The sequence below is a fragment of the Onychostoma macrolepis genome, chromosome 22 (assembly GCF_012432095.1).
Source record: "Onychostoma macrolepis isolate SWU-2019 chromosome 22, ASM1243209v1, whole genome shotgun sequence".
NCBI lineage: Eukaryota > Metazoa > Chordata > Actinopteri > Cypriniformes > Cyprinidae > Onychostoma > Onychostoma macrolepis.
Window position 1 is genome coordinate 7,289,249 of NC_081176.1, and position 144,179 is coordinate 7,433,427.

Consider the following 144,179-nt stretch of genomic DNA (forward strand, 5'->3'; position numbering starts at 1 on the left):
ACTTAATTTATTTTAGTTTGTCATAGCTGTAAAATTTAGGTACTCTTTACTCAATATATAGGATAGAATCTACTCAAAAAAATTAAGTGCAAATTGTTACCTCAATTTTATTGAGTAAATATAGTGGATTACTCAATTTTATTGAGTAAATATAGTGAATCATTTTTTACAGTGTTGTGTGCTTTATATTCTTTTTTTTTTTCTGTTCTTCCTTGTCATTTGTTTGATAATCTTCACTTTTTTTTGCTTCGCTTCAGCTATGATAAAGAGACATTGTGTAGTTGTGCGTTTTGGGGGCGAAGCACTTAAGGGAGTTTTGATTTTGGGTTGATCTAATAAAACACTTTATTTATTTGGGAGTTATTTGTGTTTTTACATACTGTACATGTTTTGTTGCATCTTTCAAAGATCAATTTCAAACAATAAATCTTATATTTTCATCTCGTTAAATCATCTGTTTGTAATACATATTCCAAATACAGCCACCAGAGACAGATCTGGATCTGAAACAGCTAGAGAGACGATCTTTTATTGTTATTGGAGAGCACCTGATTTTACTAATATCTTTGATAGCAGCTAAAACAGCAGCACAGATAAACTGACATAAATTCATATTTCTAGTACTCAACATGGGCACTGATGCTATTCCCTGTGACATGTCTTGACGACACTGATCATAACTGTCATACTATTGATATTACCTGGGAGTTAAAGGAAATATATAAAAAATGTGTGGGCTGACGGTCTGTTTTTAAAATATACGTGCACACTTGTTTCTCCAAAAAACAATGCTATACAGCCAGTTAATCTGCTTTGAAATGGTCCTCGGAATGTCTGCGTTTTTTAATTTTTTTAATTTATTTATTTATTGTGTATGTGATTCTGCCCACTGTCAATTCACCCAATAGGATTTAGGAAACTACAATGAACTGCAGCCATGGAAGCCAGCAAACCAACTGGGTCAGAGATCACAGATTCCACGCAACCTAAAAAGCACTGGCATCCATCTAAAAACCTATGACCAAAGGGATATTAAAACACGGATATCAACTCATCAACTTACAGAATAAAGCCTTGTTCACTTGAAGAACGATAACTATAAAGATAACTATATTAGCATCTATGCCAGTGAACGATATCGTCTGATTATTCTAAGCTCACGCTCATCTGCCGCTTTAAATTCTCAAGCTCATTATAGCAGGATGGATTCTAATTGGGTGTCAATGTTTTTATTGTTCATCAACTGAAAAAAAAAAAAAAAAAATAGTGATTCGACCGATATCGTTTCTCTGTGCCTTTATTGTTATAGCTGTGGTGTAGACTCTGCTGTTCTTTAATTATTATCTTTATCGTTATCGTCCTTGGTGTGAATGGGGATTAAGGCTCATCGAGTTCAATTGTAAATTGACCGTTCGCAAAGAGCTTGAATGACAGGTGATCTGACCAATCATAACGCCAAATCCGCCATCTTGTCCGGCAAACAAATCAGACAGGAGAGTAGATTACAGTAACTTCGGTGGTCTTAAACTTGAAAAATGTTGTGTATTGACATTGTTCATTCATGTTTATTTTGTGCGTTAACTAAAAGACGACCGGTTCAGGTGTGCTGCTTGAACTGAGGCAATACAGTGATCTGTCATGACACATTAAAGAGCCACAAAACAGTATTTTTTGTTCCATATTTCTTTTAAAAATTGACATTTGAAAGCTGAGACCATGTTTCATACCTTGGTCAATACAAAATTATTGCTAGGGACAACTGGACATCATTACAATATAAGTCAGACACTGAAGTGAGTGGTTTTTGTCACGCTTTTGAGGAAGATTCATTCACTTGTATTGGCAATGTACCCACACAGAAAGCTTGGTCAGTTTTTACAGTTTCAACGATATTTTCTCTGGATTGTTTGAGTACTCAAAAGAGAATAGGGAAACTAATTTGTGACCCTGGACCACAAAACCAGTCTTAAGTCGCTGGGGTATATTTGTAGCAATAGCCAAAAATACATTGTATGGGTCAAAATGATACATTTTTCTCTTATGCCAAAAATCATTAGGATATTAAGTAAAGATCATGTTCCATGAAGATATTTTGTAAATTTCTTATCGTAAATATATCAAAACTTCATTTTTGATTAGTAATATGCATTGCTAAGAACTTCATTTAGACAACTTTAAAGGTGATTTTCTCAATATTTAGATTTTTTTGCACCCTCAGATTCCAGATTTTCAAATAGTTGTATCTCGGCCAACTATTGTCCTAACAAACCATAGATCACTGGAAAGCTTATTTATTCAGCTTTTAGATGATGTATAAATCTCAATTTCAAAACATTGACACTTAAGACTGGTTTTGTGGTCCAGGGTCACATTTGTGTTTCCTGCTAGCCACATTCCACATGCATAAACAAAAATCTTGCTCTAAACCTCTCTTTTCTTTATTCAGAGTTGATCTAGACAAACTACCCAAAGCTCAGTTAATCCTAAAACAATGAAAACTGTATCTTTATATTCATGTGTCCTCTTAAGGTGTAAATTTATTATAATTATTATTGGTTAACCTGGCAACATATCCCTTGTGAAAATTAACTATGGTTTTACTAAAAAAAAAAAAAAAAAAAAAGGTTGCCATAGTTAAACCCTGAAACCACAAATTAACTATATATGGTTTTGCTGCACTAACCATGGTATTTGTATTAAAACTGTGGTCATAAAAAACAACAACATCAACATACATTGAACTTAGTGTAAATAGCATATCGCTAAGAAAATACTGCTATTTTCACTTAGTGTAAAGAGAATCCATTGCTAGTGTAAATAGCATCTAATGCTAAGAAAATATGCTCACATAGTCTAAATAGCTACTGCCAAATGTTTATATAAAAAAGGGAAAACATTGCTCAGCCTTGCTTTAAAATTTAAAACAAAACTTCTTATAAATACACTTTTTTAGAAACATTTGGATTTTCTTTCTGTGTAATTCATCACATCTGTTGCATTGTAACCAACCATTAAAAAAAAGATTAATAAAAGGAATCTATGAAAAAAATATTAATAATTCAATTAATGATACATTGATGAAAAGAAGCATTTCTTATTTGACAGTTTTTAGGATTAGTTTTAGAAGTCATCATATTTCTGTAAAGCTGTTCTGTGTAGATGGAAAATCAGACCGCGAGGTTCATGCAAGCAGGACAGGAAGAAGCCCTTCACTTACAAACTAAACACACATCAAACAAAAGGTCGTTCTCTTGCAGAAGCTGCTCGTCTACCCAACAGATCAAACCAGATTTCTGAAGAAATTCAGACCGCAGCAGGTTTCAATTTGACTCGAATGTTGAGATGCTTGTGTCACACTTAAGACGTCAACGAGAGATGGCATATATTCTTTAGCGTTTACAAAAATGTAATGATTATAAAATCATTTTAAAATCTGTCAGATTCAGCATTACATTGAGGATGACAAATTCAATTTTCCACTCTCTTTTTCATAATTGACAAACTACTTTTCAGAAACCATCAGTTAAAAAATTCAAAACTTAAATTTCCAAATTTAAAAAATAAATTAAATGAAATTAAAATATTGTCTATATAATAAAGATTTTAGTTTTTCACACACACACACACACACACACACACACACATATATATATATATATATATGCTATATGCATATACTGAACATACACACACAATCATAGCATGCGTTCAGAGTGCGTATGAACTGGTAGGATGGTCAAACTATGTCGAGGGAGGATTCAGCAGGTAGTCTTTATTAGATCAGAGTCGCTGAACAACTGAAGAAGTTTTTTTTTTTTTTTCGCAGCACTACTGAAGACAATGTTTCACATTCTTGTTTTATTCTGTTTGCGCTCTCTAATTGGTAAGTTACACATGAATTCTTACAGCTTCGTTTATTTTCATTTTGGAAAAAATAAAAATAACGAGCCTTTTACAATGAGTCAAATATAAAAATATGAAGATACTAAAGATGTCTAGCAGAATTAAACTTAGTTTTACCCAATGAACTTCTCATGTAACGTCACCTATTTATTTTAAAACATAAAACAGATGAAATTATTGATTCACACACATCTGTCTGTTCATATGTCAACTTTAATTTTGTTTGGTGTCTTTGCTGCTCTTAAAGGTGAAAAATGATTTCAGGCTTTCTAAACCAACAAGAAAATTAATCGGTGTAAAATCTGTTTGTTCATCAGGTGTGTTTAGTGAGTTAGTGTCCGTGACGGAGGGAGATTCTGTTACTTTACACACTGAACTTACTGAAATACATGGAGATGAAATAATGTGGAATTTTGGAGCTGAAAAAACTATGATAGCTGAATACAACAGAGTTTTTAGAATCTACTTCACATATGATGGTCCTGATGGGAGATTCAGAGACAGACTGAAGCTGGACAAACAAACTGGATCTCTGACCATCACAAACATCACAACTGAACACGCTGGAGTTTATGAACTACAGATAAGTGGACTGGAACTGTTATCAAAAAAATTCAGTCATACAATTTCTGTCTATGGTGAGTTGAGACCTAATTTGTTGAGAGTTCACATATTCTAGTTTTATTAAAGGTATATTTTTGGTTCAAATAATTATGGACATAATTTGTGGCATAAGGTTGCTTACCGCATAAATTATTTTGTCTCGTTAAGAAAAGAAAAAAGAACCAAGGTTACGGCGAGTAGCTTACAACGGATGTCAATGAGGTTTTTTAAGGACTTAAAAGCAGAAATATGAAGTTTATAATTCAATAAAAACACATCATCTATTATATATAAACTGTATTATTTGAGCTGTAAAGCTGTTTAAATCATAATTTTTTTACAGTCGTTTTGGGTTTATGGTGTTGTTGTCAAGTGACTAAGTTGTAAAATTAGGCATAACGTTACACATTTTAATTTAACATTTTAATATTTAAAGATTGACCCCATTGACTTGCATCGTAAGTACCTCACCGTAACTTAATTAACTAAACAGGTTAGTTGGTTAGTTAGACAAAAAGTTAACTGTAACTTTTTGTCACCATTATGCAACCAATGCTGATGATTGACCTTGACTTCTTTTTATGTTTTTGCTCATTCATGTTTCCAGCTCGTCTGCCCAGTCCTAACATTACCAGAGATACTTCACAAACTCTTTCACCATCATCATCATCATCACAGCAGAACTGTTCATTGTTGTGTTCAGTGGTGAATGTGGGTCATGTGACTCTCTCCTGGTACAAAGGAAACAGTTTATTGTCCAGCATCAGTGTGTCTGATCTCAGCATCAGTCTCTCTCTACCTCTGGAGGTGGAATATCAGGATAAAAACACCTACAGCTGTGTGCTCAACAATCCCATCAGCAACCAGACGAGACATCTGGACATCAGTCAACTTTGTTGGCCGTGTTTAGGTATGTTGGTTCTGATATTAACGTTGACTCGCTCAGCTGATTTCTCAGTTATATAGTGCTGATGTTTCACAGTGTTTGTTGTAGGTCAGACTTACAGATTCACTCACACTAATGGCTAATTTTGTTCATTACAGATCAGCTACCTTCATTTAACATAGTGTTGGTTTCTGCTGCTGGAGCTCTGTTGATTGTAGCTGCAGTCGTGATGTGCTGCATCTGCAAGAAATGTAGAAATATTGACAGAAAAGGCAAGTGTTTCCAAGTGCTTTTAAAGAAGTAATACGGAAAATATAATCTAAATATTTTAATCAATTATTAGACAAAATTACAGTAAAAAACATTTAAAAAATGCAGTTATATATTTTTTTAATTATTTGTGTTTTAATACATACATAAAATCTTGTTAACACATATGTTGTAAGGAAACAGATATAGTTAGGATTGAGTCTAGTTGTTTAATGCAACTATTGCATTGATTATTGTTTGAACAGTTCAGACGGGTGAAGAAATGATCACTTATGCTGATCCATCATTCAAAAAAAGAAAAGCACAATTGGTAAGATCATTTAATCTGTATTTAGTCTTTACGCAAGTTCATATATGTAAAAGCCATAAGATTGACTTTCAATGTGAATAACACTCATATATGTAGAGGTACTTTTTTCCCAAAGTAAATTAAAAGTGCAGCAAGACACTTTGCAGCAAGATGCCACATAAGAGACCACATAACTTGCAGGCTAGAAATTCTCGTGTGAAATTCTTCATGTGAACCATTGAAGTTAGAACTTCACATGCTACTTTGCAACCAAAGAATTGGTTCACAGGTCTGTTCAAAGAGGGTCACACTTCTGCTCTTATTTATGCTTATGCTTATGAAAAAAAGTTCCCCCCTTGAGCTTGCATCATGTTTATATTTTTGCAGACCATTAGGGCTGTCCAGTTCATTTTACACTCACAATAGTGCCATACGAGTGCTTACTATAAGAGTATTTACTATAACTTAAATTTACCAAGAAATTAAAGCTGACAAGTTTTAGTGAGATCTCTTCTCTGATGGCATTTACTGGTGTGAGGGCTGGACAAAAACCTGTCAGTCACATGAGATCCACCAATCATCCAATCAATGCCTGATGGACAAAATCAAATGCAGCCCTACAATTTTTTGTTTGTTTGTTTGTTTGAAAAGCTGTTTCACTCATATATACACCACAATTGGAATGAAAATACTATTGCAATTTCCGTATAATGCTATGATGGTACTCTAGGGTACTAATATGTACTCTTTAGGCACAAAGAAGGTATAAAAGTGTCCCTTTGAAAGTATTGTGCTAGTGACAAACTATCGTACCCCTTATTTTATAATTTTTTTTTTTTAGAGATTAACAATTTTGGCGATGTTGCATCACCACTTGATGTCCAATGTAAAATCTGAAGCAAAATCAATGAGAATCGGAACTCATCTGCCTCATATTATCTTATCAGTAGGGGGAAGATAAAGATTTTATGAATGCCACATTTCTACTTCTATAATTTATTTTATTTTATTTTTTATTTTTTACAGAAATTCGAAGAGGAGACTCATGTAGAGTATGCGTCTGTCACCATGAGAAGATGATCAAACTTTTTCTAATTACTGGATCCTGCTGTATGATCACTAAAAGTTCTGTATTAAGTCTATTGTTGAGTTTTGGTGAGAATCACCACATGCAACCCACAAGACTTTCATTCATCTTCAGAAAAAAATAAATAAAAATGAGGTAATTTTTAATGTTCTATTACCTTTTTTGTCCATCCATTAAAAGTCTATTTTGTAGCTTCAAAAAGTAAATAAAGACTTGCTTGATGTACAGAAATGATCATCAATTCTTCCTGCACATCAAGCATGCAGGTTTATATTTGATGAGCTCTATGAATGTACGTTAATAAATGTTTATATGTGAATAAAAGCCCAATGTCTTTATAAACTTTTTGAAGCTTGAAGAGATTGGTTGTGTGGACTTGAAATAATGGACGGAAAATGATGAGAGAATATTAAACACACCTTCATGAGTGTTCTGGAGATGAACAATTTTTATGGGTTTGGAATGACGTTGGGGTGAGTATGTGATGACAGAAATTCATTTTTGGGTGAACTATCCCCTTAAAGTCTCAAAGCTATGTGTGTAATTCTCCAAGTGCAAAACATAGATGCAAAATACTGATCAAAAGTAGTCAGCGTGAACCCTGCTTTATTCTGTACAGACATATTATCTGTTGAGTGGAGTTTGTGCGTGAGAACGTGTCTACTGCTGGACGTTTGTGGTTGATGTTTGTTCATGAGGTGTCTATAGCATGTCTATGAATAGCGTGTGGTTGTAGGTGTTTTTTTGTTTTTTTCCATTCCTACCCAGGATACTCACAGTTTGACTTCTACTTTACAAAAACAACTTACTGTAAAACACCATTGTTTGTATTTATTTCATAAAACAGTTCAATAAACAGTTACTAGTTAACAAAGTTAATGTCTACAGTTGATAAATAAGTGAATATTTACTGAAAGTAAACCTACTGGCAATGTTTTATACACTGTAAAAAATTGCTGTAAAATTTACAGTAACTTACTGGCAATTTTGGTTGCCAGTAAGACTGTAAATTTACAAGAGTACTGTAAATCAATAATTACAATTGTACTGTAAAAATACAGCAAACTCTTGCATGCTGTAAAATTGTTACGATGGTGTGTAAACATTTGGTAAACTTATTTCATTTGATTCTACTAAGAAGGAACATTTCTTAATATAAAACTGCAAACACTTAATTTATAATAGTAAAGTTACTAAAAACATGACTTTAACTCAAATTGTTGCAGTTTATCATCAGCTATAGCACACATGCATGTGGTAAAGCACTTAACAAAGAGATCATCACTGTATCAGCAACTCTACAGTTACTGTCTTTAAATAAAGCAACAGAACATCAGAATTTATGGCTCATCATTGACTGAAGCACAGGCTCTACTCTCCACCACAATGGTGACCCACAAAACTAAATTAAACTAACAGATCTCTCTTGTGCAATATAATACAGTTCAGTTAAATATTTACTCTCCTTATAGATAACACCTGCTGTTAACAAGCAGAATCACTGAATGAAAGAGAAACAAGAACAGCTGACTTCAGCCACAGCCTTAGATGAACTCAACTGAAATACAAGACATCATTAAATCTCTCAAGATCTGATTAAACAACTCCACAAACAGCATTTCCAGCTTCACACATTACAATTTGACTTTATTTCTGTCATATGTCTATAAAAATTATTTGAGAATTAACAGAAGTTTAGTTGTTTTATTGAAAACGTTTCATTTAACCTCACCATTGTGGCGGTCAGGGTTTGCTTTAGTTGGGCTCTTGACCATCAAATTTTAATCTTAGGTTTTTTCTGGCTGCTGTAACTGTGTTTGTAGAGCACATTTGTTATAGTATGAAAAGCTAGGAAAATGTGTGTTTACATGCTTGTGATTGACTATTGATAATGATGTAATCGTTATCTAGTGGCTTGGTTCTGATCTCATTCAGAGGCTGATCTTTAAAGACATGGTGTGGATTTCTTTATTTGTTAGTTTGATGTTGTTTACAGCTGCTACGTGAACCTGAATGAGACGACAAACTGCTACCAAAAAATTTTAAAAATGTCTTATGCACAAAACTTTTAGTACTACGGCAGCAAATAGACACACACAGACATCAAGAATCAGTGTATGAATCTCAACAACTGTAAATTTTACAGCAATTTTTTACAGTGTATATATAATTAATTGTTATTGTTCATCAATTCATTCTTACTCAAGTTTCCCCAAAGCATTTGTGCTAAATGATTGTTTGTTTCACAACACCCAAGGACAAAAAGTCCACAATTAAACTTATTAAATGGAGTTCAACAAATATGCAGATACACTTTAAGCAAATGATTTAAGTACACTTTAAGCAAATCAATGAGTGAATTACCCACTGCTTTAAAACAGATATCTGTTGGACGGGATTCAAGTTAAATTCACAAAAGCAGGCACACAATTTGCAAACATATTTTTTAACGTTAAATCTTACTGAAAATGGCCAATTAAACGGTTTATATTCTGTCATCTATTTCTAGGTTTTGTTCTGTGTGCATTAAATTACATTTGGATGTAAATGGTCCTTTTCTTGACATAAATGTAAAACACTGAGCTGCTACAACAGAGCGTCCTGCAGATCACCTTTATGAGATTTTCCGGGTCTGGAGTCATCAAGCATCGGCATCTTCATCTGACTTTAATTTGTTTAGGTCGAGATTCCTCTGCAGTTGTTGTATGTTGTTAAAGACCCCCTGCTAAATACGCCATGCAACAGGCAAGCAGTATAGGCTATTATCCGCCAAAATGCAGATTTGTAAGCTATTAATAAGTAAGTTTGATTATATTTTATTAATTTATTTACAAAATAACAATTTGAAATATATTAAAATAACTACATTATGTGCATATTTACTTTTGAGTTGAAAACATTTTTAATTAACAAATATTTAGTAAAAACATTCAATCGTTAGGGGGGACCCCTAACATCATTTTGGTATGAAGGTTCTTTGATTGTAGAGGAAAAAAAATAAATAAATCTTGTATAGGGGAAAATATCTGAGAGCTAAATTAACTAAACTGAACTGAGTAAAGAAATGCTTTTGCATTGACCAGTAGCTTCATCAAAGAGTCTATACTGCAGTCAGTGCCCATACTATAACAGGGCGCCATCTAGTGTACTAACAATTTACCTTTCCAAGATTAGCTCCACCATTTGGCATACAATGTGAAATGGTATGATTCAGACAGGAATTGTTTAGAGATTTTTATTTTATTTTTTATTTTTTTCCTTTGCTTACACAAGACATTTGAAAATGACATTTGAAATGACGTTGATGAAATTACATGGAATTTTGACGTTTTTCATACATAACTTCAGACAACTACTTTCAATGCTTAATGGTAAAAAAGAACATTTCCACTATTAAAACTGTACACTCAACTAATGTAAAATTGTAGAGAACCTCTGCAGTCATTCACATCAAACTTTCTCAGCACAGAAATGCTGAATTTGAAATTGGATGTTATGGTTTTTTATTGATGTGTATCACTTTAAACACACATTAATGTGTTTCTACTGTATAATGCTCTAGAAGTGATGAGTATTAAAGTGTGTTTCACATCTCTATTGTTTGAGACTAAACATTCACATGCTCTGTGTCTAATGCACACATATTATTACAAAATCTACCTATTATATTTCTCATAAGTTATGTACTATTTGCAGCCTTAAATGACACACTGTGTAAGATATGAGTGTGAAACAAAAAGAATGCAACAAATAGAAACCATTCTAAAAAAGCATATTATTTTCATCAATCTCTTCACAATGTTGATATCTACACAAAACCATAAAATATAAACAAATACAGTCCTATTGATTTAAAATAAACAAATAAGTAATATACTGTATAACATATATCATGGGGAAATGGGGGTGTACTGTTGCTAGCATCATGCTACTCATGTTACCTTCTTGTTAAAACAGCTTGTTAGCATAATGTTAGCAACATGCTAATCATGCTAACTTCATGCTAACATGTTAATCATGTTAGTATGTTGCTATCATGCTAATCACACTAACATCTTTTTAAAAACATGTTAACATTGTGCTATAGCAACATCCTAATCATGCTAATTTTGTTTTAACATTTTACTTGTACATGTTAACATGTTGTTAGCATAATGCTAACACAATTAACATCTTAGCATGTTGTTAACATGATGCTAACACGATTAGAGTTACTATTAGTGTCTAGTGCCGAGTTTTCCCACAGCAAGCACCACTCACATTTTCTTCAGAAAATGTACAGTGCCCTCCACTAATATTGGCACCCTTGGTAAATATGAGCAAAAGCGGCTGTGAAAATAAATCTGCATTGTTTATGCTTTTGATCTTTCATTAAAAAAAATCACAAAAACAATTGAAGTAAAGCAACTGAAAGTGGGGAGAAAATCTCATGATGAAATAAATGTTTTTTTTTTTTCTCCAATGCATGTTGGCCAAAATTATTGGCACCCCTAGAAATTCTTATGAGTAAAATATCTCTGAAGTATATTCCCATTCATATTTACATTTTTTAGCACACCAGGGTGACTATGAGCATGAAATTGTCCAGCCATGACTTCCTGTTCCACATGTTCCACATGATTATGCCAACTGATAAAGAAATCTAAACCTAACTGCCTCTGTTAGAAATCTTATAATGATCTGTGGTTGGATCTTCCATCAGGACAATAATCCAAAACAAACATCAAAATCAACACAAAAATGTGTCACTGAGCACAAAATGAAGCTTCTTCCATGGCTGTCTCAGTTCCCTGACCTGAACCCTATAGAAAATGAGTGGGGTGAACTGAAGAGAAGCAGCACCAACATGGAGCTGTGAATCTGAAGGATCTGTAGAGTTTCTGTATGATTGAATGGTCTCTGATGTCTTATCAGGTGTTCTCCAAACTCTTCAGGCATTATAGGAGAAAACACAGAGCTGCTATCTTGGAAAAAAGGACGTTGCAATAATTGGGTGCCAATAATTGTGGCCAACATGAACTAGAGAAAGCATTTATTTCACAATGAGATCCTCCCCCCCCACCCCACTTTCAGTTGTTTTACTCCAGTGATAGGTTACAATTTTGTGAATTTTTTATATAATATAACATAATAATATGTGCCATGACTCCTCTGTTCAGTTACAATTGCAAGTTGCAATGGAGATTTATTTTCACAGCCGCCTTTGCTTATATTTACCAAGGGTGCCAATATTATTGGAGGGCACTGTACATATCTATTTATTTTTATTTACTTATTTTCATTTAACTTTTTGATACAAAATGCCCTGTTGGGGCAACTTAATGGCTACACTTTGTTCTGCACTATGTTCCACCACTTTAAGACACATGGATTTGTTGTTTGTTGTATATTCATACTCAACAGATTATAAGCTAGACGCAGCTTTTTTGGGTTCACATCGAATGTTCTTCGACTTTTATACATAATAAATTTGTTCATGAATAAAAATTGATCTGTTGAAAGCAGTTATTTTGAGTTAGATGCCAAATGTTCTCCTCCTATTCAAATTTGACATTGAATGGGAGCTTACAACATATTTGCCCACCGGCAACTATATTTTCCGCACATTCAAATATGATTTTCAAGAAAAAAAAACTAAAACCTGGGGAAAATAAATGCAGAACATGTTCACATAGGACACTATTAACATGACTATATGCATGAAACCATTCAGAAACATTTGGGCACAAATGGGTTAACGCTTAAAGATGACCAGTTATTTTAGAGGTTGGAGGAGTTTCATATCATTTTACGACAGAGCAGCTTCACATCAGCTCATCTGTCATGTTATTACTGAACCAGTTTTGAAGAGTTTGTCTTTTCATTTGATTTGTGGACTGAAACCGTTGAAGATGTTTTGGACTGTTTTGTGGGGGGCAAGCACAAACTGACAGAAAAATCCAAACTTGGCAGGTGACAAAGTTATTTATCTACACTGTTTATATGACAAAATCATGTAATCCTGGAAACAATTGCTAATACAGTGCACAACAACATTTACAAAATCCACTGCAAACACAGAAAAGAATTCTGAAATGTCCATATATAATAATAATTTTTAAAAAGTAAAACATAGAGTCAGTAGAGTTGGAGACGTCAGCATTTTGCTGAATTACGTGTTCTTTCCACTCATTTGTGCATTTCTTTCTCAAGTCTTTCTATGAGGTACAACAGTGATTTTAGTTTGGTTTTGTCCAGAAAACACTCACCAGCAGATTCCAGGGCTGCGAGAGCTTGCATGCGTTACAATACAATACAATTTTATTTATATAGCACAATTTAAAAACAACCGAAGTTGACCTATGTGCTTTACAACACTATACAAACAATGACCAATTAAAACGCAGCAACAAAAAATACAATTATAACACACAATAAAACACAAGCTGTAAACATGGGCGAAGTTACTAAGAACAGAAGCATAATACAATAAATCAAGGGATATTAAACGCCAAAGAAAATAAATAGGTCTTTGAGAGGACTTAAAACAGACAAGGTCAGGGCAGTTCTGATGTGAGATGGGAGACTATTCCATAGTTTTGGGCCAACAACAGAAAAAGCACTGTCAACTTGTCCTGCTTTTTAGTCTTGTCCTAGGCACTTGCAACAGATCGGAATTAGTAGATCTGAGTGATCTCGATGGAGTGTAAGGCTGTAACAGATCAGTTAAGTACTGTGGGGCCTGATTGTGAAGAGATTTAAAAACAAACATTAAAATTTTAAAATTGATTCAATATCTAACTGGCAGCCATTGAAGTGAGATTAAAACCGGTGTAATAGAAAATTGCACTTTCCAGTAAGAAGCCGAGTTGCTGCGTTCTGAACTAACTGCAAATGAGAAACACAGGACTGAGGAGCACGAACATACAAAGAATTACAGTAGTCTAGCCGAGATGTTACAAATGCGTGCGTAGCTATTTCAGGTTTCTTTAAAGATAGAAGCTACTTCACTTTTGAAAGAAGACGGATAGGATAAAAACAGGACTTGACTACAGTACATATCTGCTTATCAAATTTGAGTTTATTATCAAACCAAACACCCAAGTTTCTGACACGTGGTACTGTACGGTGACAGAGATGTAGTTTCAAAATTGTATACACATTGTTCATTGGGACCAAACACAATGAATTCAGTTTTACTCTCACTGAGGCACAACAATTTGTTGCAGGCCAAAATTTTAGTTCCACCAAACAATCCAAAAGGGATATACATTTGTGTGTCATCTGCATATAGGTGGAAAGAGACCCCATATTTGTTAAAGATAAACCCTAGAGAGAGCATATAAAGCAGTGGTTGGCAACAGGTGGCCTGCGGGCCTTACAGAGTAAGTACACCACTTGTTCACACGCAATCGCTCTCTTAGTAATGCATTGAAACAAATGCAATCTTACAGTGCTACTTCATCTGTATTCGATTTCGAATGAGCAGAAATCTATAAGAAATGCATCAATCCGTAGGTAAAATAACTGACAAAAATGTACTGTTATTTTCATCACAGACAAACCTTTTAATGGTTTATACCTTTTAATGCTGACAACCATGTTATTAGCTTGTCATGTGATAGGAAAAACGTTTGCACACTAGTGTTCCGATAAGCCACTTTGAAACTCTCTTGTTATTTTATTTATTTTATTTTTTAATATACGTTATGAACAGAACTGTGATATTTCAAACATACTGAAATACTTTAGCCGTGGAGCGAAGGTCGGAGTGTTTCTCATATCAGTGAGCGGGGAGTGGAGCGGGAGAGGGAAATGGTGAACCCGGAGTGGAGCTGGAGCGGAGTGATTATTAAATGCTCGGAGCACGGAGGGGAAATTGTTGATGCTCCACTACGCTCACATACTCTGCGGGACACCGCCACACAAATATGGCTTTTTGTTAATGACTGTCCTACTACAGGATTTAACACAGAGTAACAGCTCACTACCAGTTACAAAAGACACTGTAACAGTCTGTCAGGCAATTCTAGTTGCATTTTTCATCAATTAATTTCTTAAATTATCCTTTGACTATGTTCTGGCCCACCATCTAGTGGCGAAAATCTGTTTTGGCCCAATGCCAAGTTTACTTGACACCAGATATAAAGGGAGAACAATACTGGACCAAGAATCGATCCCTGAGGCACACCAGATCTTAAGTGTATCTCAGAGGAGGAATGATGCCCAGTATTGACAACATACCTCTTATCAGTAAGATATGACCTAAACCACTGTAATACTGTGCCCCGTAAACCGACACATGCTTCAAGATGAGATATAAGAATATTATGGTTGACCAGATCAAAGGCAGAGCTAAGGTCAAACAGAACCAGAACCATAAACTGGCCAGAATCCGTAATCAACATGATATCATTTAAAACTCTTAAGAGGGCTGACTCCATGCTGTGGCAAGATTTAAAATCAGATAGATTTTTTTCATAAATAAAATTGTGAGACAAATAAGATTGAAGTTGATTTAAAACAATTTTCTCTAGAGTTTTAGATAACAAAGGCAAATTTGAAATGGATGAAAATTTACCATCAATGTGGAGTCCAGGTTTGGTTTTTAAGACGAGGGCGCACTGTGGCATTTTGAAGTCATGAGCAACAGTTCCAGTTTAGAGACATTTACTAATAACAGACAACAAGTCAGGGCCAACAGTGTCAATAATCTGCCCAAGAAAACGTAATGGAATAACATCCTGGGGACACATTGTAAATTTCAGGCTAGACATAGTCTTGATTAAGGTGTTCAGGTTAACAGACTCAAAAAACGGACCAAGTGGAACCAGAGTATGGAACATCAACTAATTCACATGACGACATTGACATTGTAGATGTGATTTGAGAACTCTTATCATTATCACAGAGTGACAGATGCTTCAGGAAAAATTTTGACATTTGGATGAAGAGCAGACTCAATGGTAGAAAATAAAATATTTGGCTTATGACTGTTTTGTATAATTAACTGAAAAATATCTACACTTTACAGCCTTAGCAGCTCGCTGAAAGGCAGAGGAATCCTGTAAAATTTCATATGAAACTTGTCTAAGCCTGTCTAAGGCTGGCCGCACACTAGATAATTTTAAGGACGATTTACACCCCCGAAAGATCGGAGGGTGTGGCCCAATTCAAGGCTTGTCACAAGCGTTTTTTTTTTTGTCCAAAAAATCCTCTATTGTGTGGTGTCATTACGATTATTTAACTGCTCCCGATCGAGACGGAGCATCCCCGAACTCAAATTGTAAATATCAAACATGTTTGATCTCGCGAGTCTCCGTGAGATCACGTGTCACTGTGAAATCGTTCCTACAATCAACAAGTATGTGGTCCCGCGAATCATCTAGTATGCGCTTTCAGAGGATTAGAAGGCTAAAAATCAGTTGAACTGTCTTAATGTATGTGGTCTCCCCAGTCGTTTAAGATTTGAAAATTGTGTAGTGTGTGGCCAGCCTAAGGGAACGAGTGATATCATTATACCAAGGTATAGGATTATGCTTATGTTTTTTCACCTTTAATGATGCTATAGAATTTAAAATATTGGAACAATTATTATTGAAAATACTAAGATGTTCATTAGCATCCAAGTGACAGGTGAGAGAATTCATATCCTGAGTAGCACCTAATAGTTCATACTTAGAGGAAAATTCTTCGCTTGAGTGATCCGTAAATATACAAGTCCAGCGTGGCAATGATGATTGACTTGGGGTCAAATGACACAGAGAACAGTATGGGCAGATAGTCAGATATGCCAGTGTCCACAATTTTTATATCCAACATTGACATACCACGAGATAAAATCAAGTCCAAAGTATGCCCCTAAACATGAGTAGGTCCAGACACCCATTGCACAACATCAAAAGAATCAAGTAAGCTAAGAAAGTCTTTTGAAAGTGGTTTAGAGTCACAGCACACATGGATGTTAAAGTCTCCCAGTATTAAAATCCTATCATAACTTGTAACGATTTCACTCAAAAATTTAGCAAATTATTTAAGAAAATGCTTATTTGCATTGGGTGGTCGATATATGATTGCAAAAACCACAGGGTTCACCAGAGAAAGTTGAAACAGCGGAACTTCAAAACAGCTACAAGTCCCAGTTGATAGACAGCAACAAAAGGTATGAGTTTTTAAACACTGTCACCAAGCCCCCAACGCGGCCCGATAACTGAGGGGAATTTAAGAAACTACAGCCCTGTGGCACCAGCTCAGTGAATCTCTTAATCTCCAGGTTTAATCCAAGTTTCAGTGATACATAAGGCATCCAGAGTGTGCAGAGTAAAAAGGTAATTTAATATAAATGTCTTATTTACCAGAGAGCACGCGTTGATTAAAGCAACACAGCGACACCTCTCCATAGGGTTGCGTTGATCCACAAATAGGTTGAAGATTTGAAATATTTACTCCACCACGTCGAACACGCGGAGGGAGGCAGTACAGAGAAACAAGACCGGGGACAACAGGTTGAAGCCGTCAACACGATGCATCCAGCGAACTCCAGTGAAGACGTAACCCATGGATCATCCCAGGCCCAACTGACAGCAAGCAAACGGAGGATCTCAGCCAAACTGCAACTCCACCTCGCTTTCCACATTTCCTCTGACGCTTCCTTTTCCAAGGCAGGTCAGTAAGATGCCAGCACTCGTGTGCAGGGAAATAGGAGTTGATAGGCAACAGAGAGGGATGCGACGTGCAAGTGCCAATCCTGGCTGTTTCAAAAGCCACTCAAATGTCCATAAGTGTCTGGCGATCGTACACCAATGCCATTTTACAGCTAGTGATTAAGATAGACATAGATAAAAACATAAACACTAAGAACAACAGAGGCAGAGACAGGGAGAGCGGCAGACGGCATGCCAAACACAGCGGCACCATCTTTGCTTTTACAGTATCCAAACCATGCAGCCATTTCTCCGCTCACAGCATCAACTGTGCTGAAATAAAGACGATGAAGTTCAGTCTCATGGAAGGAATGTTTTGGCCCAGTCTGTCCTGTAAGAGGTTTTTTTACGCCTCTATGTTTTCCCGACATAACTGCTGCTCAGTCACACACCCGGCTGAGAATCCTGTAAGTGTTGAGGCCTTTGTGAGCTCTGCGATTATCGTTTCGGTTATGGCTGCAGTGGTGACAGATACAAGACATTCTTTAACCTCAAGGTTGTCATCAACATACCGAATCACAATGGTGACATTTTTGGTCTTTGGCTATATTTAAATTACTATTTAAATTACTGGATTCTGGATTTCATGGATTTCACATAATTTTTCAGTTCAGGATCTTTTCTGACAGTATACTCAAAGAAATAGGCCACTGCCACCATCTGACAAGCTGATAAATACGTTTCAGTCTCCTCTAAGTGGCAGCTGATTTTCACGGAGAAACTTGATCAATTATGCTTGAGAGGTAATAGTGATTTAGTTGATCCGTGTTTAAAAGTGTAAATATCTCCAAACCTTTCTCGACTCTGTTCTTTGTTCATCAACAGCATCATGTATGTAAGTGAGCTCCTTTGACCTATCATGCTTTCCAGTCCCTTTTCTGTTCCTAAAAGGCGTGTTTTCAGTCTAGAAATGCCCTGGTTATGAAAGTTGGATCTGAAACTGCGGCTGTGCAGAAATTTCTACTGTCAAGTAATCCACCCACAACTTTAGATGCTGGTCCTTTTTAACCTTATTAAACTGGCTGTGTCATCACCGATACATCATACTAAGCTGCATTCATGTTACCATAACTCTTCAACCGTTAGCGCCATAGAAATAATTCTAAATGCTCCTGACAGTAGCACAATAGCTTTCAGCAAGTGCGAAAAGGAAGAATTTGAATGGAGAATCACAGAACCCATCAGGTTAGGGAGTCTGAATTGCAAAAAAAATCATTTGAAAACCAAACAAAAACATGTTGAAGAACAAGTATACAGCAGAAGAGACAACTGTGAAGATTTTGATGAGATATGGGAAGAGGAAGCTGGACTTTTCAGGCCTACATCTTGGCATGCGCTGTGTGTGTGTGTGTGTGTTGTATGAAGAGTCTGAAGTTGAAACTGAAACTAAAACCGATAAAAACAGTTTCATAAAGTAATATAAATATTTACTGAAATAAAACTAAATATACAAAAAAAAAAAAAAATATTTCAGCTAGTAGACAAGGGAACATTTCTCAATTCAGTTTAACTTGATGTACTAAAATAACTACAACTAAAATAAAATGAATAAAAACTAAACAGGGCCTATAAAAAACAGCCTGTTAAAAATCACAAAAACATACGACAGAATTACTAAAACTTCAAATAAAATGAAAATATAAAGTTAAAAAATATGAATAAAAATGAAAGTTTCAAACATTAATATTATAATATAATAGTGTCTCAATGATTATCTCAGTGAATTTCACAGAATCTCATGTCCAAAGTAAAAATTTTAGCTTCTCAACTTTTGAAAAACAAACAAACAAAATGGTGATGGTCACACACGTCCGCACTGTCAGTTATTTTAGATGACGGTGGAGTTTCACATGACTACTAAAAACCCGCTCTCACATCAGCTCATCTGTCATTTCATTACTGAACCAGTTTAGAAGAGTGTTTTTTTAAATTAGAACATTCACTTCTAATTTAAATGATTCATTTAAATGATTAAAAGTATTTTAGTGAAGCTTCAGTGTCAGTGTTGGAGGGAGATTCAGTCACCATAAACTCTGGTCTTACTGAAATGAAGGAGGATGATGTGATTCAGTGGAGGTGTGGATATGCTGAAGACACTTTAATAGCTGAAATCAATAAACGGGCCAACAGATTCACTGTATATGATGATGTTCTTGATGGGAGATTCAGAGACAGACTGAAGCTGAACATACGAACCGCATCTCTTACCATCACAAACATCACAATTCAACATACTGGAGATTATACAGATTATACAGATCAACAGTGTGAGAAAGAGAGAGGTCAATGTCGGTATTTATGGTGAGGTTATTATTATTTTTTTGTTTCACCTGTTTTTTAATGACAAAATTTAAATGAACTCATACACCATTTTGTATATTTTTGTTATTTTATGATATTATTTCAGACTTTAATTTACTAAAACAAAGTTATTTCACAGTATTAATCTCTGACAAACCCTGATGTGTTTGTTCTGTATGTGTTTGTGGTATTACAGAACTGAAGTCAGTGCCAGTTATGAAGGGAGATTCAGTCACTCTAAACTCTGATCTTTCTGAAATGATGCATAATTATGTGATTCAGTGGAGGTTTTGGGTTGATGATGAGATTGAGTGGTGGTCTGAAAGCACTTTAATAGCTGAAATCAATAAACCGGCCGACAGCATGACTGTACATGATGATGTTCTTGATGGGAGATTCAGAGACAGACTGAAGCTGGACAATCAAACTGGATCTCTGACCATCACAAACACCACAATGAAACATGATGGACGTTATAAACAAGAGATCAGCATAAAGAACAACGGCTCTATGAAGATTGTCTTTCTCACTGTATTTAGTGAGTTAAATATTTGCTTCACCATTTTATGTTTTCATCACCAGATACAATATTAATCTGCACACTATTTTGCTTCTTTTCTGTCTTTGTTTTATGATATTATTTACTTGCAATTGAAAAATCAATTGATTTACTTTTATAAACAGAGTTATTTAAAAGTCTCTCTCTGCTATAAACTCTACTTATGTTTGTTCTCTGTGTGTTTGGTGATACAGATGAAATATCAGTGAAGGAGGGAGATTCAGTCACTCTAAACTCTGATTGTATTGAAATAATGCGTTATGATTGGATTCGGTGGAGGTTTGGAAATGATAACATTTTAATAGCTGAAATCAATAAACGGGTCGAAAGCATGACTGTATATGATGATGTTCTTGATGGGAGATTCAGAGACAGACTGAAGCTGGACAAACAAACTGGATCTCTGACCATCACAAACACCAGACCTGAACACAGTGGACATTATAAAATACAGATGATGCTTTCAGACAAATTCTCATCAAAAGCTTTCCGTGTTTCTGTCTATGGTGAGTAGAGATAGTTTGTCCTGTTCTTCAAATATTCTTGTTTTTACCAACTATTTACATATTTTTTAATTGTTCAATCATTTTATCATTTGATACACACCGACTGAACCGAAAATATTGATTAGATTTGTTCACATTTATCTTTATTCTCTCACATTTTCAGCTCGTCTGCCTGTTCCTGTCATCAGTAACTCTTCACAATGTTCTTCACCATCATCATCATCATCATCATCATCACAGCAGAACTGTTCATTGTTGTGTTCAGTGGTGAATGTGGGTCATGTGACTCTCTCCTGGTACAAAGGAAACAGTTTATTGTCCAGCATCAGTGTGTCTGATCTCAGCATCAGTCTCTCTCTACCTCTGGAGGTGGAATATCAGGATAAAAACACCTACAGCTGTGTGCTCAACAATCCCATCAGCAACCAGACGAGACACCTCAACATCACTGAACTCTGTCAACCACGTCCAGGTACAGCAGCGCTGATATTAGTTGATGATATTAGTGTTTATTGACTGAGCTGATCTCAGTTTGATGTGTTTATTCCTCAGACTCTGTCCACTGTTGTGGTTCTACTAATGCTGTGATCCGATTGGTCCTCTCTGCTCTGGTGGGCGTGGCTACTGTCATTCTTCTGGTTTATGACATCAGATCCAGAAGAGCTGAGCAAGATCAAACACATATTCACACATCAGGTACCTCACTGATGATATAATTTCTCATAAAACTGTTTAGTTTATTATTTATTAATCTTTATTTATTTGTAATGGTTTTGTATATTCACATACTTTTATATATGTTTATTTTAGGTGGCTCATTTCCACTCTAGAAGATGATTTGAGAACAAACAGCAATGCAGTCTCTCATTAATGGTTAAAAGTAATTGTGAGTGTTTGTCATGATAAATACTGATGATTACCAAATATCGCATTGCTCATGCTAGTTTAGTTAATATAGCATGCTTTTTTTTTTTTTTTTTTACAATCTAATGTTTCATGTCTGATTGGAGATCACCAAAATCACCTCAAATGACATTTAAAGGTAGTGTAGTGTTGTTAATATTATTGTATATATATCAGATGTCTCTAATACTGAAGCACTTCTACTGGCTGAACATAAATACAATAAAACATAAGCACTCTCTCCCTGCATTTTTAGTGTCAGATTTTTCAGAAATCCAATTTGAAAAATGTATTGCTCATATTTTCTAAGATAAGACACACATATCTTTACTACTGTTGTCCATTTGTCATTTGTATTTGCTTGCCTTTATCAATAAAGTTCTCACTCTGAGGTTCAAGAGTCTCTCTGTAACAAGGGAGGCGTGACAACAAAGTGGGGATCCAAATGCAAGGCTTTAATAAGAGCGTAGTCAAACAGGCACAATGGCAGTGGCAAGGCAAAAGAGTAATCCAGACCATAGTCAGGGCAGGCAGCAAAACAATGATAAATGAGAAAACAGTCCAGGTATCAAAACACAAAGGCAAGGAAACAGAGAAACTAGAAACAGAAGCTTAGAAACCACAGAAGAGCTATACAACATTTACGCATCAGTGAAAACAGAGAGTGCACGTGTGCTATTCTTATAGTCCTACTAATGTAAAACAGCTGTGACCTGATGATGAGATCTGATGAGAGAAAGGTGAGGTACTTGATGAGTCCGGACAAAGGATTATGGGAAATGGAGTCCTGAGTGAATGGCAAGATACAGAATGGAGTGCCCTCTAGAGGAGCTCATGGGCACTCCAGCTGGAGATCGTGACACTCTCCATGTTTTATTACATTTATTACAGTATGTCGAGCGCCTCCTGGATGAATACTAACTATATGTTTAATGGTTTTGCAGCGCATGCATATAAAGATTTACATTACTAAAACATCATTTGTAAGTGTTCACATTATTATTAAGCTCATTAGTTTTCTTTATTATTTTTCTGTCCAATAATACACCAACAACTTCTAGTGTATCCTTTAACCTGAGCAAATGCTGATTTGGGAGCCGTTATAATAATAACAATAATGATAATAATAATAATATACTTTGTTGTATAATTTATTAAAAATAAAATAGTTATAATATACTTTGAGAACACAACATATTGGCACTCCATTTCCTCCGACAGGCAGCGATGCAGTCTTTAAATCTCTGTAGTCTGATTTGTGTCTGTGTTTCATCTGTGGATCAACAACATCATCTAGTGGCTCAGCCTGAATCTGCATGTTATCAGAAGTGATTTGCTCAGGATCCTCTGTCTCTGACTCCACTAGATCTGTCTGATTGATTTTGAACTGTCATTGAACTGTCATCACGGTGTCATTTGCTTTTGCACAAAATAATTTCTTAACAAACGAGTAATTATATTGTGAACATAGCATTTCATTTTTGGACACAATAGTGTAAGAAATAGTGTGAAACCGTTCCTTTCTCAACATCATGAACTTTCAGTGCAGTCTGGCTGTTTGTTGTGGGAAGTGAGTGATTATTCCATCGCTCTGCACAAACCAGTGCTGAAACAGCTACACACTGAACACTGTAGAATGGAAAGAGATTGCCAGGAGTTGCTTTTGGTGGCCAAATTGATGAAAAGACTAGAACATGTACTTCATGCCAGAATATACGCAATGTGCCACAATTAGCATCGCTGCACCTGTGAAACCATGGCACCGTGTTCATGCTGATTTAGCAGGCCGAGTTGAGAAAATAATGCTGTTAATTATTGTTGACCTGCAAAGCAAGTGTCCTGAGGTCTCTGTCATGAGATCTACCTCAGCTGAAAGGACAGTTGAGAGACTAGGAGTCTACCCTCATTCCCAGAGAATAGTGCGTGTTCATATACATAAGAAATTCAACAACAACAACAACAAAAAGGACTGAATGGTCTGAGTTTTGAGCATGCAAAAAAGGCTATGCTAATATAAATCTTAAAAAGGAAAACTGATATATAACTCCTTGATTAAACAGTAGTACAGTTTAATTTGTAATCTTGTCGTAGACCACAAAACCTCCCTCCTCCTAAGACAGAAGGAAATGCAGTGTATTTCTGTTAATGCTATTAATTTAACTACACTTCCCATAATGCACAGTGTTATGTTTTCTGTTGACACGTCTGTGAATACAGAGGAAAATAAAGAGCCATCACACCATATGTCCATGTGTGTGTCATACTTATACAAACAGTTAGATTACCCTCCAAGATACAATACTCTTGTATCGATATGTGCCTCTGGACTGTGCTGTGAGCTCCAGTTTATGGAAACCCATTTCAGATCAAGCTTACTGAACACAGTGGAGTCATTCATTCAATGAAAGAGCTCGTCTAGAGCTGGAATTGGGTACCGACCTGAATTATTGCTTTATTTGCCCGACTCATATCCAAGCAACTTTCGCAGTGTTGCGAAAGTGTTCACGATCAAAAAGGAAGCATTTGTAGTAGTCACAATAGTGACTGCAGTTGAATATTAATTATATTTTAATATTAGAGAAGACTTTTCTACACACAGTTCTAGCAGGTGATCTGTTCCTGCTCCATAAAACCATCAGAGAAACTCTGAAATCAGTCTGAGAGGAGAAACAATTGAGACATTTGATAAGAAATGAAGAACAAACGAGCTGAAGACAGTTCCAGGAGAAACCAGAGCCAAACACTCTCAGGATCTCGTGAGAAGATCAAACGCTGCTTTAAGACACTTTTAACTCCTCTAGTCACTGATCATGTAATGGGTCACTTTATTTCTGTTTAAAACATCAACACTGAACAGAAGAGGAAGCTGTGGTCAAATGGAGCTCAAAGCGGTCAAGTTAACATTATGAAATGAACAAGAAAAGAGCTGGATGTTCACACACATCAACACTTATAGACGTCCGGTTATTTTAGCTGACAGTAGTGTTTCTCATGACTTTACTACAGATCAGCCTCACATCTGCTCATCTGTCATTTCATTACTGAACCAGTTTTGAAGAGTTGTTTTTTCATATTTGTGGACTGCAACTTTTGAAAATGATTGACATATTTTGGTTCTGTTTGTGTTTGTGGCGTCTGGTCGGTGAGTCTGAAATGTGTTTTTATGACTTCAGTTCTTTCTTCAGATTCATGTTTTCTCTTAATGTCCTTCATATAAAACACTGAAGCTCAAACAGCAGCAGCTTTAGTTTCAGCCGTGACGTGATTCTCATCTGAAGTAAAAGTGTTTTCTGTGTGTGATATTGTGTGGAGCTCAAGTCTACTTCAGTTCCAGCATCAGGAAATAAGAGTTTATTCAAAATCACCACAACATATAGTTAATAATCACTTTTGATGTTTTGATATTACTCATTTTCAATTTAAAACAGTTTACTTTAGTAATTCAGCCTTAAGGTATTTAAAAGTCTTAATCTTTGTATGCTTGTTCTTCAGGTGTGTTTGGTGTTGATGAAGTGAAGTCAGTGTCAGTGAAGGAGGGAGACTCAGTCACTCTAAACTCTGATCTTACTGAGTTACAGACACGTGATCTGATAACATGGATGTTTGGACGTCCAGAGACTCTTATAGCTCTTATCAACAAAGAGGATGGAATCTTCTCTACATCTGTTGGTCCTGATGGGAGATTCAGAGACAGACTGAAGCTGGATCATCAGACTGGATCTCTGACCATCACAAACATCACAACCACAGACTCTGGAAATTATACTGTATACATCAAAGGCACAAAAGTGACCACAAACAGATTCCATGTTACTGTCTATGGTGAGTCACAATTACAGTGTCATTTCTGCTGCCAGATTAATAATAATAATTTATATAAGTATTTTTACAAAAATAATTATTCAATAAATATTTATTAAACAAACCATTTAGTCATCAAGGATCACATACACAGTTATTGATGCCCTTTTTTTTAACCTATAAAACCACACTCATTCAGGGACCTGTGTTTACTGCATGGACAGTGAAAGAACACACTTTGCTGAATAATAAAATTAGCTGTCTTAAATACTGTTAAACTGAATGTACAAAGCAAACTGTTTGCTGAAATATCCACAACTTAACAACACAGTTTATCTGTCAATCAATTGTAATTGAACGGTATTTTCATTATAACACTGTATGTCCTGGCATGTTTCCTTTCAGGACTGGATGGAAAAAGAAAAAAAAAGTAAAAATAACATAGCCACAGGCAGCTCACATGGATGATTATTGCAAGCTAAATGAAATGTTTCTAAGTGAAATTTAACAATACTGTGATGCAAAAATACTCATGATTGAAGTATGCAGCCATTTGCTAAAATCATTTAAGTTCATTTTTTTCCCTCATTAATGTACACACAGCACCCCATATTGACAGAAAAACACAGAATTGTTGACATTTTTTCAGATTTATTAAAAAAGAAAAACTGAAAGTCACATGGTCCTAAGTATTCAGACCCTTTGCTCAGTATTTAGTAGAAGCACCCTTTTGATCTAATACAGCCATGAGTCTTTTTGGGAAAGATGCAACAAGTTTTTCACACCTGGATTTGGGGATCCTCTGCCATTCCTCCTTGCAGATCCTCTCCAGTTCTGTCAGGTTGGATGGTAAACGTTGATGGACAGCCATTTTTAGGTCTCTCCAGAGATGCTCAATTGGGTTTAAGTCAGGGCTCTGGCTGGGCCATTCAAGAACAGTCACGGAGTTGTTGTGAAGCCACTCCTTCGTTATTTTAGCTGTGTGCTTAGGGTCATTGTCTTGTTGGAAGGTAAACCTTCGGCCCAGTCTGAGGTCCTGAGTACTCTGGAGAAGGTTTTCGTCCAGGACATCCCTGTACTTGGCCACATTAGTCTTTCCTTCGATTGCAACCAGTCGTCCTGTCCCTGCAGCTGAAAAACACCCCCACAGCATGATGCTGCCACCACCATGCTTCACTGTTGGGACTGTATTGGACAGGTGATGAGCAGTGCCTGGTTTTCTCCACACATACCGCTTAGAATTAAGGCCAAAAAGTTCTATCTTTGTCTCATCAGACCAGATAATCTTATTTCTCACCATCTTGGAGTCCTTCAGGTGTTTTTTAGGAGAGGATCACTGAGGAGAGGCTTCCGTTGGGCCACTCTGCCATAAAGCCCCGACTGGTGGAGGGCTGCAGTGATGGTTGACTTTCTACAGCTTTCTCCCATCTCCCGACTGCATCTCTGGAGCTCAGCCACAGTGATCTTTGGGTTCTTCTTTACCTCTCTCACCAAGGCTCTTCTCCCCCGATAGCTCAGTTTGGCCGGACGGCCAGCTCTAGGAAGGGTTCTGGTCGTCCCAAAAGTCTTCCATTTAAGGATTATGGAGGCCACTGTGCTCTCAAGTGCAGCAAAAAAAAAAAAAAATTGTAACCTTGGCCAGATCTGTGCCTTGCCACAATTCTGTCTCTTGAGCTCTTCAGGCAGTTCCTCTGACCTCATGATTCTCATTTGCTCTGACATGCACTGTGAGCTGTAAGGTCTTATATAGAGAGGTGTGTGGCTTTCCTAATCAAGTCCAATCAGTATAATCAAACACAGCTGGACTCAAATGAAGGTGTAGAACCATCTCAAGGATGATCAGAAGAAATGGACCGCACCTGAGTTAAATATACGAGTGTCACAGCAAAGGGTCTGAATACTTAGGACCATGTGATATTTCAGTTTTTCTTTTTTAATAAATCTGCAAAAATGTCAACAATTCTGTGTTTTTCTGTCAATATGGGGTGCTGTGTGTACATTAATGAGGGAAAAAAATGAACTTAAATGATTTTAGCAAATGGCTGCAATATAACAAAAAGTGAAAAATTTAAGGGGGTCTGAATACTTTCCGTAGCCACTGTAAATAAACTTGCCTTGCCTTGCCTTGCCTTAAAAGGAATGGGGCCATTGGATGATTTAGCCTAGTCTGTCTAACTGCACTACACTAACCACAGTCTACAATCAAATGATCTCTTTATGAACATTTCTTTAACAAACATTTCTCATGAAGACCAAATATCACAGGCAGCCAAATGCTCATTTTATTTTTAATTTTATTATTTACAAGCTACATTAACATTTAACGTTTAACTTTGTTGTAGCAGCACTGACAATAATGATAAATTCACTCAAGGTGCTGTGATCTGCTTCGTCTGTGAGTCAGAATTAAACCTGCTCTGTACAGAAATGTGGTTTGATCTGTTGGTGGACAAACAACTTCTGCTTTCGAGTGTCTTTTATTAGATGAACTGCGTCAGTGTTTCTGTTAGTGGTTTGTGGATGAAGAGTTTCTTCATTTTTCCTCTGTTAATGAGAACCACGCATTCTTCCACTCGACACAAACACATCTTCACAGTGAATATGGTGAATTTACAGTATAAACCCTTGAAAAACTGTCAAATAAGAGTGACAGGTCACTGGTCAAACAGGATTGCTGCCTATCATGCATTGTTGATGATCTACAGATTGACCACCGATCATCTCACAAAATTACAAAACACACCATTAGATACCTAATCCAAAACTCATGCAACATTTAATTTTTCACTCTTCTTCATATTTCTGTTTATTCTCTCATGTTTTCAGCTCACCTGCCTGTTCCTGTCATCACCAGTTACTGCTGTTCATCATCATCATCATCGTCTTCGTCATCATCAGTGTCCAAATGTGTGCTGCTGTGTTCAGTGGTGAATATGGGTCATGTGACTCTCTCCTGGTACAAAGGAAACAGTTTATTGTCCAGCATCAGTGTGTCTGATCTCAGCATCAGTCTCTCTCTACCTCTGGAGGTGGAATATCAGGATAAAAACACCCACAGCTGTGTGCTCAACAATCCCATCAGCAACCAGACGAGACATCTGGACATCAGCAAACTCTGTTGCACATGTTCAGGTACAGCAGTGCTGATATTAGTGTTTACTGACTGAGCTGATCTCAGTTTGATGTTTTTATTCCTCAGACTCGGTCCACTGTCGTGGTTCTACTGAAGCTGTGATCCGATTGGTCCTCTCTGCTCTGGTGGGCGTGGCTACTGTCATTCTTCTGGTTTATGACATCAGATCCAGAAAAGCTGAACAAGATCAAACACATATTCACACATCAGGTACATGATTGATTATACCATTTCTCACAAACTATTTTTGCATATATAAATATTTGTGAGATTTATTTATGTATGCCTTTATATGTTTATATGCTTTATATGATTTTCAGGAAGTACTGAAACCTAAAGCAGATGCTGAACTTTACATGTTCTTCAGGTGTGTGTTGTTTTCTAGTGTTTCTAAATTTTAAAATCCAGTTTGAAAGGCTTTGTTGTCAATATTTTCTTCAGATACATAAAACATATGAATGAAGAGACACCCAGGACTCTCTTTACTACTGCTGTCCTACTACTAAAGTTTTCTCACTCTGAGGTTCAAGAGTTTCTCCATTTTTTATTACATTTATTATGTCGAGCACCTCCTGCAGGAATATAAACTGTATGTATATTTTAATGGATTTATACATGGATTTACATTATTAAAACATTTGTAAATATTTATAGTACATTTACAAATTGCATATTAAGATTTTTCTTCTTCTATATATATCACCAAATTAAATATATATATTTATGATAGTGTGACAGTGTGATTCTGATAGAGTACAATATATATATATATATATATATATATATATATACAGTGGTGGAAAGAGTACTGAAAATTTGTACTTAAGTACAAGTACTGTTACATTGCTGAAATAATACTCAATTACAAGTAAAAGTACTGGTGTAAAAACAGTACTTAAGTAAAAGTACAAATTACTCTTCTCAAAAACTACTCTGAGTACTAGTTACTAGTTACTTTTTGGCCGGCAATATTTAATGATTTTCGTATTCATTCATATCAAAGATCTATGTGGATAATAGCTACTTTGAACAAAAGCCACTTTTAACTTACTAGCAAAGTACGTGAATTAGTGGTCATGAGACAGTTATTTCTAACTTCAATACCTTGAAAAATATCAATAGTAAGGTCCCCATGAACCGGAAGTTGCAACTGACTTCAGTGTTGTGATGTATTTTCAAGTGAATATTGAATAAAGGGCGGGTTTTATTAGGCACACCTCCTCTCCACCTCTTGCTCAGAGCAGATTCACGGTTGGATAGGAGTGGTTAAGAATATCTGCTTGTTACGTCTGACAACACGCTTCACCACTTCTGGGTCCTAACGCTCTGCTAGACGCCCCAAGAAAACAACAAACAGTGCTGATATACACCCATGATCTCATGTAATACTTTATCTCCATACTGAAATCCCAGATGGCCAGACAGTGTTTCAACTAAAATATTAGTGTCTGGGACACTGTGAACACAGAGACTGTAGTGTGCACTGCAAATTTTGTATATGCTTAGCTTAAATATGTAGTATTAAATAGTGCTCATAAATGGCTGTTGAGATAGCATTCTCAGATGAAATGAGTTGAGGCTTGGACCTGGAAACAGCATTCCTCACGTCATACTTAATAAGAGGATTCTCCCCAAGCTGTCAAACTGACGTCATCAGAGCGAGACACCATTCCCGAGCAGAAGCAAATTTTCAGTTTTTGATTAAAGATTACGACGGCAGACTTTTTTTTTTTTTCCGGTGTGTATTGACTTGCACAGTTTAATTGTTTAATTGTTTTAGTGCAAAGTAATGTGCACTAAAAAAGTAAGCAGGGTCATTTTTTGATTTCATAACGACTTTAATCATTTTCAATATCATTGGCAAAACTATACTGTATACTGCCATAGGTATTTTAACATCATATTTTTTTTGGTTCATCCATTTTTTTCAAGGCAATCATTATGTCAAGCTTTGAGTGGTTTAATCCAGGAGCAAAGAGAAATAATTTCTACTTTAAAAGCACGGAGAGATCGTGATTGCACAGTCTGCACACAAGCAATATCGGAGTGAGAGGACAAGCAGTTCATGTGTATAAGTTAGGACTATGCACATGACTGTGTTCTCATGTTACAATAAAGCGCCGCCACATTTGCGTGGAAATGATTACAATTATCCGGAATACCTGCAATCCCGCGCGCGGGATTCAGACTCTGTATTGACAGGAGACGGATGCGCGTCAAACTCACTGTCGGAGAGGAGAGAGACGCAGCTTGTATCGGTGTATAGACGGTAGATACTGTGGAGAATGAGTAATGGAACCGTATCAGATATTTCAGTATCGGTATCAAAATATAGATATTTAGGATAACACTACCATGTCGTTTGTTTCTCCAATCTTTGACTCCATAGTTACGCTGTGCTCCCTCACTGTCCGATCAGCTCTTCAAAACCTGCTGCTTCTGCAGCGGTGGCTTTTCCCGCGGTTCAGATATCAGGGCTTTTATTGGTCCGTTACGATCGGATATTTTTATTGGCTACTGAAATGCCGTCAAAGGTTTGAATATCAATTCAAATTTGTGGGCGTACTCAGTAACGAACTATGATTTAAAGGTAACAAGTAGATTATTTTTCAAAATTTGTAATGAAGTTCAAGTAAAAGTAGGCTACAGCTTTAAAAATATACTCAAAAAGTACCCGAAAAACTACTTAATTACAGTGACGTGAGTAGTTGTAATTGCTACCTCCACCACTGTATATATATATATATATATATATATATATATATATATATATATATATATATATATAAACATTTATTATTATTATTATTATTATTATTATATTATAGACTTTTTGTACTTCTGTAAGATATTCTGGAGTAAACCAGTTACAGTTAAAAACATTATTACTGTTATTTTGCCTGTTTTTGCTTGGTTGTCATGATTTTTTCTTAACAAACTACAAAATAGCTACACATTTATATATAAACACAAACAGTATGCATTACTTAAGATTATAATTAAATGAAAAACTAAATCTTATCATCTTGTTTAAAATGCTCAATATGTTTGTTTGCCATTAAGAGTGTGACTGGTCTGAATACAAATTATATTCAATAAATAAGTTTCTCTCGACTGTTCGTCCACCAGGAGGCGTCTGTTTTGGGTTTTGTTATGTTCATGTTTTCATGTATTTTATTTTGAAGTATGCTCAGGGTTCCTATTCTATAGTCATATTCTATGTTTGTATTCTGTGGGTGTGTTTATATGAATATTATTTATATTTATAGTGTTTATATGTTTGTCATTTGTGCCTGATGAAGACCCGATGGTCAAAACGTTGCAATAAAGTATATATTTTTATGGAGCAGTCAATTCAGTGTGTGGACATTACGTTTTTTCCTTTTATATGAATATTAATCATATTTTCATATTAGAGGAGACTTTTCAACACACAGTTCAGGTGATCTGTTCCTGCTCCATAAAACCATCAGAGAAACTCTGAAATCAGTCTGAGAGGAGAAACAATTGAGACATTTGATAAGAAATGAAGAACAAACGAGCTGAAGACAGTTCCAGGAGAAACCAGAGCCAAACACTCTCAGGATCTCGTGAGAAGATCAAACGCTGCTTTAAGACACTTTTAACTCCTCTAGTCACTGATCATGTTATGAGTCACTTTATTTCTGTTTAAAACATCAACACTGAACAGAAGAGGAAGCTGTGGCCAACTGGAGCTAAAAGCAGTCAAGTTAACAAAAATTAATAAAAGAGCTCAATGTTCTCACACATCAACACTTATAGATGTGCAATTATTTTAGCTGACAGCAGAGTTTCTCATGACTTTACTTCAGATCAGCCTCACTTCAGCTCATCTGTCATTTTATTACTGAACCAGTGCTGAAGAGCTTGTCTTTTCCTATTTGTGGATTAAAACTGCTGAAGATGTTTAACAGATTTTGGTTCTGTTTGTGTTTGTGGCAACTGGTAGGTGAGTTTAAAATGTGTTTTTACTTAAGATCCTGTTTGGTAAACAGCGTGTAAATAGAGTATATAACTTATATGTATATATATATATATATACAGTCATGGCCAAAAATATCGGCACCCTTGGTAAATATGATCAAAGAAGGCTGTGAAAATTAATCTGCATTGTTAATCCTTTTGATATTTTATTTAAAAAATTCACAAAAATCTAACCTTTCATTGGATAATAAGAATTTAAAATGGGAGGAAATCTCATTATGAAATAAATGTTTTTCTCTAATATACATTGGCCTCAATTAACGGCACCCTTTTATTCAATACTTTTTGAAACCTCCATTTGCCAGTTTAACAGCTCTAAATTTTCTCCAATAATGCTTGATGAAGTTAGAAAACACCTGACAAGAGATCAGAGACCATTCCTTCATCCAGAGTCACTCCAGACCCTTTAGATTCCCAGCTCCATGTTGGTGCTTCTTCTCTTCAGTTCACTCATTTTCTACAGGGTTCAGGTCAGAGGACTGGAATGGCCAGCAGAAGCTTGGTTTTGTGCTCAGTGACCCATTTTTGTGTTGTTTTTGAGGTTTGTGTTTGGATTATTGTACGGTTGGAAGATCCAAACATGGCCCATTATAAGATTTCTAAAAGAGTCAGTCACGTATTGATTTTTTTTATCTGTTGGTATTTGATAGAATCCATGATGCCATGTGTCTAAAGATGTCCAGGACCTCCAATAGAAATATAGGCCCACATCATTAAAAATACAGCAGTATATTTCATTGTACACATGGGGTACTTTTTATCCCTGTGTTCACCAAACCCATCTTGAGTGTTTGCTGCTAAAAAGCTAATTTTTTAGTTTCATCTGACCATAGAAGCCAGTCCCATTTGAAGTTCCAGTCGTGTCTGATAACTGAATATGCTGGAGTTTGTTTTGGATGAGCGAGGAGAATTTTTCTTGAAACCCTCCCAAACAACATGTGGTGATGTAGGTGCTGTTTGACAATTTTTTAAAGGTTTTCTGACCCCGAGACTCAACTATTTTCTGCAATTCTCCAGCTGTGGTCCTTGGAGAGTCTTTAGCCACTCAAACTCTCCTTCTCACCGTGCATTAGGACGATATAGACACACGCCCTCTTCCAGGCAGTTTCTAACATTTTATGTTGATTGGAAATTCTTAATTATTGCCCTGATGGTGGAAATGGGAATTTTCACTGCTCTAGCTCTTTTCTTAAAGCCACTTCACTAATTTGTGAAGCTCAATTATCTTTTGCTGCACATCAGAAATATATTATTTGTTTTTCTCATTGTGATGGATGATTAAGGAATTTGGGCTTTGTTTTCCTCCTATTTATATTTCTGTGAAACAGGAAGCCATGGCTGGATAATTTCATGTTCATAATCACCCTGGAGTGCTCAAAATTGTGAATATGAATGGGAATATACTTCAGAGATATTTTACTCATAAGAATTTCTAGGGGTGTCAATAATTGTGTCCAATATGTATTTGAGAAAACATTTATTTCATAATGATATTTCTCCCATTTTAAATTATTATTATCCAATGAAAGGTTAGATTTTGTGAATTTTTAAATAAAAGATCAAAAGTATTAACAATGCAGATTAATTTTCACAGCCTTCTTTGATCATATTTACCAAGGGTGCCGATATTTTTGGCCATGACTGTATATATATATATATATATACTTCATATACTTTTTTAAAATATAAATGTTCTGATTATAATAACAACATGATATTATTAAGAATTAAAATTAATTTACAAACCATGTCCCTTAAAGTAATACACTTTAAACAAACTTATCATCAATTTCACAGAAAATTGCATAAACTCGTCATAGAAAAAAATAAAGCGTTATTTGTGTCCATCTGCTCTGATAAGATGTTTTGTGCGTAAACCGGCTCCTTGAATCACATTCATCTGCTCAGAGAAGCAGAGCCAAAGCACAACCAAAACAATGGGTCACATTCATTAATAATTGTGTAGATTATTCGTATTCGAACTTCTCATGAAAACCTTCCACCTAATTCACAACACATGTGTGTGCACATGAATTTGTTCTTAACCTTGTCCTAATGGGTTTGTTCAAATACCACACTTGAGGTCGTCGCACTTGACCACTTGTCTGCTTATGTGACGTATTTCCTATATTCCTGAAGTGTGGAGCAATTGTTATAAAAACACAAGTGTTTACAGAGCTTTATTTTGATTTTCAATACTTTGCATTTTAAAATGTTTATACTTATAGTGGAAAGCTTCTGGTACATCTCACAAGATCTCTGTAAAAAAATCTCACAATTTATTTCCAGAACATGATGCATGATGGGATACACTTGGAGTGGATTTAGTGTGTGTTAAGAGCACTGCACTTTGGCGTTTTCAAGACCTGGGAGAGTCTTACTTCCTTACTTCCTGTTGCATGCACGTGCTCTCAAGTGGCCAAGACCACACGTGTGGGTATTTGGACAGGCCCAGTGTTAGTGAATTTGGAGTGTTCTGGAAGAGTGAATCCTGATTTGTTTGTTTTAACATTTGTATGCAGGGAAATGCTTAGTGAATGAGACCCCATGTTCTTCCAGAAAGACACATGCTGGTTTATTTCTAACCACTAGAGGGCCAAAATTTGCACATAGAGTAACTATAATAATTTTTTCCCAGTCCTTATACAAACACTGGAGCTCAAACAGCAGCAGCTGTAGTTTCAGTGGTGACGTGATTCTCATCTGAAGTATTTTCTGTGTGGAGTTCAAATCAGCTTCAGTTCCTGCATCAGAAAATCAGAGTTTTGTTCAAAATAAAAAATAAAAAATGCAATTATTAATCCACACACCAGTTTGTTTCTATTGTGTCCATGTGATTGGTCTGAATATTATTAATTTCAAATGTAATTTTTTATAAAACTCACCCTTGTTCTTTGTTCTTCAGGTGTGTTTGCTGGTTCAGATGCAGTGCAGTCAGTGTCAGTGATGGAGGGAGATTCAGCCACTCTACAGATTCATGTTACTGAAATGCAGACCGATGATGAGATACGGTGGAGGTTTGGAACTAACAGGAATCTTATAGCTAAAATGAATGGAGTGACCAATACGATCCTTGATGGTCCTGATGGGAGATTCAGAGACAGACTGAAGCTGAATCAGACTGGATCTCTGACCATCACAAACACCACAACCACAGACTCTGGACTTTATGAAGTTGAGATCAGCAGCAGCAGCTCAGAGGATAAATACAGATTCCATGTTACCATCTTTGGTGAGTCACACTGTCATTTGTGCCATCAATCTTCAAACGAATAATTGTTTATTAAATATTTTCACACAAATAATTATTTAATGAGTATTTATAAAACAAGCAAACCACACACAGAATAACTGAGGCACTTTCCTTTTACCTTATTGTTCTTTCATTTGGTCATTTTTTTTTTATTACTTTTTCTTTTCTGATGGTATAATCTTGTTAAACATGAATCTATTATAAGTCTTGAGAAACAAATGAAGATGTGGACTAACAGTACCAGCATTAAACATCAACTCTGTCAGACATAAAACAACTATGAGATATGTGTTTATTTATTTTGCCACTACAACACCAGACCCACAGACTCCTTCACATCCTCCTTTAGGGTTTACTTCACATCCTCCAGTCTTACCACTGATAATAGTGCTGATCTCTGCTGCTGCTGCTGGATCTCTGGTGATTGTGGCTGTAATTGTGAAGTTTTGTATCTGCAGGAAACACAGAGACGCAGGTCGAGTGAATCCACAGCTCGTACATCTGTAAAAACAATGAGTCTTATTTATGAATCAACACTATTCTCCATGTTTTGATTGAACGTGTCTGTCATTACAGTTCATGAAGACGAGACTCAAGCTGCTGCAAAACTCTACAAACACACTGAACTGATGACGGTGAGAGTTCCTGTATCGTTTCAATGAAATTCACATTTATTTATTATTTATTTTACAGTTCAAAATAACTGCATAGCACATAGCAATAATATATTACTGTTTAAAATGTGTATCACTGCATACTACTTCACAAACTCATTACACATATTTGGCAGTGAGTGGTATATTATGTGTTACACATTTTATGCTTTCAACAGTCAATCATGTTGCTTGGTTTTATTTTTTGATCTTGTGTTCTAAAATTGCACAATAAAAGTCCTAAAAACATGAAAGACACAGAGACTCTCCATTACACACAAACACAAATCAGAATCAGAATGAGCTTTATTGCCAGGTATGTTTACACATATGATGAATTTGTTTTCATGACAGAAGCTTCCACAGTGCAACAGAATGACAGTGATAGAACAAAAACACAGATAATAAAAACATAGGTAATAGCATAGATAAAATACATATAACAGTCATTCAATGCAAGAAACACTGATTCTATCCCATAATATTCACTGATTCTATCCCATAATACTCCATTTGATGCTTCGGTCCAGTGCATTATCAATCCTTATAATGAATTTGCAGCATGTTTCTGTCATTTATTTAATATGAATAATTGTATTCATTTGTGTTTGTGCTACAGGAATCTGACGTGACGGAGGTGATTTACACATAACTGCTCATCATAACTGCATCTGCATCATATACAATATACAATTGTATATATTTGTTTTGTCAGTATATTTTCAAGTTATTTTTGTTTGGATGAATGATAAATGAATGATAAATACTTTGCTTACACTGGATTACTTAGTATATATCATTTTTTTCTGTTTGTCTGCTTTTATCAGTAAAGTTTTCTCACTCTGAGGTTTAAGAGTCTCTCCATTTTTATTACATGTTGAGTGTCTCCTGGAGAAATACAAACTATATGTACATTTTAAAGGGGGTCATTGGATGCAAAATTCACTTTTATCAGACAATTTGTCATTAATCAGACAATTTAAGATTCGATCAGATTGGTGTTAGAACCACCAAAAGAGCCAAATTCCACAAAGAGGCCCTGGATAGCAGGACAACGTCATAAATCTGTCCATGATACCCTGGCGCCACGAGTCTGAAGCAAGCCTAAATAACCAACTCTTTCACAGAACAGCTTACAACATTAACACAAAATAACACTTATTCTTCACAGAACACATTCTCACTTCACAGAATGGCACAGAAACTGCCTTTCCATGTATATAAGCACAAAAAAATTACACTAAAACGACTTATGAGCAACTAATCATTTATATGCATAACTCCATATTATGTCCCAGACAGCAACATAGTTTTGGCCCAAATCCAGCCCACATTTGACCCGTGTGAAATCCATGCGGGCCAGATGTGGGCCGACACTGCTTGCTGTCTGGGGTATGTAACCCACATATTTGACTATAATGTTCTAATCACTCATGTCTTTTGAATAACTATTGAATAGCTTAACACTAGAACCACCAGAGGTCGCTGTATATCTAAAATCGCCAAATTATACCCACACACACATAACAACTGTTTTTATATGGCTAAAGAACATATTATTTCACTGTATTATGCCACTGTCTTCACAAAGAAGTGTCTAGAGTCATGAAATGATTACATCTAGTCGTCAACTATATTTTTATCCTGTTGTTTTATGTTCAAGACTTTTTAATGCAGGCTACACTAATCCATAACGGTCCGTAAGCTAAAAAAAAGCCTGCACTGACAACGACAATGAGAAGGTAGTAAATATTTGGGTGGTGTAATATTATAATACAAATACAATGTCATTAATCAATATATTAACCCTCATGTACCCACATAGCAATTTTTCTCTGGCCCATCTCCGACCCAGACAATCAGCTTGTGCTTGGCCCACATACCACAATGACTTACGGTCCTAGTGTGGACCAGGTCTGGATTCCAGAGAAGGGCCACACATGGGCCATAACTGGCCCAAGTCTCAGCCAAGTTAATTACCCATAACTGGCCCTGAATTGGGCCAGTTATGGCCCATGTGTGGCCCTTGTCTGGAATCCAGACCTGGTCCACACTAGGACCGTAAGTCATTGCGGTATGTGGGCCAAGCACAAGCTGATTGTCTGGGCCGGAGCTGGGCCAGAGAAAAATTGCTATGTGGGTACTGTTCAAGGTCAATTTGACCCGATTTGATTTTTGAGTTGTCGGAAATATCAGTTAACTTGTTTTTTTCTTTTCTTGAAATGTTGTGAAAACTCGCATAGGCAGCCATTCAAAAGCAACTGTACAGACAAATAACAACAAATTCCTTTGTTGTATGTCAACTCCTCAAATCCTGAAGTGCCTCCTAGTGTCAGTGACTTGATGAGTTTAACAACTTTTTAATTTCAAAGTTTGTGAAAACAAAACTGTTTAGCCTTTTATTTTATTTATTTTATTTTTTTATTATGCAAGTAAAGAATGTGACAATGTTTACATGTACCAAATACATAACCCCATGGACCAAACATATAACATATAAGACAAAGAGAAGAACAAATAAACAAAACAAAAACAAACTGATGGCCAACATTACAAGTCCGTTCTGATTAACTCCTGTATTTGCATTGATATGTCTGTGAGCATGTATGTGTGTGTGTGTGTGTGTGTGTGTGTGTGTGCGTATGTGTTTGTGTGTGTGTCATTGTATAGGGTTGGGGAAGAAAGCATACAACTGAAATAGCATCATAATAGATTGATAACAGATATAAGTAGAGTAAAAAAAACATAAATAAATAAATATATAAATATAAATAAATAAAGACTAATAATAATAATAATAATAATAATAGAGACAACAAATGTTATTAGAAACAATAATAACTATAATAATGTTAATCATAATGATAGTAATAATAGTAACAATAATGATTTCATCAAAACTTGGGAAGGGGTGGAGTACAACGAAGAGGGCAAGTATAAATAATATTAATAATATTAGTATTGGATTATAAATTAATAAATGTTTAATAATTGGGGGAGGGGCCTCCGATCCCACCGTGGCTACGACATAACAGACCTTAATTCCCCAGCCCATGTCACACCCCAACGGGGGTGCCAGGGAAGGATGCTGCTAGGCAACAGGGCCCAGAGACCCAGCCCACCCACACGACACACTTACCAGGTATATGTGTGTGTTTATTTATTTATTCATTAGTATTATTATTTTCCTTTCACCTATATATCTATATATCTATATATACATTTAGCACTGGTTCGTAACAGGTGTGCATGTTTTTCAGCTGATATGTGGTGCATTAAAAAAAGTGTGGCATGTAAGTCAGAACCAGCCATGGCAAGTGGCAGTGGAAGCGATAGCTCAGGGAGACGGCGGGGAGTCACAAGCCCCACCCTACATCCACCCACCCGTATTACACCTCCACCACACCAAATACATGACCTGGATGTCACAGCCTACTGGGGACTGGAGGCCAAACTAAAAAGATGATGAAGAAGAAGAGGAGAAAGAAAGAGAGAGAAAGAGGGGGGAAAAAAAGCACACATGACTGCTGGAGGGTAATGAGAGATGACCAGAAGGGGTGTGATTCTACTGTATTATGAGATGAACAGGATAGATTTTCCATTGAGATATAATCAATTAGTAGATTTTTCCAGGATGCAATATGTATGGATTTTCTTGATTTCCAGTTCATGAGGATAGTTTTCTTGGTGATAGCTAGCGCCACCAGGAGTAACTGACTGTTTATATTGTCTAAACTGATTATGGATATATCGCCTAGCAAACAAACTGATGGTGAATTTGGGATGTGACATCACATAGTGACCGATAGTGATTCAATGACCTTTTCCCAAAAATTTTTAATTTGGGTACAATACCAAAGGGCGTGGACATATGTATCTGTTTCATTTTGGGTGCAATGTGAACATGTTTCTGAAGTGAATCCCATTTTAAACAATTTCTGTCCGGTTAAGTGAAATCTGTGAAGTACTTTGCAAGTCGGCATTTTTTGTCATAAAGTAGATATTTTTGCAGATTTGTGTCCAGATATCGGGAGCAATAGATAGGTCTGATTCCCACTTAGCATGTGGTAAACTTAATGTGTTGTCTGATTTTAATATTATTCTATATATTTTGGAGAGTAGTTTTTTTGAGGACGATATATTAATTAACTCTGGTATTAAAGGTGAAAGTTCTAGATTAATTTAGTAATTAGATTAATTAATTTTTGATTGGATAGATGATTTGATTTGTAGATATTCCAAAAAACTATTACTCCTGATGCCATATTCCTGGACCAAATATGAAAATGAGGCCAGATTATTTCTATGAAAGATGTGTTGGAGTTGTGTTATACCCTTTTCTGCCCATGTGTGTAAATTAAGTGGCTTTTTATTAACTGTATAATCTGGATTATTCCAAATGGAGGTGTATTTAGATGGAGCAAGAGGAGTGTTTGTTATTTGGTGAAATTTCCACCAGGCTGTCAGAGCTGCTGCTATAGTTGGTGCTTTAAAACAGGGGTGTTTTTTGATTGTCTGACTATAGAATGGTAAATCTGAAATTAGAATATCCTTACAAATTGTTTGCTCAATATCTAGCCATATGTTTTCTGATGGGTTTGGGTGAATCCATTTGTATATCTGTTAAAGCTGATTAGCCAGAGAGTAGTGGTAGAAATGTGGTGCTTCCAATCCTCCTTGTGTTTTTGGTTTCTGTAGAGTAGAAAGTTTAATTCTTATTTTCCCAGTAAAATTTGGTAATAATTAAGTCTAAATATTTAAACCAGGTGAGGGTGGGTTGTGTTGGGATCATTGAGAATAAATAATTTAGTTTAGGGAGTATAGTCATTTTGATTACCATTATCCATTATGGGCAGAATATCAGTAATTTCATTTAGCGTTAAAGATCATAATTTATTGTTTTGAATAATGGGGTGAAATTAAGACTAACCAGCTCTGACAGCCTGGGGGAAATATTAATGCCTAAATATGTGATGTGATTGGTGCATAGAGGGATAGGTGATGTCTGGGATGTCACATCCAAGCTATTGTGATTTAATGAAAGAATAGAAGATTTACTCCAGTTGACTGAATATTCAGAAATGTGAGAAAATGAATCAATAAGTTTAATTGTTTCTTGTAATGATGATGAGGGATCTTGTAAATATAGTAATATGTCATCTGCATAAAGACTGATTTTGTGCTGTATGTTTAATGTTTGAACTCCTTTAATGTAGCTGTTTTGGCGGATGGCTGCTGCTAACGGTTCGATAAAAATGGTGAATAATGAGGGAGATAGTGGGCATCCTTGTCTAGTCCCGCGGTGCAGTGTGAAGCTACGTGATGTTAGTCCATTAGTGATGACAGTGGCTGAAGGTGATGTATATAGAATTTTAATCCAATTGATGAATGTCTCCCCAAAACCAAACCTCTCTAATGTGGAAAACAGGAATTTCCAGTTGACCCTGTCAAAAGCTTTTTCTGCATCCAGAGTGGCTATGATGGCTTTTGCTTTTTGAATTGAAGAATAGTACATTAAGTTAAATAATCTGCATGTATTGGTGGATGCTAATCTACCTTTAATGAAACCGGTTTGATCTGGGTGTATTATAGATGGTGTGACCTTTTCTATTCTATGAGATAATACTTTGGCGATGATTTTAATGTCAGCATTGATCAGAGAAATGGGACGGTAGCTTGATGGTAATTTTGGATCTTTACTGTTTAGCCTTTTAACTAAGTCCCACTTTTGAGCATATACATAAAAATGACTTTTCCAGTTTAAATTGTTATAAAACTTGAATACTTCAGAGCACAGACTTCAGATTGGTATCTTTTTAAAGATGAAACATCACAGATTATTGTAGACATAAAAGTCTACAGTTATAAAAGTAAATTTATGAAAATGTAAAATATTAATATATATTTTTTATTATAAAATAGCAATTTTACAAAACAAGTTTACCACCAAATCTTTAAGAAAATCAACGTCAATCATCTGAACAAGTTTTGTGCCAAATTTTAGGTTGATATCTCAAAAAATGTACTTTTAAGTACGATTTTGTAGATGCAGTACCAAACTTTGATGTTCAGGGACTCTTGATTTCCATTTATTGTTTAAGTGTTCTGAACCATATATTTCCATAATTTTCTAAATATTTATGAAGTAGACATCCTTTTCAGAAATAGTCTGGGCAGTAACTTTAATATTTGATGTGTATTCAATCTCTAAAAGACATAAAAACATATGTATAGAATAAGAGTGTGTTTGGCACCGTATCACAAATGGAGAATATTTCGCTATTTATCTATTGCTCTGAAAATCAGTCACCAAATATGAAGACTAGAGTATGAAACCTTTCAAATGATATATAGTTTGTCAAGATTACTTTAGGTTTAGACCAAGATATTATCGTTAAAAATGTGCAGTCACAAACATCTCACAGGTCTGGGGGAGAGGCAGTCAAAAATAGTGGTTAAAAACATTTTTATAAATCATAAATTCAGATATTCATTCATGCTTCTGTAGCTGTCTCCTCTGTAACACTGTCGTTTTCACTGATCAATAGTCAAATCTAGCCTAGTCAATGCAAAAATACTACATTCATTTATAATTAATCAATTTACTTTTAATACAGTAGTGACAGATGGACACATATAACGGCGTCCTCACTGTCCTGTATGGAGAGATGTTACTCCAGCTGACAGTACAAGTGAATGCTGAGCATCGGCAGCTAATGAGGTGCACTGGAGTGACGTCACCGCCCCTCTTCGACCGATTGGCTAGAGGAGGATCTGTCAATCAAGAACTAGTGGACCAATGATGACGCTTGAGCCTGCCCTGATTTACATTAAACTCTAACCACAATATTTGGGAAAGCTAGCACAGAATGTGGAAACAAGAGCGAAAGGAAAAACAGCATAAGCATACAAAAATCTGGGCCACATTGATTTTAATTCTGGCCCAGATTCAACACTTGGGCGGTCCGCTCCTGTTTGCCAAATTTGGGTCACAAGTAAGCCAAAGGAAGGTCCAATGTCAGCCACATTAGTACATTTACTAAGGGATCACATGAAACACTTTATCAATAAATTGATTTTTGGGAGCATTAGTGACAGTGTGCCGATTTTTGTTTATTGATAAGTGAAGGGTTTCATGCGATTGAGCACCTGCCTAGTGTTTTTGGATGTGCGCATATTACACCTTCTTGTGATTAAATCAGATATATACAGCAAAATAAACACAAATGGGGGCAGCAGCAGCTATGGTGCTTGGCCTGTAGTGAGGTCACAAAATTCTGGAATATTGATAATACCATTTATCACAGTCCAATAAAGGAAGTAGAGCTTTTTGGTATTTTACTTTGAAATAGCCTTCCTGATAATGTTTGAAGCTCAGACACTCTTTTAGTTTAAATTAGATTAAAATACATATTTTTAGCCAAGTATTCACACAACACATCTGATAACCTTGCAGTTATATGTGATGAAATAAATCATCTTTTGTGTGAAATAATATGAAAAGCAGCTGTCAAACTTTCACCTGCAGGCAATGCAATGTTTTAAAGGTCCCATGACATGCTGCTTTTTGGATGCTTTTATATAAGCCTAAGTGCTCCCTAGTACTGTATATGAAGTCTCTTTCCCGAAATGCAGCCTTAGTGCAGAATTTCAGCCACTACAAGCCAGTCCCACAATGAGCTTTCCTTAGGACGTGCCATTCCTGTGTCTGTAGCTTTAACTGCTAATGAGGAGGAGAGAGGCGGGGCAAGGTGGAGGGTGCCTGTGTGGCCTTAACCAGCTTTTCAAAATCCTAACAGTGCGGGTGTTTTTATTTCACTGTATTTCTGAAGGAAACCGACTGTTTTCAGAAAATTTGGGATGTCGATCATTTTCATTTCATTTTGCATGCAATGTCTGATAAAGCAGCGTTTGTGAGCGGAGCTCTGCTTTGTGTACAGCGTTACCGCGGAAACCGCTATCTCCACGCTCTAAAAGCACCTCCCGCTGGCAGAGAATGAATTTGCATATAAGCCGCCACAAATAGAATCCAAGTCTGTGGGAAACACTGTACACATACTTCGGTGTTCATTTGTACATCCAAACACTGAGCAACTGCCATGCTTCACTCGTTTGCAAGCCATGATGTCTCTCTCGAAAAAAAAAATATTGCGCTCTCCTCACAGGGTAGTAGCTCATTTTCTCATGGGCGGGCAAAGCAGAGAAAGGGGAGGTAACCTTTCCCCGTATGACGACTTAAAGGGAAGATTCCAGATTGGGCATCTGAGCTTTCATTTTCTCAAAGGAGAAGCAGGATACCCAGGGCTCGGTTTACACCTATCGCCATTTCTAGCCACTGGGGGACCATAGTCAGGCTAGGGGAACTCATATTAATGTTAAAAAACCTCATAAAGTGAAATTGTCATGCCATGGGACCTCTAACGTTTTGGGCTGCACTGATTTATAAAGTGTAAATACCTTTTAGGATTTGGGTAATTTTCTAAAGAATAATGTACATTTTCAAAAGTATTAGAACACATCTCCTAAAACCTCCTAACCCACAATGTAACATAATTAAAACATGGTTTAAATAACTTTTTTATTATTATTTAATACTAATAATAATCAGTAAAATAATCCAGCTAGGTAACTAGTTATAATATAGCTGGGGACTACTTTCAGGCGCGGCGTAATATCACTGCGCCTGCTGCGGCCATGGTACGGCAGCAAAGTTCCTTGATTATTACGCCGGAATGAGAGTATAGTTCCTAGCCAAATCGGCCTAGAAAATCGCAACTTTTCATTTTCCGCCGGTCTTAGTACACGATATAACTACAGAAGAGTCAAGTTTTAAATAGGACAAATATCGAAACTCTTTGGTCATTTTTGAACGCGATGCTACTGGTCTAATCGGATTCAATGATCTATGCTAAGCTATGCTAAAAGTGCTATCGCCAGATCCGGAGATCGGCTGAATGGATTCCAAAACGGTAAAACTCAACTTATTAACTCTGAGGGAGTTGGAGAATGAGCCTATTTCCAAAAAAAGTGGAGGGTTCCTTTAATACTTGTTCAAAACAATCACTTTAGCAAAGTTTGTACTATTTTCTGCTTATAATATATATATATATATATATATATATATATATATTTAGTTTCTGTATTTCAAAATATATATATTTTATATTAACATATTTTAATGACAATATTTATATATATTTGTTCAATAAATACTCTGTCATTAAAATATGTTAATATAAAATATATATATTTTGAAATACAGAAACCAAATAATTTTAATAAGTAAATATTCTGAAAGCACCGAAGGAGATAAATTAATAATTATATATATATATATATATATATATATATATATTTACAGTAGTAACAACAAATTATATTTTATATGATATGATTAATATCATGTTTTTAAATATGATGGTTTCATTCTAATCATGGTGATTATCTCTAATATGGACACCCAACATAATATATGATTTACCATCTGAATCTAAGCATGTCATGTCAACAAATGGAAAAGTCAGCGATCTATTAATTATCATGTTAATTACTGTGCGCCTTTAACAACAGGGGCGCTTTTTACCCCAAATACCATACTTGTACATATTATTTTGTTATTTAAAAACTGTTGCTTTAGTTAAAAAAAAAAAAAAATCATAAAGAAGACCTTTGTCTCAAAATATATGCATTAATTTTAGCGATTCTTATTTGCTACTTAAAACTACAGCATTAAAACAAACAAACAAACAAAAAATAAAAATAAATAAAATAAAATATTAGATCAACTAAGTACCGAATCAACTTCGCACTGCTGCGCGCGATTGCGTCAAGTATCAGACAAATATATACCTGCATCTTGAAAAACGGATGTTTTGGAAAGTGCTAAGCCATGTTTTTGTACCATCTAGTGGTTTAGATGAAAATAATATCTAAGGTGCCTTTTACCCCGGGACACCTTTAACCCCGTTGTACCCTACTCATCTCCCACTAAGTGAACTCTTAAATCTGCAAAAAAAAAAAAACATTTAGTGGATGTCCTTCATAGTAAAAAATCATTTTCAATTTTGCTGTTGTTCTATTTTCCACAATAACCTCAAGAGAATCAGGAATAAAACCAATAATTGAACCAGCCTTTCAGATCATTTAATTAATCCTATTGTTATCATCCACAGTGATACTACCTCCCCAGCATAGCACTGCATAAAACAACACTGGCCAGAATTCCCTGATACAAGACATAAAGAAGCCTTCTAAAATCATTTTGGTTTATTGCCAAGTCAGCATTTCCAGTTTATATTTAATATCTCATTTATATTTTATTCATTATTAATTTTGTTTTATTTTATTTTATTTTAATTAACAGAAATGTTTATTTATATATATATATATATATATATATATATATATATACAGGTGCAACTCAAATTGTGAAACTCGTGTATTAAATAAATTCAATGCACACAGACTGAAGTAGTTTAAGTCTTTTGGTTCTTTTAATTTTTATGATTTTGGCTCACATTTAACAAAAACCCACCAATTCACTATCTCAACCAATTAGAATATGGTGGCATACCAATCAGCTAATCAACTCAAAACACCTGCAAAGGTTTCCTGAGCCTTCAAAATGGTCTCTCAGTTTGGTTCACTAGGCTACACAATCATGGGGAAGACTGCTGATCTGACAGTTGTCCAGAAGACAATCATTGACACCCTTCACAAGGAGGGTAAGCCACAAACATTCATTGCCAAAGAAGCTGGCTGTTCACAGAGTGCTGTATCCAAGCATGTTAACAGAAAGTTGAGTGGAAGGAAAAAGTGTGGAAGAAAAAGATGCTCAACCAACCGAGAGAACCGCAGCCTTATGAGGATTGTCAAGCAAAATCAATTCAAGAATTTGGGTGAACTTCACAAGGAATGGACTGAGGCTGGGGTCAAGGCATCAAGAGCCACCACACACAGACGTGTCAAGGAATTTGGCTACAGTTGTCGTATTCCTCTTGTTAAGCCACTCCTGAACCACAGACAACGTCAGAGGAGTCTTACCTGGGCTCAGGAGAAGAAGAACTGGACTGTTGCCCAGTGGTCCAAAGTCCTCTTTTCAGATGAGAGCAAGTTTTGTATTTCATTTGGAAACCAAGGTCCTAGAGTCTGGAGGAAGGGTGTAGAAGCTCATAGCCCAAGTTGCTTGAAGTCCAGTGTTAAGTTTCCACAGTCTGTGATGATTTGGGGTGCAATGTCATCTGCTGGTGTTGGTCCATTGTGTTTTTTTGAAAACCAAAGTCACTGCACCCGTTTACCAAGAAATTTTGGAGCACTTCATGCTTCCTTCTGTTGACCAGCTTTTTAAAGATGCTGATTTCATTTTCCAGCAGGATTTGGCACCTGCCCACACTCCCAAAAGCACCAAAAGTTGGTTAAATGATCATGGTGTTGGTGTGCTTGACTGGCCAGCAAACTCACCAGACCTGAACCTCATAGAGAATCTACAGGGTATTGTCAAGAGGAAAATGAGAAACAAGAGACAAAAAAATGCAGATGAGCTGAAGGCCACTGTCAAAGAAACCTGGGCTTCCATACCACCTCAGCAATGCCACAAACTGATCACACTCCATGCCACGCCGAATTGAGGCAGTAATTAAAGCAAAAGGAGCCCCTACCAAGTATTGAGTACATATACAGTAAATGAACATACTTTCCAGAAGGCCAACAATTCACTAAAAATGTTTTTTTTATTATTATTGGTCTTATGAAGTATTCTAATTTGTTGAGATGGTGAATTGGTGGGTTTTTGTTAAATGTGAGCCAAAATCATCACAATTAAAAGAACCGAAGACTTAAACTACTTCAGTCTGTTTGCAGTGAATTTATTTAATACACGAGTTTCACAATTTGAGTTGAATTATTGAAATAAATTAACTTGTCCACGACATTCTAATTTATTGAGATGCACCTGTATATACATATATAGTTTTAGTTATTGATCATAGCACTGGTTCAACTGACAGAAAATCAAGTGGTACTTTTAATGTGATGTAAAATTTTCTGAAAAACAAAATCAATTATTATTATTTTAAATCTAGTCTCAAACTGTAATTTTAATGTGGTGTTTAACTGTGTTTGAGAGCTTTATGTCTTTGTTTGTTCAGAGTTCCACAGCTTCATAACTGGAATAAATAGACAGACGATTGAAGGAATCCCAGAGTTTTCTGCCGTAACTACACTGGATGGAGAACAGATTGATTATTATGACAGTGAGATAAAGAAGCTGATTCCCAAACAAGGGTGGATGAATGAGTTTACATCTACAGACAGATGGAAAGAATACACTGAGATCAGAGAACAAGTACAGCAGACCAACAAAATCAACATCACTGTTCTAATGGAGCAATTCAATCACTCACATGGTTAAAATATTTTATACTACATTTATAAATGTGAAATATTGTTATACAATAAAAAAGAGCAGATCTTATGATTCCCAATTTTTCTCTTCAGGTGTTCATACGTATCAGAGGATGTATGGATGTGACTGGGATGATAAGACTAACATCTCACAAGGGTTTGATCAGCACGGTTATGATGGAGAGGATTATATCTCACTTGATGTGAAGAAGCTTAGATACATTACACCTGTACCGCAGGGATTCATAACAGCAGTCAAGTGGAATAATAACACAGCACAGCTTGAATTTCTGAAACAATACTATCAACATGATTGTGTTGACTGGTTAAAATATTTCTTGACATTGAGGAAAGTGGATTTAGAGAGAAGAGGTAGCTTGTCTTTCAGAAATTTACTTTGTTCAACAAGTTGGCAAATGTTTTATTATAATTGAGTCATTTATGTCTCTCTTTTTTGTTTCTTTTTCTCAAGAGTTGCTTCATTTAAATGAAATTTAGATGCATTTATTTTAACTGATCTGATCTGAAGTATTCATAATTTCTTCACATTTATCTCAATCTTTTTTTAGCTCCTGAAGTGTCTCTGTTACAGAAAGATCCCTCGTCTCCAGTGGTGTGTCATGCCACAGGTTTCTACCCTTCATCAGTGACTATCACCTGGTTAAGAAATGGACAGGATTACGATGAGGATGTGGATCTTGGAGAGACGCTACCAAATGAAGATGAGACATTCCAGAAGACATCTACCTTCATTATTCGACCAGACGAGTGGAAGAAGAACCAGTATGTTTGTATGGTAGAACACAAGGGAAAGACCATCTGCAAGATTCTGACTGAGAATGAGATCAAGAGTAACACAAGTAAGTTTTTAAAAGTTGTTTTTCCCCCCTTTTTAATGCTTTATATTCATATTTTATCTAAGTAGCTGATGCAAGATGTTAGACGTTAATTATTACAACTAAAAATGAAATGACTAAAATGTTTGATGTTATAGAGAGATGATAATGTTACATTTAAGGGAGATATAAATGCTGCTGCATGTGCAACAAACAGAAACAACCAATGAGATGGGGATAATTTAAGAATTAACTTGATGTAGCAAGATTTAAAAATGTACAATAATTAACCAGTTGCATAAACTTAGCCACTATGTTAAGACGGTGGCTGTGTCTGAAATTGTCCCATATACCCTATATAGGGCACAACCATTTAGAAAGGGAACATCGTTAGAAAGGGAACTCACGTGTGTTCACCACGATACCAAAATGTACAATCAAGAGCAAGAGATGTCATTGTGAACTCAAGCATTTTTCATAATATATTCCCAAAACCAAATATCTTAGGTAATCATAAAAAAGTTGTTCATTTATAAAGAATTGTTCTTTTTTTTTTATTTTATTTTTTTTTTCTGAATGAACAACTACATTCAAAGGTAATTGTATGTTTTCATTCACTTTAACTTTCAACAGAAATGTGGTTTGATCTGTTGGGTGGATAGACACTATGAAGTAGTTAATCAATGTTACATGAGCAATTGAGCTGTTTTTTGTTTGTTTGTTTGTGTTTGTTTGTTTTTTTCCAATATCAGCATGATTGTAAAGGTGATATTGATTTTATGCAACAGTTCAGGAAACAAGAAGTTAATGTCTTCATCTTTGTATCAGTTCACAGTGAATGCAGCAAATGCTTGTGCTGTGAATTTAATGTGCATTTGGGAATGCAACATGTCCATAACATGCATTATTTTCATATGAGCATAATTTCCAACATGCTTTGTGGAAAGAGGTGTGAGTCCACATTAAAGTAAAGGTACAAGTCAATGCAAAAACTACTTACTCTGTTGGACACTGAAAATGTGTTGTAGCTCTTAATTTTGGATTGACAAAGTGTGAAACGCGTATCTCTAATTATGTTAAACAGTTTGTTATATTCTAATCACTGAACACATGCAGACACACTTTTGACAGAGCTCCAGTGTCCTTGTGTAATTCAGACACTCTTCTGCTATTAGTTTTCATACAGGCTCAGAATTAAAATATGAATGATAATAGTGTTTATTGACTGAGCTGATCTCAGTTTGATGTTTTTATTTCTCAGACTCTGTCCACTGTTGTGGTTCTGCTGAAGCTGTGATCCGATTGGTCCTCTCTGCTCTGGTGGGCGTGGCTACTGTCGTTCTTCTGGTTTATGACATCAGATCTAGAAGAACTGAACAAGATCAAACATATATTCACTCATCAGATGTTACAGCACTGTCATAATCCATAGCTGTTGAGTATTAAAACACGTTTAATATGTTATGGGCAGTGATGGGAATAACGGCGTTATAAATAAATGTTATTTTTTTATATTATATTATTAGAATTTAATTTTCAGTTCATCTGAATGGATGCGCAGTGTAGCTGTATTTGACGTACCATAAACTCTAGTGTGAAGCGCACGACTCGCCGTCGCTTTCTCTCACATACACGCACGCAAAGAAAGATACAGAGCAAGAGAGTCTTTCATAACATGCAGAATTGACGCGCTACATGCAAACGATATTCTTTGTTGTATTTTCCTGTCAAAATAACGGAGTTCCTTTGGAATTCTTCAGCTTTTAAGAACTGCCGGTTTCTCTGGCAGTGGGCGGAACTAATGCGCAAACGACAATCTCATTGGCTGGCGCTCACCTATTATAGTCCCTGTTTTGATTTCAGCAAATCAATTCGAGCAGCTCATTAATCCTTAGTGCGTTTTATATAGATGACAAATATGCATTCATACTTGGTTATTCTAATTACTAAAGTTCTATCATCATATAATATTAAATTATCACAATATTATATTATAATGCTTGACTGACTGATACTAAGCGTCAGTAGATAAATAGTGTAGATTAATGTACAATTTTTTATAATAATAATTTATTCTTTTTAGTGTCCATTTCATTAATTTAACATATTTAATATTGGGGCATCCAAAGTCATTTGACATTTGAACATTTAAAAAAAAAAAGTAACGCAATAGTTACTTTCCATGGTAATTAGTTACTTTTATAATGATGTAACTCAGTTACTAACTCTGCTAATTTCTGTTGAAAATGATGTAATTGATCTACAGGAAGCTGAGGCCTACCGGAGCTCAACGTGTGAAGTGTGAAAGGAACTGCAAGATGGTGACGTGTATTAACACTTGTAGTTATTTTAGGTGTTGGTCACTTCATTTTACGACAGAGGAGCTTCACATCAGCACATCAGTCATTTTTCTGATCAGTCAGTTTGTCTTTTCATATTTGTAGACTAAAACCTTTGAAGATGTTTCACAGATTTTGGTTCTGTTTGTGGCGTCTGATTGGTGAGTTTAAATGTGTTTTATGACTTCAGTTGTTTCTGTTCTGGGACCATATATGAAGCAAATTATAAACAGTAGGACAAATACAATACAACAAAAATGCATTCAAAAATTAAGACTACATCATTTTTATGTAGAATTCAGTAGAATTCAAATAAGAAATAAAACAAATTGAAAATTCAAATGAATAAACATGACCAATTTTTATATGAATTCTCAGCAAGAGTGACATTTTGACATAATTTTGTGTGTATTTGGTCATATAAGCCGCAGAGAACTGAATTTGGATCACACGCTGTCCGAGAGGCAACTTTGATTCTGAGTGCACTGAGTTTATTTCCACGGGTTATTGCACTTAATAACATTAAGCATGTCACATGTATTTAACAGTCATGTCCAGTCTGTTCTCTGCTATCTAATCTAAAATATTAGGTGTGTGTTCCAGGCAGACCGTTCAGTGTATGACCACGTGAGCAATTTCAGTGCATTCGTCTGCAACTGTCTGTGCTCTAATCACTATCACTGTGCTTTGATGTCGAACACCGATCAGTCTGTGCTGTGCCAACTGAAGTTGAGCACACCTCATGACTTCTCAAAACTATTTGAAGGAGGTATATTAAAATCTAGCACTTATCAAAAGAATTTCCGATTATGCATATTGCTGTATGTAGACACATAATATTTTGATTAGATATATGGTGCTGCCCTACTTTCAAACCAGGTGGAACCAATTGTCCACAATACAAGCAGAGTCTATTGTCTAGACATGGAAGGTGGCAACAAAGTCTTTCAAGTGACCCGGCCGAGGGGAGAAAGAGTGGTGAAGTAGGGTTGAAGGGCCAGGACAGCCCTGGGAAATTATGCCTGGAAAATGGGGTGGGGAGAAAGAGATATTGTCTGCCAACATGAGGTTTTTTGGTTTCCCATTCCAGTGGGGAGAAGGTATGGTGTACAGTGGATTCCCACTGTTTTGTAGGCAGACACAGCTACTTTATGGAGAGACAGCTAGCATGCCATCAGGTACAATCTTGCTTGAATTTCCACTTGCAAGACAGGTTAGGCAGTCTTAATTTCTCTGTCTGTGCCTGGTCACTGTACCTTGTCCATACCTTGTCTCAGCAATGCAGTTTGAGCTTCACTCAGGGCTGTGCGATTAATTGTAACTGATTTTAGATTATGATTATGGATTGCATTCCATCCAGCACACCTTTCTTTCCTTCACAATAGTGTGCTTTCATTCAGCCAAAGAGCAAAATAAGTGTGTGTTGTAAAATGCAGTCCACTCCTGCTGTAACAGGGCGAACGAGACATGAGACGTGCGGATCCAAGTGCAAGCTTTTATTATGAAACATTGTCAAAACACAGGCAGGGTCAAACAACAGCAAACAGGCATGGCACAGGAAGGACATGAGTAATCCTAGGACAAACGTGGGTGTTTGATTGGCGGACAATATCCAGAGGGCTTGACAAGAGGGGTAATCCGATAATGTGAGCAAAAGTCCAGGCGAGGAGCAAACACAGTCCGAAAAAGCAAGCAAAGGGTTGATCCAAAATACAAGGGCAAGAATCAGGAACTAGAAAATCTGGAAACACAACGAGACTAGAACTAGGAACTGGAAACAAAGACAGGAAAAGGCTCCGTAAAGCAGCTATCACTTGGAGAGATGACAAACGCAGAACAATACTAGAGACTAGACAGAAAACAAACACGGAATGGCTTGGTACAGTAGCTAACACTAGGAGAGTGCTAAACGCTAGACAATACTTGGCGATCTGAGTGGGTATTAAATAGAGTGTGTAATAGCTCTCAGGTGAGCGTGTGATTGGTGACAACTGTGTGATCAGTGCAATGGATGATGGGAAATGCAGTCCAGTGTGACATGCAACAGTCTGTGTGGTGCGAGAGTCAATATGATGGAAGGGCCACCTCCGATGGCGAGTGGACGGAAGACCACGAACCGGATTTGTGACACCTGCTAAACTGTGCTGTACAACAAAGGTACTTCCTTCGCCAGCTGAGGAAGTTTAACCTGCCACAGAAGCTGCTGAAACAGTTCTACTCATCCTTCATTGAGTCTGTCCTGTGCACTTCAATAACTGTCTGGTTTGTCTCAGCTACAAAATCAGGGATCAGACTACAGAGAACGGTTCGGACTGCTGAACGGATTATCGGTGCCCCCTTGCCCACCCTTCAAGAACTGTATATATCGAGAGTGAGGAAAAGTGTTCAGAAAATCATTCTGGATCCCTCACATCCAAGTCATCCCCTTTTTGAACTTTTGCCATCTGGCTGGCGCTACAGTACCCCAATTACCAGGACAGCCAGGCACAAGAATAGTTTCTTCCCCCAGGCAATGCAACTTATGAACAGTTAAACAGTTAAATGCTGTTTAAATCTCAGGGTTGTAACTGATGTGGTTGCCTACGCTGTTGCATCTGCAGGAGTATCTGCAACCGCTTCTGCACCCCGTCAGATGACGGCTCAGAATTTGGGGCAGTTTCCTAAGTTTCAGTTGGCTCTTTGCAGACTTATTTTAGCTTGAGAGACTAGCAGCACTTTCCACTTTCTTGAAGTGTACTGATATTGCCCTGAATAGTGTTAGTTTGTCTGTCCATATGGACACATACTGTTGCATGTAACAAGGAAGTTGATAAACCATGCAGCAAAACGCCAACATCAAGCTTTTCCTTACGAAAAAGAAGTTTATTAAAGTGTGCTATTAGTATACTTCTTTTAAACTGAAAATAGGAAAGTATTATTTTAGTCTAATTTGTATGTACTTCTCAGAAATGGGCTTTATGTACTTCTCAGAAATATACTTAAAATGACATTTAAGTATACTTGACTATTAGAAAAATCTAAATATGTACTTCTCAGAAATGGGCTTTATGTATTTCTCAGAAATATACTTAAAATGACATTTAAGTATACTTGACTATTAGAAAAAGTCTAAATATATTTGAGCTATACTTGTGCTCCTAGAATCCATGTTTTCATTGTTATATGGTAGGGGGCGCTAGTACACATCTTCTTTACAGAATTTCCAAAACACAAGTGAAGAAGAAACTGAAACAACAGATGCTACCACATGTAATTGAACATGATCATCTGACATAAAACAGCATCAAAACTGTATAACGTAATGGAATAAAATGTAGACCGATGAAGAGGTAATAATGACTGTCAAGCTTTGGGGTGTTGATCGACTCCATCTACATTTTGATTATCATTCTGAATACAATTTATAGGCTTTTTTCAGCTTTTTGTTCAAAATGTTGTTTATTTCTTTATTTTATTTTTTTTTATGAAACTTACCCACATTCAAGTGTTTAAAAAAGAATGCATGAAGCTAGTATAAAATGTTTTTGTTTACAAGCAGACACTCTGTTCTTTCTTTTGATGTTTTGTATGTTCAGATATTCATCTAACAAAATATATACAAAATAATACCTAAATAGGGACATGGTATACTTATAGTATCATGTAAAGTTCACGTAAAGAAAATGTATGAGTATACTTGCAGTATAAAACTACTAAACTTGTAGTTTACTGAGATTATACTTCAAAGTGTACTAAAATACTACTACAAGTATTGAATTAGTAAACTATCAGTATACCTATAAGTTCACGTTTAGTATAGTTGCAGTACAAGCTAAAAACATTGTTGTGTACTCAAAGTTTATTTCCGTTTTACTTAAGTATACTAGAAAGTGGGCCAAATTAGTCCCAATGAGTATTGAAAGTGAAAGTTAAGTGATGTGTGGCCACGTATGGTGACTCATACTCGGAATTTGTGCTCTGCATTTAACCCATCCAAGTGCACACACACACAGTAGTGAACACACACCCAGAGCAGTGGGCAGCCAATGCTGCGGCACCCAGGGAACAGTTTGGGGGTTCAGTGCCTTGCTCAAGGGTCTCACCTCAGTTGTGTTATTGAGGGTGGAAACAGCACTGGTTATTCACTCTCCCACCAACAATTCCTGCCAGAACTGAGACTCAAACCCACGACCTTCAGATTACAAGTCAGACTCTCTTTCCATTAGGCCATGACTGCCCCACTAAGCTCTTTGAATCTAATTGAAATAGTACACTTACAAGTATACTACTAGTACTGAAGGGATATTTGTATACTTACTACATAAAGTATACTTAAAACTATAATTGAACTTTACTTAAGTATACTTAATGAAATAAACTTGAAGTATACTACGTTTTGGTAAGGGTTAACATGTGACAAACTCTGTTTTTCAGGTGTGCTCGGTTATACTAATGCAATATCAGTTATGAAGGGAAGTTCAGTCACTCTGAACTCTGGTCTTACTGAAATGAAAGATTATGATCAGATTCAGTGGAGGTTTGGAAATGAAAACACTACAATAGCTGAAATCAATAAATGGGTTGACAGCATGATTGTATATGATGATGTTCTTGATGGGAGATTCAGAGACAGACTGAAACTGGACAATCAAACTGGATCTCTGACCATCACAAACACCAGACCTGAACATGCTGGAGATTATGAACTACAGATCAACAATGTGAGGAAGTCTTTCCCTCTCACTGTCTATGGTGAGTTAAATATTGATTCCATGTGTTTTGTATTTTAATCAGTACAAAGATACAATTATTAATCCAAACTTATTTTTTTTCTTCAGTTAATTTTCTTTTGTAAACCATCAAATGACTGTCATAATCTGTGATGAACCCTGTTTCTGTTTGTTCTGTATGTCTGATGATTCAGGAGAGAAGCCGGTGTCAGTGAAAATTGGAGATTCGGTCACTCTAAACTCTGGCCTTACTGAAATTATGGAGGATGATCAGATACAGTGGAGGTTTTCTGATGATCCAAATCTGTGGTGGTTTGGATATCAACACATTTTAATAGCTGAAAGCAATAAACGGGCCGACAACATGACTGATGATGTTCTTGATGGGAGATTCAGAGACAGACTAAAGCTGGACAATCAAACTGGATCTCTGACCATCAGAAATGTCAGTATCCTACATGTTGGACGTTATAAACTGCAGACCAAATATATTAAGATCGATTTCTTATGCACTGTCTATGGTGAGTTAAAAAAATGTGGTTTCTCCTGTTTTTTTTTTTTATGACAATTAATTCACCACTTTGTTTCTTTTATCTGTTTTATGATACTATTTCAGTTTTAAATTTGTAACTATGTAATGTAGTAAACCATTATCATATTTAACAGTATTAATCTGTGTTGACCCCTGTTTCTGTTGTTCTCCGTGTGTGTGTTTGGTGATACAGATGAAATATCAGTGATGGAGGGAGATTCACCCACTCTAAACTCTCATTTTATTGAAATGATGGATGATGATGAGTTTTGGAGGATTCGGTCGAAGGTTTTGGATGATGATCAGATTCAGTGGAGGTTTTTTGGTACTTTAATAGCTAAAATCAATAGACGGGTTAACACAAGCACTGTATATGATGATGTTCTTGATGGGAGATTCAAAGACAGACTGAAGCTGGACAATCAAACTTTATCTCTGACCATCACAAACACCAGACCTGAACATGCTGGAGATTATGAACTACAGATCAACAATGTGAGGAAGTCTTTCCCTCTCACTGTCTATGGTGAGTTAAATATTGATTCCATGTGTTTTGTATTTTAATCAGTACAAAGATACAATTATTAATCCAAACTTATTTTTTTTCTTCAGTTAATTTTCTTTTGTAAACCATCAAATGACTGTCATAATCTGTGATGAACCCTGTTTCTGTTTGTTCTGTATGTCTGATGATTCAGGAGAGAAGCCGGTGTCAGTGAAAATTGGAGATTCGGTCACTCTAAACTCTGGCCTTACTGAAATTATGGAGGATGATCAGATACAGTGGAGGTTTTCTGATGATCCAAATCTGTGGTGGTTTGGATATCAACACATTTTAATAGCTGAAAGCAATAAACGGGCCGACAACATGACTGATGATGTTCTTGATGGGAGATTCAGAGACAGACTAAAGCTGGACAATCAAACTGGATCTCTGACCATCAGAAATGTCAGTATCCTACATGTTGGACGTTATAAACTGCAGACCAAATATATTAAGATCGATTTCTTATGCACTGTCTATGGTGAGTTAAAAAAATGTGGTTTCTCCTGTTTTTTTTTTTTATGACAATTAATTCACCACTTTGTTTCTTTTATCTGTTTTATGATACTATTTCAGTTTTAAATTTGTAACTATGTAATGTAGTAAACCATTATCATATTTAACAGTATTAATCTGTGTTGACCCCTGTTTCTGTTGTTCTCCGTGTGTGTGTTTGGTGATACAGATGAAATATCAGTGATGGAGGGAGATTCACCCACTCTAAACTCTCATTTTATTGAAATGATGGATGATGATGAGTTTTGGAGGATTCGGTCGAAGGTTTTGGATGATGATCAGATTCAGTGGAGGTTTTTTGGTACTTTAATAGCTAAAATCAATAGACGGGTTAACACAAGCACTGTATATGATGATGTTCTTGATGGGAGATTCAAAGACAGACTGAAGCTGGACAATCAAACTTTATCTCTGACCATCACAAACATCACAACTCAACATGCTGGAGATTATAAACTAAAGATAACTGGAACAAAACCGTCATCAATAACATATAGAGTTTCTGTCTATAGTAAGTAGCGATTGTTTTCCCTGTCCTTCAAATATTCTTGATATTAGCGTTTATTGACTGAGCTGATCTCAGTTTGATGTTTTTATTCCTCAGACTCTGAACACTGTTGTGGTTCTACTGAAGCTGTGATCCGATTGGTCCTCTCTGCTCTGGTGGGCGTGGCTACTGTCATTCTCCTGGTTTATGACATCAGATCCAGAAGAGCTGAACAAGATCAAGCACATATTCACACATCAGGTACATGATTGATGATGTAATTTCTCGCAAATTACAGTATATTCATATTTGTGAGATGTATTAATGTAATGCTATATATGTTCATGTTTTTCACAAAGTACATAAGTTTAAAGCAGAATGCGAACTGTAAAGGTTCTGCAAGTGTGTGTTTTGTTCTTCTAGTGTTTTTGTCATAATACTGACATAATACTTATTTGAGCTTGTGCTCTATTGTTCACTGTCAGATTTTTAAAAATTCAATTTGAAAGGATTTATTGTTTATAAAAAGTTTCAATGGCAACAACATAAACAAATGTTACTGCGCATGCACACTTTTGTGGCCCAAACTTAACTTCTGGTAGACTTCCACATAGAATCAACAGCAACAGCAAAGTCACTTTCCTTCAGTGATACAGTAACGGTCTGTTTCTACTACAGTGTCAAATCTGCGCTCAGTGCCGCTGTGCTACAAAGCCACTGCTTTGGGTCGTGTCAAATTTAGGGCAGAGCTCACCTCTTAAAACAGTGTTTACACCCTGTTTGCGTTTCATCTTCTTTTCACATTAATTGGTTGCCGCCTGGTATTTTTCGCTCGATATTTGCATAAAGTCGAGAAAAGCCCAAACTTTTTGACACAGCTATATATTCCATATAGCTAAAGCTGTAAAGCCAACTCATTGTTACAAATATGGTAGAACCATTACCTCTACCAAAAAAGACTGCTTTATAAATAATCTTCCTGACTTATCTCAGTTCCTCAGCATATCCAATAGCTCAAAACAACTTGATGATGTAACAGGAACTATGGACTCTCTCTTTTCTAGCACTTTAGATGCGGTTGCTCCATTACGCTTAAGGAAGATTAAGGATAAGAGTCCAACACCTTGGTATAATGAGCACACTCGCGCCCTAAAGAGAGCAGCCCGGAAAATGGAGCGCAGCTGGAGGAAAACAAAACTAGAGGTATTTCATTTAGCTTGGCGGGAAAGTACCCTATCCTACAGAAAAGCATTAAAAACTGCTAGATCTGATTACTTTTCGTCTCTTCTAGAAGAAAACAAACATAATCCTCGGTATTTATTCAATACAGTGACTAAATTAACAAAAAATAAAGCATCAACAGGTGTTGGCATTTCCCAAGAGCATAGCAGTAATGACTTTATGAACTAATTTACTTCTAAGATTGATACTATCAGAGATAAAATTGTATCCTTGCAGCCGTCAGCTACAGTATCGCATCAGATAGCACACTATAGATCCCCTGAGGAACAATTCCATTAATTCTCTACTGTAGGAGAGGAACAATTGTATAAACTTGTTAAATCATCTAAACCAACAAAATGAATGTTAGACCCTAACCAATCTAAACTACTAAAAGAGCTGCTACCAGAAGTCACAGATCCTCTTTTGACTATTATTAATTCATCATTGTCATTAGGATATGTCCTCAAAACCTTCAAACACACCAAATTGAGAAACTAACGGAATGCATAGTCGATATAAAAAAACTAGATGACGAGTAATTTTTTACTGCTAAATTCTGAAAAAAAAACAGAGGTGTTAATTATTGGACCTAAAACCCCCACATGTAATAACCTAGAACATTATCTAACACTTGATGGCTGCTCTGTCAATTCTTCTTCATCAGTCAGGAACCTAGGTGTGTTGTTTTGAAAGCCATGTTTCTAGCATCTGTAAAACTGCGTTTTTTCATCTCAAAAACATATCTAAATTGCGACCTATGCTCTCAACGTCAAATGCAGAAATGTTAATTCATGCGTTCATGACCTCAAGGTTAGACTATTGTAATGCTTTATTGGTGGTTGTTCTACACGCTTGATCAACAAACTACAGTTGGTCCAAAATGCAGCAGCTAGAGTCCTTACTAGAACCAGGAAGTATGACCATATTAGCCCGGTTCTGTCAACACTGTACTGGCTCCCTATCAAACATCGGATAGATTTTAAAATCTTGTTAATTACTTATAAAGCCCTGAATGGCTTAGCTCCTCAGTACTTGAGTGAGCTCTTATCACACCATAGCCCTCCACGTCCACTGCATTCTCAAAACTCTGGCCGTTTGATAATACCTAGAATATCAAAATCGACTGCGGGCGGCAGATCCTTTTCCTATTTAGCACCCAAACTCTGGAACAATCTACCTAACACTGTTCGGGAGGCAGATACACTCTGTCAGTTTAAATCTAGATTAAAGACCCATCTCTTTAGCCTGGCCTACACATAACACACTAATACGCTTCTATTATTCAAATCCGTTAAAGGATTGTTAGGCTGCATTAATTAGATCAACCGGAACCCGGGAACACTCCCCATAACACACAATGTACTCGTTACATCGTAAGTAGAATGGCATCTATGCTAATATTTGTCTGTCTCTTTCCTATTCTGTTTCTCAGTCCGTATCCGATCAGATGGTGGATCAGCACCAAGAGATGATGTCTACAGCCCTGATCGTCAGCGGAGACCAGGACACCCAGATGAGCCCCAGAGACATATCCCCAGTGAAAACCTCGATTAAGATACAATAAAACTAAAAACATGACAAAATAACTAAAAATATAATAAAATACCTAACTACATAATGCTATTATTGTTAGAAATTGCAACAAAATAAAAATAGAAATAGAAACTTTAGAACTGCGGGTTTCGTCTGGTCAGAGGAGAACTGGCCCCCCGACTGAGCCTGGTTTCTCCAAAGGTTTTTTGTTCTCCATTCTGTCACAGAGGGAGTTTTGGTTCCTTGCCGCTGTCGCCTCTGGCTTGCTCAGTTGGGGACTCTTGCTTTTCTAGCGATTATCGCCGATTTGATTGCACAGATATTATTTAAACTAAACTGAGCTAGACAATGACATCTCTGAATTCAATAATGAAATGCCTTTAACTGAAAATTGAGTGTTTAATCTTATCATTATACATTACTGACACTCTATCTTCCAATTTGATACTGTTAAGTGCTTTGACACAAACTGTATTGTTAAAAGCGCTATATAAATGAAGGTGACTTGACTTGACTTGACACTCTCGGCCGCTCTCAACGCTTTCTCTGCGCCACTTTCAATCCCATAATGCACCGCCCAAGCGTTTAAGTACATACAGGAAACACATCTCACAGTACAACAACCTGAGCCCAACTTCAGTCTACTTATCACTAAGTAACTTCAACTGCGTTTGTATTCGGCGCCACTAGCCAGATCAATAAACAAACACAGACCGGAAGAAGTTAACTTCGGGCCAGGTGCGTGCACCCGATGAAATATATTTCTCAGATTAGACACACAAATCTCTCTTTACTACTGCTGTCCATTTGTCATCTGTATTTGCTTACCTTTATCAATAAAGTTCTCACTCTGAGAATCAAGTCTCTCCATGCTTTATTACATATGTTGAGTGACTCCTGGATTGTGTATTTCAGTAGTGTCACATACAGTCGGGCAAAAAAGTATTTAGTCAGCCACCAATTGTGCAAGTTCTCCCACTTAAAAAGAAGAGAGAGGCCTGCAATTTTCATCATAAGTATAACTCAACTATGAGAGACAAAATGAGAAAAAAAAAAATCCAGAAAATCACATTGTAGGATTTTTAAAGAATTTATTTGCAAATTATGGTGGAAAATAAGTATTTGGTCAATAACAAAATTTCATCTCAATACTTTGTTATATACCCTTTGTTGGCAATGACAGAGGTCAAACGTTTTCTGTAAGTCTTCACAAGGTTTTCACACACTGTTGCTGGTATTTTGGCCCATTCCTCCATGCAGATCTCCTCTAGAGCAGTAATGTTTTGGGGCTGTCGCTGGGCAACACAGACTTTCAACTCCTCCAAAGATTTTTGATGGGGTTGAGATCTGAGACTGGCTAGGCCACTCCAGGACCTTGAAATGCTTCTTACGAAGCCACTCCTTCGTTGCCGGGTGGTGTGTTTGGGATCATTGTCATGCTGAAAGACCCAGCCACGTTTCATCTTCAATGCCCTTGCTGATGGAAGGAGGTTTTCACTCAAAATCTCACGATACATGGCCCCATTCATTCTTTCGTTTACACGGATCAGTCGTCCTGGTCCCTTTGCAGAAAAACAGCCCCAAAGCATGATGTTTCCACCCCCATGCTTCACAGTAGGTATGGTGTTCTTTGGATGCAACTCAGCATTCTTTTCCTCCAAACACGACAAGTTGAGTTTTTACCAAAAAGTTCTATTTTGGTTTCATCTGATTCTCCCAGTCCTCTTCTGGATCATCCAAATGCTCTCTAGCAAACTTCAGACGGGCCGGACATGTACTGGCTTAAGCAGGGGGACACGTCTGGCACTGCAGGATTTGAGTCTCTGGCGGCGCAGTGTGTTTCTGATGGTAGCTTTTGTTACTTTGGTCCCAGCTCTCTGCAGGTCATTCACTAGGTTCCCCCGTGTGGTTCTGGGATATTTGCTCACAGTTCTTGTGATCATTTTGACCCCTCGGAGTGAGATCTTGCGTGGAGCCCCAGATCGAGGGAGATTATCAGTGGTCTTGTATGTCTTCCATTTTCCAATAATTGCTCTCACAGTTGATTTCTTCACACCAAGCTGCTTACCTATTGCAGATTCAGTCTTCCCAGCCTGGTGCAGGGCTACAATTTTGTTTCTGGTGTCCTTTGACAGCTCTTTGGTCTTGGCCATGGTGGAGTTTGGAGTTGGACTGTTTGAGGTTGTGGACAGGTGTCTTTTATACTGATAACGAGTTCAAACAGATGACATTAATACAGGTAACGAGTGGAGGACAGAGGAGCCTCTTAAAGAAGAAGTTACAGGTCTGTGAGAGCCAGAAATCTTGCTTGTTTGTAGGTGACCAAATACGTATTTTACAGAGAAATTTACCAATTCATTCTTTAAAAATCCTACAATGTGATTTCTGGATTTTTTTTCTCATTTTGTCTCTCATAGTTGAGGTATACCTATGATGAAAATTACAGGCCTCTCTCATCTTTTTAAGTGGGAGAACTTGCACAATTGGTGGCTGACTAAATACTTTTTTGCCCCACTGTATAAGCTTTACATTATTTAAAACATTATTTGTAAATGTTTACATTATAATTCAGATCATTAGTTTTCATTTTGTTTTTCTATCTACAACAATTAACAAAATATCTTCCCACGACTACTTTAACCTGAGAAGATTCTGATTTTCGGAATATTATAAACATAAGATTTCAGTGCTCCATTTGTGTCTGTGTTTCATCTGCGGATCAACAACATCATCTAGTGGCTCAGCCTGAATCTGCATTTTATCAGGAGTGATTTGCTCAGTATCCTCCGTCACTGACTTGACTAGCTCTGTCTCTGATATAGCTTTTGAAGGCAATGTGTGTCACATATTGTGTTTTTTTTTATTATTATTTTTTTTTAATTATTGCACACATAGAGCGAGCCCAAACACATGCAGGATCTCTTGATAAGATAAAGACCGTTGCCTTAAGACACTTTTAACATGTTTTGGGTCAGTTTATTACTGTTGAATATGATGCAATCAAAGCTCCCACTTTATATTAGGTGGCCTTAACTACTGTGTACTTACATTTAAATTAATAATTTGGTACAATGCACTTATTGTGTACATACATGTTTTTACATTGTATTTATATATATATATATTTAAAATACCTACATGTAATTACATCTGTAATTAATTTATGTAATTACATTTAGAATTACACTGTTGACCCATCCCTTACACCTTAACCCACCCTTAAACTTACCCATACCACCAAACCTGTCCCTAACCTTACCCGTATCACACCTCAATGGCAGCAAAAGTGTTTTGCAATACGATATGAGCACAATAAGTACATTGTACTTATTTTTTTGATGCAAGTACATAGTAGTTAAGGCCACCTAATATACAGTGAGAAAAATAAGTATTTGAACACCCTGCTATTTTGCAAGTTCTCCCACTTAGAAATCATGGAGGGGTCTGAAATTGTCATCGTAGCTGCATGTCCACTGTGAGAGACATAATCTAAAAAAAAAATCCAGAAATCACAATGTATGATTTTTTAGCTATTTATTTGTATGATACAGCTGCAAATAAGTATTTGAACACCTGTCTATCAGCTAGAATTCTGACCCTCAAAGACCTGTTAGTCTGCCTTTAAAATGTCCACCTCCACTCCATTTATTATCCTAAATTAGATGCACCTGTTTGAGGTCGTTAGCTGCATAAAGACACCTGTCCGCCCCATACAATCAGTAAGAATCCAACTACTAACATGGCCAAGACCAAAGAGCTGTCCAAAGACCCTAGAGACAAAATTGTACACCTCCACAAGGCTGGAAAGGGCTACGGGGAAATTGCCAAGCAGCTTGGTGAAAAAAGGTCCACTGTTGGAGCAATCATTAGAAAATGGAAGAAGCTAAACATGACTGTCAATCTCCTCGGACTGGGGCTCCATGCAAGATCTCACCTCGTGGGGTCTCAGTGATCCTAAGAAAGGTGAGAAATCAGCCCAGAACTACACGGGAGGAGCTGGTCAATGACCTGAAAAGAGCTGGGACCACCGTTTCCAAGGTTACTGTTGGTAATACACTAAGACGTCATGGTTTGAAATCATGCATGGCACGGAAGGTTCCCTGCTTAAACCAGCACATGTCCAGGCCCGACTTAAGTTTGCCAATGACCATTTGGATGATCCAGAAGAGTCATGGGAGAAAGTCATGTGGTCAGATGAGACCAAAATAGAACTTTTTGGTCATAATTCCACTTAACGTGTTTGGAGGAAGAAGAATGATGAGTACCATCCCAAGAACACCATCCCTACTGTGAAGCATGGGGTGGTAGCATCATGCTTTGGGGTGTTTTTCTGCACATGGGACAGGGCGACTGCACTGTATTAAGGAGAGGATGACCGGGGCCATGTATTGCGAGATTTTGGGGAACAACCTCCTTCCCTCAGTTAGAGCATTGAAGATGGGTCGAGGCTGGGTCTTCCAACATGACAATGACCAAGCACACAGCCAGGATAACCAAGGAGTGGCTCTGTAAGAAGCATATCAAGGTTCTGGCGTGGCCTAGCCAGTCTCCAGACCTAAACCCAATAGAGAATCTTTGGAGGGAGCTCAAACTCCATGTTTCTCAGCGACAGGCCAGAAACCTGACTGATCTAGAGAAGATCTGTGTGGAGGAGTGGGCCAAAATCCCTCCTGCAGTGTGTGCAAACCTGGTGAAAAACTACAGGAAACGTTTGACCTCTGTAATTGCAAACAAAGGCTACTGTACCAAATATTAACAATGATTTTCTCAGGTGTTCAAATACTTATTTGCAGCTGTATCATACAAATAAATAGTTAAAAAATCATACATTGTGATTTCTGGATTTTTTTTTTTAGATTATGTCTCTCACAGTGGACATGCACCTACGATGACAATTTCAGACCCCTCCATGATTTCTAAGTGGGAGAACTTGCAAAATAGCAGGGTGTTCAAATACTTATTTTCCTCACTGTAAAGTGTGACCCAATCAATCTATAGGAAGTTGAGGCCTACTGGAGCTAAATGCGAGAAAGGTCAAACACTATGAAATAACTGATCAATAAAATGCTAAAAAAATCTGCAAATGATCATACACATCAGCACAGAATAAATGGGCAGATTTTGACTGACGGTGATGTTTCACATGGCTATATTACAGATCAGCTTCACATCAGATCATTGGAGAAGAGATCTCCAAAGAGAGCAAAGGACCCCGCCTTGCCCAAACTTATGACCCCCCTCTCCCTCTCCCCTTTCACTCTTCTCCCCTACTGTGATGATATCTATTGATTGTGCCTGTTACTCTAGGAAGCCACTAGATGACACTGTGTTAAGTGTTATGGTTGGATACATGGCAATTAAGAAGGAAGAATGTGAGCAGTAATTTGCATTCCTGGTAATTTCTTTTATGTAAGCGTTGGGCTGTTGACAAGCTTGTCGGGCTTTATTCTGCGTTAATAGCTGGCTGGATGTACATTATCCCGCTTATTACATGGCTGCTTGCTACAAAAGTAAATAATTAGACACGAAACACTGATCTGAAAAATTTTACGCAAAGCTTACGTGAAGAAAGCAGTTGCTAGCAAACGGCAGGTTCAAACGATACGGTGCAGTCATACCATTTATTGCACAACTTTCACCACATAATTATGGCAATAAAAGATATTGATTTAAGATGAAAATGTTTCAAAATATTACCAGTTTGTTAGTTATCTTATAATCCATTACAGTGTACAATCGTCACAAAATGGCAGCAGCTGCTTTTGTATGAAACGAGAGAGCGAGACCCTGCTGAAAAAACCTGCTAAAAAAAGCCTAAGCTGGTTGACTGGTTTTAGCTGCTTTTAAGCTAGAAGTAGCTGGTTTTAGCTCAGGGGTGCCAAAACTCTGTCCTGGAGGGCCGGTGTCCTGCAGAGTATAGCTCCAACCCCCATTAGACACACCTGAACCAGCTAATCAAGATCTTACTAGGCATACTAGAAACTTCCAGGCAGGTGTGTTGAGGCAAGTTGAAGCTAAACTCTACAGGACACCGGCCCCTCTTGTTTTAGCTGGTCTCCCAGCCTGGCTAGGCTGGTCACGCTGGTTTTAGCTGGTTGTTCCAGCTGGTCTCCCAGCCTGACCAGCAAAGGAAGTGGCCAAAACCCCTTTAAAACCAGCCTGCTGACCAGCTAAGAACAGGTTGTTATCGGGGAATAACATACCTTGGAATCATAGCCGCAAAAACAAGGGGTGCTGCAGAGAGCTGAGAGAGCAGAGCCAAACACTCTCAGGATCTCATGAGCAGATCAAACGCTGCTTTAAGACACTTTTAACTTCTCTAGTCACTGATCGTGATATGGCGCAGTTCATTTCTGCTGAAAACGACAACACTGAACAGAAGAGGAAGATGTGGCCAACTTGAACTCAAAGCGGTTAAGTTAACATGTTGTGAAAAGAGCTGGATGTTCACACGCATCAAAACTTAAAGATGTGTGGTTATTTTAGATGAAGGTAGAGTTTCTCATGACTTTACTACAGATCAGCCTCACATCAGCTCATCTGTCATTTCATTACTGAACCAGTTTTGAAGAGTTTGTGTTTTCATATTTGTGGACTGAAACTGTTGAAGATGTTTGACCGATTTTTGTTCTGTTTGTGTTTGTGGCGTCTGGTTGGTGAGTTTGAAATGTGTTTTTTATGATTCCAGTTTGTTATTCAGATTCATTTTTTTCTAAATGTCCTTTATAGGCTTTAGTTTCAATTTCTCAGTTTCTGTATCAGGAAATCAGTTTTATTCAAAATCACCACAAAAATACAATGACTACAGTTTGCTTCTGTTGTGTCCATGTGATTGTTTTAGATTTTATTCAAAGTATTTGTCATCAAGTTATTTGAAAGTCTTATTTTTTCTCTTTTTTTCTTGAGGTGTGTTTGGTGATGATGCAGTGACGCAAGTGTCAGTGATGGAGGGAGAATCAGTCACTATATACTGTGGCCGTACTGAAATACAGACGGATGATAATATAACATGGACATTTGGAACTAACAGGTATCTCATAGCTAGAATCAACGGACCAGCCAAAAGGATATCTGATGGTCCTGGTGGGAGATTCAGAGACAGACTAGAGCTTGATTATCAGACTGGATCTCTGACCATCACAAACATTAAAACCACTGACTCTGGACTTTATGAAGTGTCCATCAGAAACGGCAGCTCAGAGACCAAACGCAGATACAGTTTTACTGTCTATGGTGAGTCACAATTACATTTTAATTTGTGCTGCTGGATTCATATCATTAATTATTTTTTTTATGAATCAAAGACAAAAAATCTGAAAAAGCCTATACACAATGTCATTTGTTTGAAAATATATATATTTAAAAACATTTATTCAAAGACCATAAAATGTTTTCAATATTGTGTCATCATCAGTGTCATCAGTTTTTTTTTTTCCCATTCTTAATGCGGGTCACTTTCCAATTGTCTGGGCCATCGGTGAGAGTGAGAACACACTGATTGGATATTAAGTTTAGCCAGTGTACGAGATTTAAAACAAAAGTGATGAAAACGAGCAAGTAAATCAAGACGGCACAGAAAGTTATCTTACCCGAAAATTACAATAGGCCTTGGGTGAACTCAGGTAAAGTGGGCCACTTTTTTGTGAAATGTGTAATTTAGATATCTAGATTTTTTTTTTTTCTTTTTCTTTCTTTTTTTTTTTTTCTTAATTACTTTTGTTAACTTTAAGGTCCAGGTATAATATTTCAAAAAAAAAAAAAAAACTTATGTCAAAGGGGTTTCTACCTTTCACCATGACACAGACCTCCTTTGACGTGTTGCCACACCGACCAGTGTCATTGCATCAACCAAAACTATTTTATGATTTAGAGAAATAGTCCCTTTAATTAAAAAACATTGTTATTCTCTGAAAGAATCCACCCAATCTGGCAACACTGTTGGTGTGTCCCAGTGTCCTGCCATTTCATCCTACCTGTCAGATTGTCCTACCAGGGCTTACTGTGCATGCGTACATCAGTAGTGCAGCATTTTTTTGTCACACTGAACAACACATAACTACTGTATTTGCATTACTGCAAGGGTAGGTTTAGGGTTGAGGTGGCACAGAGCTCTACGCTTACTTTCTTTCTAGGATCACTTGTGCTCCTAATTTTAAAAAAAAACTTTAGGAGCACAGTCAAAACTTTCAGGAGCACCTTCTAATCAATAATCAAAAATTCTGATAAAAAATTAGCCTTCCCATTACGAGGTAATATTTGACTCCTTAAAGTGATTTACAGGGGTCTTTTGTTTTTACCTTTGTAATGGCATTTTTCTAACATTATTAAAAGTATGTCATCTTTCATGTCAAATTCTAAAAATTATAATTAAAATAATAAAAAGAACATGTAGAATTAAAGCTGCAAGCAGTGTTGAAAGGGCTCTCGCACCACCAGGCTCACTACCACCCGGTGGTTTTAGGAAATTGCGAACAGTGGGCAATATGCATTTAAAGTGGTAAATATAGAAGGGATATGTCAAAGTCATTTATATGTGCCAGACTTCCTGCTGCCAGTTGATGGCACTATAACTATAACTGTATATTGGCATGTAGATATCTTCAGGCCAGGACTTTCATCAAACATATGAAGTTTGGTGCAGATTGTACACAGTATGTTTAAGCTAGTCTAAAACATGTGATTTCCTGTTGCCAGCAGGTGGTGTCATGATTATAACAGAATATTGGCCTTTAGATGTGTTCAGACCAGGATTCTTGTTGAACATGTGAAGTTTGGGGCAGATCGGACATTGTATGGCTGAGTTACAACACCTTCTATTCCTATGGCGAAACATCGAAATTTGTCAGGCTGCCATATACACACCCTTTAATGAAAACTCAAGATCTTCACAATTTAACATTGCAAAGGCCTTTATTGTAGACTGACCAAATATAATGTTGATGTCATTTAATCTCTATGAGAAGTTTGTTAGAACGTAAAACATGGCACTTCCTGTTGCCAGCTGGTGGTAATATGGCTATAACTGAATATGGACACGGGCATGTGTTCAGGACAGGATTCTTATCAAACATGTGAATTTTGGTGCAGATTGGACATTGTATGTCTGAATTATAACTTCATTTTCATGACAAAACATCAAAGTTTGTCAGGCCGCCACGGACACGCCCTTCAATGAAAACTCAAGATCTTTGCTATTTAACATCACAAAGGGCTTTAGATTACACTGACCACATTTGGTGTTGATCTAATTAAATCTCTAGGAGGAGTTTGTTTAAATACAATGCCTGAAAATGGCAGAAATTGCACAAAATTTGCCAAAATAATTCAAAATAACAGACTTCCTGTTGGGTTTCAGACTTCGTACCAGGGGACTTTTTTGTAGGCATTGGTGTGTTACATGTGTCTACCCAATTTCGTACATGTATGTAAAACATAGCTCGAGGGGCACTTCGTTGAAATTTTATAGGTGGCGGTATTGAGCCATTTTGCCACACCCACTTCTGAAACCCATATCAGATGTAAATTTTCACCACTTTTGGCATGTGTGCCAAGTTTCATGAGTTTGAGCATAAAATGCGATTAAACATTAAACATTCACTGACTTCAAACATTCAGACACTGGCTGATAATGCAGACTTACTTTTACTTACTCTTCATTTGTTCTGTCATGTTTTCAGCTCGTCTGCTTGTTCCTGTCATTACCAGAGACTGTTCATCATCATCATCATCATCACAGCAGAATTGTTCATTGTTGTGTTCAGTGGTGAATGTGAGTCATGTGACTCTCTCCTGGTACAAAGGAAACAGTTTATTGTCCAGCATCAGTGTGTCTGATCTCAGCATCAGTCTCTCTCTACCTCTGGAGGTGGAATATCAGGATAAAAACACCTACAGCTGTGTGCTCAACAATCCCATCAGCAGCCATAGGAACTATCTGAATATCAGAGAGCTCTGTCAACCTTGTCCAGGTTCGTCAACACATTGATGTTCGTCACTGACAGCTGATCTCTGTCTATTGTTGTAGTTCAGACTGACAAATCCATTCACACTAATGACTGTCTGTCTTTAGCCATTACAGCACCAGACCCACAGACTCCATCACAGACTACAGCTTCTTCGGCTTCACGTCCTCCAGTCTCAGTATCTCTGATAATAGTGCTGATCTCTGCTGCTCAAGTTCAAGTTCAAGTTCAAGTTGAGCTTTATTGTCATTCCGCTACATGCGGGGGCATACAGTGGAACGAAATGTCGTGCCTCACAGGACCACGGTGCTACATAAATACAGGCATACAACAATGGAGTAAGACAATATAAACCTATACACAACTATCCTACTGATAGATTTTGACTATAAATATAAATATACTATCTATAAAAAAGTACCTATACAAACTAAAAAATACAAACTATACAAACTATACGAATGCTTCAGATAAGTACTGTACATGTGCAAGGAGAAACATTGAGTTCAAGCAGCTGGCTGGGGAACAGTGCAGGATGATTTGTAGTGCATGAGCATGTAAACATACATATATTACTGAGTCTTTTTGTGGGATTTGTGTACACACAGCAGTGTGTGTGAAAAGTGACTAGTGCGCATAGAGGAGGAGAGTGTGCTACTACAGGTGGTTTGTACAGGCCCACTCACCTGTGTGTAGCACACTTCGAATTGCACGTTACATGTTACAGAAGGTAGGGGGTTTGTATGGGGGTTCAGAGAGGGCGGGGTGATTTGAGTTCAGGGCTCTCACAGCCTGGGGGAAAAAGCTGTTGAGCAGTCTGGCAGAGCGGGCTCTGATGCTCCGGTACCGTCTTCCTGATGGTAGGAGCTGGAAGAGACTGTGGGAGGGGTGTGTGGAGTCCTTCACGATACTATTGGCTTTGCTGGAGCATCGTGTGAGGAAAATATCCAGGATGGAGGGGAGAGGGGCACCGATGATCCTTGCAGCTGTGTTCACTGTCCGTTGTAGGGTCTTGCGGTCTGCTGCAGTACAGTTCCCGTACCAGACAGTGATGCAGCTGGTCAGCACACTCTCAATGGTGCCCCTGTAGAAAGTGGTGAGGATGGGTGGAGGAGACTTGCTCTTTTCAGCCGGCGGAGGAAGTGTAGGCGCTGTTGTGCCTTCTTGGAGAGTGACATGGTGTTTGTGGACCAGGTGAGATCCTCTGTGATGTGCACCCCCAGGAATTTAGTGCTGCTGACTCTCTCCACAGGCGAGCTGTCGATGGTCAGTGGGGGGTGATCACCGGAGTTTCTCCTGAAGTCCATCACAACCTCCTTTGTCTTACTCACATTGAGGGACAGGTTGTTAGTGCCACACCATTCAGCCAGCTGTGCCACTTCCTCTCTGTAGTGCGTTTCATCGTTGTTGCTGATGAGACCTACCACTGTTGTGTCATCAGCGAACTTGATGATGTGGTTGGAGCTGGACTTGGCAGTGCAGTCGTGGGTCAGCAGCGTGAAGAGCAGCGGGCTGAGCACACAGCCTTGTGGGGCACCTGTGTTCAGTGTGGTAGTGCTCGAGGTGTTGTGGCCGACACGGACTGACTGAGGTCTTCCGGTTAGAAAGTCCAGGATCCAATTGCAGAGGGAATTGTTAAGGCCCAGCAGGTTGAGTTTATTTATGAGCTGTTGTGGGATTATTGTGTTGAATGCTGAGCTGAAGTCAATGAACAGCATTCTAACGTAGGAGTCTTTATTTTCTAGGTGGGTAAGAGCCAGGTGGAGAGTGGAGGAAATTGCATCGTCCGTAGAGCGGTTCAGACGGTATGCAAACTGGAGCGGATCGAGTGTGTTGGGGAGGCTGGTTTTGATGTTGTGCATGACTAACCTCTCAAAGCACTTCATTATGATTGGAGTCAGTGCTATGGGACGGTAGTCATTTAGACAGGACACAGGTGATTTCTTTGGTACCGGTATGATTGTTGTGGGACATGAAGACATGTGGGGACGACTGCCTGGCTCAGCGAGGTGTTGAAGATATCTGTTAGGACATCTGTCAGCTGTGCAGCACAGTCTTTCAGTACACGGCCAGGTATGTTGTCGGGACCCGCAGCCTTGCGTGGGTTGATCCTAGATAGGGACTTCCTTACATTTACATTTACATTTAGTCATTTTGCAGACGCTCTTATCCAAAGCGACTTACAATTTGGGGAACACATGAAGCGATTCATCTTGAAGAGGCAATTCGACAAAGGAAGTGCTTGTAACACCAAGTCTCAGGCATTGTTTAAATAAGTACAAGCTAGCAAGGGAAGGAATAAGTAAGGAGAAAGATTTTTTTTTCTTTTTTTTTTTTTTTTTTTATGTGTAGGTTGAAGTCAAGTAGTGTCGAAAGAGATGAGTTTTCAGCTGTTGCTTGAAGATTGACAGGGATCCAGTACTCCGAATATGGGTGGGAAGATCATTCCACCAGCCAGGAATGGTGAACGAGAATGTTCTGGAGAGTGATTTTGAGCCTCTTTGTGATGGTACCACGAGGCGTCGCTTACTAGCAGATCTCAGATTTCTGGAGGGGATGTAGATTCTTAATAGTGAGTGCATGTAGGCGGGTGCTGAGCCTGTGGTTCTATGAGCAAGCATCAGTGTCTTGAACTTGATGCGAGCTGCGATTGGTAGCCAATGCAATGAGATAAAGAGAGGTGTAACATGGGCTCTTTTGGGTTCCTTGAAGACCAGTCGTGCCGCCGCATTCTGAATCATTTGTAGAGGTTTGACTGTGTTTGATGGAAGTCCAGCCAGAAGAGCATTGCAGTAGTCCAGCCTAGAAATGACAAGGGCCTGGACAAGAAGTTGTGCAGCATGCTCCGTCAGAAAGGGCCTGATCTTTCTGATGTTGTGTAGTGCAAACCTGCAAGATCGAGCAGTCTTTGCAATGTGGTCTTTGAAGGTCAGCTGGTCATCAAAGATTACACCAAGATTTCTGACCGAAGTTGATGGGGTAATTGTTGATGAACCTAACTGGATCGTGATGTCATGCTGTAGAGTTGGAGCGGCAGGAAAGACAAGAAGCTCAGTCTTTGCCAGGTTGAGCTGGAGGTGATGTTCTTTCATCCATGCCGAGATGTCTGCCAGGCAACCTGAGATCCTTGCAGCTACCGTTGGATCATCTGGTTGAAAAGAGAGATAGAGCTGTGTGTCATCAGCATAGCAGTGGTAGGAGAATCCATGTGCCTGTATGATGGGACCCAGTGATGTAGTGTATGTGGAGAAGAGGAGGGGTCCAAGAACCGATCCCTGAGGAACCCCAGTGACCAGTGTATGTGCTTTGGATACCTCCCCTCCCCAGGCCACCCTGAAAGACCTACCAGTGAGATAGGATTCAAACCAGCGAAGTGGAATTCCAGCGATGCCCAGTGATGAGAGAGTGGAGAGGAGTAACTGATGATTGACAGTGTCAAACGCGGCAGATAGATCCAGCAGAATGAGGACTGATGATTTGGAATGGGCTTTTGCACTGCAGGGCTTCAGTGACCGAGAGAAGTGCAGTCTCAGTTGAATGGCCACTCCTGAAACCTGACTGTTTAGCGTCCAGTTTGTTGTTCTGTGAAAGAAACAATGAGACCTGGTTGAAGACAACACGTTCAAGTGTTTTCGCTATGAATGGAAGGAGAGAGACAGGTCTATAGTTTTCTATAAGAGAAGTGTTTAATGTAGGTTTTTTGAGCAGTGGGGTTACCCGAGCCTGCTTGAACGCAGTGGGGAAGATGCCTGTGAGGAGGGATGTGTTGATGATGTGTGTGAGTGTCGGTAAGAGCGTGGGAGAGATTGCTTGCAGAAGGTGCGAGGGATTGGGTCAAGAGGACATGTTGTAGGATGGTTGGAGAGGAGAAGTTTGGATACTTCAGCCTCCGTCAGGGGACAGAAGGAGAAAATGGGAGGTTTAGCAGTGTAAGTGGTTGGTTGGGGGTCCTGTGTGCGTGGAGGTGAGAACTGATCACTGATCGATCTAGTTTTGTCTGTAAAAAAAGTAGCAAAGTCATCAGCAGTAATAGAAGTGGTGGGAGGTGGTGGAGGGGGACAGAGGAGAGAATTAAATGTTCTGAAGAGATTACGCATGTCTGGAGCGCTGTTGATCTTGTTGTGGAAATGTGAGGATTTGGCAGTGTGGACGAAGAACATCAGATAACCAGGGGTTAGAAGGGGCAGTCCGTGCTGACCTAGAGGAGAGAGGACAAATGTCGTCTAGACAAGAAGTTAAGGTAGAGCATAAAGTTTCAGTAGCTGCGTTTACATCCAGAGATGAGAAATGGGTAGGTGAGGGAAGAGAGGAGGATACCACAGAGGAAAGATGGGAAGGAGAAAGGGAGCGCAGGTTTCGTCTAAAACTAACCGGTAGGGGGGTTGGTGGCACACGGGTAGCAAAATGTAGTGTAAATGTAATGAAGAAATGGTCCGAGATATGTAGCGGTTGTACCAGAATGTTATCTGCAGTACAATTGCGTGTGTAAATTAAATCAAGTTGGTTGCCTGATTTGTGCGTGCTAGTAGTGGTAAGGCGATTGAGATCAAATGAAGCTAGTAGCGAGTGGAAGTCTGTAGCATAAGGCTTGTCTAGGTGAATGTTGAAATCACCAAAGACTAAGACTGGAATGCCATCCTCCACAAAAGAGGACAACAACCCGTCCAGCTCCTCTAGGAAGGTGGCTAGAATTTGTCCAGGGGGACGGTAGATTACCACAATCTGGAGTTTTATCGGAGCTGATACAGTAATGGCATGACATTCAAATGAGTTGTAATTGCAAAGGGTAGAGCGGGTTGAGTATTTCCAATTGTGTGAAACGAGCAGGCCAGTACCCCCACCCCGACCAACTTGACGCGAAGTATGAGAGAAAGAGAAATTAGTAGAGAGAGCAGCTGGGGTTGCTGAGTCTTCTGGACGAATCCAGGTCTCAGTCAAGCCCAAGATGCTGAGAGTGGATTTTAAAGAAAAGGCAGAAATGAAGTCAGCTTTGTTGACGGCTGACTGATAATTCCAGAGACCCACAGAGAAAGCCAGAGGTGTAGTGGAAGATGTAGAGATAGGGCGTAGGTTAGCAGTATTACGTTGCCGTCTGCGAGTGATTTTAGAGCGTGGCTGAGAGAGAACCGGAATGTTTTGGAGACACATGATAGAGGTAGAAGGAAAGAGGATAGGAGAGCAGAGTGAGGAAGGAAAAAGATACTTAAGTGTGTAGCTCGGTGTCGTTGCTCGGTTCAAGTCGCACAGGAAAAAGTCGCAGGTCTTTACACTCCTCGGTCTTTACACGAGGAGGCTGAACACGACGGCTGGACGCTTCCGCGTCAGCGCACACACCTCAAACAAATACACAGTCTAGAGTGAAAAAAAGCTGTGGTCGCTTTTAATTAGCACAACCACCAGCCAATCGCAGGGCAATGGCTCAAATCGAAACTAACACTTCGCACTTAAGTGCAGGAAAGGAGTTTAAGCTAAAGGGCAGTTATTATAATGATCAGTTAGTGCAATCAAAAATATAAACCACAACGAAAAAGCAGAATAGAAATAGGTAGGAAACGAACTATTCTTTCCTAGCAACAAGGAATTAATTTAAACAACAGAGCTAAGAATGAGTATTAAAACACTTACGCACTGCCGTCTGTCTCTTCTGGTGACTAATCGCCTTCTCCCGGGGTCTAACAGTGCCCGAACAGTTTAAATAGTTTTTACAGTCGCTGTGGTCGCTTTTAATTAGCACAACCACCAGCCAATCGCAGGGCAATGGCTCAAATCGAAACTAACACTTCGCACTTAAGTGCAGGAAAGGAGTTTAAGCTAAAGGGCAGTTATTATAATGATCAGTTAGTGCAATCAAAAATATAAACCACAACGAAAAAGCAGAATAGAAATAGGTAGGAAACGAACTATTCTTTCCTAGCAACAAGGAATTAATTTAAACAACAGAGCTAAGAATGAGTATTAAAACACTTACGCACTGCCGCCTGTCTCTTCTGGTGACTAATCGTCTTCTCCCGGGGTCTAACAGTGCCCGAACAGTTTAAATAGTTTTACAGTCGCTGTGGTCGCTTAATTAGCACAACCACCAGCCAATCGCAGGGCAATGGCTCAAATCGAAACTAACACTTCGCACTTAAGTGCAGGAAAGGAGTTTAAGCTAAAGGGCAGTTATTATAATGATCAGTTAGTGCAATCAAAAATATAAACCACAACGAAAAAGCAGAATAGAAATAGGTAGGAAACGAACTATTCTTTCCTAGCAACAAGGAATTAATTTAAACAACAGAGCTAAGAATGAGTATTAAAACACTTACGCACTGCCGTCTGTCTCTTCTGGTGACTAATCGCCTTTTCCCTTACGTCGGCTGGAGACAGACAGAGCGCCTGGTCGTTGGGAGGTGTGGGCAGTTTTTGTGCAGGTGTGTCATTCTGCATTTCAAACCGTGAGTAAAAGTGGTTGAGTGTATCTGGGAGGGATGTGTCGTCATCACAGGCCTGTGGCGGGGGCTTGTAGTCTGTGATGGTCTGAATAGCTTGCCACAGGCTCCGTGTGTCACTGCTGTCTGTGAAGTGATTGTTGATTTTTTGAGCATATGACCGTTTTGCATTTTTGATGCTGCGGGACAGATTGGCTCTTGCTGTTTTGAGGGCTGCTTTATCTCCTGATCTGAATGCTTCATCTCTGGTCTTTAGCAGCCCACAAACCTCTGCTGTCATCCATGGCTTCTGGTTGGCGCGTGTGGTGATGGTCTTGGTGACTGTCACATCATCAGTGCACTTTTGGATGTAAGCAGTCACAGTTTCAGTGTACTCCTGCAGGTCCGTGTGGTTGTTGTAGGTGGCCGCCTCTTTAAACATGTTCCAGTCTGTGTCCTGGAAGCAGTCCTGCAGTGCTGAGGTGGCATTGTCTGGCCATACCTTGATCTGTTTGTGAACCGGTTTGGCCAGTTTCAGAAGTGTTCTGTATGCTGGGATTAGCATAACAGAGATGTGGTCTGAGTACCCGAGGTGGGGCGGGTTCAGCTTTGTATGCGCCTTAACTGTTGTGTAAACAAAGTCCAGTGTGTTATTTCCCTTGTTGCAAAGTTCACATGTTGGTAGAACTTTGGCAAAACTGTCTTTAGGTTTGCGTGGTTGAAGTCACCGGCTATGATGAAAAAGCCGTCGGGGTTATTTGTTTGTTGTTCGCTGATGGCGCTGTACAGCTCATGGCGCGTCCTTTGCGTTTGCGCACGGTGGGATGTATACCGCGACAATAACAATGGCCGTGAACTCCCGTGGCAGATAGAACGGTCGACACTTCACAAACATAAACTCCACCAGCGATGAACAGTGTTTTGTCACTACCCCAGCATTGTTACACCATTCTTTGTTGACGTACACACACAAGCCACCGCCGCGAGTCTTACCAGACAGTGATGAATCTCTGTCCGCTGCGGTAGCAAGTTAGTCCGATGCAGCTGAATGGCGGAGTCCGGGATGTTGTCGTTCAGCCATGTTTCAGTGAAAACAAACACACAACAATCCCTTGTCTCATGCTGTGTAGATCGACTGAGTTGAATTAAGTCCAGTTTGTTTTCCAGAGAGCGAACGTTTGAGAGCATGAGTGTTGGAAGAGCCGGTCTTGTGGGGTTTTCCCTCAGCCTAGCTCGTATACCTCCGCGCTTACGCTTCAGTCCTCTCTCACACCGCTTGCGGCGCCGCCTTGTGCGGGTAGCGACAGTAGGCGAGGCCGTGGTCTCGAGGTCCGGCTTCAGCAGTAAACAGAGGCCTCGTAGCTTCTCAGTAGCCGCCGGCGAGAGTTGGTCTTTGTATGCGTTGCCGATATCCAAAAGTCTTTGGCAAACATATTTGAGTTTAGGAGTGATTTCCTTATGAACTAGCGGTAAATTTACACTATTTGGAGACGAACAGACGACATTAAAAGACAAAAAAGCACCGTCTTTGGGACCTGGAGCAGCCGCTACGTCTGATCGCGCCGCCATCTTGGATCCTTTTTGGATCCTGCTGCTGCTGGATCTCTGCTGATTGTGGCTGTAATTGGGATGCTTTGTATCTGCAGGAAACACAGAGACGCAGGTCAAGTGAAACCACAGCTCACACGTCTGTAAAAACAACATTTCTTATTTGTGAATCAACAATATTCTGCATGTTTTGATTTAAAATGTCTGTCTTTACAGTTCAGACTCATGAAGATGAGACTCAAGATGTTGATGGTTAGAGTCTCTGTGTCATTTCAATGACATTTACATTTATTGCTACAGTTTAAAAATAACTACATAGCACATAGCAATAGTATATGCCTGTTTAAAATGTGTATGATTGCATACTACATACTACTTCACAAACACATTACACATATTTGACTTTGTGGTATACAGTATGTTTAATAGTCAATAGTCAATCACTGCTTGGTTTTATTTTTTGATCTTGTGTTCTAAAATTTCATAAAAGTCCTAAAACATGAAATACACGGTTTACATGCACAATTTTTGGATCAGTCGGACTGAATTATGTGTTTACATGAACGCTAAATAAAGCGGTCGGGTTGATGTGCATGTTTATGTTACAAGCTTCAAATCAGAATAGTTTTTTCTGACATGCGCACACTGCACAAATATAGTATTTCCCACTGTTTGCACATAACCACTCTCCTACACTGTTACTTTATTTGTTTTAACAGCAGAATTAATATTTATCCATTTATGGATAAATATACATATAAACTGCTGTGCCGTGCTGCTCATATTTATCACGCATAAAAATGCCCCTCCCAGTGCCCAAAACCAGTCGTCTGTGGATGAGAATCCGAAACAAGGACTGATGGGACATTGTCCTGCTCCACTTCACAGTTGCCAAGTGAAAGGAGAGTTTTATAATGGACACACATTTATTCAACACTTTATTCAACAGGAAGAACCGCTCGTTCCGTGTGTCATATGTCATAAAGCTATTTTATATCCCATAATATTCACCGATTCTATCCCATAATACTCCATTTGATGCTGTAGTCTAATGCATTATCAATCCTGATAAATTTACAGCAAATTTCTGTCTCTTATTTAAAATGAATAATTTTCTTCATTTGTGTTTGTCATACAGGAATCTGACATGACGGAGGTGATTTCCACGTGTTTCACCACAGAACAATGATCAAACTCTCTGTGATTCTGTTTCCTCACAAATCATGTACTGATCACAATAAATGCCACTGACTTTTTTTTTTTTTTTTAACACACTATTTTTTTTTTTTTTTATCTGTTGTTTTGTCATTTGTATTTCCTCTAAGTGATTTTTGATAAGTTTTTGATCCTGAATGATAAATACTGCAGATTAACAAAGACTTGTTTGCTCACACTGGATGCCATTATCAATAAAGTTTTCTCACTCTGAGTTTCAAGAATCTCTCCCTGTTTGATTACATTTATTGCAATCATCTTGCCGGAACGTGTGTGTGTGTGTGTAGTTTTAGCTTAGTTTACTGTACCATAGTTAGAAAATAAACTTTGATTAATTTATAAAGAATTATTGTTGTGTGCTGTGTAATTTTCAAGTCAACCTTTGCCCTGATCCTTGTTACCTTGCTCGAAATTTGATAAACTACTAGCATTTTGTTCGTGTTATCGTTGGCCACGTAATAATATAAACAGAATTGGTTACACTTTATTTCGATAGTCCACTTTAGACATTCTACTAACTACAGGTAACTTTGTAACTACATGTCAACTAATTCTCATTAATTTGCAACTACATGTCTACTAACTCTCAGTAGGGTAGGTTTAGGGTTAGTAGAATGAGTTGACATATACTTGCAAAGTTTCTCATAGTCAGTATGTTGTATGTTGTGGACCAGAGTCCTGCACGCGGGCGGGTACCCGCGGTACCCGACGGGTGAACCGCAAAAATTGACGTAACGGGTGGAATAATATTGACGTGCCGGGTGCGGTGCGGGTGCGGGTCGGACTGGTGACAGGCACGGGCGGGTTGCGGGTACAATTAGAACCAAGACTATTTCGACTTGATCCAGTACACGCTGATAGGCAGCTCCTTTCAAATTGTCCCGTGCTTGTGTTCGCACGCTCTGTCTGAAGACCGGGCTTCTACAGCGGGATTTGCAAACACTGAGCACTGTAGCCAATCGACAGCTGTATTGACATTGATTGACAGCTGTAGGTCTAGTGATTATATTAAAGGGAGCGCTCTTTGCTCGCTTTTCTGTAGTTAATCTATTCAGTTTGAATAAAAGCTTTAGTCCACAATAGTTTTATATTGTTTACACGTTGAATGGTGCTTTCTCTCTCTCGTTGGGCTGCGTGTGTTAAATGTTATTATTAAATTTATTATTATTTATTATTAAAATATTAACGCATTAACTCAGAATGACTTGTTAATTGCTTGTTACATTAAAAATAAAATAAAGGTGTTTTGTCTGCCTTATGTAGATTTAATGCAGGTGCGGTTCGGGTCGCGGTTTTTATGTCAAACGGGTCGGGTCGGGTTCGGAATTAAATTAGTGTTGCTGTCGGATAACAGGTCGGGTATTCGGTTAACTACTGCGGGTGCGGGGCGGGTGCGGGTTTATCAAACAGGACCCGTGCAGGACTCTGTTGTGGACCCATCAAAATAAAGGGTCCCACTTTATATTAGGTGGCCTTAACTACTATGTACTTACATTTAAATTAATCATTTGGTACAATGCACTTATTGTGTACATGCATGTTTTTACATTGTACTTATATTTTTAAAAAGCAGTGCATTTGCCCCCAGAGTGTGACCGTGACAACCGTGGTCTGTGTGTAGCGGAATCAATTTTTTCAGAGACATCTCATTTATCCCTCGTTATAAAGAACAGATGATCGAAATAATGCTTTCAGTCATCGATCACACTTGTGATACGGAGAAAGATTACGAGGGACAAACAAGATGTATTAAAAATCTCAAGAAACAAATGTGTGTTGTAAGGACTGAATTGACTGACATGTGTGTAAACAGAACCGATCCACCTTCTGTAATGTTCAGAAAAATTCTAGATGAGATATCTGCAGCCGGTGAAGAGATAGGAGTTAGTGAGGTCCTTTGTATGTGCACATATGTAACCGATGTATGTGTGAAGCTTGTTTCAAAAAATTAGAAAAACAAGGTTTGCGAAATGGTTGAAATTATTTTAGTAGCCATCTAAAAAGTAACGACCGATCTGCTCTTCCCCGTGATTTAGAGCGTGATGAAGGTCTATGTTAGAGTAAGTCTTGCTGTGTTGGACGTACATGTTATTATGCGTCAGAGCCAGTGTGTCTCTGTTGAAATAATGCGTTTTGAAGACCCCCATACAACAGCTCGTGAGAGTGATAAAGTTGAACGGATCAAGTTCGGTGCAGTCTATGAACGCTTCTCGGAATTTCAAGCATGCCTATTCCAACATCTGGATCTCATTAACGGGTCACGGGGTCAACATGACGTGGGTGGGCCATGTGGGGGAGGGGGAAAGGTCAAAAGGTCAAAGCCATTAATCATTTTTGTCATAGTGTACTCCATAATGACTGTTCTTGGATGGATACTGATCTATCCCAGAAGCCCACGCGAGAGGATACGTCATCATCGAACGTGACGGAGAACAGCGACGAGGGTGTTTACAAATGTGAGTATTACAGTGCTCTTATTACAGGGACCCTGCAGCAACCTGGAGTAAAGAGCCTTGCTGAAGGACACACTGATGGTGACGACTGTGGAGATTGAACCAGCAACCTTCTTACCAATTCATTACACCACAGAAGTAATGAAGCTGTATCAAAAATTAGCATGTAGCTGTAAACATATGAAATTAAATTTGGCAAGAAATGGAATTCTGACAACATGAGATGTCAAATTTTTTACTCTGTGTAAATGTTTTACAGGGAGTCATGCTCATGGAGAGAAGGCACATTAATGTTTGGAGCAGACATGAGACATGAGAGGCAAAATAGCACCTGCTATAATCTCTATGCACAGTGCATTTTTTCCAGTCTGTGACTGGAATCATGTTTATTGCATTGTCCCTATCCAAATAAACGTATAAATAAATAAAGACACAGCGACAGTCAGATTGTCCCGCACATGTTCTCCTGCTCTTGCTTCAAGATTGTGTGGTTCAGGGATGTCATCATGGTCTTCCTCATCCTCTCCCTGCGCTCTGGCAAGAACAGCCTCGATGTCCCTTTTCCATCCATGATCAGATTCAGTGTGACTGCAGCAATGAGGGATGAACAGCAGAGACAGGTGGAGGTGGACACGGTGGTCAGCTGCTTCATCAGAATAAACCTGCAGAACTGGCACAGCTGTGTTGAGATGGCAGTAGATGTGGGTTCAGTATCTGTTGTAACGTAAATGTAGGGTTTTATCCTTCATTTATAAATTTTAGCTTTAGGGAACCAAATCGTAGAAATTCGGTTTTGATCTGATTAATTGATATTAATCAAAATTTGTATAATTTATACCTTATTAACGACTCGACCAGCGAGTATTAATACAGTATAATGTAGCAATTCTTCTTATTGATGATAATAATATAGAATTGATTGGGAAATCTTTGAGCACAAGTAACACGATCTATGGCAAATAATTTAAGATTTGAAAATCAAGGCACCAGACTATTCATTAAAAATGAATCGAGAGTTTATTTACTATTCTAGGGTACAATACAAAAAAAACACATACACACACATACATACGTTATGGCAAGATAAAAGCAGTTTGAAGAAAGTTAAACTATTCTCTTTTCTTGAGAATAAAGACGACCTTGGGACGTCACAAACAGAAGACTCGATTATCGTTATCTTTTAACGATTCATTCAATTCAATCAGCTCAGCGAATTAGAGATTTGTTTGTTTTACTTGCTGTGAGTTGAAATTGAGTTGAAGGCTGTACTTCTTGAGGGGTGTTGCTGGAGGGAAGCCCCGGACTTTCCTGCTGACGTGTTGTTGTCGCGTGACGTCACTCGGGATTCCTCCTTTTGGATTTGATGGCTCTCTGGTAGTGCGCGAATAGCGAGTTTGAAGTTCTTATGCGGCGACTTTGCAAGTTTTCTTTGGTCAGACGTGGACAGAGTGTTGAAGTCTTTTGAGATGATCAGCCAGATGTTTCGCAGCACGATCAGGGGGCAACGCCCAGACTTTCAGCCAAGTTTCCTTGCAGTTTCACCAGTTGTTCAACCCCAGTTGTTTTTTTCTTCCCCCCCCCCTTTTCAAAGTTGGGGTGTCTGTTTTTATTGGACAGAATTAAGTCCATCCTATTCACTGTCTGACCCAATCACATTGTCTCTGTAGGGCGGAGCCCCACCCAGCACGACTTCTTTTTCGTGCATACATTATCTGCTGATAAATGTCACATGGAGGAAATATCCTAGCAGATTTCTATAAAGTGTTATAATCATACCTTATGATGCTAAAAGTCAACATTTATCCTTTTCAATGTATAGTAATCAAAATAATGGTTAATTCAATACCACACATGAGGTATTTGTCATATTGAATACCTATAATTTTACCTACTAAACAGGTTAAGTCATAGATTAAAATATCCTGAGTTCTAATAACCACAGCAAGGTAAACGAAACAGAAAATACCACATTCATATATATATTGTCTCTTGAGTATATTGCTTTAATAGCAGCAGTCTTTTCTGGATTGTCCTTTTGGGCAAAGTCCATAAAAGTTTGGGTGTTCTCTGTTTTTTTATGAGAAGAAGAGAAAAGAGCCGCGTTCCTTTGGAAGGCGGGAGGCCAAAGCTGAGGTCGTGAGGTCATGAGGAGTATCACATTGTGTGGCTCTGGTGATCTTCTTAGCTGAGACGAAGTTGTAAGTCAGTCAATTTTTTGTTTATCAGAAGGTAGTTTATGGTAAGCGGGGTCGCAGTATCGCGAACGCTCTGGTTCTGGAGCTTCTCCAAAGGAGTAATTATTGGTTGTTAAATCCAAACAGATGTAGCGCGGTCATTTCATCCTCACCTTATCATGTTTTACGAGTCTCTCGAGGTGGTAAGGAGAGTATGGCCGGACGCTAGTCATAGAATTGAGGCGTTGTGTTGGTCATTTGCTCATTTTACGAGCTGATGATGGAAGATTAGTTCCAGTGGAATGTTCTTAAGTTACTCATGTGTGTGCGTTCTTTTCGACCAGGTTCTACACTGTAAATACATGATTGCTAGAACAATTAGTTTGAATAAAGCTGTTGTTGACTTGTATATACAGTGACCTCCAAAAGTATTGGAACAGTAAAGACAAAATTGCTCTGTTGGCTGTGGAGTCAAGACATTTACAAATATGATTAAAAGATGAATATGAGACAAAACAACAGAATGTCATATTTTATGATTGGGTGATTCAACACATATATGTTTACCAGCTAAGAAGTTCAGCACTTTTAGAGCTTCATCCCCCTATCTGATGTGAGCATAAGTATTGGGACAGTTGCCTCACAGGTCTTTCTAAGTGATCAGCTGTGTCCTGTTGCATTAATTCTTCAGATATTAAAAGCAGGGAATGTGTCGTATCAGTTATATCAATTACTTCTGCATTCTGAATCTTGCATTCAACGATGACACACACAAACCAGGATGAAGATGAGGGAGCTGACTTTGAGAGAAAAGCAAGCAATTTGGATGCTAAAAGAAAAGAGGAAGTCAGTTAGAGCTCTAGCAAAAACAAAGGGCATGGAGAAATCAAGAGTTTGGAAACCACCAGCAACACCAGCGACCAACAACTACCTGATCGGCTGAGAAAACAACAGTAGTTGATGACAGACAAATCATAAAAGCTGTGAAAATCAATCCTAAAAGACGTGTCTGTAAAATCACCAACAACTTCCAGAAAACTGGGGTGATGCTCTGACAATCTACTGTCCTCAGGAGACTTTGACAGAATTACAGATGCTACACAGCAAGATACAAACCTCTAACCAGCACCAAAAATAGAAAAGCAAGATTAGAGTTTACAAAAAAGCACAAAGGTGAGCCAGAAGAGTTTTGTAACTGTGTTTATGGACCGGTGAGACAAAGATGAACCTTTATCTAAGTGATGGGAAAGCAAAAATGTGGAGAGAAAAAAAGGGAACCGCAAATAATCCCAAGCATACAGCCTCATCTGAAAACCATGGTGGAGGTGGTGTCATGGCATGGGCATGCATGGCTGCCTCTGGAACAGTCCCTCTCAACTTTACTGATGACTTAATGTATGAAGACAGTAGCAGAATGAATTTGAAAGGGTACAAATCCATCTTGCCTACCGATATTCAAGAAAATGCCACCAGATTCATTGGGAAGTGCTTCATATTGCATCAGGACAATGACCCAGAACACCCTGCCAGTTCAGTCAAGGAATGTATAAGGGCAAAGAAATGGAAGTCTTAGATTGCCCAAGTCAATCTCCAGATTTAAATCCGATTGAACATGAATTTCAGCAGCTGAAGAGGAGAGTAAAGGCACTCCCCAAAACTGGCTGCATTAAAGGCTGGGAAAAGTATTTCAAAGGATGAGAGCAAGAGTCTGGTGATGTCTATGGGTCACAGACTCACTGCTGTGATAGTGCGCAAGGGATCTGCAACTAAATAATAGCTTTTAATATTTTATATCTGCCTTATGTTCAACTCTCCCAATACTTATGCTCATATCAATGAGTGGGATGAACTCTAAAAGTGCTGTTCTTTTTATTTGGTAAAACATGTATGTGTTGAAACGGCTAATAATAAAATGTGACATTCTGTAGTTTTGTCTCATATTCATCTTTTAATCATATTTGCAAATGTCTTGACTCCACAGACAACAGAGCAATTTTGTCTTTACTGTTCCAATACTTTTGGAGGGCACTGTATTTATTGTCATGGTTACTTTTATTTATGCTTTTACTGATTTATTCATGTTTCCTGTTGTTGTCAGTAAATACAATATAATTGTTTCATTAACTTATGCATTAATTCATTACTTGACTGAAAATTGAGATGTATTCGGGTCATTCCTGGGATTCGGTAATATTTCAGTCCCTCACAGTTTCCAAAGTGGTGGTCTGACAAAATGAATTGTTAGAAGCTTTTGACAAGACTTTGGGATTGCCGTTATAATGAATAAAAATAATTATTGCATGAATTATTTAGCATAAAATAATGTCTTATATCCATCTTAAACCAAGCATTTGTCATATCCCTGAGGCACATCTCTGAGTTTGTACTTAGAAAATTATTAACAAAATGTGCATAGTGTCTGTGATTTTTGGCAACAATGTAAGCATTTATTTGTGTTCCTTTCTTGTAAAAAAATATATTAAAAAAAATAAAAAAATAAAAAAAATATTTTATAAAAAACAGACTTTAATGTTATGTCTCTCAGTCTGAACTCAACCCCGTCACACTAACCATTCTACGCCCATAATAATTTAGCCTCCACTCAAATGTGACATCATTTACCAAAAATGAAATCATTCAGGTCTCTTTAACAGTGGTGCAGAAAATGGTTAGTAGTATCATACTTTATTCATATTTGAGGCATGTTATAGTCAGGGAGGGTACTGTCAAGCTTAACAACTCAACCCCGTCACATAAAATTAAGGTGGAAAAGGATTACTTTTTCAACATTTGTCACACATTGGATGGAGAGACACACAAAGGTAAGTCAGGTAAGAGCTTCTTTATTAACCAAACTGAAGGCAACATCAAAAGGTAAGTGCAATAACTCAGAGTTCAATGAAGCTTAATAAACTGAGGAATTAAGCATCTTTATCTTTCCCTCTTAGTGGAATCAACTGGAGGAAGACATCCATGGAGCCACAGAGATCCAGCATGTAAATGACCAAACAGATGAAGAGCTTGTAACCTCGAGACCAGACAATGAGGGTATGGATTGAGTGAAGTCTTATAGGGAGCTTGATTAGTGGCAACAGGAGAGGAGGATTCCCTGATGGAGATCAGGTGTGAGTGATAACTGATGGAATGCAGGTGAGTGGCAAGAGGGATACTGGGAATTGCAATGCATTTCAACTGGTGACTGTGACAAATTTATTTTAATCCGTAAGTATAATTATTGTATTGCTTCCATATATGGTCTACTCTCCTACACTACATGAGGAGCAGTGGCCATTTTGAGTGAAAAACCACAACCCCAAAGGGGTTGTAAACTTGTGACAGGGTTGAGTTATTTGCTTCATTTTTTAAAATAATTTTAATGAAAAAAAATTAAAATAGTCATGGTTTCAGTAAATATATATACTCCAAAATCATATTTTTGTTTTAAATATACTTTTTGATGTAATATGTCCACTTAAACGTTGACAAACATCATACATCAGAAATTGCACCCACATTTGCAGCAGAAAGACAATACTGGCCATGCAGATATTAAATTTAAAGCAATGTATCCCTTCAAATGTGTTACAGACTTCAACCCCGTCACACCTTGTCACAATAATATTTTTAGAAAAATAAGGAAGACAATAAAGAACAAAATTATTTCTTGCTGATTACCATCTGACATGTTAAGGACTAAAACAATAACATTGTGGTTTTAGTTAAAATTTTAAATAAAAAATATTTTTTACAAAAATAAAGAGACCGTAGACGGATAATTTGTTTATTTTTAGCTTCAGTCCAATAAAAATGTGAAAATTATGATACATTTTACATTTGTTATCATTTGAGGGACACATGAGCAATAGGTACAAGTTTGTTTTATAACAATTTATGTGTAAAATCCTTTTTAAACAAATCCCATTTTGTCCGTTACGGGGTTGAGAAAAAATGTTGTCCAAAGCTGAAATAAACTGAAAATTATAATGCCTGAGGTGGGAAAATATGATTTTTTGGAGGTTTGATATGTGCCTAATGATATGGGATATTTAGAAGCTGAATCACATGTAGTTGAAAAAAAAAAAAAAAAAGTATATTCCAAGTTGAAATGATACCGAATCCCAGGAATGACCCATTCACCTTGGCTGCATTTGTCTAGTGTGTAATCATGCATAGCTATGGCATATAAAAAAATAAAAATAATAATAATAATAATACTTTTTTTTCTTTGTTGTTTTACTAAAAAATATATAGTTAATTATTGGTCAGCATTTATTACTATTATTGTTCATAAGTGTTGGGGTGGGCTAGCAATGATTTCTGAGGTTATCTAAACTTCTATGTAGAAATACATTTTTCAAGTGTAAAATAAAGGCAAGATCTTTGAGCAGCTGATCAGCATCTCCTTTTTGCAGATGTTACAAACATGGAGGAAAACATACGAGGTAGGGTTGTTGTGTAACGCTTTACTGATGCTATGAGGTGTTTGTGCACCTGTTGCTCTTATTTTCTTTTTATTATTATTACTGCAGAAGTTATAATTACATACAAACTCAGGGAAAGATGGTAGTATCTTTAACAATGAACAATCATAATGAAAAAAAGCTATAATGGGTTTGCGCACATCATAGTATGAGATTATATACACGGGGGAAAAAGGATTAAATATCTTTGAATAATTATAATATTCATATAACCATAATGCATTCAAAAATGCATTTGTTGTTGTTGTTTTTGTTATTTATAAGCCTCAGGAATGAAACTAGAGAGAATTTCAACAAGAAAAAGAGGAAAACAAAGATTTTAGCCAGTTTTGTATGTAGATTATAAATTTTACACAAAATAAAGAAATTAACATATTCAAGAGATAACTATTTTGGGTCTTCGTAATTAAAAAAAAAAAAAAAAAAGAATGATCTCTCTAAGGATTAAACTGGGTTATATTCGTAGAGTTAAAAGTAAAAAACTAAAGTCAACCCAAAATGTATTGGTAATACTACAATCACAATGAAAGGGCAGCTGTTTCTTCAACAAGACCACAAAATGAGCAAATTTCATCAACATCAAAATATTTACAGATAGATGAATTAAACCTGTCATCTTTTAAGTTGTTGCGCTTATTATAATGTCATAGGTCACATGATAACATCAACATGGTGCATGATGTCCGGATCACATTCATACTCAACGAGATTTGGCTGGAGAGTATGTACTCTTTTAGCGCTTATTGAAATTAAGTATTATAATATGAATAAACAAAGTTCAAAATATAATAACTTAGTGTATTTACACTCGCCGGGATACATAAGGAAGAAAATTGCCCAAAAAATTCTTATTAAAAGGCTCTTGTCAGTTACACCTCGAATATGGCTTGTGAGATCCATTTTCCTGCAGAGTTTAGCTCCAACTTTGATCAAACTCACCCACCTGTGATTTTCTAAAGATCCTGAAGTCATGCTCAGGTGTGTTTGATAAATGTTAGAACTAAACTCTGCAGAAAAGTGGGTCTCGTGAGCCATATTTGAGGATTCCTGGCCTGTATGAAGCAACAGATTCCGAAAAGGTCTCTTTTGGTTTGAGCTATTCCAGTTCAATTGAGTGGCTAAAGAATGGCCAGTCACTGTTGTTTGTATTCCCCTAGTTGCATTACAGGGCTGCCTACACAAAACCTGCATGGGCCCAAAGGATACAAAAGTTGATCTGGACCCGAACGTGTTGGCCCACACTGCCAGTCTGCTAGTGTGGCCTGCTCACAGAGGGCCTGCAGTGAGCCCAAAGCTGTGGGCCTCGCCTGGGCAAGCCCACATTGGGCCTGTTTCGGTTTGGTGTGGGCTGGCCCTAGCCCACTGTGCCTGCAAAAAGCAAGCATGGGCCAGGGGTCTTGTTGGAGATGTTCATGCACTGAAATGTTGAATGTTTTGAGTGTATTTTTTTGAACGCTTAGTGCTGTTATATGTACTGAACAGCTAAAATATGAGGATAATTGTGTAAATCCAACATAAATTACACTTGAATATCAGGAAACATTGATTCAACAGGGTTCTCCAGAAGAAAGGACTAAGGTGAAACTCACGTGTCTCACATGTGTTTGATTATTATTACTGAGTTATGTTGCTCAGACATATGTCAAAATACCAAAGTCTGCAATCAAAATCCAGAGATCTCTTTATGAACGCAAACATTTCTCATAAAATTTGCCCAAGTCAAAATATCAAATCAAAATAATTATTTTACGTCTTATTTTGTTGCAGCTGAGTAAATCAGATTTACAGGCTGCTGTTCTCATTAACTTTTACTGTTTGTTGTAGCAACACTAAAATGCTAAAGATCATTTAATGAATGTAGTGTGAGAAGATCAGTTTGTGTGTCAGTGAAACCTGCTGTGGTCTGACTAATGTGGTTTGAACTGTTGATAGACAAACAACTTCTGCATCAGCGTGTCTAATGAACAGAGTTATAATGCCTTACTCAGTAACGCTTTACTGTAATCTAATTACTTTTCCTGGTAACACAGTAAAGTAATGAGTTAAGTTTTAAATTTATGTCATTTGATTACAGTTACTTATGTCAATAAAATTACAGTAATTTTAACTACAGTAAATTACAGTAAAAAGTAAAAATCATGTCAGTATGCCCTTTAATAAATCTACAACATTTAGATGTAATGAAAGGTTGCATCATATTTCAAAATGTTGCACTCGACATATTTTAGTCTGGCATTATAGTTTGGGAAAAGTTCAACTAGTGAATGTGTACAAGTTTGTCACAGTAACACTAATAAAGTAAAAAAATAAAGACTCATCAGAATGAGATCAACCGCTGGATTAAACCGCATCGGCATCACAATTCAAGGTTTATTCCTCACAGCACGCCTTCTTCCAAAAACGAAAAGTAGCCGAGATGAACTTGAATCTTTGTACAGAGGTGACGTGAGCGTTTACATGTTCGCGCGTCTCAAGCTTGGTTTCGCGCGGATGGTTATCTTAGCGCGCGATGTGCGTGGGCATGATCACATTAAAGCTGAGTTCAGACGGGAAAGACTGGACCTCGCGTTGGTTTCATACGGATTATTTTATCATAGAATATTTGTTTTCGGCTTGACTTAATTTAATAGACACATCAAGCTTTCTTTAGATATAGGCCTACGTATTTCTCATGTAATTTTCGCTCATTCTAGTGACTCGTTTCAGGAAGATATTCACGGAGACTGAGAATGCAGAAAGCGCACTTGTTTTCTTTATTTTTTTTTCTTTTAGTTTTTTGTTTTGTTTTTGATATTGGGAGTGAATCAGGGTATACAAATAATAGGCCTACTTATGTATTTTATTTTTTTTTTTTTAGTCAATATGAAATTAATGAAATAACTATGAGTTTCTTTGTAGTGTATTTTTTAGGTTTGATAACTTGAAGAGTAAAGTAAACTTGAAAGTAAAGTAATTAGTAATCTGATTACTTTTTAAATGCAGTAATGTAATGAAATTACCATTTTAAAGTAGTAATTAGTCATTTGTAGTGAATTACTTTTTTCTTTTTTTTTTGTAACTTACCCAACACTGCTAATGAATGAGGTCAGTGGTTTGTGGCTAAAGCGTTTATTTATTTTCTTCTTCTACTTTTATGAACCAAACGATCTGAATTTAATTCCACACAAAACACATTTAAAGTAAAAAATAAAATACAAAATATTAATCCAACAGGCAATTATGAAATCAATCGTTATTCTTATCATGCATCAGTTGAAAAGGTAAGATCAGCAAAAGTTTGTTGATTTTCAAGATGTTGAAAGAGACAGACATGGGAACGGAAACTAACTGAGGTTGGGGGAGGATTCAACCAGATACATATAGCAGTTCAGTCGTGAGTGTTTTCTCACATTTTAAGCATCACTATAGTGGACTTTTCAGTGAACTGATGAAGAAAATGTTTCTCAAATTATTTATGTTCTGTTTGTGGCGTCTGGTTGGTGAGTTTGAAATGTGTTTTTATGGCTTTAGTTGTTTCTGTTCTGGTACCATGTAGTAAATTTCTGGTTAAATTAGTCAGAGAGGATTAACATTCACTGTTATTCTCATGTACAAATAACTGAACTATGATTTTACTGTGAGATCAAGTTTGAATTCATCTCTGTTGAGTGTGGTGCATTCTAGCGATAGATTCATTCAGCCTGTTTTTCGCAGTTTGAAACTCAAACGCAGCAGCATTAATTTTAGTTGTCTCTTGTTTGTATTTCATCAGTCAATGAATGTTTCCCAACCATAAGAGTTTTCATTTCAGTTACACAAAATATCTTAAAAACACCACAGAGATCCAGTTACTGATATGAAAGTGTATCAATTTCTCCTTTCTTTTAGCATGTTTGTCTTTGTTTCACTGAAGAACATTATACAAATACTTTAAACTAGATCTAGTGTTAGTGATGGCTTTCATAAACTAGCATAAAATAATTACATTGACGCTTTAATGTGTGAAAAACTGTTCTTCAGGAGTGTTTGGTCAAAGTGAAGTGATGTCAGTGAGGGAGGGAGATTCAGTCACTCTGAACTCTGGTCTTACCGAAATGAAGGATGATGTGATTCAGTGGAGGTTTGGAAATGAAGACACTTTAATCGCTGAAATCAATAAACAGACCGACAGCATGACTGTATATGAAGATGTTCTTGATGGGAGATTCAGAGACAGACTGAAGCTGGACGATCAAAATGGATCTCTGACCATCACAAACATGAGAATTGGACAGGCTGGACGTTATAAACTCCAGACCGAGAGTGTGAGAATGCCTTTTACTCTCATTGTCTTTGGTGAGTTAAATATTTGTTCCAGCTGTTTTTAATGACAAAAATTTAATTAATCCATTTACTTCGTTCTGTTGTTTTATGATATTGCTCATTTCAAATTTTTATTTCAACTATTTACTTTTGTAAACAATCAAAATTATCTAACTATGTTAATCGGTGACATCCTCTGTTCTCGGTGTGTTTGGCGATACAGAAGACATATCAGTGATGGAGGGAGATTCAGTCACTCTAAACTCTGGTCTTACTGAAATGGAGGAGGGTGATCAGATTCAGTGGTGGTTTGGATATAGGCCTAAAGGCACTATGATAGCTGAAATCAATAAACAGGCAGACGGCATCACTGTATATGGGGGATTCAGATACAATCTGGACAAACAGACTGGATCTCTGACCATCACAAACGCCAGACATGAACATGCTGGACTTTATAAACTACAGCTCAACAGTGTTATCAAGAGTTTCAGTCTCACTGTCTACGGTGAGTTTGATATTGGGTTCATTTATATTTATAATGAGGAATAAAAACATCAAACTGAGATCAGCTCACTCAATAAACGTTAATATCAGCGCTGATATTAGTGTTTATTGACTGAGCTGATCTCAGTTTGATGCTTTTATTCCTCAGACTCTGTCCACTGTTGTGGTTCTACTGAAGCTGTGACCCGATTGGTCCTCTCTGCTCTGGTGGGCGTGGCTACTGTCATTAGTTTATTGATGAATATTCGAGCTTGCACTCCCTCTTTTATTGTTAGCCTATATTTAAAAAAAAAAAAAAATTGTTAATATACTGAATAATGTACATCAATGGATTGTGTTTGTTTTCCCATGTGGACTCTTTTCACATGTGGTTCTCAGAAGGGAAAGTCGTCATAAATTAGTAAACTTCTGCAGTGGTGAAAGAGCAAGCACTTTTTTTTTAAATCAATCCACGATAGCGTTTAAGACTTTTCATCACAGTCTGTGAATGTTTGTCCTCGTTGGTGCTTCAGAGGCTTGTTTTGTCTTATTGCAGGGGTGTCAAACTCAGATCCTGGAGGGCCGCAGCCCTGCAGAGTTTAGTTCCAACTTTGCTCCAACAGACAAACCATGCTGTTTTCAAATAAGCCTGAAGGACTTGATTAGCTGGATCAGGTGTTTAATTAGGTTTGAATCTAAACTCTGCAGGGCTCCAGCCCTCCAGAAATTGAGTTTGACACCCGTCTCGTTGGAGATGACTGTTCTCCAAAATGCTGAACGTTTTGAGTGTATTTTACAGTAAATGGTGTACAGTTAAAATATGAAAATGATTGTGTAAGCTTATCATAACATAACTTGGATTTCAGAAAACACTGATCCAGGCCTCTACACGACTCCGTTTCTCCAGAAGAAAAGATCAAGGTAAATTCACATCAACTAGTTTCGAGTTTCAGAAGAGTTATTTTTCAAACAGCAAATATCTCTGCTAACTAATAATTTCTCTAAATAAACAATTACATGTTCAGGTCATTAACATTTGCTGATGGATTTAGTTGTAACAACACAGGCAAGCATTATAATTGTGATTCACTAATTTGAATTAAAATGGACCAAAGCAATATTTCAAGTTAATTTCTTTCACCTCACAGATCATGAAAACTTCAGGAGTTTGTTGTCTATGACAGCAAATATTTAATTATTTTAAATAATAAATGTTAATTTAAATAATTTTAAATGATTAAAATTGTTAACAAAATCTAAAATCAAAATATATGTATTATTAATTATATTTTGTTGTTTCTCACATGTTTTGTTTTGTTTGTGGCATCTGGTTGGTGAGTTCGAAATGTCTTTATGGCATCAATTGTTTTGTTTTTTTTCTGGTGAAAAACTGTTCTTCAGGTGTGTTTGGTCATGAAGTCAGTGTCAGTGATAGGATTTTTAGTGACTCAAACTCTGACCCTAGTAATATGATGGTTTTGATCTGATTTGGTGGAGGTTTGGAAATCACAGCATCACTATGATTTTGTAACAAAAGTCTACTGAAGGAAAGTTGTGGATGAAACCAAGTGCAGTTTATTGAACAGAGTGAAGTACAAAATAGAAGCAAATGATGACTTGACTTGGCATGGACAGATTTGACAAGAAACAGACTTGGCATGAACAGAAACATGACTCACCGACAGCAGGTTACACAGTTCAAAGCTAGACAAAGAAAAAGACAAGGTGAGGCTATTTATATCAAACAATGAAGGTCACATGACAAGAACCAACCAATGAGAACATAGCTGTATTCAACTTGAGGCCGAGCTGTGCAGAATGATCAGTGTATGAAGTCAAAGTACCGCGAGAGCGATAAGAGGGCAGAAGGATCCTTATGCTTGGTACTTTGATGTAATGCACTGATCATTCTGCGCAGCGTGGCTTCAAGTCGAACACACATCATGACACATGAGCCAAGGAACCAATCAGAACATAACACACAGACAAGGGTGGCACATGACATAAGGCTTGTTCGACTTCATGTGGCACCGCAAAGATCGGCTGCTGCCTGACAAAAGCAGTGCATTCTGGTTAGAGAACATTTGTCCGACTTCGATCGGCGCTGTAGCTGCCTAACGATCACACGTGTCATCAAAGTACCGCAAGAGTAAAACGAGACCAGCCGCTGAGGTCAGGCTCTGCAGTTGCTCAAAATCGGTTGCGAGAGCCTTGATGACGACACACTTTGACACACATTGTTCAGATTCAGTGATGACAAGCACAATGTGTGTTGCTTGCTTATTCCAACAATTCAATACGCTCAAAAATCTGTGTTTTATTACAGTAAAAGCTTTTTTCGCACTGTTAGTCATTTTTGTCCAAAAAATAAATAAAAGCATATAGGCCAATAAACCCACTTTATTGATATTTAGTAGCCTATAAGTTCATGCTGAACTTTATTCTTGACAGATATGGCGCTGTATTATTAAGTAGTATATAAAAAGTGTTTCTGTTGCTCATAAAAACCTTTGTGTATTTGACAAATATTGCAGTCAATTCACTTTATCTGTTATAAGAGCATGCGAACACTGTGAGAGTGTCACTATCGGGAGCAGAAAGTGTCTGAATTGATGTCTCCTCTTTTAATTCTGCCCCAACTGCAAGTGGCTACTCTCGCCAGCCAATGGCAGGCTAGTGCATCTCGAACAAGCCTCACAAGAGGGGTAAGGAACACATGACAAACCAGGAAACTAAACTAAAAGCATGAATACAAAGCAAAGAACACCAACAAAACCCAAAACCAACCATGACAAATTTGTGTTTTCATATGTTTTTGAATGGAGATTCAGAGACAGACTAAAGCTGGACAATCAAACTGGATCTCTGACCATCACAAACACCAGACCTGAACTGTGGAATTTATCAACAAATGAACAACTCTGTGACCAAGAGTTTCAATCTCACCGTTTATAGAGATTAAATATCAGTTTCACCTGTTGTAGATCTAAAGCAGTGTCTTGTCAGTTAGATGTTTTGTTCTTAAAATGACTGAGCTTAAATTTGACATTTATAGCATTCACCTTTATTTCTACTTCTATATCAGGTTGTTTTAAATGCTCTACTTTTGATCCAGTTTTGGATCCTCACAATGTTTCTTCCTTTATTCATCCTCATTTATCTTTATTTGTTTATGTTTCCAGCTCATCTGCCAGTTCCTGTCATCAGCAGAAACTGCATACAATGTTCTCTATCATCATCATCATATTGTTCATTGTTGTGTTCAGTGGTGAATGTGGGTCATGTGATTCTCTCCTGGTACAAAGGAAACAGTTTATTGTCCAGCATCAGTGTGTCTGATCTCAGCATCAGTCTCTCTCTACCTCTGGAGGTGGAATATCAGGATAAAAACACCCACAGCTGTGTGCTCAACAATCCCATCAGCAACCAGACGAGACATCTGGACATCAGCAAACTCTGTAAATTCTCTACGATCATAATTGTGGCTACTGTCATTCTTCTGGTTTGTGACATTAGATCTAGAAGAGCTTAACAAGATCAAGCAAATATTCACACAGAAACACATCAGTCATCTTCATGTTTGATTTGGGGCTTCAATGGCTTTTGCTTTTAAAAATGTACCTGTCTTTCAGTATTATTATTGTAAAGATTCAGTTTGACGGATTTGTTTATGTCTGTCAGATTAGACACAGTTTTCACTTTTCGGTTCATTTGTCATCTGTATTTGCTTGCCTTTATCAATAAAGCTTTCTCACTCTGAGCTTCAAGAGTCTCTCCATGTTTGATTGAGGGCACTTGTGCGCATGTGTGAGGTATAGGCACGTTTGGCTTGAGCTCCTCTCCGTGGTCTCGACAAAGTTATTAACTTACCGTATTTTATTTAGATTTTTGCTTTTAAAGTGTGTCTACTTGTTTCATTTAGCATAAACTCGGTTTCACTTTATTTTGATGGTCCCTTTAACACATTCTATTGACTAAGTAATGTTGCACCTACATTTCTACTAACTCTCATTAGAGTGTTAGTAGTGTATTAGTTGACTGGTAGGGTTAGTGTTAGAATAAGTTGACATGTTCTTGCAAAGTTACTTATAGTTGGGAGACCAACACAATAAGGAGTTAGTAGATATGAAGCAGACAGTCTACTAATACACTTATGAGAGTTTGTTGACATGTAGTTGCAACATTACTTAGTGTCAACAGAATATTCATAAGGGACCATCAAAATAAAGTGTTACCATAAACTCTTATTAAGACCTGAAAATACCGAAGCCGAGTGCCTCTAATAAAAGTTAAAAGTGCCGACGATCAAGTCACCGGAGCTAATGCTAAAGCTAATAGCTCACCTGACACAGCTAAGAAAATTCCAATCCTCTGGCGTCCGGTATGAATGAAAAAGACATCATGTGTTTAGTGCTAATGACCAATCCAATTATTAATTGGTAATTTTTATTTATTTTTTTATAAGTATCGGTTCAGGCACCGGTATCGAAAAAAAACAAAACGATACCCAACCCTAGAATTCAGGGGACTAGATCCATTCTTGAATTATATTTAGTGCTTATATACAGTATATATCTGGGAGCTAGTAAAGCTAGCTAGCCACCGACTCTGATGTGCAGGAGTCATCAATATACACCGCAATGTGACTGAATTAAAATTCTACTTGACGGTATCATGACTTTTGTGTTCACATATTTGAGACCTCGGGGAGGGTTCTTTCCCCTTGAGTAGTTGTTTTTTTGTGAACTGCCCAGCAGCTCCTTTTTGGATGGAACTGGAAACTTTGTCTGGTTCGGGAAGACACGATGGAGGATGGAGTAAGTTGTGGATTGCTGTTCTTGTTGTATCAGACTTGTTTGCTATTTTTATTATATTACTTTCTTTTGTTTACTTATACTTTCTATTTTTTAGTTCAGTTTTTACAATGTACTCTCTTGCTGCAAATTATTTGTCGAAGGTGTGTGCTCAATTTTATGACTCCACTTTTTCCCTATGGTTATGCAGAGGTCTTCTGGTAGAGTACTGACTGGGGGAAGAAATGTGACATTGGTCTCTTGTAATGTTTAGGGGCTAGGAAATGCTATAAAGAGAGAAAAAATATATATATATTTAGACGTCTTAAATCCTTATCAGCGGATGTGATTTTTTATTTTTATTTTTTTATTTTACAGGAGACTCCTATTAAGCAACCGTGCAGCGCAAGTTAAGGTGTAGCTGGGTATCACAAGTTTATCAATCACCATTCACTTCTCATCCTCTTTCAGAAAAATATTCCATTTCTATTTTCCTCTATGGTCACAGACACCCATGGAATTTTTATTATAGTTTCTGGATCCATAAACTCTTTGCCGTTGTCTTTCCTGAATGTCTACGGTCCAAATACTGATGACCCTAACTTTTATAAGAAGGTTTTTGATTTACTCCCCGATGGGAATAATTCTAATATAGTAATCGGGGTGACTTGAATTGTTACTTAGACCCTTATTTAGACAGATTATCCACACGCCCCCCGCCTGGAATTGCATCAGTACAGGTCTTAAACAATTTGCTCAAGTGCAGAAATCTGGTGGATGTTTGGAGAATTCAACACCCTGCTGGTAGGAATTATTCCTATTATTCACATGTTCACAAATCTTACAGTAGAATAGATTACTTTTTAGTTGATTTTCAGTTAATTTCTTGTGTTACTGAAACCAAATATCACAGCATATTAATCTCAGATCACAGTCCCCTTACCATGTTTATCGATCTTTCTCTTCCTAAGCAGTCTTATTCCTGGCGTTTCAATCCATCCCTGCTTGCTGACAGTAAATTTGTAGACTATATTACCACCAAGTTAAAATAATTTTTAGAGTTTAACGATAATGGGGAGGTGTCAGATTCTATACTTTGGGAGACTTTAAAGGTGGTTATGCGTGGGCACATTAACTCCTACAAATCTAATGCCAAGAAGGAAAGAGAGAAACGACTGTTAGAGATACAAAGTGTTCTTCCTATTCTTGAATTGGCATTCCAGGTATCAAAATCATCTGAAGATTACAACAAGATAGTGAAACTTAAAATGAGTATAACTGTATTCTTGGTGGTCAAATAAACAATCTATTTTTGAGAATGAGACAGATGTTTTGAAATGGGGGATAAGCCAGATAAGCTTCTAGCATGACAACTTAAAGGGGCTCAAGCCTCTAGGTCAATTCATAACATTAAGTGCAAGGATGGCACCCTGTAACCAACCCCAAAGATATTAATGCTCACTTTAAAGAATTTTATAGTGAACTGTACACTTCCGGCAATGAAGCCACTAATCTTAAAGAAAAATAAATATTAAATTGACCCAGCTAATTATAGGCCAATCATGCTTCAGAATTTTGACAGGAAAGTTGTCACTAAAACTTCGGCTATTTGGCTTAACAAACATCTATCCTCCATCATTCACCCTGACCAGACCGGATTTATCCCTGACAGATTCTCTTTTTTTAATGTACATCGCCGCCTCAATACAATATACGCTAATCACACGAAAGCTAACGAGGCGGCGATTCTGTCCTTGGATGCAAAGAAGGCTTTTGATCAGGTTGAGTCACATGTTTGGATCATTACAGAAGTTTGGGTTAGGCGAGACATTTATATCATGGGTTAAATTAATATATGCTAGGCCAGTGTGTTTTAATTTTAACGAATACATATAGGTCATCTAAGTTCCCTTTGCACCGCTCGGTACAACAGGGCTGTCCCCTTTCGTCTGCCTTTTTTGCTATTGCAATAGAGCCCCTTGCTATATTTATAAGGCATCATAAAGATATCACGGGTATTGAAGTTGGGGGGAGTGAAGCCCTTGTTGTATTTGAAGAACTCTGAAGTTCTGTTCCTGTTCTTTTAGAGTTAATTACTTCTTTTGGGAGATTATCTGGGTATACAATCAACCTGTCGAAAAGTAGCTTTATGCCACTGTCTGATACTTACAGACCTGGCTTTTTGCAAAATATTCCATTCAAAACAGTTAGGGACCACTTTGTATATCTCGGACTGACAATTCCTAAAGACCCAATATTATTATACAAGTTGAATTTTGCAGAGTTTCTTTCAAAACTTAAATGTAACAATGGAAAATCTTGGCTCTATCTATGACTGGACGTATAAACTCAAACTCGTAGGTCTCTCTTCCTAGATTCTTATATATATTTGTCAAAATCTTCCAACTTTTTAAGGAACTATAGATTCTATCATTTTGTCTTATGTTTGGAACTATAAGACACATCAGATATCTAAAATCCATTTACAAAAGCCCAGGTCTGTGGGCGGTTTGGGTCTGCCAGTATTTAAACACTATTACTGGGCTGCCAATATTAGGGCATTCATGTACTGGGAGAAGGGAGCACTGGGCAACCTGTCCCCTGAGGTTCCCTTATGGGTGCAAATGGAGACAGGTCTGGCTGCTGAGACCTCATTACAAACCACCATGTTATTCTCCAAGTTAGATAAGGCTACAGCTATAAATAAGCCAAGTATTGTGCTGAAAAATTCTATCAAAATTTTAAATCAAATAAGAAAAGTCCTGTCCCTACCAGAGACCTTTCTGTATACATCAAATTGCTACAATTGTTCTTTTTCACCCCCATGGTCTGACAGAACTTATTTTGATTGGAAAGTTCTATTAAGGACCTTTATGTTGAGGGAAGGTTTGCATCTTTTAACCAGCTAAGAGAGAAGTTTGATCTGCCCCATTCACACTTTTTCCGTTATTTACAAATTATGCATTATGTGAAGTCCATCATTTGTCATTTTGAATTCCTCCCTGAGAAACATGTGTTTTTTGACATTTTCTTAAATCCTCCTCATTCTATCATCTTATCTCTAAATTTCTTGGCTTATTTGAAAGTTGTGTCACAGCCCCTAATGAGAGATTTAAAGTGGCCTGGGAGGATGAACTGGGAGCTGATCTCTCAGACGAAATGTGGGATCATTCATCGTTTGCATTATACAAAGACTCTTTCTCTTCTGTTTCACCATTCTGTGATGAGTACAAGGTCACGGAAGATACAACTGCTCATGCGCTTCACTGTTGGGATTTTGGACTATCATATTTGATTGGTACTCTAAGGCCTATAACAGGCCTCTTCTGCTGGACGCGGAACTTGCTATCTTCGACTTTTCACAACACACTTCTAGCCTTCCAAAAACTTTACAACAGGCCCTCACTCTGGGTACAATCGTGGTCAAGAGACTTATATTAAAGAACTGGAAGTCATCTTCATCTCCCTCTTTTCAACTTTGGACTATGGACATGATTTCGGTCATAGAAATGGAGAGACTCCGATTTCTGAGGTCTAACGCCATTGAAAAATGTTCTGCTGTCTGGGGATAATTTCTCGGATATTTAGACAAACTAGCAGCCAAACCAATGTCTAATGTTTCCTATGAAGGTTGAGGTGTACATTACCTTTGGCCATTTCTAATGATTGACTGTTTTGCAGCTCTTTACTATGGTGCCTTTAGTTACTGAACCTGTATTTATTATTGTATGCATTTTTTATTTATTTATTTATATTTACGTTTTTATTTGTATTTATTTCTTTTTTTTTCTTTGTGAGTGCGTGTGAAGTCTGAGATAATGTTGTTTGTTCTGTGTTTATTTTTTAAATTTATAAAAAAAATTTAAAAAGTCTCTCCATGTTTTATTGAATTTAGTATGTTGAGGTGGAATATAGTGGTTCAGCGGTGCATATGAAGTTTTGCTTTATTAAAACATTTTTAACGTTATATGTAAATGTTTACAGTATTATTAAGCTTAATTATACCAATAAAACAGTAGGTTTACTTATTACTATTAAATTGTTATTTTTGTAATTTCAAGTTTGTCTGAAGCAAACCACATATACAGCTAAAACATTATTTTGTTATTGTACTGAATAATGTACACTAATATAATGAGTTTGTTTATGGATGCTTTTCACACACGGTTCTCAGAAGCAGAAGTCGTCACTGATAAACAAGGCCTTTAGTGGTGAACGGGAGACTGCAGCAAGTAGCCTATCATTATTATTTTATTTATTTATTTATTTTACTTTTTGACATCACTCAGCTCGACAACTAAAGTGTTTATCAATCTCTTGATTGTAGATTTTGACAATGATGTGCCTACCTCCTCCAGAGTATTCTTGATTTCTGTTGATGTTATGAAAGGGTTTTTATTCACCAAGGCAAGGATTCTGTGATCATCCACTTTAGTTGTCTTCCATGGTCTTCCAGGCCTTTTGATGTTGTCGAGCTCACCAGTGCTTTCTTCTTAAAGGGATAGTTCACCCAAAAAGGAAAATTCTGTCATCATTTACTCGCCCTCAAGTAGTTCCAAACCTGTATGAATTTCTTTGTTCTGCCAAACACAGAGGAAGATATTTTGAAGAAAGTTTGTAACCAGGCTGTTTTGGAGCACCATTTACTTCCATAGCAGGAAAAAAAAATACTATGGAAGTCAATGGTGCCCCAGAACTGCTCTGTTTCCCACATTCTTCAGAATATCTTCCTTTGTGTTCAGCAGAACAAAGACATTCATTCAGGTTTGGAACTACTTGAGGGTGAGTAAATTACAGAATTTTCATTTTTGTGTGAACTATCCCTTTAAGAATGTAGATAACAGTTGATCTGGACACACTTAAGGTTTTTGCAATCTCTCTTATAGATTGATGTTGTTTTTTTCAGCTTAATGATGGCCTCCTTCACTTTCATTGAGACCTCCTTGGACTTCACATTGGTAGCACCAGTCAAACAGCTTCCAAATGTCAATTTGATACCTCATATCAACTCCAGACCTTTTATCTGCTTAATTTGTCTTGACGTAACGAGGAAATGGACAGCAATTAACCTCTTCTTAGTCAGCTGTCCAAATACTATTGAGCCCCTGAAAATGGAGGTACTTTGCTTAAAATTGCTGTAAATGTCATATTTAAGTGGAACCTCTTAAAAAAAGTCTGCACTTCTATCACATCTTGATTGTTTTATTTCAAATCCATTGTAGTGGTAAATAAAGGCAAAAGCACAGAAACTCAGTCCGTGTCTAAATACTTCCGGAGCTGACTGTATCTGCACTTTGTTGTTTATGATAAGAGAATTTGCGAGAGTGCAGAATTCAGAGCAAAACGTATGTGAAATTTATTTAATTTAGGGGTGGTTCATTTGGGCGCCATACAGGCTAGAACGGCCACTAGCTACAGCAATATGGCAAAAGTAGTTTACTACATCTAAGCTATTTTTTAAAATTAAATTTTTATATTGAACCAACTTCATTCCATGTCAATGCTATCTCATCAATAAAACACTCATTCAAACAGATAGGCAGGCATAATTGTTCAGTTCAATTGTTTATTCAACAATTGTTCCAAACCAATTTGGCAACGAACAAACAAGCAAACATAGTTGTCATAGTTGTCTATGGGGATGTCACAGGAAGAACGGACGACTTGAAACCGAACCAGAAGACTTGAGAGGTGAACCAATAGGATGTTGTGCATGCACAGTCAACATGAAATAAATTAATCCCTCTCTGAGGTGACTTGATGTTGCCTAGTCATATTAAAAATTGGTTCAAATTGGTCAAATTGTTCATGAAACCATGTATGGCGTTTGCTACACTTACTGATCCCGGATCAGTGATCCTTAGCAGTTGTATTTTGAGCTTGAGCTTCAGAAATGCTTGGGCAAATGTAGCTTGTGTGGACGCTACCACAATACTTGATCAACAAAAGAGCTTCGCTAATATAAAAGTATTTTATTCAGAAAACAGCAACACTACCACCACGCTACTGAAAAATGTAGTTAAACTAGCAGTGCTACTACTTGTAGTGATGCTACTGCCCAACACTGTCAACGATGCAGTTTTAACTTGTATTACAAACATTTTGAATCAAAGTAAAAACAATCTGACTTGGGTTATGTTTCTTGTAAACAGTGAAGGTAGCAGTAGGATGAGTACAAGTATGGCACTGGTGGCTGCACAAGTTGCCAATGGTTCAAATTGTCACTTTACTTCTAGTTTGTTGGTCCCAAGTCAATCATCGCACTTTGAATGAAACTGTTAGTGTTTTTTTACAGCATTAGGGTAATCCAAATGTACCAGTAATCCAAATGTGCCATATGACAGTCCGGATGCAAACAACTGAAGGTAGATTCTGGAGACTGTTCTTTGCAATACTGCCCTAAACAATGATGGCAGAAGACACAGGATCAGGGAGATTTGGAGTACATATTCATCTATGATAGTCAGCAACCCAACAGATACTAGTGCCCAGACTGCATCAACATCAGATACCTGTATAAAACCAAACAAAAACAATATTAATAGGGAATGGATCATGTGTCCTGCCTACACTGCCATACCATTGGGTTATGTCATCATTTACTCACCCATGACTTTCGTTCATTTTTGGAACACTTTCAGGCACTTTCAGATTTAAAACTTTGCGGGACGTTTTCATTCACTTAGAGCTGTGTTACACACTGAGTGAAAAGTAATTTTCAAAAATCCATAATAGGGGCACTTAACATGTATATTACCATGATAAACTCTCTGAGAGTTGTCATGACAGAATTGTCTTTATCACCTTATTTAATATAACATGTGTATTCAATGAGTTTCCATTCCTGGGATTCTTAGATATGTAAGTCATCATAGATGGATGAACTCCGATAGTGATGAACAGCATTTCTATTTGCTCAAATAACCCACAGATAAACCCATAATAGTTTTTCAATGACTTTCCTAAAGAGGAAAATATATAAAGGGCTTAATTACGGCAGTCTGAGGAGAGAAAGATGTTTAATTTACCATCACTACCTCAGCAGCTGTATTACAAACACACTCACTGCAGTGTTTAGTCAAAGTAATAGTAAAGGTAATAAAAAAACTTTGACAGATGTAGGATGTTAATAACAGTGGAAGCACATCATCACAGTCTGTAAATGTTTCTCCTCTCAACAGTTCATAAAGCAGGAGCCGCTCGGTGCTTCAGAGGAGCTTTTCTCTTATTGGAGACATTGGTTCACTAAAACGTTGAGTGTAAAATATAACAGTTATTCTGTATTCTGTCTGTCATAACTTAAAACATTGATCCAGGCTTCTGCACTGCTCAGTTTCTCTAGAAGAAATCTCCAAGGTAAAGTCACATGTGCTTAAACTAGAGTTTCAAAAGAGTTATTTTACTCAGATTCACTAAGATACCAAAGTCTGCATTCTAAAATCAGAAATCTCATTATGAGAAACATTTCTCATCAGTTTTCTTTTTATTTATTTAGGCTACAGGTTACTTTATGTTCTCAATGACATTATCTAATGAATTCAGTTGTAGCAACACAAGAACACATGATAAATGTTATATGTCTGTGTTTTGAGTTTCTATTGTGACCTAGTTTTCTCTGTGTCTTGATCAGTTCATTGTCCCCACCTGATGTTTTGTTAATTATCCCATTAGCCCCTGGGTTTATAAGTTCTGAGTTTTCCCCGTTTCATTTGCCAGTTGTTGTCTATGTAACACGTTTGAGTGGATTGTTGTTAAAGACTGTTATTTTGGCTTATCTTTGCCTCCTCTCATTTTCCTCCTTGGAGTTCTGTTACAGAATAACTGGCCTATACTGTTTAAGCGGTGTTTTTTTCTCTTTTTTGTTTTGTTTAATTTTTACTATGGACCTTCCCCCCATAAAACTTCTCTGCCTGGAGCAGAGAGATCGCCCGCTGGAAGCTGACACCCTGGACTTTATTCAGCTCGCGTGCCTTACTCACTATCCAGACCGCTCAAGCTGTGTTTATTACACCAGCCTGAGCGAGCGGTCAAAGGTACGCGTTCCAGTGGGCGGTCCTAAAGAGGATTTCGCCACCTTTGTTGAGTGGGTGCTGGTACACAACTCAGCGTACACCATCGACTCAGTGGAGGATGAATTCACCACCAGCCCCACTCCACCACTGCCAGAGACCAGCCAACCATCAGTGACGGAGGTGTCGCACGAGCCCACCACAGACCAAGGAGGTTGGCACGCCGCGATGGAGGAACCTGGACCAAGGACAAGGTCGGAAGGTACCATCGGCCCGGAGCTCGCCTCTCTTCAAGAGTCTGATCAGGTGCGCTAGCCAGCTACACTACTGAGTGCTGAGGGAGTGTTAGTGGAGTTTGGGGATGTGGAGGATTGCCCCGCCCACACTCCCACCACTATGAGCGAGTATGAACTGGCCTCTGGTGGATATTATGAGGAACCGAAGGACATTTTTGCAATGGACCTGATTGACTTTTTGGAGAGGTGAGCCCTAATCCCCCTGTTTCTTTAGATACTCCTGTTTCTCCAGCAACTCCTGTGTCTCCTGTATGTCCTGAATTCCCACCCAGCCTCCCTCTCCCGCCTCCTCACTCAGCCAGTCATTCAGCCCCTCTGCATCTCCTATTGGCCAGCTGGATATGCCGAGTGTATTAGGGCCATCAGCTCCATCCTACACAGAGGATCCCCTGTCTCCGCCTCTAGCCTCTGTGCCCCCTGCTCCACCTCGGTCCGTTGACACTTCAGCTCCACCTTGGCTCCTCCCTCTCTCGCCTCCACCTGAAACAATCGGCCATTCGGCTTCTCCAGGCTCCCTCGTCCCTCCAACTCCGCCTTGGTCAGTTGTCAACCTGCCTGCACCTGCGGCTTTGGCTGGCTCCTCCTTCCCCCCGACACCCGCCTTCATTCTCGGTCCCACTGGCTCAACCTCTGACCTCTGGATTTCCGGTTCCTCCTCGGACTCTCATTGCTGCGGCTCCTCCTCGGTCTCCAGGACCATCGGCTGAGCGTGGACTCATCAGCTTTTTGGCTCCATCTGGGTCTCCATCAGTGAGGGCTGCATCTCCGTCGGTCGTCCCCAGGGTGTCCACGACTGTCAATGTGTCATTCCCACCTTGGCTCCTCCTGCCTTTGACTTCGCCCTGGGGCCTCATCCTGGTTGGTCTCTGGCTCAACACATGGCTCATCCTGCCCCTGGCATTCCCTTGACTCCTCCCACCCTCCACTCCCCCATGGACTTATTTTTTTTTTTGTACTGTTCTTGGTTGGTCCTCTCTCCTGCTCCATGCCCTCCTCCTGAGCCCCCACCCTCCCTCCTCAGTTTGAACTCTTATGGTCGGAGTTTTCCCCATTTCATTTGCCAGTTATTGTCTATGTAACATGTTTGAGTGGATTTTTATTAAAGACTGTTATTTTGGATTATCTTTGCCTCATCTCATCATCCTCCTCGGAGTTCCATTACAATAAATGTGATTTACTATAAATTTTTTATTAATTTTTTTCCTTCTGAGTCAAAAATGCACCCTCTTCCCTTTTGTTTTATCAGTACAAACATCAGTACATGTGGTTTGATCTGACGGGTGGCTAGACAGCTTGCATGTTTGTGGTCACGGTGTCAGCAGTTTACTTTTTTCCTTTCCTGCTAATATGAACCTCACAATCTTCCACACAAAAAAAAAAGCTTTACACTGAAATGAAGTGAAGTGATCAACAGTCAAATAAAGCTGGGAACACACTGCATCGGATCACTGTTGATCTCACACTACATGACAAGCGGGTCGCACGTTACACATCTTTTCAACAGGAGGAATCGCCGACATCTCTGTCTGGTCTAACTATGTTTCCAGATGTTTAGCCTACTAAATATCTGACTGCATTGGCTCAGATCGCATCTTTAATAATAAACATTATGAACACTGTTGGACAAGCACAGATTTACCTCTGATTTCCACAAAATTGTTGGCGAGTGAAAATCGGGATAAAATTGTGCAGTGTTTACCAGAGCCAGAGGTCAAAAGTAAAACAGGATTGCTGATCAGATCACTAAATGACACAATATTTAATTACTGGATCACTAATCCAATATTTCACTCTCCTGCTATTAGTTTTCATACAGGAACAGAATTAATCTGAAAATTAAAGATCAGCAAAATCTTGCTGATTTGTATCATGTTAAAGGAGACGGATGTGTGAGAGGAAACTGTCTGAAGTTGGGGGAGGATTCAACCAGATAAATATCACAGTTCAGTCATGAGAATATTGTCAGATTTTAAGCATCACTATCGTGGGCTTTTCTGTGAACAGATGAAGAAAATTATTCTAAAATTAGTTTTGTTCTGTTTGTGTTTGTGGCATCTGGATGGTGAGTTTGAAATATGTTTTTAATTGTTTTCGTTCTGGTACCATGTACTAAATTACATATTACATATAAATTAAACATTCACTGTTATTCTCGTATAGAAATAATTGAACTGTGATTTAACTGTGAGATCATGTTTGAATTTATGTCTAAATTCAGGTCTATTAGGGAATGATAAACAAAATAAATATAAAGCTCAAATACCCAACAGCATTAGTTTGACATTTAAGATCAAATTAAAAGCGTCTTTTTTTAATTACACTAGTGGCCAAAAGTGATGTCCGGAGGGGATTGGTTTGAGGATTTGTTTTGAATTTATGTTTACCGCTATTCATTTGGCAGATGCTTTCATCCAAAGCGACTTACAGTTGAGGAATACGACAAGCGATTTATCATAAGATAGCAAGTGCCCATTATACAAGGATTCATTCATCATTCTAAATGTGATGTGTGCGAGTATAAAGGCACAGGTGCAGGAAAATTAGCTTATACATAGCAATAGATATTGTATAGGCAGCTAGTTAGGGTATGAAATAACATATCTGTGGCACAATTCTCATCTAATAATGTGGATGTTAAAGTGACCAAAGTGACCAGGTCTCAGTCAAGCCTAAAGGTCATTGCACACTGAGACCGAAAATTGTGTCCGCAATTTTGGCACATTAAAAAATAAATACGACTTCACGATATGTCAATCACGTTTACACACTGCCTCCGAAATTTTCATCCGTCATAAAAAAATTCAGATCGGGTTCGATTTTTTACGTGTTTCGCATCCGTGGCAAGCAGTTTGAGAGGTGTTTTGACAGTTAAGAGCGTTGGTCTCAAACTCAGTTCCTGGAGGGGCACAGCTCTGCACAGTTTAGCTCCAACCCTAATCAAACACACCTGATCCAGCTAATCAAGGTCTGCAGGATTACTAGAAACTTCCAAGCAGGTGTGATTTGGAGCTGGTTGAAGCTAAACTCTGCAGAGCTGTGGCCCCCCAGGAAATGAGTTTGAGACCACTGGTTCAGAGCCACCATACAAGCGAATGGCGATTCAGAATGGTGACTGTCAAGTTCATCCACTTCGTCTCGCAACACAAAGCACTGTATATAGATCCTTGCATACTGAGTTCACAGAAATTGGTTGTCTTCTTTTTAATATGTGGCTCTAGTAAAGTAAACTTTGAATCACCCGTGATAATCCCGCTGCTCTTTAATAAGGAGGGGAAACTCTCTGTCCTCTCTCTCAAGATTGGATGGACACAATATTTCCTTTCTTTTTCTTTTTTTAAGAAGCGAGAGGACAACAAAATCATCCTCAATGCTTGAAGACTCCATTTAGTAGGCCTACTGTTTTGTGAATGTTTTTGCAATGGATTAATTAATACGCATCGGACTCAGTGTGCAAGGTCTCTGTGCGTGACGAATTTTTAGGTTAACAAATACGAAAAACGCAAACTTTGGACTCAGTGTGCAGAGATCTTCAGAGATTTAGATATGACTGAGTAGCAAAGGCTGGAATAAAGTCAGCTTTGTTTATAGCTGACAGACAATTCCAGAGACCCATAGAAAAAGAAAGGGTGCAATAGAAGTGTGGATAGAAAAATACAGCTGTCCATGCCTTTCTAATTAGCACAGTAAAGCCTATAGCATGCAAATGGCTTGAAATTCTCCCAACTAGCAGATATTTATTCTAAACGACAGAAACAGAAAACTGGTATTAATGACTCTACAAGTTCGATTAAACCATCAAAACATGAGGAAAGTATTTTATATCTTTAAATATTTTAAAGGGAAGAACAAAACACACTAAATCTGGATAAGGTATTTATCTTTTAAAAGAGATGAATATAGCTATAAGTTTTATTTTAATATGCCAAAAAAGTGAAGCTTCATCAAACCAATATTAAGTGATTTTAAAGCTTTATTCTGTGAAAAACTCTTCAGGTGTGTTTGGTGATGAAGTGATGGTGAAGAAGGGAGATTCAGTCACTCTAAATTCTGGTCTTACTGAAATAATGGATGATGATGTGCTTCAGTGGAGGTTTGAATATGAATACAATTTAATAGCTGAAATCAATGTAACGGCGGACAGCATGACTGTATATGATGATGTTCTTGATGGGAGATTCAGAGACAGACTGAAGCTGGACAATCAAACTGGATCTCTGACCATCACAAACATCACAAGTGAACATGATGGAGATTATAAACTACAGATCAACAGTGTGATCAAGAGTTTCAGCCTCGATGTATATGGTGGGTTAAAGTAATTGTTTCAATTGTTTTATATTTTAATTTTGTATTTTAAGAGCACACAAATGAGTAAATATGAGCCCGTAAATGAGCAAATAACCAAAGAAAAAGAGAATACTAGAATAATCAAATACCCTAATTAATAACAACCCTTAAATTAATAATGAAATCAGTCTGTTTTAAGTTTTAGAGCCATTTGACTTTGGTGTCAGATTAAATACATCACTATAGTGAAACTGAAACAAAAGTATTACAAATTAAGTGAATTTAGCATAAGCGCATTACTGCTAGATTCTGTTGTTGGGCCAATGTATGATCCTTACAGAATCAGCTAAAACATATCCAGTTATTAATCCAAACACCATTTCTGTTCTTTTATGATATCATTCATTTAAAATTTAAACTTATAACTATTTACTTTAGTAAACCATCAAATAACACTCTCAATCTGATGATCCCTGTTTCTCTTTGTTTTCTGTGCTTGTTGATACAGATGAAATACCAATGAAGGAGGGAGATTCAGTCACTCTAAACTTTGGTCTTACTGAAATAATGAATGATGATCAGATTGAGTGGAGCTTTGGATTTCAAGGAACTGTAATAGCTGACATCAATAAATGGCGCTTTAGGAGGATTACTGTATATGATGATGTTCTTGATGGGAGATTCAGAGACAGACTGAAGCTGGACAATCAAACTGGATCTCTGACCATCACAAACTTCACAGCTGAACTTTCTGGAATGTATGAAGTAGAGAAAAAATATAAGAGCATAATGTTGTTCATTCTCACTATCCATGGTGAATTAAATATTTGTTCCACCTGTTTTATTTTTCATCACCAGATAGAATATTACTCCACACACTATTTTGCTTCTTTTGTGTCTGTTCTGTTGTTTATATTATTTTATATTTGAAAATGAACTTTCAAACTAATTACTTATGTAAACAATTATAAAGTATTTTTACAGTAATAAATTTGTGACAAATCCTTTTCCTGTTTGTCTCTTTGTGTGTTTGATGATACAGATGAAATATCAGTTATGGAGGGAGATTCAATCACTCTAAACTCTGATCTTACTGAAATAATGGATGATGATTGGATTCAGTGGAGGTTTGGAAATGAAATGACTTTAATAGCTGAAATCAATAAACGGGACGACAGCATGACTGTATATGATGATGTTCTTGATGGGAGATTCAGAGACAGACTGAAGCTGGACAATCAAACTGGATCTCTGACCATCACAAACATCACAACTCAACATGTTGGACGTTATTTACTACTGATAGATGGACCAAACCGTTTAAATCTAAGCAAGTCATTAAAAACTTTCAGTGTTTCTGTCTATGGTGAGTAGAGATCATTTTTCCTGTCCTTCATATATTATTGATATTAGCGTTTATTGACTGAGCTGATCTCAGTTTGATGTTTTTATTCCTCAGACTCTGTCCACTGTTGTGGTTCTACTGAAGCTGTGATCCGATTGGTCCTCTCTGCTCTGGTGAGCGTGGCTACTGTCATTCTTCTAGTTTATAACATCAGATCCAGAAGAACTGAACAAGATCAAACTCACATTCACACATCAGATACATGATTGATGATGTAATTTCTCACAAACTGTTTTTGCATTTCTAAATATTTGTGACTTTATATGTTCATCTTTTTCAAGAAGTATTGAAATCTAAAGGAGACACTGAATTTTGAAGGTTCTTCATGTGTGTAATGAGTGGTTTTCCTATTAAGTACAGATTACCAAAAATAGCTTTGCTTACATTATTTAACAGGCTTTCCTTTTACCTTTATATATATATATATATATATATATATATATATATATATATATATATATACGACTTCATATTTGATTCAGGGTTTAAGGGATTTTAAAATGTAACTGTTTTCTAATGTCGTTATTGTACAGATCTGGTTTAACAGGCTTATTGCTTATATTTCTCTCAGATAGGACACTGTACTATACATTTGCCGTCTGTATTTGCTTGCCTTTATTAATATATATATATAATTTTTTTTTTTTTCCTCTGGAGGAATACAGAAGTTAAGCAGCACATAGCATGTACAGTTTTGCCTTATTAAAACCTTATTTTAAACATTATTTGTAAACGTTTACTTCATTAAGCATCTTTTTATACTGATAAAAAGTATTTTATTTTTGGTTATTACATACAATAATACTATTATTGAGTAAATATGCTACTACTGCCCACTGACTTGGTTTTAAACCTATATTGTTATCCAATTTATGAACCTTAAAACATCTTAAAATGCACACATGTAGGTCAGAAAAATCTAAATTTTCTTGGGGAAGCATACCCCCGAACCCCCCTACCAAACTACATTTTGGGACCTCAGTATTTAGACAAACCTGCGTACTGCCCTGACCGCGACATAAAATCAGTGTAGCCAACCTGGCTTAAAAAAGCATGAGTGAATCCTATGATTTCTGATTACTTCACATTACCCCACATTAACTATTGAAACTTATTTATCTTATTAAGCACATATTCACACATCAGGTACATAATGGATAATGTAATTAATAAAAAAATAAACTGTTTTTGCATATACTGTATATTTGTGAGATTTACTAATGTATGGCTTTATTATATGTTCACCTTATTCAGAAAGTATTGAAATCTAAAGCAGATGCTGAAATTTTAAGGTTCTTCAAGTGTGTGTTTTTTTTTTTGTGTGTGTTTTAGTCATAATAAATAATGCTGAGTTTTTGAGCTTGCGCTCTCTTTCAGTTTCAGATTTTAATATACAGTGAGGAAAATAAGTATTTGAACACCCTGCTATTTTGCAAGTTCTCCCACTTAGAAATCATGGAGGGGTCTGAAATTGTCATCGTAGGTGCATGTCCACTGTGAGAGACATAATCTAAAAAAAAAAATCCAGAAATCACAATGTATGATTTTTTAACTATTTATTTGTATGATACAGCTGCAAATAAGTATTTGAACACCTGTCTATCAGCTAGAATTCTGACCCTCAAAGACCTGTTAGTCTGCCTTTAAAATGTCCACCTCCACTCCATTTATTATCCTAAATTAGATGCACCTGTTTGAGGTCGTTAGCTGCATAAAGACACCTATCCACCCCATACAATCAGTAAGAATCCAACTACTAACATGGCCAAGACCAAAGAGCTGTCCAAAGACACTAGAGACAAAATTGTACACCTCCACAGGGCTGGAAAGGGCTACGGGGAAATTGCCAAACAGCTTGGTGAAAAAAGGTCCACTGTTGGAGCAATCATTAGAAAATGGAAGAAGCTAAACATGACTGTCAATCTCCCTCGGACTTGGGCTCCATGCGAGATCTCACCTCGTGTGGTCTCAATGATCCTAAGAAAGGTGAGAAATCAGCCCAGAACTACACGGGAGGAGCTGGTCAATGACCTGAAAAGAGCTGGGACCACCGTTTCCAAGGTTACTGTTGGTAATACACTAAGACGTCATGGTTTGAAATCATGCATGGCACGGAAGGTTCCCCTGCTTAAACCAGCACATGTCCAGGCCCGACTTAAGTTTGCCAATGACCATTTGGATGATCCAGAGGAGTCATGGGAGAAAGTCATGTGGTCAGATGAGACCAAAATAGAACTTTTTGGTCATAATTCCACTAAACGTGTTTGGAGGAAGAAGAATGATGAGTACCATCCCAAGAACACCATCCCTACTGTGAAGCATGGGGTGGTAGCATCATCTTTGGGGGTGTTTTTCTGCACATGGGACAGGGCGACTGCACTGTATTAAGGAGAGGATGACCGGGGCCATGTATTGCGAGATTTTGGGGAACAACCTCCTTCCCTCAGTTAGAGCATTGAAGATGGGTCGAGGCTGGGTCTTCCAACATGACAATGACCCGAAGCACACAGCCAGGATAACCAAGGAGTGGCTCTGTAAGAAGCATATCAAGGTTCTGGCGTGGCCTAGCCAGTCTCCAGACCTAAACCCAATAGAGAATCTTTGGAGGGAGCTCAAACTCCGTGTTTCTCAGCGACAGGCCAGAAACCTGACTGATCTAGAGAAGATCTGTGTGGAGGAGTGGGCCAAAATCCCTCCTGCAGTGTGCGCAAACCTGGTGAAAAACTACAGGAAACGTTTGACCTCTGTAATTGCAAACAAAGGCTACTGTACCAAATATTAACATTGATTTTCTCAGGTGTACAAATACTTATTTGCAGCTGTATCATACAAATAAATAGTTAAAAAATCATACATTGTGATTTCTGGATTTTTTTTTTTAGATTATGTCTCTCACAGTGGACATGCACCTACGATGACAATTTCAGACCCCTCCATGATTTCTAAGTGGGAGAACTTGCAAAATAGCAGGGTGTTCAAATACTTATTTTCCTCACTGTATATATATATACATTTATATATCACGGTGTACACAGCAGGGAGGAACGAGGAACACAGAGACAAGGAGTAACTTCAAAATAATAGTCTTTAATAACGACATCAGAGTAAGACAAGGCAGGGCTGCCACACAGGAACACCGGGAAGTAACGAGTAGACCAGACAAACACAATCTGAACAGACAGGACCTTATATACACACACAAGACAATCACTGATAATTACACACACCTGAACCGAATAAACTACAAATCAAACTCAACAAGAACAGGAACATGACCAAATAAGGACACGGCGGGAACACATGACACACACGACAGAGGACTGACAATATATATATATATATATGTGTGTGTGTGTATATATATATATTTGTAAGGCTTTATTGTTTATATTTCTCTCTCATACAAAAAAAATAAAAAATACATTAAAAAAAGATAAAGAGAGACACATATCTCACATTCCCACTGATATATATTTGCCATCTGTATTTGCTTGACTTTATCAATAAAGTTTTTCACAGTGTCTCCATGTTTTATTGCATTTATTATGTCGAGCGCCTCCTGGAGGAACACACTATATTTTAACAATTCTAGCAGTGTTCCACGTAAAGATTTACATTATTCAAATATTATTAACATTATTTGTAAATGTTTACATTATTATTAGCATAATAATTTTTGTTTGTTTGTTTTTCTGTCCAAAATATTAAACAATCTTCCCCCCAACTTCTCCATTAATCCGAAAAAATACTGATCTGTCATTATAATATACATTGTAAAACAATGAAATACGTAAACACAACATATCAGCCTCCAACAGGCAACGATAAAGTCTGTATATCTCTGTAGACTGATTTGTGTCTGTGTTTCATTTGCGGATCAACAACATCATCTAGTGTCTCAGTCTGAATCGGCATGTTATCAGGAGTGATTTGCTCAGGATCCTCTCTCGGCTCATGAAGAACAAACGAGCTGAAGACAGTTTCAGGAGAGAGCAGAGCCAAACACTCTCAGGATCTCATGAGCAGATCAAACGCTGCTTTAAGACACTCTAGTCACTGATCATGTTATGGGTCAGTTTACTTCTGTTTAAACTGATTCACAGGAAGCTGAGGCTGACTGGAGCTTGAAGTGACAACGAGGGTGTGACTAAATCAGCAAGAAAAGAGCTGGATGTTCACACGCATCAACACTTAAAGATATGCAGTTATTTTAGCTGACAGTAGTGTTTTCTTATGACTTTACTACAGATCAGCCTCACATCAGCTCATCTGTCATTTCATTACTGAACCGGTTTTGAAGAGTTTGTGTTTTCATATTTGTGGACTGATACCTTTGAAGATGTTTGACAGATTTTGGTTCTGTTTGTGTTTGTGGCAACTGGTTGGAAATGTGATTTTATGACTTCAGTTCTTTCTTCAGATTCAGTTTTTATTTTTCTAAATGTGATAGCTTGGATATTTGGACATCCAGAGACTGTTATAGCTGAAATCAATAAAGAGGCTGAAATCTTCTCCACATCTGTTGGTCCTGATGGGAGATTCAGAGACAGACTGAAGCTGGATCATCAGACTGGATCTCTGACCATCACAAACATCACAACCACAGACTCTGGACTTTTTCAAATGAGCATCAGTGGCGGGAAAGAGAAAACATACAGATTTAGTGTTACTGTCTATGGTGATTCACAATTACAGTGTCATTTGTGCTTTCAGATTCATAAAAACATAATTTTAAATTCAAAACTATTTTTAAATTCAAAAGTCGAAAATGCACAAAAGCTCACAATGTAATTTTGAATCAAAACTGCAAACCCTGGGGAATCACCAGATAAAAACAGAGATTATTCATCTGTTATTTATGTGTCCATATGTTCTGATAAGATGTGCTGTATCTGTGCCGGCGCCTCGAATCACATTCATCTGCGCAGAGAAGCAGAGCCAAAGCGCAACCAAAACAGAGGGTCTGTCCAAATACCCACACTTACGGTCTTTGTACTTGAGCACTTATACTTTTATGATGTGTTTCCTGTGTTTGGCATAAGTGAGTGTGAAGATGACAAATGTGTGTAAAACTTTCCATTGCCTGATGGGACACACTTACAACATATAGTGTTGTAAAAATGCAAGTCTTTACAGAGCTTTATTTTGATTTTCAATACTTTGCATTTTAAAATTCTGTTCAACAGTCCTTATAACAGATGACACAATTTAGTAATCGTGGTGCTTTTAATAAAGTTATTCTGCAAGATGCATACAGGTTTATTTCTAACTGCTACGGGGCCAAAAGTTATACATAACGTAGCTTTAATCATCTTTAACATGTTCATCAACAAATGTTACAAATTTAAGAAATTCACACATTATTTTCCCCAATCCTAATCACAAACAAAACTGTTTTAATTTTTATAGCATTATTTTCCTCATATTTTCTAATATCAGGATAAAAACATCTACAGCTGTGTACTCAACAATCCCATCAGCAACCAGACGAGACATCTGGACATCAGTCAGCTCTGTCACACATGTTCAGGTGCGGCAGCACAATTATATGTGTTTATTTACTGAGCTGATCTCTGTCTATTGATGTAGCTCAGACTGACAGATTGGGTGACACACTGGACATCGAAGCTGATGTAAAGGCAAAGTGATGTAAGATTGTGATATATAGTAATAATTTATTAATTTCTTTTGCTTCCTCTTTTAAAAGTAGAACTGAACATTTTTATAGTTTTAGTTACAATTATATTATTAATTAATGTCATCTGCAGTTTTGAATAGCAAAGAATACAATTCAAACTGGTAAAATGTGAAAAAATGTCCTTTATATACAAACACTGAAGCTCAAACAGCTGCAGCTTTAGTTTCAGTCGTGGTGATTCTCATTTGAAGTTAAAGATGCTGTATGTAGGATTGAACTAGGTATTGCAGTCCAAATTCAAAATAGGTTTTTTTTTTTTTTCATCCGGCCCCTCCTCCTCTTTCCTCTTTCCATAACTGACTGTAGCATTGTTTTTCAGATAAACAAATATGTTAGCTTAGCAGGTTTCTTACATATCTGCAAACATATTATAGTATTTGTTATGCTTTAGTAGAGTCAAAAACCTACATAAAGCACCTTTAAAGTGTTTTTTGTGTTAGGAGGAGAGAAACCACATACGAGTCTACTAATACCCCAGTGACTGGTAGTTGCAAAGTTACTTATAGCTAGTATGTCTAAAGTGTCATATAAATAAATAAATGTCTGTCTGCAGAAAAAATAAATAAATAAATAAATAAAACATTAAAGCAACGTCAACCTGTAAGTAAAAGCTTCCTCACTGAATTGCGACAGTATGTTCTGACACTTCCTTGAGTAACCACTTCTTCTTTCAATTGTGCTGAAGTCTGGAGTTTTTGCAGCGCTCTTTGACGACTACACTTGTTTGAGAGTCAATTGCATGGATTTTTGTCCATAATGAAGTTCATCATTTTTTTTCATCTATGTACCTTTTGTGAGATTCGTTTCATAACATCAATTATAAGGTTACATTTTCTAGCCATAGAAGCTGACATGGCATTAAAATGGAAATATGTATCTGTCAGCAAAGTCTTTAGCTACTTCCGTGTTGAACTCTGTGTTGCTTTTGTTTTATTAATATATTTAAAAAATATGATATAAATATAAAATATGTTTTACAGAATAATAATTGTAATTGTAAAATAATAATAACTCTACTTTAAAATTGCTGTAAAATTAAAGCTGTATGTCTAACCAAGTTATATTTCAAATTTGAAGTTGATATCACAAAAATGTAACCATTTTCACAGGGTGAATTTTGAGTTTAAAGCTTCCCAGTGATGCCTATATGATGGAACTGCAAAAATATTGATTTGAAAAAACAAACAAAAATGAATTACAAGCAGTAATTTTAATGTGGTGTTTAACCGTGTTTGAGAGCTTTATGTCTTTGTTTGTTCAGAGTTTCACACTTTCATAACTACATACACTGGAATAAATGGACAGACGGTTGAAGGGATCCCAGAGTTTTCTGCTGTAACTACACTGGATGGACAACAGATTGATTATTATGACAGTGAGATAAAGAAGCTGATTCCCAGACAGGACTGGATGAAGGAGTTTACATCTACAGACATGTGGAAAGAAGACACTGAGATCAGAAAAGAAGTACAGCAGATCTACAAATTAAATATTCATGTTCTAATGCAGCGATTCAATCAGTCACATGGTGAGTTAAAATACTTTATACTACAGTTTCAGATGTCAAAATGACCTTATACATTAAAAATAAGCAGATTTTATGGTATCTCCTTTTCTTCTTCAGGTGTTCATACGTATCAGAGGATGTATGGATTTGGTTGGGATAATGTGACTGGAGCTTCAGAAGGGTTTGATCAGTACGGTTATGATGGAGAGGATTATGTTGCCTTAGACATGAAGGCGCTCATCTACATCGCAGCTGTACCACAGGGAGTAATAACAAAGATCAAGTGGGATAATGACAGAGCACAGCTTTACTTACTCAGTCAATACTACCAACTTGAGTGCGTTAACTGGTTAAAACATTTCTTGTCTTTGAGGAAAGTGGATTTAGAGAGAAGAGGTAGCTTGTCTTTGAGAAATTTACTTTGTTCAACAAGATGACGTGTTTTATTATAATTAATGAGTTGTTTGTGTTTCTCTTTCTTTTCTCATGAATTACTTCATTAAAACAAAATGTAGATGCATTTATTTAACTGATCTGATCTGAAGAACTAATATTTTCCTCACATTTATCTCAATCTTTTTTTTAGCTCCTGAAGTGTCTCTGTTACAGAAAGATCCCTCGTCTCCAGTGGTGTGTCATGCCACAGGTTTCTACCCTTCATCAGTGACTATCACCTGGTTAAGAAATGGACAGGATCACTATGAGGATGTGGATCTTGGAGAGACGCTACCAAATGAAGATGAGACCTTCCAGAAGACATCTACCCTCAATATTAGACCAGACGAGTGAAAGAAGAACCAGTATGTTTGTATGGTAGAGCACAAGGCAAAGACCATCCGGAAGATTCTGACTGAGAATGAGATCAGGAGCAACAGAGGTAAGTTTTTAATAGTTGTTTTTACACCTTTTTTAATGCTTTTCATTCATATTTTATCTAAGTAGCTGATGTAAGATGTTATATGTTAATTATTACAACTAAAACTGAAATGACTAAAATGTTTGATGTTACAGAGAGATGATTATGTTACATTTAAGGGGGAAATAAATGCTGCTGCATGTGCAACAAACATAAACAACCAATGAGATGGGGATAACTCAAGAATTAACTTGATGTAGCAAGATTTAAAAATATACAATAATTAACCAGTTGCATAAACTTAGCCACTATGTTAAGACAGTGGCTGTGTCTGAAATTGTCCCATATACCCTATATAGGGCACAACCATTTAGAAAGGGAACTCACGTGTGTTCACCACGATACCAAAATGTACAATCAAGAGCAAGAGATATAATTTTGAACTCAAGCATTTTTCATCATATTTTTCCAAAACCAAATCTCTTAGGTAATCATAAAAAGTTGTTCATTTATAAAGAATTGTTCATTTATTTTTATTTTTTTTATTTATTTTTTTTCTAAATGAACAACTACATTTAAAGGTAACTGTATGTTTTCATTTACTTTCACTTTCAACAGAAATGTGGTTTGTTCCCTTTCAGTCGGTCACTCCGAGTCACATCGGATGACCGACAAAATTGGGATCTCGCCAGAGAGACCAATCCACTTCAAGTGTAACTAAATGAGCCAATGGACATTGGCATGCGATTATTGCCTCCAGCTGCCACTGATCACAGCGTGAGGCAGCAGGTGCACCGCATTTCATCCTTTCGCTTTGGAGCCGAGTGGTAGTGGTTGAAGCTACTGCTCTCCCTTTCCACAAGAGAGTGTTCTGCGAGACGAGTGCGGGCATTACAGCGCATCAACGGTGGTCATGTTGTACGGGAGAGAAAGATCGTCTTCCTGCTGACAGCCACACTAGGAGTGTGCGGTGGCTAGCTCCCCTGCGTGCTTCAGCACTAAAAGAGCATTTCTCTAAAAGTGCAATTTCTCTAAAAGAGTAACATGGGTGATCGCGTCTTTTTAAAGATCTTATCACCCTTGCGTTTCTGGGTGTGGTCGTTTCCTGGCGCCTCAGGACAGTCACGATCGCTGCCTCACATGTTTGGGCATTCAGCATGCTGAGGATGCTTTCATGGATGGTTCATGTTCTTCTTGTGGGGACATGACCATCTCGGAGTTGCGTAATAGACATGTCAAATGTCCCTCTGCAGCGATCCAGCGTTCGTCCCGGCACCCGGGGTAGCGCTGCATCCGGTGGAGTCAGAGTTCCCCAAGTGGAATCCTCCCCCGCGTCCCGATCCATCGAGGCTGGAGGAGTGGTTTCTCGGTGGGGGTCAGTGCCCCCCTCCGGTGCCATTCTTTCCAGAAGTGCATGAGGAGCTTACAAGATCGTGGAAGGCACCTTTCACTGCCCAAAACAAATCTTGTGGCTTCTCCGCACTCACCACCCTCGATGGTGGGGCCGCTTTGGGGTACGCGGACATCCCCTCGGTGGAGCGGTCTGTGGCCATGCAACTGTGCCCAGCAGCTGCTACCACCCTGCGGGGTGACCCGTGTCTCCCCTCACGGGCCTGTAAGTATTCGTCAGGTCTAACTGGCAGTGCTTATAGAGCCTGTGGGGAGGTGGCTTCTGCCCTCCACACCATGGTGTTACTGCAGGTCCACCAGGCCAAAGCCATGAAAGACCTGCACGAGGATGGTCACGACCTGGCGGTTCTACATGAGCTGCGTGCTGCAACGGACCTTGCGCTTCGAGCGACGAAGGTGACCACACAGTCTCTGGGTCGTGTGATGTCCACGTTAATGGTCCAGGAGCACCATCTCCGGCTGTGTCTCGCTGACATGAAGGAGCAGGAGAAGGTACAGTTCCTGAACGCTCCCGTGTCACAGACTGGCCTTTTCGGCGACGCTGTCGAGAGCTTTGCCCAGCAGTTCTCGGCAGCCCAGAAGCAGACTGATCAAACACATCATGCGCCAGAGAAAACCTAATGCTTTCACTCCGGCTGCAGCCCCTCAGCCTGCTCGTCGCCGAGGGTGCCCCCCTGTGGCCGTGGCCACCCCCGCTCCCGCGCAGCAGCCTTCCACCAGGCAGCGTCGTGGAGCCGGTCGCAGGCAGGATGCTCAGCCCCACCAAACCTGACTGAAAATGGACAGGCCGGAAGGGCACGAAAATGGACAAGCGGAAGGGCACGCTTCCCAGTGTTATCCAAGTCCTACTGTTTGGGTTGCTCAAGGAAAAACAGTACTTGACCTTCTCTGTGTAGAGCCCGGTCCTATCGTCTGCCTTATAGGAAGGATCAGGAGGCCTATACAGGGCACTGGAAGGGGCAGCTCCTGTGGCGCTTTGGTAGGGATCCCAATTTCATCGGTCATCTGACGTGACTTGGAGTGACCAACTGAAAGGGAGTGTCTCGGTTACGTATGTAACCCTCGTTCCCTGAAGGAGGGAACGGAGACATCACATCCCCTCGCCACAGTCGCTGTACCACCGCAGAGCTGCTGGGTCACCGGCTCGGCTCCTCTGCGAAAGCATGAATTAATGTGGTGCACCTGCTGCCTCTTATACTCATGCTGTGATCAGCGGCAGCTGGATAAAATAATCGCATGCCAATGTCCATTGGCTCATTTAGTTACACTCAAAGTGGATTGGTCTCTCTGGCGAGATCCCAATTTCGTCGGTCACCCGACGTGATGTCTCCGTTCCCTCCTTCAGGGAACGAGGGTTACATACGTGACCGAGACGATCTATTGTGTGGATAAACACTATGAAATAGTTAATGTTACATGAGCAATTGAGCCATTTTTGTTTGTTTGTTTGTTTGTTTGTTTTTTTTTTTGTTTTTTTTTTTTCTAGTATCAGCATGATTGTAAATGTGATATTGATTTTTTGCAACAGTTCAGCAAACAAGAAGTTAATGTCTTCATCTTTGTATCAGTTCACAGTGAATGCAGCAAATGCTTGTGCTGTGAATTTAATGTGCATTTGGGAATGCAACATGTCCTAGTTACGCATTATTTTCATATGAGCATAATTTCCAACATGCTTTGTGGAAAGAGGTGTGAGTCCACATTAAAGTAAAGGTACAAGTCAATGCAAAAACTACTTACTCTGTTGGACACTGAAAATGTGTTGTAGCTCTTCATTTTGGATTGCCAAAAAAAACAGTTTGTTATATTCTAATCGCTGAACACATGCAGACACACTTTTGACAGAGCTCCAGTGTCCTTGTGTAATTCAGACACTCTTCTGCTATTAGTTTTCATACAGGCTCAGAATTAAAATATTAATGATAATAGCGTTTATTGACTGAGCTGATCTCAGTTTGATGTTTTTATTCCTCAGATTCTGAACACTGTTGTGGTTCTACTGAAGCTGTGATCCGAATGGTCCTCTCTGCTCTGGTGGGCGGGGCTGCTGTCATTAAGCTTTTTTGAGATGCGCCGTGCCTCGCCTCGCCCGAAATGTAGGCGAGAGTAGGCGGCTGCAGTGAGGGGAGGAGTGAAATAAGCGCAGTCAAGACGGACAGTTCTGCCCTCTCGAAGTGGAACAGATACCTACAAGATCAAAGTTGGATATCACATTATTCTCACTCGTATGCTGTGCTACTGATAAACATGATATAATTTCAGTTCTGTTGCTTTTATATGAATATAAATATGATGAACAAGACACTCAAAGTGCTTGCTGTTTAATTCCATACGAAAGGCCTATTTATCATCCATTTTTATTTTAATTCAAACGTGTATTTCAGATTTTTATAGAAAATATGACAATCACATATCTCACATAGAGATCGCCCTGCTAAAAAAAAAAAAAACAATAGAAGCCCAGTAGAAACAATCACAGAAATTCTAATGGCTTCCATTAAAATACCATTATAAACCATTAGCTTTTTCCAGTAAAACCATTACAAAATTCCTTTTTGTAGTGTGTTTTGGGCATTTTTTCCAATAGGATTTAACATCCCACCAATAGAATCCATCACATACCAGCAGACACCATTATAGTTTCCATTAAAACCAATACATTTTCTGTTGTGTTTTGGGCAGGGTTCTATTTATTTATATTTTTTTCAGCAGGGCGCACTGTCATAGTGTTTGGGAATATTCATGCACAATTTAAATACATAATCGCCTGAAACCAGATTAAAAAAATAAAACATTTTAGAAGAGAATGCAACATCACGGTTGTCTGAACCAATGAGCATTAAGCTGTGTCGTCAGTCGTTTGCCATCATGCTTTTGATCAGCGCAGGTGGTGGAGAGCAACTGCGCGCAACTTTTTTATGCCTTACATCAGAACAATACAACAAGTAACATTCAAATGTAAAAGAAAACATAGAAAAAGATGAACAACATTAATATAATGAAACATAGCATACCTGCTTACAATATTATGAGTTCTAATAGCCTTTTTACTTGTGCAATTACATAGGACTTTACAATGCAGCTTGAAATCGTTTATAAAATGAGAAAAGTTTGGTTTGGAGCCTGACCACTTCATTTTATGAATATGAAACTTCCCCATTAAAATTAACAATTGTATGAAGTATGTTTTATCTTTATCAAATCCATGATCACCAAAGTATATTATTACATCAAATCCACACAGCTGCAAAGAAATGTCCAACATTTTCTTAATAAATAACTCCACACCAATCCAAAATATTTTAGTGTGTATAAAGTGAAAAAATAAATGAAAAATAGTTTCCTTTTCACCTTTACAGAATTTAAAGCGTTCCAGCTGGATATATTCTACACATTATTTTAAAAGAAACCTCTTTTACTTTGTTATTAATTTTATAGAATTGTTATAGAATTTGTCTACTGTTCCCCAAGCTTTACGCCAATTCACATCTCCAAATACAGAAGACCAGAAAAGGTGAGCTGGAGGATAAACAGTGTTATTAAGTGTATTCCTAATATAGTTATTTGAGAGTCTATTTTGTATAATATTTGTATTACCAATAAATATTTTACTCTTGATCTCTTCAAAATTCAAATCTTTCTCCTGTGATGCACTTCTGAGAAGGGTCAAAACTTTTTGAGGGATTGCATCCATTACAAATGCAAATTCCTTAGGTCTAACTGGTATTTTAAATGTATTCAAAAATTCCTTATACGTTAATAAAACTCCATCATTGTTTAAGAGCTGGCTAACTACTATAATATTGTTTTCAAACCAGTAATCAAAATATAAAGATTAATTTTTGTATAAGATGTCTTTGTTTTTCCAAATATAATACTTCATTGGTGAGAAATTATGTTTGTAGGCCAGCGTCACCATAAGGGCTTGTTTATGAAATTTTGCAAGCTTAACTGGTATTTTTTTCAATTGTTACAAACCATCTTGAAATCATCATCAATAACCTTGGCTTTATCTTTAACACTATTTAGAAAGTTATTCAAATCAGAAGATAATTTAGAAGTATATAAATCTTTATAAAACAGCACATTTTAATTTTGGGGTGAATTATAGAGATGTGATTGTGTTAAATGTATGCTAGGTTTTAAATCTAGATTTAAATTGACAGCGTGTGTCTAGATATTATCAACTGGCCAAACTTTTTGAGACCATAATGAATGTAAAGGACTAATGCGATAGGAGCTCGCTCAAGTCCAGAGGAGCTGAACCATTCAGGGCTTTATAAGTCATCAGCAAGGCTTTCAAATGTATGTGATGTTTAGAAGAGAATCAATGCAGTACTGACAGAAGCGGGCTAATATGGTCCCACTTTCTTGTTCGTAAGAACTCGAGCTGCTGGAGTTTGATTATTAAACCTGCAGAGCAAAAACCCAGTAAAGCATTATCTAGCCTTGAGCTCATGAATGCAGGATTTAACTTTTCTGTGTTTGACAGTGAGATGTTTTTAAGATGGAAAATGCAGTTTTACAAATGCACAAAATGTGGCTTAAACAAATCTACGTACACACTAGAGTTTCAACTAGAGTTTCAAAAGAGTTAATTTGCTCAGATTCATCAAAATACCAAAGTCAATCAAAAGCCAGAGATCTCATTATGAACTAAAATATTTATCTTCAAATTTCCCAGAGACCAAATCTCAGAAGCAGTCAAATGCAATTTTCTCTAAATTAACAGTTATATTTGCAGGTTACTGTGTTAACATTAATGTGTGAATTTAGTTGTAGCACACAAGCAAAAATAATAAATGGACCACAAAACCAGTCTTAAGTCGCTGGGGTATATTTGTAGCAATAGCCAAAAATACATTGTATGGGTCAAAATTATCCATTTTTCTTTTATGTCAAAAATCATTAGTATATTAAGTAAAGATCATGTTCCATGAAGATATTTTGTAAATTTCTTACCGAAAATGTATCAAAACTTCATTTTTGATTAGTAATATGCATTGCTAAGAACTTCATTTGGACAACTTTAAAGGCGATTTTCTCAATATTTAGATTTTTTTGCACCCTCAGATTCCAGATTTTCAAATAGTTGTACCTCAGCCAAATATTATCCGATCCTAACAAACCATACATCAGCGGGAAGCTTATTTATTCAGCTTTCAGATGATGTATAAATCTCAATTTCAAAAAATGTGTGTCTGATATAAATAAATCAGTGTGTCTGGTTTGATCTGTCGGTGGATAAACAGCTTCTGCTGAATGTTTGTCATCACTGTGTGTGTCTGTAGTTTGTGTGTGAAGCATTTCTTCATTTTCTCTGTCTATGGTGAGTAGAGATCATTTGTCCTGTTTTTCAAATATTCTTGATATTAACGTTTATTGACTAAGTTGATCTCAGTTTGATGTTTTTATTTCTCAGACTCTGAACACTGTTGTGTCATGTCCAGTCTGTTCTCTGCTATCTAATCTAAAATATTAGGTGTGTGTTCTAGGCAGACCGTTCAGTGTATGACATTAAAGTACCACGTGAGGGATTTCAGTGCATTCGTCTGCAACTTACCGTATGCAAGTTGAGCACACCTCATGACTTCTCAAAACATTTTGAAGGAAGTATATTAAAATCTAGCACTTATTAAAAGAAGTTCCGATTACGCATATTGCCATATGTACACACATAATAGATTGATTAGATATATGCTGCAGCCCTACTTTCAAACCAGGTGGAACCAATTGTCCACAATACAACCAGAGTCTATTGTCTAGACATGGAAGGTGGCAACAAAGTCTTTCAAGTGACTCGGCAGAGGGGAGAAAGCGTGGTGAAGGTAGGTTGAAGGGCCAGGACAGCCCTGTGAAATTATGCCTGGAAAATGGGGTGGGGAGAAAGAGATATTGTCTGCCAACATGAGGTTTTTTTTGGTTTCCCATTGCAGTGGGGAGAAGGTATGGTGTACAGTAGATTCCCACTGATTCTTATTATATTCTTATTTATACAAGCTTCTGCAAGCGTGTATGGCATCTGGCTTCTGGAACCTCACTGTGACTGACTTCAGGTAAGATTTGTATTTAATTAACATCATTTGTCTGTACCAGTCGTGTTTTTGATACGTGCATTGGCAGAAAAAAATAAATAAATAAATAAATATACATATATATATATATATATATATATATATATATATAAAGTCTTTATAACATGTGTATTTATTTCTGATTTTCTGAACAATTTGGCTTCATTATAATGAAGTTAATGATCTTTGAAAAACCATGATTATGAACACGATTACTTTGTCTTGAGCTGATCACCCAACTGTGGTAGTGTTCATTGATAGGTGTTTATATTTGTTCAAGCTTGACAATCTTATCGCCTTTATTTTCTAATATATATTTCTCATTACAGATAAGAACAAAGATCAAATTGTAAGAAGGGTTGCTTATAAGAGAGCATACAGTACATCTGAAACTGCTGAGGCTGGGAAGGTTTTTGACTATATTTTTCGTATCACCTCTGTTACAGAGATTTTTGAATCAGGCCTAATGGAGGGTGATTTGGTCAATCTTGGAAGAAAAACGTTAGCAATGTGTTCGTGTAAAGATTTCATTCATGTAAAAATCTGTTTTATTTTTTTTTTTTGGATGACTAGGACAACTTATAACTTTATTTTTTAATTGTGGCAACAGAGGTGAAGAGAGTGTATGTTAGCATTACCACAACATACATATTCATGTGAAATACCCTAGGTTACAATAAACCACAATTATCAACATACCCTGTAATACTCACAGGTTGCTTTATTGAAATAATTTGTTATCAGTGAGTAAAAATAATATCAGTGAGTGTGTATTTGAACTCTGCTCACTGTAAGTGCTGTTGGGCTTCTTCTAATTACATGTTCAATGTAACGCATAGAGTGCTGTACAGTGAGGACAGACACGAGGATAAGAATGGACACTCATATGTCAAGCTTGATGAGGATATTGTCAAAAGGTAAACTAAATTCTAATGAATATCAATGCAAATTATAATACATCATGGATGCAAAACTGGGTTTTTCCCGTCGGGGACTCTGGCTCTACCAACGATGCTCGGCGCTGCGGCTGTGCCCAGGTCTCCGGAACCTGCGACGATGCTCAGCTCCATCGGCCCTCCGTCTGCACCTTCAGGGTCCACCAGCTCTGTCTCCATCGGTCGGCCCCCAGATGTCGGCAGCCACACCATCTACATCTTGGCTCCTCGCTCCCTCGACTCCGCCGTGTGTTGTCAGCACTGGGATGCTCTGGGTCTGTGCCATGTGCCAAACACCATCTAAGCCGCCAGGGCATCATCGTCATCCTCCCATCACCATCCCTTCGCCACAGCCTGCCATCATCCTCGCTCTTTTGCCTCTCATCATCCCTACTCCATCTCCTCGTCCACCTCCATCCCTCCCTATTCTGTTGCTTGAACTTTATCATCTTCAGTCTTTGCACACACACACAGCTATTCACTTTTGCACTTTGTTTTTCAGTAAATATTTATTAATTTGTTTCTTCAGAAAATTGCATTGTAATTTTTATTAATTGATTCAAATGTTCTACAAGTTGATAAGATAGCTTTGCCATAGCATTTCAGTCTTTTTTCATTTATTATAATATTTTTTGTATAATGTTTTAAAATGTAATTGAGTATGTTTGTAGTAATACAAATATACTATAAACATACTTGTATTTCAAGTACATTTTTAATACATTTAATAGTATGTTGTTGTTTTTTCACCAAAGTATGTGTGCTGCTGTACTTTTTTAGTGTACTTTATGAATATTTGTAATATATAATACATATAATATATATATATATATATATATATATATAAATACATATAATATATATATATAATATATAACACAACAATATATAATACATTAAAGTTTTTAGATATCAAAGTGTGTACCTGTGTATATACTGAAAAAAGCAGCTTTATAATACAATAGTACTCTAATGTTCATGCATTTCTAATGAGCTGAAATATAATTGAAATGTACTTGAAGTACATTAAAATGATTCTTCAAATATACTCTAACTGTTGTTCATGATGTATTAAAAGTACATTTTAAGTGTTAATTAATGAATACACTTAAATTGCACTAAATATACTTAAAGTGGTTCCATTTTAACAATTTCAACAACATGATCCTCAGTGGTTTAGTGTATGATGGCTCGTTTTTTTTTTTTTTTAATGTGTTCAGATTTTGAAAGTTGTGTAGTGTATTTCAGACGTTAGACAACATTCTAGTGACCGGCACTGATGAAGAGTCTCACTTGCAACACCTGGATGCTGCCCTGGAGAGACCGAAAGAGTATGGACTAAGAGTGCGCAAGGACATATGTGAATTTTTCAACCTTCAGTTGAGTACCTGGGCTATGCCATTGATTCCTCTGGTCTGCATACATCTCCATCAAAGTTTAAGGCCATTGGATGCTCCAGTGCCACAAAATTTTATTTTCTTGGCTTGATTGATTATTATTGGACTGTCCAGACTGTCTCTCGCTGATAGAAAGAAAGGCTCAACTGTGGCTGAAATGTTGTACTTCAGTCAAGAGGAAAGAGCTCTTGTAACAGCTGTGCAGGTATGTAAGGGCACACGCAATGGCTAAGTGCTGTCCAGAATCATGGAAACCATCACGAGAGGCAAAGGTGAGAGCGATGTTCCTTTCTCAATGTCATGAACTTTCAGCTCCCAGAGAATAAGTTATGTTGATATACTGTTGATATAAATCACAAATGTTGTGATTCTTCTGGACTGTGCTGTGAGCTCCAGTTATTCCTTTCAAAAGTAATATTGTTACTTTAATTACTACTTTATGGCGACAGTAAATAGTTACACTACTAGTTACATTACTTTTTCTTCACGCCCCACAGAAGTTGTAACTGTGTATCTTCCAGATAAAATTATTCTAGAATGTTAGAAACAACATCTTTCTGCCTCATCATTTGACCAAAATCCACATTGGATCGCAGTCAGAAGTTATTACAAACACTCAATGATTGATAGTGACATTCAAATAGAAGTGTTGTATTAATCTCATTAATTGTCATGTGTAGCTTGAAGCTAATTGTAATTTATCCGTTACCCATAAACGATTATATTTCATTATGTATTTTATCAAATCACATAAGTTTGTTAGAAACTGTTTAATATTCCAAAAATATTTTTCATTATAGTAATATAATGTACCACATGCTGATCAGAGGGATGTAATGCCAGAGTAAAGTAAAGCCACAACTTACACAGTGTTCATACCATCTTTTTCCTGACAAAATCAATATAAATGCAATATTTCTATCTGCTGAATATAAGCTTTTTCCATATTCCAAGCTTGCCTGCTGCACCGGGGACATCACATGCATGTGTGTGTCGAGAAAATTATGAAAATAAATCTAGGAATTATTTGATTGTTGGATTTTAAGTCAGCGGGGTTGAGGCATCGAAAGTAACTAAGCTGTTTATTGGATGGTAACTAATACTATTACTGAAATTACAAATTGTTGAGATTTCTCTCATTGAGAGAAATGAAGAACAAATGTGACCCTGGACCACAAACCAATCTTATACATCAGCTGAAAGCTGAATAAATAAGCTTTTCATTGATGTATGGTTTGGTCGAGATACAACTATTTGAATATCTGGAATCTGAGGGAGCAAAAAAATCTAAATATTGAGAAAATCGACTTTAAAGTTGTGCAAATGAAGTTATTAGCAATGCATATTAATAATCAAAAATGAAGTTTTGATATATTTACGGTAAGGAATTTACAAAATTCATGGAACATGATCTTTACCTAATATCTTAATGATTTTTGGCATAAAAGAAAAAAATATAATTTGACCCATACAGTGCATTTTTGGCTATTGCTACACATATACCCCAGTGACTTAAGACTGGTTTTGTGGTCCAGGGTTACAAACAAGCTGAAGACAATTACAGGAGGGAGCAGAGCCGAACACTCTCAGGATCTTGTGAGCAGATCAAACGCTGCTTTAAGACACTTAACTTCTCTAGTCACTGATCATGTAATGGGTCAGTTTATTTCTGTTGAAAACATCAACACTGAACAGAAGAGGAAGCTGTGGCTAACTGGAGCTAAAAGCAGTCAAGTTAACATGTTGTGAAATTAGCAAAAAAAAACAAAAAAACAACAGAGCTGGATGTTCACATGCATCAACACAGATGTCCGGTTATTTTAGCTGACAGTACTATTACTTTACTATAGATCAGCTTCACATCAGACCATCTGCCATTTTATTATTGAATCAGTTTTGAAGAGCTTGTCTTTTCATATTTGTGGATTGAAACTGCTGAAGATGTTTGACAGATTTTGGTTCTGTTTGTGGCAACTGGTGAGTGAGTTTAAAATGAAAAGGTGAGTCCCGACAAATGAGAGAAATGTTCATGAATCATTATCGAGTCAGTCAGTTGTAAAAACTGAAAGAAAGAAAAAGAAAGTGTTATTTGTATCCATCCGCTCATATGTGTGTGCGTACACCAGCCCCTTGAATCACTTTCATCTGCTCAGAGAAGCCAAAGCATAACCAAAACAATGGGTCTCATTCATTAATAAATGTGTAGATTATTTGTATTCATATGCATATTCGAACTTCTCATGAAAACCTTCCACCTAATTCACAACACGTGTTTGCACATGAATTTGTTTTTAACCTTGTCCTAATGGGTTTGTTCAAATACCACACTTGAGGTCATCGCACTTGACCACTTGTCTGCTTATGTGACGTATTTCCTGTATTTGGCTGAAGTGTGCAAGTGGGTGTTAAAGGGGTGGTTGACTTTTTTTTGTTTGTTTTCTTTCTAGGCTTGATCGTGTTTATGGGGTGCAATCTAACATGTGTCCATGCTTCGTGTTTTTTTAAAAAACATTATTTTTCACATAATGTGTTTTTTTTTAAAAAACACATTATTTTTCACATAATGTACCTTTATTCCACACCGCTCTGTCCCTTCTCTCACAAATGCCTCAATTATTTCCTGTTTTTATGAAGCACCTCCCTCAGAAATACACAATGGGCTGAGATTGGTTAGCTGTCTCAGTCTGTTGTGATTCGCTAAACCGCCGAGTGGGTGTCTAAACGTCCCGCCCCTCAGTTTAGCAGCATGTTACACACTAAGGTTAAAAAAGTGAAATCGCAATCAACCACCCCTTCAAGTGTGGAACAATTGTTATAAAAACGTTGTTTACAGAGCTTTATTTTGATTTTCAATACTTTTCATTTTAAAAATAAACTTTTAAATGTCTGTTTAGTGGTCTTTTTAAGCAAGGCACCAAACCTCCAACTGCTCCGGGTGTGTGTTCACTACTCCCTGCTGTGTGTGTGCACTTGGATGGGTTAAATACAAAGCACAAATTCAGAGTGTAGGACACCATACACTTTCACATTCAGCCTATACACTAAACATCCTATCTGATCCAGACACAACGTCCCCTTGGAATTATAAGGTTCTATTTGACATTTTTGTCAAAATTGAGTTATTCCCATATTCTTATTCTGTGACAACTTATTTACATTATGTGATGATTATTATTATTATTTTTTTAAAGTTTTGTTCATTTTAGGAGAACCTGGTCGAAAAGAACGCACACACATACAATCCTAACTCAGAACATTCCCCCGGAATCTCACTCTCCATCGCAGCGTCGTAAAATGAACAAATGACCAACACAACGCCACAATTCTATGACTAGCGTCCGGCCATACTTTCCTTATCACCTCGAGAGACTCGTAAAATATGATAAGTTTGAGGATGAAATGACCGCGCTACACCGGCACGGAGTTAACAACAAAGAATTACTTCTTTGGAGAGGTTCCAGAACCAGAGCGTTCGCGATACTGCGACCATGCGATATGCTTACCATAAACTATCTTCTGATAAACAAAAAGTGACTGACTTACAACTTCGTCTGAGCTAGGAAGATCACCAGAGCCACACAACGTGATACTCCTAATGACCTCACGACCTCCATTCGGTCTCCCGCCTTCCAGAGGAATGCGCCTCTTTTCTCTTCTCCAAAAAAAAGCACTCGAACTTTTATGGACTTTGCCAAGAGGACAATCAAGAAAAGACTGCTGCTATTAAAGCAATATACTCAAGAGACAATATATATATGAATGTGGTATTTTATGTTTTGTTTATCTTGCTGTGGTTATTAGAACTTAGGATATTTTTAATCTATGACTTAACCCGTTTAGTAGGTAAAATATTAGGTATTCGATATGACAAATACCTCATGTTTGATATTGAATTAAACGTTATTTTGATTGCAATAAGGTGATAAGGATGAATGTTGACTTTTAGCATCATAAGGTATGATTATAACACTTTATAGAAATCTGCTAGGATATTTCCTCCATGTGACGTTTATTAGCAGATAAGGTATGCACGAAAAGAAGCCGTGCTGGGCGGGGCTCCGCCCTACAGAGACAATGTGATTGGATCAGACAGTGAATAGGATGGACTCACATCTGTCCGATAAAAACAGACACCCAACTTTGCAAAGTGTGGAACAACTGGTGGAAAACTGCAAGGAAACTTGGCTGAAAGCTTGGGCGTTGCTCCTGATCGCGCTGCGAAGCATTCGCAGACTTAACATCTTGCTGGTCATCTCAAAGGACTTGCAGTGTAAGAAACTTCAAAGCCTTACCATTCGCACGCTGCCAGGAAGCCATCCAATTGTAGAGAGGATTCCCCGAGTGAGGTCACGCGACAACGACACATCAGCGCGAAAGTCCGGGATTTCCCTCCAGCAACCATCCAGAGAGAAGAACAGCCTTCAACTCAACTCAAAGCAAGTAAAACAAACAAATCTCTAATTCGCTGAGTTGAATTGAATGAATCTTTAAAAGATAACGATAGTAGAGTCTTCTGTTTGTGACGTCTCAAGGTTGTCTTTATTCTCAGGAAAGAGAATAGCTTAACTTTCTTCAAACTGCTTTTATCTTGCCATAACGTGTGTATGTGTGTGTATGTGTTTTGTATTGTATCCTAGAGTAGTAAATAAACTCTTGATTCATTTTTTAATGAATAGTCTGGTGCCGTGATTTTCAAATCTTAAATTATTTGCCAAAGATCATGATACCTGTTCCTCATAAATTTCCCAACAATTCTTATTATCGTATCCACGAGACAAATAGAATTGCTAAAATATACTGTATTAATACTCGCTGGTTGAGTTGTTAACAAGGTATAAATTATACATTTTGATTAATATCAATTAATCTATACATTTTTGGATTAATATCAATTAATCCGATCAAAATCGGATTTCTACGATTTGATTCTCTAAAGCTAAAATTTATAAACAGAGGAGAAATGTAAATGTTTCCACCACATGGCCTAAAGGATACAACGTTACAGACTTTTTATTTAGAAAACAAAAAGGTTCTATCTACAAAGTCGAACTCTAACTTGGTTCTATAAGGTTCTATCTGTGAATCAGCCAATCACCACTTCTAATGCATGCAAGAGAACCAATCAGGATCAATGTTCTTTGTCATGTTGCAGGACAGCAGGAAAGATTAAACATTAAACAACAATAACTATGTGTCTGCATAATCAATTAGTGCAATTCACCTTTATTCCACAAAGTGGCACTGTTTAAAACAATGATGACGTGATTTTCAATTAGCGCATGCATAAAACAAATAATCATCTGCAAAAAATTAACTGGCTTGAATGGCTTTACTGCAGAGCAATTACTGCACATAATGAAATATAAGTGTCACTGTCGTTTGATGGCGGATGTGGTGAATAGCGATCAAAATGTTGTTTTTGAAGATGCTGAAAACGATAGTTTTGAGAATATATTGAAATCGTGAATATGAGCCAGATGCTGAATTTATACTGGAGAAATGCGCTCTAATGATGGCGGTGATGGTAAAATCATCTGCTCAAATCAAACCCTTCTAAGTTTCAAAAGGTAAGAAAGTATGCTTATTTTATTATTTTTTTATTTTTTTTATTTTATGTTCTTCAAATATCAGGAGAGTTTGCTATTTCAGCAATTAGAAATCCATCCGTGCTGGATATAAGTCTGGGTCGCTAAAGACCCGAATATGTAATGACTGGTGAAATATTCATGCAGTTTAAAGTCTTAAATTTTACAACATTAAGCCTTAAATATCAAATAGTCAACAATTGAAATGATGGGGTCTTAATTACAACAATAAACGTCAACATGTTATCTCGTCCATACTGATTTAAAGAGTGCCATTTTCCCTGTCCTGCTTTTTGTGGAATAAAGTCCTGGTCAGATGGATTAGAGTAACGTTAGCTGCCTTAACTGTTCCCTCAATAATGTGTTTAATTACCCACTATAATCCTAGCTAAAATTAACTTTAGCACTGAACAAAATATTTAGTATCGCCCTTTGTGCCTAACTTAACCAAGAAAAAAAATTATTTGTCCTAAAATATGGAATAAATGTGATAAAGAAAACATTAAATTTGCCTTTCTCATACATGTTGACACATTGTTGCAACACTAATTTTGTGTTTTAAAACAAATTATAAAAAAAACTATTTGTATTTCTTGAAAATTGTTACTTCAATTAATGTTTTGCAAGATATATTCCAAGCGGAAAATGACTTTTTAGAAGGTTCTATCTGCATTTGACCTGTTCCAAAAATCCCCATTTAAAAATTTGAGAGGATTTTGATATTGTATGTTTAGAACACATTTAGGGTCTCTGTTTCGTGTAGGAAAGAGACTTGTTCCCCATATCATTTTTGCTATATGGAATGCAACAATTTTGAAGCTCAATATCTCAAAACCACTCAGAATGCAGATAGAACCTTATAATTCCAAGGTGACGACAAAGTGGATCTATTCTCAGACATAACACCTCACCTACAGCGGGTGGGGTCTACAGGAACTGATTCTGTAAAGACTGACATGGAAAGTTTCGCACAAATACCACTACCACAACTCACACAGGAACATTCTGCATCAGCCATGAATGCAGAGAGACCCTGTTTCTCTTCCAGGGGTAATAAAACTACCAGTTCACTACAGAGACTAGTAGTGAATTTGGTGTTCTCTCTGAAATAGAAGATTAAGAGATTAAGGTTCTCACCTCAGTCGTGGTATTGAGGGTGGAAGAGAGCACTGTTCATTCACTCTTCACACCTACGATCCCCGTCGGTACCGAGACTCAAAACCGCAACCTTTCGGTTACAAGTCTGACTCTACCATTAGGCCACGACTGCCCCTAAAACCAATGCTGGCAGCAGTGGGAATGTTTTTTTTATTATTATTATTATTATTTTTTATGTAAGTACTTGTAAGCTGATTTAGCTTTTTTTCCTTGCCAGCAAATTGCTGAGGACTGAAATGACAAGGTTGCAAATCCCTCTCCGGGACAGACAGTGTAGTGCAGATTTGGCATCCCAGGATTAGCTGAGCAAGAGCTTGCTCCTGTAACTCAACAGAGCCAACAGAGTCATGCTGATGCAGAATGTGCTTTGCTGTCCCAACAGCTGCTCTACAGCCCCATTTGACTGTGGGTAGTGGGGGCTGCTGGTAATGTGTTGGATGTCCCAGCTCTTACAAAAGTCTGCAAAATCTATGCTACTGGACTGGGTACCATTATATGTGTCACGGTACGCACACACACGAGGGAAGCAAGGATGAACTCAAAATACAGGCTTTAATCCAAATCAACAGGGCAAGACAAGGCACGGCTGACACACACAGGAACACAGGGTACATAATGAATAGACCAGACCAAAACTAGCTGAACAGGCAGGAACTAATATACACAGGATAATTAACTATACACAGCTGGAACATAATCTAAACAATCAAACTAAACTAGGACAAGGAACAGGAAGGACCAAATAAGGGCATAGAGTGGGAACCACACAAGACACTACTTGCAATCTGAGTGGAGTTCTGTTGGAATCCTCCATCTCATGAACATCCCCTGCAATCGAACTATCACACCTGGAATGGAAACTCATACTTGGAACAAATTCTGAGTATGGGTTTCCATTCCTTGTGTGATAGTTCCAAGAGTTGGATCCTCAGAGGCCATGTGGTGGAAACATTTACATTTCTCCTCTGTTTGTTTAGTCAGCAGGCATAATGCACTTCTGACACCATGTCTCACATACACACCAGGTATATGTTCTCTTGAGGTTTTGAGAACAACAGCTCATCAGAGCCTCACATGCAATGCAACACTGGCAAAATGCTAAAGGTCATTCACTGAATGTAGTGTGAGCAGCTCAGTTTGTGAGTTAAAGTTGAACCTGCTGTGGTCTGATTTATCTACATCTAATGTGGTTTGGTCTTTTGATGGACAAACAGCTTCTGCATTAGTCGGTCTATAGCGTGGTTGAAAGAGGTCCGTGGTTTGTGGGTAAATTGTTCTTTATTTTCTCTCCTGCTAAATATGAACCTTTTTCTTCTTTTTTTTACTTCGACTCCATACAAAACATATTTATAGTTAAATAAAATGAATCCATTAACAGTTAATTAAAAGTAAAAAGTCCAACATGATATTGTTATCATGCATCATTAATGAACTGCACAGGTTGACAGCTGGTCGTCTCACAACATCTTTAGAAACTGATATAATCCAACACTCATTCAACACTTCACTCTTCCGCTGTTAGATTTTATACAGGGCCAGAATTCACTTTAAAATATAATAAGTTTGATCATTTTCATGACTTCCTGTGTTAAAGGAAATGGTTGTGTGAGAATAAACTGTGACAGAGGTTCAGTCCTGTTAAGGGAAGACCACAAACATGCACAGCATCAGTACAGTCGTGTTTCGGAGATGTTAAGTGCTATTGTGGGCTTTTCAGTGAACCGATGAAGAAAATGTTTCTCAAATTAGTTTTGTTCTGTTTGTGGCGTCTGGTTGGTGAGTTTGAAATGTGTTTTTATGGCTTCAGTTGCCTCTGTTCTGGTACCATAAGACTTCAATGTGAGAAGATTTATTTTGTGATCAACTCTGTTTTTCAGGTGTGTTTGGTGATGAAGTGAAGTCAGTGTCAGTGTTTGAGGGAGAATCAGTCACTCTAAACACTAGTCTGACTGAATTAATAGATGTTGATCAGATTCAGTGGAGATTTGGGTTTGAAATCACGTTATTGGCTGAAATTAATAAAAGGGCTGATAGAATAGCTGTAAATGATGATGTTCTTGATGGGAGATTCAGAAACAGACTGAAGCTGGACAATCAAACTGGATCTCTGACCATCACAAACACCACAACTGAAGATACTGGACGTTATTTACTACTGATAAACCACATGAGCATAATTTTCATTCTCACTGTCTTTGGTAAGCGAAATATTTTTCTCACTTTTTGTCACAAATACAACATCCACACAATATTTTTTATTTACTATGCTTCTTTTTTTGTCTGTTCTATTGTTTTATGACAATTATTCACGTATTATTCACTCAATTTAAAATGTTCTACTTTCAGAAACAATCAAAGTTATTTAAAAGTCTTAATCTGTGACAAACCCTGTTTCTGTTTGTTCTCTGTGTGTTTGCTCATACAGAACTGAAGTTAGTGTCAGTGAAGGAGGGAGATTCAGTCACTCTAAACTCTGGTCTTACTGAAATAATGGATAATGATCAGATTCTGTGGAGGTTTTGGACTGAAGACACTTTAATCGCTGAAATCAATAAACGGGCCGACAGCATGACTGTATATGATGATGTTCTTGATGGGAGATTCAGAGACAGACTGAAGCTGGACAAACAAACTGGATCTCTGACCATCACAAACATCACAAATGAACACGCTGGAGATTATGTGCTACAGATCAACCATATCAAGATTTATTTATTTGTAATCGTCTATCGTGAGTAAAAAAAAACAAAAAAAAAAACAATGTCACCTTTTTTTCTTCTTTTTTTAATGACAAACTTGAAATTAATTCATTCACCATTTTGTTTCTTTTTGTTGTTTTATTTAACATTATTTAGCATTAATCTGTAAAAACCCCTGTTTCTGTTTGTTGTCTTTGTGTGTTTGGTGATACAGATCAAATATCAGTGATGGAGGGAGATTCAGTCACTCTAAACTCTGGTCTTACTGAAATGATGGATGATGATCTGATTCTGTGGAAGCTTTGGATTGAAAACACTTTAATAGCTGAACTTAATGTAACAGCTAAGGGCATCAGTGTATTTGATGATCACGTTTATGAGAGATTCAGAAACAGACTGAAGGTGGACGTTCAAACTGGATCTCTGACCATCACAAACACCAGATTTCAACATGCTGGACGTTATGAACTAAAGATCAACCATATCAGGATTTATTTTTTTCTCAATGTCTTTCGTGAGTTAAAAAAAGTCACCTTTTTATAACAAACTTTGTTGTTTTATTTAACAGTATTAATCTTTGACAAACTCTGTTTCTGTTTGTTCTCTTTGTTTGTTTGATGATAAAGGTGAAATATCAGTGATGGAGGGAGATTCAGTCACTATAAACTCTGGTCTTACTGAAATAATGGATGATGATGTGATTCAGTGGAGGTTTTGGGTTGAAGGCATTGTAATAGCTGAGATCAGTAAAGAGTTTGACAGTATTACTGTTTATGATGTTCTTGATGGGAGATTCAGAGACAGACTGAAGCTGGACAAACAAACTGGATCTCTGACCATCACAAACACCACAACTGAACAAACTGGAACTTATGATCTGCAGATCAACATTCACAGCAGTTTTTTTTTTTATCTCACTGTCTATGGTGAGTTAAATAACAGTTTCACCTGTTTTATTTATTACAGGTTAAAAGTAGATCTAAAGAAGTATCTTATGACTAATTTGTTAAAATTACTTATAAGCTTATTTTTTTTATGTTTACAGCCAGGTTTATATTTAACTTTCTATATTACATTGTTTTAAATGATTGAATGTTTCTTCTTCGTCTATTTTAATATCTTCATTCATCCTCATGTATCTTTGTTCTCTCATGTTTTAGCTCGTCTACCTGTTCCTGTCATCAGCAGAGACTGTTCCTCTTCTTCATCATCATCATCATCATCATCATATTGTTCATTGGTGTGTTCAGCGGTGAATGTGGGTCATGTGACTCTCTCCTGGTACAAAGGAAACAGTTTATTGTCCAGCATCAGTGTGTCTGATCTCAGCATCAGTCTCTCTCTACCTCTGGAGGTGGAATATCAGGATAAAAACACCTACAGCTGTGTGCTCAACAATCCCCTCAGCCACCAGACGAGACATCTGGACACCAATGAACTTTGTCAACCATGTTCAGGTACAGCAGCGCTGATATTAGAGCTGATATTAGTGTTTATTGACTGAGCTGATCTCATGTTTTTATTCCTCAGACTCTGAACACTGTTGTGGTTCTACTGAAGCTGTGATCCGATTGGTCCTCTCTGCTCTGGTGGGCGTGGCTACTGTCATTTTTATGGTTTATGACATCAGATCCAGAAGAGCTGATCAAGATCAAACACATATTCCCTCGTCACAAACCTAAATTATGATGTAATTTCTCCTATAACAATTTTGTTTATCATTTATTATTCTTCTGTATTATGCTTTTGATGTTCATTTATTAGCAAATCATTTTCAAAGATTATTTGAGAGCATAAAGTAGCATTCACATATTTGCTCAAAGTTACAAAAGTGTGTGTTATGATAAATACCATGATTCATCAATATTACAACTTCATTTTTTTACTTTTTTTTTTTTTACAACCTTTTACAACCTTAATTGTGTTACAATGTTAGCTTTCATATTTTCTGGGGCAGTAAAGCACTTTAAAATATTCCTGTCTTGTAATTTTATTGTTGTACAGATCAGACAGCTTTTAATACTGAAGGTCTTCAACTGGCAGAACATGAACACATAAAAACGGAAGTGCTCTCTCTTTGCGTTTTTCTGTCATACTTTTTTTTTTATATATTTCCATCAGATACATCAAATAAATTAAAGAGTGTCTTTAATCATTTGTTTGATGTATCTGATGGAAATATAACAAAAACAAAGCTTTCAAACTAGATTTAAAAAAAAAAGTATGACAGAAAAACTGCTACTGTCCATTGTCATCTGTATTTGCTTGCTTTTATCAATAAAGATTTCTCACTCTGCGCTTCAAGGGTCTCTCCATGCTTTATTACATGTATTATGTCGAGCGCCCTCTGGAGGAATACTAACTTTATGGGCCCTGTTTTAATGATCTAAGCACATGGTCTAAAGCGCACGGCTCAAGTGCACTCAGGGCGTGTCCGAATACACTTTTGCTAGTTTAACGACAGGAAAACTGTTGGCGCGGCCAGGCGCATGGTCTAAACATGTTGTCCCTATTCTCTTAATGAGTGTTTTTCAGGCGTAATGTGCAATAAACCAATCAGAGTCTCATTTCCCATTCCCTTTAAAACCTTTGTGCAGTCTTCAGTCATTTCTGACCGGAGAATTTTAGAAAATTTTTAAAAATCGTAGCTTCACCAGAATGGTATGAAACTCATTGACTTTTATGGCACTTGGTATGTGAACACACAGAAAAAATTGAGGGCATGATTCGAAAAAGTTAAGTGGTCGTAAAAAAAATAGTCACAGTCATGGTCTTCGGTCAAAAATGACCGGCCATAGTAAATAAATGGGAAACGGGAAAAAAAAAATATACAGAAGGGGTGAAACTCTAAAACATCTAGAGTGCAAAAAAAAAAAAAAACACGCACGCACACACACACACACACACACTTGTACACACCCCAATGAACTGGTGTGCCTGTAACAGCAACTATGTAAAATAAAATCAATAATTCAACTACAATGCAGTTAAAAAGTGGACAAGGAATGGGTTATACTCTAAAACATCAAGAGTGTAAAACAGATACATCCACTAACACACACACACACAATTATACACACTCAAATGAATTGGTATAGCTATAA

The 144,179-nt window shown here is 37.5% G+C and overlaps 9 protein-coding genes and 1 long non-coding RNA gene across 19 annotated transcripts; 9 read left to right on the top strand and 1 right to left on the bottom strand.

Annotated features, from left to right (window-relative positions):
* Positions 1 to 3,712: 3,712 nt before the first annotated feature.
* On the top strand, positions 3,713 to 8,358 carry LOC131531045 (SLAM family member 9-like). Of its 2 annotated transcripts, XR_009268558.1 has the most exons (7): positions 3,713 to 3,883; positions 4,221 to 4,541; positions 5,114 to 5,416; positions 5,551 to 5,664; positions 5,908 to 5,972; positions 6,978 to 7,173; positions 7,391 to 8,358. XR_009268558.1 is itself a non-coding variant. In XM_058761598.1 (6 exons), the coding sequence occupies exons 1-6, from the start codon at positions 3,841 to 3,843 to the stop codon at positions 7,029 to 7,031; spliced, it is 900 nt and encodes a 299-aa protein (XP_058617581.1). In that variant the 5' UTR covers positions 3,713 to 3,840; the 3' UTR covers positions 7,032 to 8,358. The 2 variants fall into 2 exon arrangements, 1 of the variants encoding a protein (XP_058617581.1); XM_058761598.1 differs by having other exon boundaries at positions 6,978 to 8,358.
* An 11,409-nt stretch (positions 8,359 to 19,767) lies between these two features.
* LOC131530245 (SLAM family member 5-like) lies at positions 19,768 to 21,916 on the top strand. Its single transcript, XM_058760395.1, has 5 exons — positions 19,768 to 20,002; positions 20,775 to 21,086; positions 21,250 to 21,558; positions 21,639 to 21,782; positions 21,897 to 21,916. Exons 1-5 carry the CDS (start codon positions 19,768 to 19,770, stop codon positions 21,914 to 21,916), a joined length of 1,020 nt encoding a protein of 339 aa, XP_058616378.1.
* Positions 21,917 to 25,001: 3,085 nt separating this feature from the next.
* Positions 25,002 to 29,534, top strand: LOC131531050 (V-set and immunoglobulin domain-containing protein 1-like). Of its 2 annotated transcripts, XM_058761603.1 has the most exons (6): positions 25,002 to 25,131; positions 25,482 to 25,811; positions 28,617 to 28,922; positions 28,990 to 29,133; positions 29,244 to 29,290; positions 29,365 to 29,534. In XM_058761603.1, exons 1-5 carry the CDS (start codon positions 25,086 to 25,088, stop codon positions 29,258 to 29,260), a joined length of 843 nt encoding a protein of 280 aa, XP_058617586.1. In that variant the 5' UTR covers positions 25,002 to 25,085; the 3' UTR covers positions 29,261 to 29,290; positions 29,365 to 29,534. The 2 variants fall into 2 exon arrangements, with proteins under 2 accessions (XP_058617586.1, XP_058617585.1); XM_058761602.1 differs by having other exon boundaries at positions 29,244 to 29,534.
* On the bottom strand, positions 28,170 to 28,956 carry LOC131531055 (uncharacterized). Its single transcript, XR_009268562.1, has 3 exons — positions 28,847 to 28,956; positions 28,622 to 28,743; positions 28,170 to 28,362 (listed from the first exon to the last, which is right to left on the bottom strand). It is a non-coding gene; the product is annotated as an uncharacterized LOC131531055 (long non-coding RNA).
* Positions 29,535 to 32,767: 3,233 nt separating the features above from the next.
* Positions 32,768 to 37,655, top strand: LOC131530890 (uncharacterized). Of its 6 annotated transcripts, none has more exons than XM_058761391.1 (5): positions 32,768 to 32,889; positions 35,834 to 36,160; positions 36,501 to 36,656; positions 36,758 to 36,822; positions 37,454 to 37,655. In XM_058761391.1, the coding sequence occupies exons 2-5, from the start codon at positions 35,875 to 35,877 to the stop codon at positions 37,484 to 37,486; spliced, it is 540 nt and encodes a 179-aa protein (XP_058617374.1). In that variant the 5' UTR covers positions 32,768 to 32,889; positions 35,834 to 35,874; the 3' UTR covers positions 37,487 to 37,655. The 6 variants fall into 6 exon arrangements, with proteins under 6 accessions (XP_058617374.1, XP_058617371.1, XP_058617372.1 ...); XM_058761388.1 differs by having other exon boundaries at positions 32,769 to 32,893; XM_058761389.1 differs by having other exon boundaries at positions 32,769 to 32,893; positions 36,758 to 36,816.
* Positions 37,656 to 45,323: 7,668 nt separating this feature from the next.
* LOC131530246 (major histocompatibility complex class I-related gene protein-like) lies at positions 45,324 to 51,497 on the top strand. The gene is made up of 5 exons (XM_058760396.1): positions 45,324 to 45,339; positions 48,981 to 49,238; positions 49,330 to 49,608; positions 49,806 to 50,096; positions 51,334 to 51,497. Exons 1-5 carry the CDS (start codon positions 45,324 to 45,326, stop codon positions 51,495 to 51,497), a joined length of 1,008 nt encoding a protein of 335 aa, XP_058616379.1.
* An 810-nt stretch (positions 51,498 to 52,307) lies between these two features.
* Positions 52,308 to 58,885, top strand: LOC131530247 (uncharacterized). Its single transcript, XM_058760397.1, has 6 exons — positions 52,308 to 52,572; positions 56,825 to 57,142; positions 57,315 to 57,641; positions 57,846 to 57,977; positions 58,351 to 58,441; positions 58,882 to 58,885. The coding sequence occupies exons 1-6, from the start codon at positions 52,533 to 52,535 to the stop codon at positions 58,883 to 58,885; spliced, it is 912 nt and encodes a 303-aa protein (XP_058616380.1). The 5' UTR covers positions 52,308 to 52,532.
* Positions 58,886 to 68,354: 9,469 nt separating this feature from the next.
* LOC131531421 (uncharacterized) lies at positions 68,355 to 98,855 on the top strand. 2 transcript variants are annotated; one of them, XM_058762160.1, is made up of 6 exons: positions 68,355 to 68,612; positions 68,863 to 68,986; positions 94,199 to 94,513; positions 94,704 to 94,988; positions 95,833 to 95,887; positions 98,149 to 98,855. In XM_058762160.1, exons 3-6 carry the CDS (start codon positions 94,222 to 94,224, stop codon positions 98,303 to 98,305), a joined length of 789 nt encoding a protein of 262 aa, XP_058618143.1. In that variant the 5' UTR covers positions 68,355 to 68,612; positions 68,863 to 68,986; positions 94,199 to 94,221; the 3' UTR covers positions 98,306 to 98,855. The 2 variants fall into 2 exon arrangements, with proteins under 2 accessions (XP_058618143.1, XP_058618142.1); XM_058762159.1 differs by lacking the exons at positions 68,355 to 68,612; positions 68,863 to 68,986 and adding an exon at positions 92,283 to 93,678.
* A 21,277-nt stretch (positions 98,856 to 120,132) lies between these two features.
* Positions 120,133 to 126,758, top strand: LOC131530761 (major histocompatibility complex class I-related gene protein-like). 2 transcript variants are annotated; one of them, XR_009268479.1, is made up of 5 exons: positions 120,133 to 120,247; positions 120,716 to 120,982; positions 121,079 to 121,357; positions 121,548 to 121,838; positions 125,203 to 126,758. XR_009268479.1 is itself a non-coding variant. In XM_058761198.1 (4 exons), the coding sequence occupies exons 2-4, from the start codon at positions 120,865 to 120,867 to the stop codon at positions 121,748 to 121,750; spliced, it is 600 nt and encodes a 199-aa protein (XP_058617181.1). In that variant the 5' UTR covers positions 120,133 to 120,247; positions 120,716 to 120,864; the 3' UTR covers positions 121,751 to 122,280. The 2 variants fall into 2 exon arrangements, 1 of the variants encoding a protein (XP_058617181.1); XM_058761198.1 differs by lacking the exon at positions 125,203 to 126,758 and having other exon boundaries at positions 121,548 to 122,280.
* Positions 126,759 to 135,734: 8,976 nt separating this feature from the next.
* LOC131530252 (uncharacterized) lies at positions 135,735 to 143,616 on the top strand. Its single transcript, XM_058760408.1, has 5 exons — positions 135,735 to 136,073; positions 141,710 to 142,001; positions 142,236 to 142,532; positions 142,606 to 142,710; positions 143,564 to 143,616. Exons 1-5 carry the CDS (start codon positions 135,735 to 135,737, stop codon positions 143,614 to 143,616), a joined length of 1,086 nt encoding a protein of 361 aa, XP_058616391.1.
* The last annotated feature ends 563 nt before the right edge of the window (positions 143,617 to 144,179 follow it).

What these genes read in the sequence shown, in the direction of transcription:
- LOC131531045 (XM_058761598.1), top strand. Translation starts at nt 3,841, where the DNA reads ATGTTTCACATTCTTGTTTTATTCTGTTTGCGCTCTCTAATTG. An exon ending in ACTTTGTTGGCCGTGTTTAG is followed by an intron (nt 5,417 to 5,550) that starts GTATGTTGGTTC and finishes TGTTCATTACAG; the next exon opens with ATCAGCTACCTTCATTTAAC. An exon ending in AAAAAAGAAAAGCACAATTG is followed by an intron (nt 5,973 to 6,977) that starts GTAAGATCATTT and finishes TATTTTTTACAG; the next exon opens with AAATTCGAAGAGGAGACTCA.
- LOC131530245 (XM_058760395.1), top strand. Translation starts at nt 19,768, where the DNA reads ATGAAGGAGGATGATGTGATTCAGTGGAGGTGTGGATATGCTGAAGAC. An exon ending in TTTCCGTGTTTCTGTCTATG is followed by an intron (nt 21,087 to 21,249) that starts GTGAGTAGAGAT and finishes TCACATTTTCAG; the next exon opens with CTCGTCTGCCTGTTCCTGTC. An exon ending in AACACATATTCACACATCAG is followed by an intron (nt 21,783 to 21,896) that starts GTACCTCACTGA and finishes TGTTTATTTTAG; the next exon opens with GTGGCTCATTTCCACTCTAG.
- LOC131531050 (XM_058761602.1), top strand. Translation starts at nt 25,086, where the DNA reads ATGATTGACATATTTTGGTTCTGTTTGTGTTTGTGGCGTCTGGTCG. An exon ending in GTGTTTGTGGCGTCTGGTCG is followed by an intron (nt 25,132 to 25,481) that starts GTGAGTCTGAAA and finishes CTTGTTCTTCAG; the next exon opens with GTGTGTTTGGTGTTGATGAA. An exon ending in ACTCTGTTGCACATGTTCAG is followed by an intron (nt 28,923 to 28,989) that starts GTACAGCAGTGC and finishes TTTATTCCTCAG; the next exon opens with ACTCGGTCCACTGTCGTGGT.
- LOC131530890 (XM_058761388.1), top strand. Translation starts at nt 32,848, where the DNA reads ATGTTTAACAGATTTTGGTTCTGTTTGTGTTTGTGGCAACTGGTAG. An exon ending in GTGTTTGTGGCAACTGGTAG is followed by an intron (nt 32,894 to 35,833) that starts GTGAGTTTAAAA and finishes TTTGTTCTTCAG; the next exon opens with GTGTGTTTGCTGGTTCAGAT. An exon ending in CAGGAAACACAGAGACGCAG is followed by an intron (nt 36,657 to 36,757) that starts GTCGAGTGAATC and finishes CTGTCATTACAG; the next exon opens with TTCATGAAGACGAGACTCAA.
- LOC131530246 (XM_058760396.1), top strand. An exon ending in AGTGGATTTAGAGAGAAGAG is followed by an intron (nt 49,609 to 49,805) that starts GTAGCTTGTCTT and finishes ATCTTTTTTTAG; the next exon opens with CTCCTGAAGTGTCTCTGTTA. An exon ending in TGAGATCAAGAGTAACACAA is followed by an intron (nt 50,097 to 51,333) that starts GTAAGTTTTTAA and finishes TTTATTTCTCAG; the next exon opens with ACTCTGTCCACTGTTGTGGT.
- LOC131530247 (XM_058760397.1), top strand. Translation starts at nt 52,533, where the DNA reads ATGTTTCACAGATTTTGGTTCTGTTTGTGGCGTCTGATTG. An exon ending in CTGTTTGTGGCGTCTGATTG is followed by an intron (nt 52,573 to 56,824) that starts GTGAGTTTAAAT and finishes TCTGTTTTTCAG; the next exon opens with GTGTGCTCGGTTATACTAAT. An exon ending in TTTCTTATGCACTGTCTATG is followed by an intron (nt 57,642 to 57,845) that starts GTGAGTTAAAAA and finishes TTGGTGATACAG; the next exon opens with ATGAAATATCAGTGATGGAG.
- LOC131531421 (XM_058762159.1), top strand. Translation starts at nt 93,627, where the DNA reads ATGAAGAAAATGTTTCTCAAATTATTTATGTTCTGTTTGTGGCGTCTG. An exon ending in TTTTACTCTCATTGTCTTTG is followed by an intron (nt 94,514 to 94,703) that starts GTGAGTTAAATA and finishes TTGGCGATACAG; the next exon opens with AAGACATATCAGTGATGGAG. An exon ending in CTCCAGAAGAAAAGATCAAG is followed by an intron (nt 95,888 to 98,148) that starts GTAAATTCACAT and finishes TTATGTTTCCAG; the next exon opens with CTCATCTGCCAGTTCCTGTC.
- LOC131530761 (XM_058761198.1), top strand. Translation starts at nt 120,865, where the DNA reads ATGAAGGAGTTTACATCTACAGACATGTGGAAAGAAGACACTGAGATC. An exon ending in GCGATTCAATCAGTCACATG is followed by an intron (nt 120,983 to 121,078) that starts GTGAGTTAAAAT and finishes TTTCTTCTTCAG; the next exon opens with GTGTTCATACGTATCAGAGG. An exon ending in AGTGGATTTAGAGAGAAGAG is followed by an intron (nt 121,358 to 121,547) that starts GTAGCTTGTCTT and finishes TCTTTTTTTTAG; the next exon opens with CTCCTGAAGTGTCTCTGTTA.
- LOC131530252 (XM_058760408.1), top strand. Translation starts at nt 135,735, where the DNA reads ATGGACTCACATCTGTCCGATAAAAACAGACACCCAACTTTGCAAAGT. An exon ending in TTTTTATCTCACTGTCTATG is followed by an intron (nt 142,002 to 142,235) that starts GTGAGTTAAATA and finishes CTCATGTTTTAG; the next exon opens with CTCGTCTACCTGTTCCTGTC. An exon ending in ACTTTGTCAACCATGTTCAG is followed by an intron (nt 142,533 to 142,605) that starts GTACAGCAGCGC and finishes TTTATTCCTCAG; the next exon opens with ACTCTGAACACTGTTGTGGT.